The 141,197-nt window shown below is 40.7% G+C and overlaps 14 protein-coding genes across 25 annotated transcripts in view; 7 read left to right on the top strand and 7 right to left on the bottom strand.

Annotated features, from left to right (window-relative positions):
• LOC108045360 (DNA N6-methyl adenine demethylase) overlaps positions 1–3,828 on the top strand; it is an 18,351-nt gene extending 14,523 nt beyond the window's left edge. For both annotated transcript variants that reach the window (XM_017124667.2, XM_017124668.2), the window contains one exon: positions 1,428–3,828. In XM_017124667.2, the coding sequence (XP_016980156.1) occupies positions 1,428–2,324 (897 nt within the window). In that variant the 3' untranslated portion in view covers positions 2,325–3,828. The remainder of the gene's footprint in view (positions 1–1,427) is intronic.
• Positions 3,829–11,167: 7,339 nt separating this feature from the next.
• On the bottom strand, positions 11,168–14,461 carry LOC108045367 (cap-specific mRNA (nucleoside-2'-O-)-methyltransferase 1). The gene is made up of 2 exons (XM_017124678.2): positions 13,688–14,461; positions 11,168–13,176 (listed from the first exon to the last, which is right to left on the bottom strand). Exons 1-2 carry the CDS (start codon positions 14,337–14,339, stop codon positions 11,453–11,455), a joined length of 2,376 nt encoding a protein of 791 aa, XP_016980167.1. The 5' UTR covers positions 14,340–14,461; the 3' UTR covers positions 11,168–11,452.
• A 608-nt stretch (positions 14,462–15,069) lies between these two features.
• On the bottom strand, positions 15,070–16,443 carry LOC108045305 (DNA repair protein complementing XP-A cells homolog). Its single transcript, XM_017124590.2, has 2 exons — positions 16,185–16,443; positions 15,070–16,119 (listed from the first exon to the last, which is right to left on the bottom strand). Exons 1-2 carry the CDS (start codon positions 16,352–16,354, stop codon positions 15,399–15,401), a joined length of 891 nt encoding a protein of 296 aa, XP_016980079.1. The 5' UTR covers positions 16,355–16,443; the 3' UTR covers positions 15,070–15,398.
• An 804-nt stretch (positions 16,444–17,247) lies between these two features.
• On the top strand, positions 17,248–18,497 carry LOC108045304 (beta-1,3-galactosyltransferase brn). Its single transcript, XM_017124589.2, has one exon. The coding sequence runs from the start codon at positions 17,290–17,292 to the stop codon at positions 18,256–18,258; it is 969 nt and encodes a 322-aa protein (XP_016980078.1). The 5' UTR covers positions 17,248–17,289; the 3' UTR covers positions 18,259–18,497.
• A 618-nt stretch (positions 18,498–19,115) lies between these two features.
• LOC108045356 (thymosin beta) lies at positions 19,116–24,812 on the top strand. Its single transcript, XM_017124664.2, has 4 exons — positions 19,116–19,293; positions 23,590–23,725; positions 23,794–23,907; positions 24,037–24,812. Exons 2-4 carry the CDS (start codon positions 23,590–23,592, stop codon positions 24,174–24,176), a joined length of 390 nt encoding a protein of 129 aa, XP_016980153.1. The 5' UTR covers positions 19,116–19,293; the 3' UTR covers positions 24,177–24,812.
• Positions 24,813–25,087: 275 nt separating this feature from the next.
• LOC108045355 (tRNA (cytosine(34)-C(5))-methyltransferase) lies at positions 25,088–27,696 on the bottom strand. The gene is made up of 3 exons (XM_017124663.2): positions 27,509–27,696; positions 25,597–27,427; positions 25,088–25,539 (listed from the first exon to the last, which is right to left on the bottom strand). Exons 1-3 carry the CDS (start codon positions 27,566–27,568, stop codon positions 25,208–25,210), a joined length of 2,223 nt encoding a protein of 740 aa, XP_016980152.1. The 5' UTR covers positions 27,569–27,696; the 3' UTR covers positions 25,088–25,207.
• A 950-nt stretch (positions 27,697–28,646) lies between these two features.
• On the top strand, positions 28,647–29,435 carry LOC108045334 (augmin complex subunit dgt4). The gene has a single exon (XM_017124624.2). The coding sequence runs from the start codon at positions 28,736–28,738 to the stop codon at positions 29,300–29,302; it is 567 nt and encodes a 188-aa protein (XP_016980113.1). The 5' UTR covers positions 28,647–28,735; the 3' UTR covers positions 29,303–29,435.
• Positions 29,313–31,456, bottom strand: LOC108045332 (histone acetyltransferase Tip60). Its single transcript, XM_017124623.2, has 5 exons — positions 31,251–31,456; positions 31,067–31,193; positions 29,783–31,007; positions 29,488–29,700; positions 29,313–29,425 (listed from the first exon to the last, which is right to left on the bottom strand). Coding segments are annotated over exons 1-5 (1,626 nt in total). The 5' UTR covers positions 31,311–31,456; the 3' UTR covers positions 29,313–29,424.
• Positions 31,457–31,469: 13 nt separating this feature from the next.
• Positions 31,470–43,474, top strand: LOC108045331 (pneumococcal serine-rich repeat protein). 4 transcript variants are annotated; one of them, XM_017124619.2, is made up of 8 exons: positions 31,470–31,842; positions 32,390–32,747; positions 32,807–33,474; positions 35,082–35,210; positions 35,526–36,254; positions 36,914–37,429; positions 37,746–41,496; positions 41,613–43,474. In XM_017124619.2, exons 3-8 carry the CDS (start codon positions 32,881–32,883, stop codon positions 41,675–41,677), a joined length of 5,784 nt encoding a protein of 1,927 aa, XP_016980108.1. In that variant the 5' UTR covers positions 31,470–31,842; positions 32,390–32,747; positions 32,807–32,880; the 3' UTR covers positions 41,678–43,474. The 4 variants fall into 4 exon arrangements, with proteins under 4 accessions (XP_016980108.1, XP_016980110.1, XP_016980109.1 ...); XM_017124621.2 differs by lacking the exons at positions 31,470–31,842; positions 32,390–32,747; positions 32,807–33,474 and adding an exon at positions 34,646–34,910; XM_017124620.2 differs by lacking the exons at positions 31,470–31,842; positions 32,390–32,747; positions 32,807–33,474 and adding an exon at positions 34,897–35,011.
• A 2,134-nt stretch (positions 43,475–45,608) lies between these two features.
• Positions 45,609–46,631, bottom strand: LOC108045330. The gene has a single exon (XM_017124618.1). It carries the CDS (start codon positions 46,517–46,519, stop codon positions 45,833–45,835), a length of 687 nt encoding a protein of 228 aa, XP_016980107.1. The 5' UTR covers positions 46,520–46,631; the 3' UTR covers positions 45,609–45,832.
• Positions 46,632–47,347: 716 nt separating this feature from the next.
• Positions 47,348–49,196, top strand: LOC108045329 (galactosylgalactosylxylosylprotein 3-beta-glucuronosyltransferase I). The gene is made up of 2 exons (XM_017124617.2): positions 47,348–47,640; positions 47,708–49,196. Exons 1-2 carry the CDS (start codon positions 47,432–47,434, stop codon positions 48,417–48,419), a joined length of 921 nt encoding a protein of 306 aa, XP_016980106.1. The 5' UTR covers positions 47,348–47,431; the 3' UTR covers positions 48,420–49,196.
• A 78-nt stretch (positions 49,197–49,274) lies between these two features.
• Positions 49,275–121,191, bottom strand: LOC108045327 (fasciclin-2). Of its 8 annotated transcripts, none has more exons than XM_044461126.1 (11): positions 121,020–121,191; positions 117,850–118,138; positions 74,187–74,358; positions 74,004–74,048; positions 68,668–68,831; positions 62,477–62,601; positions 60,923–62,416; positions 60,333–60,516; positions 55,043–55,244; positions 53,351–53,437; positions 49,275–51,226 (listed from the first exon to the last, which is right to left on the bottom strand). In XM_044461126.1, exons 2-11 carry the CDS (start codon positions 117,929–117,931, stop codon positions 51,103–51,105), a joined length of 2,679 nt encoding a protein of 892 aa, XP_044317061.1. In that variant the 5' UTR covers positions 117,932–118,138; positions 121,020–121,191; the 3' UTR covers positions 49,275–51,102. The 8 variants fall into 8 exon arrangements, with proteins under 8 accessions (XP_044317061.1, XP_044317060.1, XP_044317063.1 ...); XM_044461125.1 differs by having other exon boundaries at positions 53,351–53,473; XM_044461128.1 differs by lacking the exon at positions 74,004–74,048.
• A 13,297-nt stretch (positions 121,192–134,488) lies between these two features.
• On the bottom strand, positions 134,489–134,986 carry LOC108045326 (cell wall integrity and stress response component 3). Its single transcript, XM_017124611.1, has one exon. The coding sequence runs from the start codon at positions 134,951–134,953 to the stop codon at positions 134,489–134,491; it is 465 nt and encodes a 154-aa protein (XP_016980100.1). The 5' UTR covers positions 134,954–134,986.
• A 984-nt stretch (positions 134,987–135,970) lies between these two features.
• On the top strand, positions 135,971–140,580 carry LOC108045302 (uncharacterized transmembrane protein DDB_G0289901). The gene is made up of 11 exons (XM_017124587.1): positions 135,971–136,142; positions 136,203–136,811; positions 137,109–137,438; positions 137,510–137,533; positions 137,592–137,726; positions 137,793–138,122; positions 138,238–138,525; positions 138,587–138,718; positions 138,793–139,530; positions 139,597–139,731; positions 139,803–140,580. Exons 1-11 carry the CDS (start codon positions 135,971–135,973, stop codon positions 140,438–140,440), a joined length of 3,531 nt encoding a protein of 1,176 aa, XP_016980076.1. The 3' UTR covers positions 140,441–140,580.
• The last annotated feature ends 617 nt before the right edge of the window (positions 140,581–141,197 follow it).

The following is a 141,197-nucleotide window of genomic DNA, read 5'->3' on the forward strand; positions in this document are numbered from 1 at the left end:
GACTCAAACGAGACTTTGAGTGGAGTTCTTTTTACCCGTCGTAGTATTAGTATCGCTTTTGTTGTTTCCGAGTTCGGTCTGTCGTCACCTGAGCGAGTTTTGTCTTGGTACTTTTCAAGGACGTCTCTAAAACTCGGCGAAAAAACAATGAACAACAAGTGAAACAAAGTAAAGTAAAGTAAAGTTAAGTAAAGTGAAATAAACTTAGGCTAAAGTTGAATCGAAAACGAGGGCGCGAGAGCGAGAAAGTTTTATCAGCCGCCGACGCAGACGTTAAATTGCCAGGGATCCTTTTTCGGGTTTTCCCAAGCCTAAAGTCATATTTGCCTGCACAGAACAAAATATAGATTGATATGGATATAAAGTTTGAGCTGGCCAAATTAATTTTTTGTAACCTAAGGCTGAAACTAAGTTTTTTGAAATTGTTCAAAAACGGATGACAAGATGTTTAGTGGAAAGTTTCTGAATGCATTTCAATTAAAGCAGTGTTGGTGTCAATAAATTGAAAGCTCAGCAATTGCATACAGAACGTAGGGTTCAAGACCCCCACTGAGTATAGAGTTTATATTTTCAATTTCCAATTGACCCCTGGGAACACATTCGCCCTTTCTTTCTGTGTAAGGAATCCACCCGGAACGCGGTGCACTTCACTCCACCCCCTGTCGACGTCGGCCAATCGGTGACGTTGCATCCTCACTGCATCGGGCGGCGAATCAGAATCGGCGACGTCAGGGGCATGAGCAGGAGCAGGGGGTGTGGCACACCCCTAAGCACACCCCGCATCCACACCCACACCCACACACACATCGAAGTCTCCCTCGGCGTGTGTGCGCTGGTCATGCGCAGGCCTTGATGTTGCAGCCCAAAAACACAACGAGGCGCCAACAAATCGCAGGACGCCATTCGATTTGCTCCTAAAAACTGGGAAATGGGGCGCAAAAAAAAAAAGGACGAAGAAAAAAAACAAGTCCAGAACTGTGCTACAAAGGCGCCGGCAGCGACGTCGACGCAGCATTAACCTTTGTGTTTTTTGGGGGCGCCCCAAGGCCCCAAAAACTCCGAAAAAACCCACTCCCTCTAGAGCTCTCTCTCTCGCTCTTGCGCTCGCTCTCGTCCGCAGCCGTCTCTTTCTGCCGCCGGTGTTCGTGCGACTTCGTTCAGGATTCGTCTTTTTTTTGTCTTCTTACTTTCTCCCAACCCCATTTCTTATTTTTTTTATACACTTCTGTGTGTGATGGCCCGTTCTTATTGGAATTCCTATACACATATGTGTGGCACATGAGCAGGGGTTTATGTACCAGGGGAGGGGTTTCCACCGCCCAATCGAGTAAATTGAATGCCAATACTCGTGACCATCGTCTGGGCACCCTATCCACTCGGCCACTAACCTTATGTATTTTGTATTCTGTATTTTGTGCCCACCTTAGGAGGCTTCTCCACTGAGCGGCCACCAGCAGCAGCAGCAGCTCCCCCGCTCCTCGGTGGCTTTGGCCTCGCCCAGCGGTCAATCGCCATTCGCCAGTGTCAGTTCCACCAGTGGCACCACCGTCGGCGGCGGGGCAGGGGCAGGCGCCAATGGCGGCAGCAGCAACTCCGGAGGCAGCACCACCAATGCCAACGATCTGAACCACTCGATCAGCAATTTGGCACCCAGTTCCGGCAGCAATCCGAACCTCCAGCCTCTGGATGGTGGTGCCCCACCCAATGCCAATCTGAACAACTACTACGAGAGCCTGCGGAACAATGTGATCACGCTGCTGGAGCATGTGCGTCTGCCACCGCCGCCACCTCCTCCGGGCGGTTCGGCCACTCCCAGTTCCTCGGCCGCATCGGTGGTCCATCATGGGCTGGATAATGTGTGTGGTGGTCAGCTGGTGACCGGGGGATCCCTGGTGGGTGGCGACCATGCTGCCGCGTACTCCACACTCCTGCCGCCGCCACCACCACCTCCGTCGTCGGGTGGCTCGGCTCCGGGTGGTGGTGGCATGTACGGAGGATCCGGTGGTCTCCATCAGGCAGCCAACTCCAGCAACCACAGTGGTGGCCTGTCATCCGGCGGGGCAGTGGGACCGCCTCCAGTGCCGCCGCCACACCATCATCCCTACACGGTCCACCATCCCGTCGGCTATGCCCATCCGCATGCCCATCCGCATGCACATCCGCATCCGCACGAGCACTTCGACTCGTACATCTCGAAGCTGCAGTCGCTGTGCGTGCCCCCAGATGTCTATGCCCTGCCCGAGGATGCGGAACGGCCCGTCTACAACTCGGTGAAGCCCACAATGCACCAGGACTACGGCAAGCTGATGCCGACGCCCATCTAAGACCCTGAGAATCAAAAGCCCAGCACTGGTGACCCCAAACTGAAACAGAGCCACATCCCGTCCAGGGCTCAAAACAAGTGTAAATACTCAAAAAAAAGATGAGACAGCAGTGAAAAAACTGGAGCTATTCATAGGCCTGACTTTAAGGCAGACTATACAAATTAAAGAAAATAAAAACTGGGGGACAGAGTGTCGGTCGGGGTCACCCGACCTTCATGCTCAAGGCCCCATTAGTACTTAACATAATGCTAGTTATTAGGTCTAGAACACTAACCATTTAGTTGGTCGGGGCAATGCTAGTCCCAAGTCTTAGTGCTTAGAACTGTTCCACGTCCTAGATCCTAGACGCTTTCGTCGTGTGTTGATAGCAACTCTGTATAAAAACCAAGAAGGGAAAACCAAATATAAGTGTGTAATTGGATTATAAATTGCAATTTTTTTTTGTCTGTATCAAATACTAAAACTAGAAGTTATAGATATCTATATAAATATATATGAAATATTGATTTAACTGTAGGGCATTTGTTTGGTGTTAATGTCTGGTCAATTTTTTGCATACGGAACACGAGATGTTCGCAACTACTTAATAGTCCCTATCCGAAATCCACGTAGTACCCTCTAGCCCATAATATCCCCGCAGGCTAAGTTTAGTTTAGTGGCAAAGTCGAACACCAAAAGTGGAAGAACGAAGTATAATACGACATATAGACATGCAAATATAATCAGTACTAAACTTAGTGGATGTAATCGTACGATTTTTTTTTGTTTTTTTTGTGTAATTGTAATATTGAAAATGTAATAGTAATATCAAGCGAATATCTAAAACTATAATGGGTAAGTGTGTGAAAGAAAGTGAGAACTTTGGCAAAACGAGGTGGCAAAACATACATATAATCGGGAGAACAAAGCACGAGTACATTTGCAGATTATATCAGTATGTGAGTGTATATGTATGTCTGCTTATCTGTAGGATCGTAAGTTTTAATGTTACCCCTTACGAAACCGGGCAAGAGGCATTAACCAAAACCCCAAAAACAAAACCGAAGAAATAGATTAAAATTCAGTGCAATACATTCAACCAAATGATGGCAGAACGAAAAACCAAAATCGTAATAAACTAATTGTGTAAGCTTAAGTAAAAAAAGTAGTTGAACAAAAAGTAACGTTTTTTTTTTGTATCATCATACGTCTAATCTTAAACCTAACTATAACTAAATAAAAAAGAAATAACTCGTAGAACGGAGAAAAAGGAACCCCAAAAACCGCAAGGTAATTTAGACGAATTTTAAAAGAAAAACCAAATGGAAAAAGTTGAAAACAAAAAAATGAGTGGCGAAATGCGAAAGAGTATGAAAATAAATAGCAGGCTTAACAAAAATCATTGTACTAAATGAAGTAATACATTACGATGATTAAAATAATTAAACTAAACTAAATATAAATCTAAAATATATATATATAATATAATATTGTATTGTATGACAAGAAAAAATTCTGTAATTTACAACCGAAAAATATTTTATGTGATCATTGTCTTTTTTTTTAATATTACAAGAAATAAATAATTCGAATACCAAATAAAGGATATACACAATAATGGAATAATTGTTTTCATTTAACGGGCTGTTTGATTTAATTTTTCGGGTGAGAAAAGTTTAGTGTTTTGTGGATTTTTATAAGGTTTGTTTAATAAGTGATTCGTTTTTACTGAAATTGTCCTCAAACTGAGATTCCTTTGCTGGTTTTCAGAAATACGTGGTATTTTGTTTCAAGATTAAATAAATAAAAAAACAAAAAAGTTTACAGATTCTGTGAAACCAACAGATTAATCAAGAGCTTCTAAAACCCCATACGTTTCTGTTTTTTGGTCTTTATTTCAGCCAAAGGTCATTCCTCGATTACTCATCTTAATCGTTTTGCATATACTTATTTATCCGAGTACTCATTTTCTGGCCCTTGCATTAGCATAAATCAGTGGTAAATTGTTTCCTTTTTTTGGGGAGGGGAATGTGCGGACAGTGGTAATCGAATGAAAAATGCGCAGTAATTTCTTGGCAACGTTTTTAATTTCAATTAGCCACTGGACATTGACCAAAGGACCGAACCTCCTGCTGAAAGTCCGCTAAGCGACGAAGGATGCAGGATGGGCAGGCCATGCTCTCCGGTTAGCTGCCACTTGATTTATGTGGCTTCATTAGACATTCCGCACATAGTCGGTGGGCAGCAGGGAAACTGAGTAATCGGGGGCTAAGTGATTGCCAAAAACTAAAAGCGAACCCACGGCCAAACACAATTAGAAGCAAACCGAAAATCAAATTTCAAGGAGGAAAATTCTGTGTTGGGGTTTTTCTTCTTTTTTTTTTGTTGTTTGGTTTGGGTTCCCCGGGAATTTGGTAGTTTTCCGATTGACCAGCATGGAATACTTTTGGTTGCCACCTAAGGTACTCAAAGTGCGGGCCAACCATAAAAAAAAAAAACAATAAAAGGGTTCCCGGGTCCGGTTTTTGGTTTGTGTTTGCTCGTGTGAGCCGCAAAAATATTTGCATAGTTACCTTTAATGTGGTTCGCTTCAGGTCGGTTCGGAGTTCACAGTTCGCAGTCTCCATGCAAAGTTCTTCAAAAACAAACGAACAAAAGTTTTCTTTGCACAAACACACACACATGCTGGCATGTAATTTAAAATGAAAAATTCTATTCTTTTGACGCAATCACAGGCACACACACCATCGCAGTCGCAGGAGACAAGCACACACATACGTCAGCGAGCATTGATTTCATTTGCATAAATAAGGAAAAACTCGGATGGTCGGGGGAAAGTCTGGCCCCAAAGTGGGTGGAGGTGGGCGGGAGTTACAAAAAAAGGGGGGCTTCAAAAAGGACCTCTCTGTGCCGCTAATAACGTGCGGCAAACAAAACTATTGCCTACTTTTGGGCGCCAAGAGAAATCAGTCATACACTTGCACAGTGCTTCGAAGCGCCTGGAAAACTTCCTAAACAATCTTATTATTTATAATGGATACGTTACAATTTTAAATTAAAATCGAAGCTGACTGATTTTAACCACAATCACAAAGTTAAGGAATCTATAAGTCCAATTGTAGGTCACCTTTGGGCAACTCATCGGAAACTTAGAAATAACCAACATGAAAATGGGTCAAAAAATCGGTCAACGCTAAAATGAAAATTTTGAATGCAGATTTTCAGAGAATCCAACCACAAGTCTTTAGAGGTATGCCACTTTGAAATCGGATTAAATTTGGTAAAGTTATGGAATCTATAAGTCCAATTGTAGGTCAGCTTTGGGCAACTCATCGGAAACTTAGAAATAACCAACATGAAAATGGGTCAAAAAATCGGTCAACGCTAAAATGAAAATTTTGAATGCAGATTTTCAGAGAATCCAACCACAAGTCTTTAGAGGTATGCCACTTTGAAATCGGATTAAATTTGGTAAAGTTATGGAATCTATAAGTCCAATTGTAGGTCACCTTTGGGCAACTCATCGGAAACTTAGAAATAACCAACATGAAAATGGGTCAAAAAATCGGTCAACGCTAAAATGAAAATTTTGAATGCAGATTTTCAGAGAATCCAACCACAAGTCTTTAGAGGTATGCCACTTTGAAATCGGATTAAATTTGGTAAAGTTATGGACTGTGGAAGTCTGATTTTGGGTCACCTTTGAACAACTCATCGGAAACTTAGAAATAACTAACATGAAAATGGGTCAAAAAGTCGGCCAACGCTAAAATGAAAATTTTGAATGCAGATTTTCAGAGAATCCAACCACAAGTCTTTAGAGGTATGCCACTTTGAAATCGGATTAAATTTGGTAAAGTTATGGAATCTATAAGTCCAATTGTAGGTCACCTTTGGGCAACTCATCGGAAACTTAGAAATAACCAACATGAAAATGGGTCAAAAAGTCGGTCAACGCTAAAATAAAAATTTTGAATGCAGATGTTTAGAGAATTAAGCCACAATCATTTTGAGGTATGCCACTTTGAAATCGGATGTCTGTAAGAAAAGTTATGAGCTTAGAAGTGCCGTTTTTTGGCACTTCTCTGCCAAATCATTAAAAATGACAAAAAATAGAAAAAATGATCGGCGAAATTTAAATATTTTAAAATTTTAAAAATCAACTTTTTGCATGATTATATCCGTAGTATTATATTTTACCACTGTGCCGCGTACTTCCATTTCCCCACTCTACCGCCGAACACCGCTTTCCCCAACTCCCTACCCCTTCCCCTTCCCCAACCCCAACCCCTTCCACCGATGTATGCGTACGCTGAAGGCGGCGGCAGTCAAAAATCGCATAAATTAAAAAACTGCACACACTCACGCACAGACATGCGATAGATGGGAGGCGGGTAAGGGGGAGTGGGTGGTTGGAGGTAATGGCAACCCTTTGTGATCCCCCCCTCCATGCCCAGCTGTCGCTCACCACCAAGGAAGTAATAAAGTATCTCGAAAGTAACTTATTAACCATGCTGACAACGCTGCCAGCGAAGCTCCTGGAGCTCCAGACACACAGTCAGGATACCAGGACATCAGGATGTGTCTGTGTAATACACGCATACCCTGGTAAGGGGTGGGGGGAGGGGGCCACGGGTAGTCATGTTTCATGTTTGCTAATTGCAAGTCGATTTTTCATTTCGCATTTCTCTCCAGAGTGTCGTAGTGGACCTGGGACTCCGACGTCGACCTCAACCTGAAGCGAAAGCTGAATCCCCATCCGAACCTGAGGTCCAACACATGCACAGTGAGAAACGGGGTCTATGCAGATTAAAAGATCATATAAATGAATAATTTTGTAATTTGTTTGATTCGTTAATATTACTCTATATATATATTATAAATATATATATGGTATGTATGTCATTTTCTGCTATCGTTGGAATTTGTTTGATATTAAGCAATCAATGGTAGAAAACCCTTTCTGACAGATTCCAATTTAGTATACCAAAATCTAGTAACGCAGGATAGTTAGGGCCACAATGCATTTTATAATTTTCTTTAAGTGCCATAAGGGAGCTGGACAAGGAACTGATTGAGTCTGTGGAAATTGTTGAGGTTTCCGCTGACCCACTCAACGCCGAATCCGCATCATTCCGGAAGGGACTCCAGGCAAAAAGGGAAAAATATTTAATTTAAAGCAGCATAAAAACAAAGACGACTACGAAAGTGTGGGGTGAGTTGTGCCAGCAAATGGTTAATTTAATTACAAATTCTTTGCTTTCTTTTGCATTCGTATTAAATTTTCATGCCGTCCTGACATCAGCTTCCTGTGTGTGTGCGTGTGTGTGTGTGTGAGGCTACACATGTGGTGGTGGGTATACAGTAGTGTGTGTGTGTGTGAGGCACCTGCTGTCATTGCCGTCTTTGCAACATTTTGGACGCCTAAATACCCAAGAGACTTGAGAGAAAGCATTTCTCCCACCACACCACCCACACACACACACCGACCCACCCCCTATCACACACACACACATAGACATAAGCCCACACATGGACACGCTGATTGTCCTTTCAATGAAAAATAGCACTCATTAATGTTGCTCATTAGCAGGACCACGGATCCTGCTCCTTGACTTTGCCCTGCCAGTGACATTCCCTTACGTGTCCAAGGTCCTTTCCACCCCTTGCCACCCCCTTTTCGACCCCACCCCCACCCACACCCTCGACCATTCAGCAAGTGTCAACTGGCAAATGATTTGCCATTATTTACTAATAAAACTCATCGAGTTTTGGGCCCTCTGCTAATCGAATGTGTGCTCAGCACCACCCAACCACTTTGCCAAATCCCCCCTCCCCCCCAAAGAAGAGGAAGAAGATGTCCTGGAGAACTAAAAGGACTCTTAATTCGAAGCGACTCACACGTTTACGCTGGCAAATGACCGCAATCAACGCGGTCAAGAGATCAGCAGGGGGAATTAGGATACTTTGGTTATATAAGCACAAATCCTTAAAACAGGAAATGGTTTCTTCTTAGGAAATAAAAGGTTGTAACCTACGCCTAAGTTGTATATCTAAATGTTAATCAAATATTAAGAAGAATGAACAAAATGTACACAAATAAATTTTTGGAAGTATTAATTTTTAGAAAGTGAATTCGAAATAAGAATACTTTAATGTCTAGCTTTAATTTTATTCATAATAATTCCAATGCTTTATCTGTGATCATTATTATCTTATTATTATCTTAGGGTAAACAAGTCTGAGAAAATCTTGGTACTCTAATTAAGTTCCCCCTTCCAAAAGAATTGCTGACTAAAGAGCTGCTCTTGTGGTAAACAAATTGATTTCATCTCAACTCATCTCAAAATGGGCCTGTAAACAAAAGTAATCTTCCCCTTTATTTTACAGACAGAAGTGAGTGTCATATTCATAAAAATAACATCACTTCCCGGTTCAATTTGTTTGATTATATTCGGTCCAAGTAATGACGATGGTTGACCAAAAACGAAAGTGTGCGGTAATCTTTCATATCGATTCAATAGATGGCTTCCGGTTCGATTCCGTTGGCTGTCATTCATCAGAGGTCCCACATGGTTTACCGGAGTCAGGGGTTGAACTCCCCGAACCCGAACTCGAATCCCAATCCAAACTCCTTTGAAAGGACTCTCTAGGACTTCCACTTCCACTTCCACCTCGACGTATGGCTGCCAGTCAAAACTCTTTTTGGCTGCCCAATTCTTTGCATTTAATTTCGTTTATTCATTCGAATGACCACAAAATGACATTTGCATTTGGGCAGCGGTCAGTCCCATCCCAAACCCATCGAGGACTCATGTGCTCCGTGCTCCGTTCTCCATTCTCCGGGGATTTCCTCGAGATATGGGGATGTCTCCGGGGCTGCGTAACAAATGAACGGCTCAGTGGGTAAAATTTGTTTTGACAACCAAAGATGCTCGCAGCAGGCAAAGTGCAGAATTTATAAAACGCCAGAGTGCGAAACTATCAAATGTCCAGGCGAAGTGTGTAATTAATTCTCTGCTGAGTCGGCATTCGTAGGCCCAGCCAAAAAAGCACAATTAAATGCACAACAAAAACATGGCGAGCAGCTTTTCTGGACATGATGGCATGACCATGACCAACTACACTGGTTGCCAAGCGACTTCACTAGTGACCACATTTTAGTATTATAATACTATATATTTATTATCAATATATTGGATATTTTGGAGAACATATTCTTTGGGATCTTATGATAAAATGATAAAAGACAACCGAAATACAGGGATTTCTCATTACCAAATGAGTCCGAATCCAAACCTATGGTATAAATGGCATTGTGAAATTTTAAGTAATAAAATGCACATTATTCCAATAGCTAAAATATTATTAAATAAACCACCAATGTTTAGCATTTATGTTATGAACTATTAAAGGGCAAGCCTTTATTAACCAATTTCTCAAATAGTTTAACGAGGTATTCAATTCATTTGGGTTTCCCTGGTTCTGGTACCACTGTGCACGGCAGCTCAACTGCAAATGGATAACTACTATTTTTCGGATGCTGTTACTGTGGCCCGTTGCCGGATTCGTCGTCAACAGGCATCGCCATCGTAGCCGTGGCCAAAAAGCAATTAGCAAAGTTTTCAGTCTCCAAAACACTCACTCCTCGCATGGAATTGGGGATGAAGTGGGGGTCAGGAGGGGGCCAAGGATGAAAGGGATGGAAGGGAGGTGACTACACTTAGCCGGCCATCATCAATCTGGTGCAGTTGCGCAACCTAATCCCAAGTCCCGGCCTCCACTTCAATTCGATCGGATTTCGCTCCTCCATCCATTACAGTTGCACCTAACTATTGCACGGAGGAAAATATATCTTAGGTTCCACATGGAAGTAATTTTTGATACAACGGGGGTTACTTTAATACCAATCAAAATACTAACTTAACACTAACCACTCAAAATAATCAAGGTTCTTAACCGATTTTAGCTGATTCACTATAAGAAATCTAAATAAATGTTAATTTATGGTAGAAATACAAACTTTGATTGGGGTTCTATGAAGAAATATCCCCCTTAACCAAAAATAAATAAAAAATTTATTTAACAATGATTTATCAATGGTATAGAAACAATACGTATATATTTTGTAAGCCCCATTAAAACAATAATATGAAGATTTCTATATGTGAAATCAATTGAATACTGGCAATTTTCCTCTGATTTTCTTTCTGTGCGACAGGCGCGACCATCGTCATTTCCAATTATTCATGGATAATCTAACCCAAAATGGGACGTTAATTACTGGCGCATGTCAGTGGCATTTGGCCCCTGACCCCCTGACCCCTGACCCCAAATCCCCAAATGCCGAGGCTCTCTTCTCGGCGATGTGTAACTGAAGTTGTGTGGCGTGAATTGCAGAAGTACGGGGCGAAAATTTGCTTTTTTGTCCAACTGTAAACAGTGCGGAATCCGGACCCCCAAGTCCCCAGAAGTCCGCTCTCCGGCCATTTATCGGGTGATTAATTAAGCTGCAAGGACCAGCGAATGCAACTTTCTGCCGCTGACAACTCCCCGTGGAAAAAACGAGTGGGCGGCGATGGGGCATTAAAGATTTTAGCAAATTAATATAGAAAATGTATGGAAAATAGCTAACTTTATACACTAACAATATTGATTTTATTGTCTGAAAAACAGAAGTGGACAAATATAGAATTATGCCACTTTGTAATCACTCTTAATCGAAACATTCAAGTTTCAGACTCCAGAAGTTCAATTTTGAGTCATCATTCTATAAGTTAATAAATAACATGATATGTAAATTAGAAACCAGAGTTAAAATGGCACCCAAAAGAAAGCCCCAATCCAAATGAAAGACGGTGTAACTTTGGTAAGATCTTTAGAAATAAAACAGTTGCACACTTTCTGTCAGACACATGACATTGTATGTATAATGTTAGTAGTGATGGTCAGAAAAAAAAACAAAATGATTCAGTTCCTGCGTACAAATAATGGTCGAATACTTAAGTCGAATAAGTAAAATGCAGGGATCTGTTGTAAAACCTCCAGATAAATCCTAAGCATGCGGGGTAAGTTAAAAAAAAACACGTATGCGTATGTATAGATTAGACTTATGGCTACGTTTCTTTCATTTTTTCATGGGCGGGGGCCTAACTGTGGCCCTGCTTGTCCGCGATGAACTTGACGAAGTCGCTGCGGAACAGGATCTTTGGATTGTCCTCGGTGGCCAGCTCCTCCACCTGGCGCAGGTCCGTCCACTTCCAGAGCAGGCGGCGCGAGTAGCTGTACCGGAACGAGGCGAAGATCTCGGCGGCCTTCTTGCTGGGTATCTGCTCCTTGTAGTACGACTCCTTGTTCTTCACGTTGAAGTAGTACAGTTGTCCCCGCGACCGCGAGTGAGCGGACACATAGTTGGTGGTCAGCTCGCAGAACATCAGTATGCCGCCCGGCACGAAGAACTTGTTGTCGTCGAGCGCGTAGCCGAAGCGCTGCGAATTATCCTTCAGCACATAGTGCCGCATGTCCGCGAAGAAGCTGCCCATATCCTGCAGCCGGAAGAAGGGCTTGCTGCGCAGTGCGCCGAAGGTGCGCTCCTTGCGGTGCGGCTTGTTCAGACTCCGGGCGAACTTGTCGCACATGCTCACACGCTCGCGGAACGGCCGCCGCCGAATGTCGATGCCGCCCAGGCAGATGCCATCGATGATGTGCAGGGCAGCCACCCGCTGGATGGTCCTGCCCTCGCCGTAGAACTCGTACACGATCTGGCCGAAGAAGATCGAACGTGGCTGCACCTCGAAGGCGGTCTCCACCAACTCCCACTTCTTGTGCTCCGTGTAGCGCAGCAGGTTGCCGCGCGACTTGCACAGGAACAGGGTGCAGGCATTGATGTTCGTCTCCTCGCGACCCACGGGCACAAAGTACCAGTCGGCCACGTTCTGCACGGCCATGCTCAGACTGGGCACCCCACTCATCTCGGTGGCCGGCAGATTGAGCCAGTTGCGATCGGGCGCCCAATCGGCGAGGAGTTCCTCTAGCAGCCTATCCGTTTGCTTGATCTCCGGCGCCTGACGCAACTTATCCGGCAGACCCCAGCGCTTGAGGCACTCCTGCCGCACCTCCGACTGCTTGGTCTCCTTCAGTTCCGGATTCTGGGCGAAGGCGGCTATCTTGCGCAGGCCCACGATCTGCTTCTTGCCAATGGCATTGTTCGAATCGATGATGTAGCGCAGGAAGTCCTCGTCCTCGGCCAGCTCGTTGGCATCGAAGATCTCCAGGACGTCGTGCTGACTATCCTCCTCCTGCGACTCCTCGGTCAGCATGAGGTTCACCGCATTCAAGTAGGCTATGATGGCCGCCGTCTCCGAGTCCGACCGTTTGTACTTACAGACCAAGTAGCGCTCCGAGTTCGCCGGCCGACTGCTGTTCGGCTTGATGACGGCGATCTGGTGGAAGCACTTGTACATCAGATAGACCAGGCCCACGCTGAACGGAGTGAAGAGGTCGAAGATTTTGCAGACGAAGCTCCCGTTCGGCCGCAGGATCTTCAGGGCGGTGAGGAACTGGCAGAGGTACAGCTGCTTGGACAGGATCTCCTGGATGTTCTCCTGCCCCTCCACCGAGAATCCACCGTCGGCCATGGCAAAGTGGACGCCCTGCGGCGTGTGCAGGCGAATGTATTCGTTCAGCGAGTCCTGGTTGCTCTCATCGAAGATGTTGCCATCCTCTTTCGTGCCGTAAAAGGTGTCGAAGGGCTCCGGCGAGGCGGCAAAGAATTTCTCCAGCTTAAAGTCGTTGGCCCCGCGCAGTGTAAAGCCAAATCCCTTGGCCTCCCAGGACTTGCGGAACAGCACGTATTCGGAGAAACCGCCAGGGCCTGCAAAAAAAAAGGCAAAATATTAGTCACGTTTTTAAGGTGTTTTGGTTATTATGGTTTCTTAATCACATTTAAGTCATACAACGTGTGTTTTCTTAAAGGGCGAATTACAAATGATCTTGTAATATTCTAGTTGTGAAGTATAGTTCATGGTTCTGGTTCTTATTTCAAATTGAAAATCAATAAGATAAATAAGACAAATAAGTTGCAATACGACAACGGTTATGGGATGACAGTAGATTGAGTTAAGCCAAAGAATGGATATTCTCAAAAAAACTCTTGCAGAAGTTCTGAGAAGCACTGCAAACTTAAACTATTTGAGGATGGTTTCTTATCAAACGGAAATGTTTTAATATATATAAAAATATAACCCTCTCTGGTTTTCACTTTCAAAGCATTTTTTCGAATTCTAATTAAGTTTGCTCGCTTTTCTAAAAACTAAAGAAAGTTCGATTTTATGCAGTCAAATTCGAGTAAACTCCGTGGAGTGCTTCTCCTTCAAGGACTTCACCTGCACACATGTCCGTGAAGTAGAGCAGCTCGTCGTTGGCCACCAGAGATTGGCCGTCGGGATCGCGGGGATTGGTGAACATGAAGTCGCACATGGAGTCGATGTTGGCCATCTTGACGGCGGCGCGGTTGAGGAAGATGGAGCTGCGGATGGTCTCGAAGGGATTGCAGCGCGACCGCGCCCGCCGCTTCTCGCTGTCGTTGAGATCATCGAATACAGTTTTGGCATTGAGGATGTGATGCAGGATGGCCGGATCGCAGTATCGTGTCTCCTCGTCCAGGGTGAGTTTCCTTGGCCCGGTGACCACGTGTCCCATCAGCCGGTCGAGGCTGTAGGAGCCAGCTCCAGTTCCGCCCGGATTGTGCAGCCAAAGGACCGGCTCGGGAATTTCCAGCTCCTCGCAGGCGGGATCCCATTGGCCGGCGGAGGATTGGACGGTGTCCAATTTGAGCCCGAATCCCCGGCGACCGTCCTGCTGCACCGCGATGATCGGCTCCAGGCGACCCTGGTTGCTCTTGCCCAATCCCTTGTCGTTCTCGTAACCCATCTTCTTCATCATTTCCATGGCCTTGTTCGAGTAGCTCTTCACCCACTCCCGTTTGATCTTCTTGGGCGTGGGCTCCGAGTTCTCATCGTCCGAGGGCTCGTCCATCTTTGGCTGCTCGACGGGATCTGGTAGCCGGTGTCTGGTGTCTGGGATCTGGGGACTTGGGGATCCTCGAATCTTTTTTTTTTGTTTATTTGGTATATGCACGCCGGAGTGACCGTACGCCGAATGCCGGCAAATGCCACGGCGAAGAGAGACCGCATGGTAAAAAATACCATTAAAATACTGCACGAGCGCACTTTGCCAATTTTCAAACGTAATAAGTTGTTACTTTCCATATTAGCAATTCAAATTAAACGAATAGATTTTATTATATTAGAATTTGCACTATTTTGTATGCACATGCACTAAATTACTTTTGCACGTCATTAATTCATAGAAGAATTCAAGCAAGAATTATTACTTGGTATTCTTATTGGATTTCTCCTGCCTTCTTAAAATTATGGAGTACATGGATGTGGGCCAGCAACTGCAGCTTTAGTTACGCACAATGCCCACACCGACCTGGCATCACCAGAAGGAGCACTCCCTGGACCAAGGAACATTCGAGAGGAATCCCGTCGTGCTCGCTGAATTCCTACTGACCTCCAGTGTCCAGAGTTTAGATTATTTCTCTCAGAAACACCGACTAATGCCAATGATACTATGCAGCGTGTCGAAATAATGTTATTTCACAGAGTTTTTATAATATGTAATGTTAAAAATATCCTTAATATTATATAAATAAAATAGAAGTATGACCGAAAACTAGTAAAAAAAAAAATGGTTATACAAATTTCGTGAAAGCATTAATGCATATAATTCATTCATTCCGTAAAGATTCATTTCTACTTCACATAAGTATATGCTTACAAGACATAATTTCAAATTAATTCAACATGATTTATAAAATTCTTTGTTTACAACAGAATCTATTAAAAATAAACTTACTAAAGTGTTAAAAAAAAAAGGGAAAGAAAATATCTTTTTAGTTGGTATTGATTCATCAAGCAGCCAAGATTTCAATGCCCTAATTGGACAGCAGGATTAAAGGACTCCAGGCAGACTTACAACAGACTGCAGCTTACAAACTACAAAGTTGGGCATTAGACCGACCAAGTTGCTCTACATCTTCTCGTAGGTCTCGGTGTACGGACAGGTGAGGCAGGTGTGCGTGTAGTTGTCCTCCTCCTCGTTGTACGTGTCCGGTCCGAACTCGTGCTCGTGGATGGCGTGCGTCTTCTTGGTGTAGATGCTGCTGCGCACCTCCATGCGGAGCTGTTTCATCTGCTTGTTGTACTTGCGCGCCTTGCCCACCTCGCGCTTATCCTCGCGCGACTCGTGCTGGCGCACCAGCTCCTCCTCGCTGCCCCAGACCTCCAGGGCCCGCTGGTGGATCTGCGAATGGAGGTACAGCTTCATTTCGCCCCAGCGCACGTTGTGCGGATTCTTGCGGCTGATGTAGCGCAGCTTCGGTTCCCGCTTGTCGAAGTCGCAGTCCTTCAGCAGATACTCCGCCTTGGCCTCGGTCCGGGTGATCAGGGCATGGCGATCGTCGTTATCCCGGCACTTGTCGCACACCGAGTGCCCAAAGTTGTTGAACAGATAGGAGTCGGCGAACTGGTCGCCGCACTCCAAACACTCCTCGTACTGCACGGGTATGGCGATGGCATCGTCCAGGATAACGGGGGCCTCCTCCCCGGACTTGTTCAAACCGGGTCCAGTGGGCAGGACCGGCTGCTCCAGCAGGAATCCACCGCCACTGTCTATGTACTTGGTGCCCTGCACCTTGATCACGGAGCTTCCTTGGCTGAGGGCAGCCTCCGGGTGGGTGCCATCCTTGTTGCTGTCGGGGGATTGCAACTTTAGGTCTCACGTTTTTACAAGGATAATGGACAAAGGACAACCCACCTGGCCAGATCCTTAAATGGATGCAAAACCAACTTGGCCTCCCGCAATTTCTGCGCCTTCGCCAGATTCCTCTCGATCCGCGCCTTTTGGGCATTGGTCAGCTTGGAGCCCTTCTCCGCCGGCGGAGCAACTGCTTCGCAATCAATGCCTGGATCCTCGGACATTTCCATTTCACAACGTTTTGTTAAGCGCGTTAATTTTTTTAATTTGTATACGATATGCTTCTTCTTGCCGGTTTGACATTCCGAGCGAGCGATTCTGTATACATCTGGTATTTTTTGAGGTACTTTCATGACGGGATATGTAAGATATGTTAACAAACAGTATGTTAAATATTAACATTCCTTTAATTTTAGTGTTAGTAAACAACTAAAAGAAGCAGTGCATTAGTTTCTTTAGTTTAAATTTAAAAAAAATGTTTTATAATAATGAGATCCATTTATTTTGTTAATAAAAACACATTTCATTAAGACGAATAGTTTAACTTCGATGCTTATTATTTTTCCAAGGCACTTTACCAATCAGTATTTTCTCCCGCCACGGTTACACTAATATTTTTGCTATACCCTTGCAAAGAGTTCTACAATTCTAGTAAGAAGTTTGCAATATTTCTGACCATATAAAGTTTATATATTCTTGATCAGGGCATCAACCGTGTCGAACAGTAATTGGACAACCCCTAGAAATGATCAAAAATTAATAGATAATGTAGTTTTTGAACGAAAACGAATTTGTATCAAGATACATTTTTTTTAATTTCAAAAATACAAATTTATATTAATAACTAATCCACTTACTACATTACATAGCTGTTACAAAAACAAACGATTAATTTATATACCGATCTGCAAAAATCAATTTCCAATTAGAATAACTTTCATTATTTTTTTCAATTAAATCCAAAATTACCGAATACTGTCTAATAGATAGGATTTTTAAAAATATATTTAAAAACATAAATAAATTGTATTGGGTTGTATAATTGAATAAAATGAATTTTATATATATTACATATTTTCTACAACAGTAAGAGCATATAAAGTTCGGCCAACCGAAGTTCTTTGCACTGCTTGTTTTGTTTTGATTTCGGTTTGGATTGGTCGCCATGCAGAGCAAGCACTACAAACTGCTGCTGCGATGCCTCCTGGTCCTGCCCCTCATCCTGCTGGTGGACTACTGCGGCCTGCTGACCCACCTGCACGAACTGGACTTCGAGCGGCACTTCCACTATCCGCTCAAGGATGACGGCAGCGGCTCCTCCGGGATCGGGGCGTACTCCTACCTGCGAGTGCCCGCCTTCACGGCCGAACTCCAGGTGGACCAGCCCCCGCGGCTCACCCTGTTGATCAAGAGCGCCGTGGGCAATTTCCGGAGACGGGAGGCCATCCGGCGGACGTGGGGCTACGAGGGACGCTTCTCGGATGTCCACCTGCGCAGGGTGTTCCTGCTGGGGAGCGGCCAGGAAAGCGAAAAGGACCTGGCCTGGGAGTCCCGCGAACACGGGGACATCCTGCAGGCGGACTTCGTCGATGCCTACTTCAACAACACCCTGAAAACGATGCTCGGGATGCGCTGGGCCAGCGAGCAGTTCAACCGCAGTGACTTCTACCTCTTCGTGGACGACGACTACTATGTGTCGGCCAAGAATGTGCTGAAGTTCCTGGGCAGAGGACGCCATAGCCACCAGCCGGAGCTGCTGTTCGCCGGGCATGTGTTCCAGTCGGCGCCGCTGCGCCACAAGTTCAGCAAGTGGTACGTGTCGCTGGAGGAGTACCCCTTCGACCGCTGGCCACCCTATGTGACCGCCGGGGCATTCATGCTCTCGCGGAAGGCCCTCCTCCAGATGTACTCGGCCAGTGTCCACGTGCCGCTCTTCCGCTTCGACGACGTCTACCTGGGGATAGTGGCGCTGAAGGCGGGGATTCCCCTCCAGCACTGCGACGACTTCCGCTTCCATCGGCCGACGTACAAGGGTCCGGATAGCTACAGTTCGGTCATAGCCTCGCACGAGTTCGGCGATCCCGAGGAGATGACACGGGTGTGGAACGAGTGCCGGTCCGCCAACTACGCGTAGCACAAAGGATCCACTTCGTGGCAGGCATTAGCCCAGCTCTGCCACACGAGATTGTACATACGGATGAGTCACCACCTAGATAACAGCCTTATAAATTTAAAGTAAAGTAACGTATACTATTGTTAGTTAATATTCCCGATTTATTATCATCAAATTGATTATACATTTTCAATAAATTTATATTATATGTATGTACATCAAAAATTAAATTGAAACGCAGTTCTATATTTTCAAAGTAATATTAACAATAGTTGCTCATATTTATTGTTGTTTCTTTTCCTCGTAACCCATATCTTAAATAAGCAAACCGCAACTTCCACATCGATTGTTTTCTTTGTTTCCTACAATGTTTCTAAGACAAATAAACCCATGAAGTTTGCAAAGCTTCTGTAAACAACGTATATATAAACAGTGTTTTGAGTTGTACGAATTCGATATCTCATTTATTGTGGCCTCAAAATAAGTTTTGGGAATATACAAATAAAATTTGTATAGTACATAAAGAATGTTCCTATTTATTAAAAAATAAAAACGGATACTGATTAGTAATCGTTTTCAATATGATGATAGATTTTAAACTTAAGAACAATAATGGGTTGAGTCCCTGATTTTCCAAGTTCCGAACCATGAACTCAAGATACGATTTTGAAAATAGAGTTCGAATGATTAATGATTAAAAAAATACAAAAATTGTATAAATAATTATTATTTTTGTTGTTGCTTATTTCAATGATAATAGAACTGGAGTAACTTTGCGTCATTACAAAACCAAATAAGGGAACGACAATCAAATCGGGATTGATCTGGATCCGGAAAACGGTCACTCTGGAGGTATAAAAACCGCGAAACTCCGCCGAGCTGCAGTATTAAATTTTGTGACGTCCAGTAAGCTTGAGCTCGCGACAACAAATCCGAGGGTTAAAATTCGCCAAGTGTACAGCTATACATATATATAAGGCCCGACCCCGCCAGCATTCCAATTCTTAGTAATCCTCTTTGCCAATCCAAAAAACCAACGCCAAAAACCAAATTAAGGTGAGCTTACTTCAGATTTGTAAACCCCTATAGAGGGTATTAATATCGTTTAAACATTTTCAATGGGTGATCGCCGGTAATTTCTTTTTCTGTGGAGAAGAGGGTACAAAATAATAAGTGGAACTGGTTTTTGTTGACTGCGCTTCTTCATTGATTGCAAAAAATGGCAGCGGATTTGTTATAAATATTTATTGTGTTGGTCTAGTCCGTTACTTTTTGCTCTTTCTCTTTACTTTCTTCTTTCTCTTCAGAACTACTTCTTTTCATTTCTTTGACTTTATAACTTTTTTCTGCAGCTGTTAAATCTCTTGTCGCCGCCTTCTTTTGTTGACTATTTTTTTTGTGGCTTAAACTTCAGAAATCCCTCTGTTTTTGTATGTGCCTGTGTGAGTGCCGGCCGGCATTTTTCACTTCAATTTTTTTTGCCGTCTGCTTTTTATATATGTGTTTGTGTGTGTGCTTGGGCGGGGCGCATGTGGTTGTTATTGCTGCCCAATATCCTCCCCCACAGTCGAGGTCATCAAAAAAAGTGACCCCTTGTGTAAATTGATCCGAAAAAAATTAAATATTAGTTATTTAAATACATACCTTTAAATCAATAAATGACTCAAAGAGTGTACACCTGCTGGTCACAAACAAAGCTTCAAACTGCTTAGTATATGCATACAAAAATATTAATAAAGCTAAGATAAAATTGATGCGCTTGTCCACAGTTAGCGTCACCAAAAAAATATCAGTCTTGCAGGGGTTACTCAATTTTACACAGATGCGAACTAACTTAAATGTAAAAAAAACTATATAAATTAAACAGATTCAAATTTATTGAAAATCATGTTATTTCGAACTTTGAACTTTGCTTAATTTGACCAAACATTTTTGAATATACTTTCCATATTTAACTTCAAGCGAAATAAGCAAAATTTCAAAGTATAAATAATATTGGCAACAATAAATTATGTTTCTTCAGTTACCCTGGTTTTGAAATCAATAAGAAATAAGTCCCACTTTACAAAACCATTTTTTATCAAATGACATTTAAAGATGAAATAGAACCTTGAAACAAACATGTTTAATCAGCAATGTATGAAGTCAGTAAAATTGCATATTTAAAAAAAAAATCCCAGTTTTGAGTGCTATTATTGTGACCTCGGCTGTATTTACCATGAGTGTGTTGCAAATTTTACTGGGCGTGGCAGTCGTGCTTCATTGTCACCAGAATGTATGGGATATCCAATATCCAGCGATTTTGAAATCGAATATATGACTAAACGCAACCGCCTGCATAAAGTTTATATATACTGTGCATATGTACTTAATATTCATTGCAAGTCGCTATCCCTGTCTCTCTTATCCCCTTTGCTCCTTACACACACATACACATGTGCATATATGCAGGAGTATTTATGAGGGTGTAATTGTAAAAGCGGACGTGTCTGTCATTTCTCATTTCTCCATCTCCTTTTCGCTCTTTCCTCTTCACCCTTTCTTCGTGTCTCTTCTTTAAACTCCTTTCGTCTGTTTGTTGCCACGCATCAGCAACTTTGACTCATTTTACTTTACATATAAACCTATTCCAAAAAGCGAATTCTTTTTATTGTTTTTTATTAACGGTCTCTTTGCCGGCGTCTCACTTACACCCCCAAACAAAACAAGATAATACATATGTATCTATACAAAATTAACCAAAAACAGGAAGAGACAACGAGAGAAAATAAAAGAAAGGAAAGAAAAGCTTACAAAGTCAGAGAAGAAGCACAGCTGTGTGGGCAAACGATAAATTTAACATATAAAAACACATACAAACAACACATATACATATGTACATGTGATATTAGCGATGATTCATCGGCGGCTTTTAAGCGGGGCGACCATATTTCGAATTTCGAAGTTGGAAGTTGATTCACGGCGAACTTCATTTGCCCCCGCCCCCTGGAAATCAACCCCCTCCCCATCCCCTTCTCCACCAAACACTCCCACTTTGTATGTATGTATACATTGTTGTTTTCTTGTTGCCTCTCCTTTGTTCGCTCCAAGGAGCTGACTAATACGACACTCGGCTTACACGATTTCCAATTAATCGAAATTCAAATTGAGCGTTACGATCGCCATAAGTCAAGTTCAAAAAAACGCATAAAGCTGAAACACAATTTTGAAATCAGGAAAAAACAATTGGAAATATCCAAGATTTATTTAGTTAGGTTCATAAAAACTTAGCTTACCCCAAAATTTGTTAATTAATAAAGCCTTTCTTTTTAGTTATAAGCTTGCATCACTGCATCCTTAAAATTCCTAAGAAATATACCCAATGAATTACACATTCAAAGTAGATTATATATCGCTGTTTTTTACTGTTTACTTGGGGCTATCTCATTATTGCTTCATCGGTGTTATTTTTGGTAGCGATTATAAACTATGAGCAATTCACCAGCATTATCAAATTAAAGATTAGAGAGCGATGCTTGCAATAAATGATAAATAAGAGAAAGAAAAAAAGTAGTTCAATTAATCACCAGTTAATTATAATTTTTAGTGTGGAAATATTGTGTAGATAAATATTATAGGTTTCAAAAGAGTGTGAGCAAACGACTATTGACTATTATTTATAATATATTATATTGTATTATTTTATTAAATATTGTAGTGTAATGCATTACATTCCGACTTGGTAAAATATAAAAAGAATTCCATAAACATGAAAACAGAATTGTTTGCCAGTGAAAAGTTTATTAAATATAAATATTTAGCAAGAAGTACTGATAAAACAGTGGAACGTAAGTTTATAAACTTGAATTTAAAATGGTTTGCCCTTGAAAAATGTTGCACATGTACATGATGAAAAGCAAGCTTCGTTCGGCGATCGTGATAAAAGTGCGGCATGAACCAAGTGAGTTGAGATAGGCTTGCTTTCGTGTGGAGAAGTGGGGAGTGGGGATTGCGCGGAGATCGGCGACCGTTAGTCAGTTAGTCAATCAACGCGATTGGCGAGTTGGCTTGGGGCCCGAGCTTTACGACCATTTATGGTTATAAATGTGCAAATAAATATAGATTCGCGATGCTTTTCCCCCATTCAGTGCAGTGCAGTTCGGTTCAGTTCAGTTTGTTTTTTTTTTTGGCGCGGTCGCTGCCCTTGTAACGATTGCTATTTCAGCGCAGCTGTTCGAATGCAGTGCAATGCGACTGATGACTTGATACCGATATCTCGATACACAAAGACGATTCTTTGTGCAGGTTGTCCGGTTGGAATTGGCGTGGCACGCACACTCGAATTTCGCAACTAAAAATAAACGTGATAAAATGCAGTTTAACCGCTCGCCAAGTACACATGCCTTCTGATAAGAATGCCAGTGCTGAAAAACAAAGGCCAAGAACAAAACGCAAGAGAAAAGCAAAGCCAATAGGAGTAATCTTCTTCCAGTTGGAAAGGTTCGCTGAACTCTTTCTTTCTGATTGGAGACACACACATACACGCAGACATGACTCGTCCTTGCCGCATTTTTGTGCGTTTTGAGTCATCGTTATCGCCCCACATTCGAATGATTAACTTTTTTCTTGCTATTTCCTATCGCTTGAGAAATCGGGCAGCTAAAATAAATAAAAGCCAACGGTCAACAAAGAGATATTACGTTTCGTTTCGAACGAAAATGAATTATTTATTAAGGCGCAACATCGGTATCAACAAAAGCAAACAATACAGAACAACAACAGATCGTCTATCGGAGCGTTGGCTTCCTTCTCCCTCACTTACTCACCGATAACATCGATATCCTCTTCCGGCTTGGCTCAAATTGGACTTTTAGGCTATTGGTTCTAACTGGAAATTGTAATGGGAAATACGATTTGTGATTCATTAATAGCCAAATTTGAATTTAAATAATAATAATTTATACTAAGAAGATCTTATCTAATTATTAATGCCATTCTTCAACATTTGTATGTAATTAAACTTAATTAGGCCTTTTATAAAAGAGTCGAAAACTCCCATATCTTTAAACAAACAAAAAGTAAGCTTTTGCTATCTAGTTCTGAAAGGGTTTACTAATGATAAAAAGATTTTGGTTTGACTTTGTTTGCAAATGGAGAAAGCATTAAAACATGTTATCTAATGACTACAAATACATGTTATGATGTGGAAGTTCTATAACATTCTATTGGCCATGTTTGTCAATATTAATTTCGAAGACTTACAATAAATGTAGAATATTATCTTAAACCATACCTGAGGCTTTGTTATATTGTTATATTCATTGATTTATATGTTACACGTTTAGTTAATCCATGGAAAATTGTATTTTACAGATGGCCGCCCCAGCACCAGCACTCAAGGATCTGCCCAAGGTAGCCGAGAACCTGAAGAGCCAGTTGGAGGGCTTCAACCAGGACAAACTGAAGAACGCCAGCACCCAGGAGAAGATCATTCTTCCCACCGCCGAAGGTGAGTTTGAGATCGGGAAGGCTTACTGTATATACTGATATGTGATATCCCATCTTCCCTATAAACAGATGTGGCTGCCGAGAAGACCCAACAGTCGATCTTCGAGGGCATCACCGCCTTCAACCAGAACAACTTGAAGCACACGGAGACCAACGAGAAGAACCCGTTGCCCGATAAGGAAGGTGCGTTGTAGGCCATCTACTCACTGCATATGTGTAGTGTGTATGGCCATAAAAGCCGAAGGCAGGCTGCCTTAGATGGGAAGTGCGCGCTCTATAATTGTGTGGTTTCGTTTCTCACTCTGATTGCAGCCATCGAGCAGGAGAAGGAGAAGAATCAGTTCATTGCCGGCATCGAGAACTTTGATGCGAAAAAGTTGAAGCACACCGAGACCAACGAGAAGAACGTGCTGCCCACCAAGGAGGTGATCGAGGCCGAGAAGAAGGCTTAAAAGGGGTCCAAGTCCGGTCCAATCCGATCCGAGATCTGAGATCCGCGATCAGAGATCAGAGATCCGATCCTCAGTCACCCCGTCGTCTCTTTTACGTCTCGCCGCATCTCACTCTTTATACTTATAAAAACTATTCCCTCTCATTTTTCCAACTGCTGCAAAAGTATTTTACTATTGTTTTTTTTTTCTATTTTTATTTTTATATATTTTTTGTATTAACAAGCGAGAGAGCCAGTCTCATTCCTACAGCGTAATTAACATAAAATAAACATTCGTCTATCCCATATATTTGTGCATAAATGTTTTCAAAACACACACAACACACACATCATCAGAGGAAAAAACGCAGATACAAAGCAATACGAACGACAGCCAACTCACTCAGAACATTTGCACTTGCGCAAAAAGAAAGACAGCAGATATATGAGAAATACTTTTTAAAAGACACGAAACAACACGTATGAAGCGTATAAAACAGAAAAACAAACAAAAAAAAAACAAAAAAAGAAATACGGTAGAAAACCATCTATATAAAGAGTATGTGTAATTTTTTAATGAACTTTTTTTTATATACTTTACATACGATATATTTATACTGGGAAAAATAAAAAATAAATGTAACATTTTATAACAAAACGTACTAAAAATTTTACGAATTTTGCTTGACTTTGGGTGAAAAGTTCTAAAAAAAAAAATGGATTTAATAATGTCCGGAAGGAACCTTTTACAAAGTTTTGATATTTTAAATTGAATAGCGTTAAAATTGAGCATTGTTTTCACAGTTTGGCTAACTTACCTCTTTGTTATAGACCGCTTGCAATAATAATTTAAAGTTAAAATACAGACCTCCGAAATATTGGAATTATGCAGGTTTCCAGCATTTGTTGCCTTTAAATAAAATCGAAACTGCATTAACTTGGTCCACATAATGGGAATATATACTTTTGATTCGTAATAATTATACAAGCCACTTGAAGGGTGGAATTGGTCCGCTTAAATGCTAGATTATCCGTGCGACTCCTAAATGGGCACTAACTCTTCGTGGCCGCCTCTTCGGTGTCCATGGGCGTGGTTGTTTTTTCGGCGGCAATGGCACCTTCGCCTGAGGATTCAGATTCGGCTCCCGCCTCCGCACTCACATCCTTGCCAGCTTCTGCAGCCGCCTCCGCTGCAGCTGCGGCTGCGGCTCTCGCCTCCTCGTACTTGTTGGTCTCGAACTTGCTGAGATCGGCGCCCAGCAGCCGCAGGATGTGGATGGTCTCGTCCTTGTGGACATAGGCGCGCAGGCTGGAGGTGCCGCGCCAGCCCACCGTGTACAGCGTGAATCGCTCGTCGACGTACTTAAGGATGCAGCTGCCCACTCCTAGAAATTGGACATTCGTTAGTTTCCCGCCAAAACTTGAGGCTGGACAGAACTTACCCAACTCCTTGCAGCGCTCCTGGGTTTCCTTCTTCAGTTCGTGCGTCGACGGCGGCTGCGTGGGATCGGTGCAGTTGAGCATCATCACCAGATCCTCCCGCTCCACCTGGATCCGCCTGTTGGCGCCCATAAAGGCATTCGAGGTCTGCAGGCCCTCCTGGGCCAAGCGGAACGGATGCACCGTGTGCCGGTTCTCGCAGCGCACGAATGTCTTGACGCCCGTGTTGATGATCTTGATGTGGTGCTCGTTGTTGAGCACCAGATCGCGGATGAGGTCCGAGCAGTAGTAGATGTTCTTCTTTTTCTCGGTGATGCATCGGGTGAGAAGGCAGCGCTGGCTGAGGGATTCGTCCAGCTGGTAGAACTCCTTGATGGCCTCGTAATCAGCATCGTTCTCGCCGAAGAACACATAGGGATCTTCCTTGTATCCGTGCAGCCGTCGCTTTTTCCGCTGCGGTCCCCACGGCACCGACTTCTCCTCAATGGGCTTGCCCTCCTCATCCAGCTGCGGCTCTGCGGCTTGGTCCGGCTGCTTGGCCTTCTCGTTCAGCTCCACCAGCGCGACCACATCGTTCTTCTCGAAGCTCAGCTGACGGCGCTTCTCCAGGACGGCCACAAAGAAGCCGCCGCTGTCCTGCAGATGCGGCAGCACCCTTATGCACTTCTCCAGCCCGATCTTGGAGATCTCCTCGGCGGGCAGGGGGAACATACCCGGCCGGATGATGGTGTGCAGGCTCTCGGGCACCTCCTCGAAGCTGGTGAAGATCTGATCGACCTCCTTGGTGGCCAGCTTCCAGTCGGTCATGCCGGGTTTGTATTTCAGCCCCGGCACCAAGTGCCCCGCATCGACCAGCTCCAGGGCTCCGTCTGCCTCCTTGAGGATGCGCTGCAACACCGCCTCGTTCTCGATGGGGTTCAGCGAGCAGGTGGAGTAAACCAGGCGACCGCCCACCTCCAGCATCTCGGCGCCACGCCGCACAATTCGGTACTGAATGCCGTGCAGATTGTAGGCCTGGGCCAGGTTCCACTTCAGCCAGATGTCGGGGTTTTTGCGCAGCGTACCGTCTCCGGAGCAGGGCACATCGCACAGGATCTTGTCGAACTTGAGGATGCCCCGTGAGCCGTCCTCCTGGGTGACCAGCAGATTGGGGAAGGCGCTGCTGTCGTGGTTGGTGACCAGCAGGCAGGGCGAGTTGAGACGCTTGGCCTGGTGCACCAGCATGTAGCAGCGGTTGTTGTCCACATCGTTGGCCAGCACAAAGCCGGGTGGGATCTTATGCTCCTCCGGAGCAGCGTGCAGGGCCTCTATCAGCTGGGCCGTCTTGGAACCCGGCGCGGCACACATGTCCAGCACTTTGTCCGTGGGCCGGACGTCCAGGACAATCGGTGGAATCATGGAGACGGCCTCCTGCCGGCTGATGCCGCCCGCCGTCGTCTCCACAATGAGGAAGTTGTGCAGCCGGTAGAGCGGCTCCGAACGACGGATGTCCTTGCGGGTGAGATGCAGCTGGTAGGCCAGCCCGTTGGGATACCAGGGCAGGCACAGCGGACGCTCCACGTCCTCGGGCGCCTTCTGGTGCAGTTCGGCCACCGCACGCACATACTCGGTGAACAGCTGCGTCTCGATGATCGCGAGCAGGGCCTTGGCTTCGTCCTTGAATCCTGTGACCCGGAAAGTGGTGGGAAGGTTGTCCCTTATGGAATCGAGGAACTGCGTCCACTCCTCCTCGCTTTCGCAGATCTTCTGCAGGTGGTAGTACTTGATGAAGAACGCATTGTCCCTCTTTATTTCCTCATAAGGCAGGGCTCTGCGATCGGGCCGCTCGGGACCCTATTATATGGTAAAACGAGATATAAAACATTAAAATGGGAAAACGTGGAGTGTTTTTCAACTGAATTTTCAGCAACTTACGTTCTCACGCTTTTGCCGCTTGCGGGCAGCAAAGGGATTTTGCTTCTTGTTTCGACCCATTTATAAAGCTATAGTTATTTAATCCACAAAATAAGTTATATAGAGGAAAAGCGACGTTTATTTATTTTCCAAACGAAACGAATAAATAAAACGTGTTCGCCGGCTGTCTGGCAACACTGGCTGTCGAGCGTTGCCGGACTGCTAAAGCTTGTCTTGGAAGATGTCGCAAAAATAAATACTTCACTAAAAATAAAATTAGCCAGAAAAATTATTTTAAAAATTATATTTCACCAGCCATAAAATACAGTGGTCATCTAAAATGATGGCACAGCGAGAATTCATCCTCAAATTGTATTTCCAAACTCATAAGATCTTAAGTTTTTACCATCTTAAGTTTTTTGGTATGTGTGAATAGAACAATTTTTAAACAAAAGACTAAATTATTTTTTTTCTTTTAAGAAAAAGTCTTTATTTTGCGCATTGTTTATAATTAATTTGTTATTTCTTGACTTCAAAACTGGCTAGAAACCGGTATGTCGACTACTGGGCATAATCTAATTGTTCGTGCTAATCACAGGAAACATCCAGATTTATTCAAAAAAATTTTCATTTATATTGTACAATTTGTATTTAGACAGTTATTCTAACATTTATTTTAACATTTAACCCAAAATACATTTGTTATAATAAAAAAAATGGGATTTATAAAAATGATGTATATATATTATTATGGATAAAAAAATGGGATTTATAAAAATGATGTATATATATTATTATGGATATTTTGATATGAATTTATTAATTTATGTATTTGTAATAAAAATATAATTAATAGACTAATTAGTGCCTGTGGTTTGTGGTTTTGGTATCAAATAATATACCTTCACTTAAACTTGCTGAAAAAGCATAATATCATAGTTGATTTGAATAGAATTGTGTTTATTTACTAATTAGTTTGTATTCAATTATAACACTTCTGGGGATAGTATAAATATGTGTAAAGCCACAGGAATTTAGTTGTGTGAAATCGTTATGAATTAATTATTATTGTGATAAACAAATTGTATTGCGAGACAGAACGTGACAAAAAAGCTAACAAGTCATCACTGTTTAAATCTCTGTCCCCAGCTATCGATTGTTTCCGATAACAAGCTACCATAACTAAGCTATCGAATCTGAATTTCCCTCTTTGAGTCCCATTTTAAAAATTTGTTATTAACTTCCAAAATGGAGACTCCACCGACTCCCAGTTCATCCACTCCGCCCAATTTCGAGGCCGGAGACGACATGGACGACATCCAGCGCCTGCTGCAGCTGGAGGCGATGCATCGCTTCCAGGAGGACAGCCGCAATGTGAAGCGCCAGGTGGAGGAGCAGGTGCGTCTCTGGCTGGACGCCAAGTGCGATTATCAGCGGGAATTTGGGCGCCTGGCAAGGCTTCTAAAGTGCGCCGCCTTGCAGACTGCAGTGGACGCCCAGCGCCCACCCGATGTGGAATCAATCGCCCAGGCGGCCAAGGATATCGCCAGTTTGCGTTCCAAACTCAACAGCGATCTACGTCCCACCTGTCTGGACAGCAAGGAGCTAGAGCAGTGCCAGGAGCAGCTCAACACCGCTCACAAACCGCGCTCGAATCTCTGCCGCCAGCAGCGAGTGTTCGCCCAGAATCAAGAGGCTCTCAAGGATCTGAGCACTGCCGTCGATGGTTTGGAAAACGGTCTGGAGGTTGGCATTATGCAGGGCATGGATCGCCTTGTGGACGACCTCCTCTCTACAAGAAAGACAAACATCTAGCCGTTTGTTTTAAAAGTATATTTATAATTGTGAAATAAACTATTTTATAACATTAAAATCGGAGAATTGCGATTGAAAACTATGAGCTTCAATAAATACACATCCATCCGGTAAAATGGAATTCTGAAACAGAGGTTAAAATCGTGTTAAATTGAGTTTATAATAAGCTTTGTGAGGGTAACTACCACTTGGAGCGCTTGGACCAGTCTTTGGGCGTCCAGTGCAGGCACTTGGAGTCGATGCGAATCTTGCGCTTGTCCATCGCCCGCCGGTGCTGCTCGATGGTGTCTCGGTTGATGCACACGATGTACTGGCCCTTATAGTAGTTAATCAGGTTCAGGTTCTGCAGCGTGGAGATCACATCCTCCTTCTTGATCGATGTGCATTCGCAGATGTCGCTGGAAGAGGTAAAAATAAATAGATTAGTCGCAACAAGCAATGTTAACGATATTTTGCACTCATCAAGAGCCAAGGACCTACTTTATTGTTATGGTTGGCTTCTCGCCATCCGTGCTTGGGTTTTGGCTGATAAAGATCTCTAGTATGGTCTGCGCCCAGTAGGATCGATAGGACAGAAGGCCCAAATCCGACAAGGGCTTCTCCGGCGAGCCAGTCTTGCCCTCGAACTTGGACAGCTCGTAGCTGAACTCGATGAGCAGCTTGCCGTAGCCCTTTCGCTGATACGGAGGCATTGTGAGGATGCAGGCCACGTTGTAGTCCTCGGTGCTCTCCTTCTCCTTGGAGAAGTAGCCCACGATGTGAAAGCCGCGCGAGTCGAACTCAGTCATTACGTAGAAGAGGAACGGGTCCGTGTCATAGTAAAGTGTCTTGTGGTCGAGAAAGAGTTTGGCCAACAGGCAGAGGTTCTGGGCATACACCTTGTTCTTTCGCCCGTCGATTTCGAAAAATGAGATGGTGTGCTTCCGATAGATCTCGTTCCCGGGCGGATGCCTCAGATTGCACTTGGACAGGTGCCGCTCCAGGCACTTTCTGCTCTTCCTGTACTTCAGGCAGAACTCGCAGATGTAGATGCAGGACATCTGGCATAGCTCCTGCGGGTAGGGGGAAAAATACCAGGGCTTGATGCGATGCCTGCCCAGCTCGATCATCTCCACATTCTTCATGCGCGTTACCACGTCGTCCTGGTGCGTGACCATGCTGCCCGACTGCCTCGGCGTGGGCGTCTTGCCATCCTGCGAGCCATCGCCATCCTCGTTGGCCGCTCCACTGATCAACCCATCACCTGTCACGTGTACGGGCGTGGCAGTGGGCGTTTGTGGGGTGACAGGATGCGCAAGTGGCTGCTGCGGCTGCACCTGCAGGGTGTGGTGGCCATGGGCCGATCCCCCATGGACTTTCCTCTTCCGATTAATGCGTTTCTGCAGGGCTGCAGCGAGGTTGTTGCCATTGACTAGTTCTCCGCCACTGCTGGGCGTTCCCGGAGGAGCCACCGAGCTGGGCAGAGCAGCCGGGGGAGGAACACCGCTTGCTGGACCGCTGGGAGTCGATGGGATGGAGGCCAGGGCGCCGGAACCAGGATGTTGCGGCGATGTGGGCCGGGAAACACTGCCCGCCAGCGAGTGGTGACGCTGGGGAGTGGTCACCCCGGTGCTGGTGCCTGTTTGGGAGCCATCTCGTCGCGGGAATTGCACTTTGCGTGTGTACAGATCCTCCTCGTTGACCCACTCATCCAGACGCTTGTTAACTGGCGGGGATTAAGAGTTATAAACGGGATGCAGCTTCACCGGAATCTCATATACTTACAGTCCACATAGTGCACGTAGAACTGACGTCGTCCGTCCAGCTCCTTAATGCTCACAATCTCCGCCAGCGGCCAGTCGTCCGTTTTGTGCATCCTGACGGGCAGACGACATCCTTCGGTAAGGGCGGCCTGCAAACACCAAGAACACATGAAGCCCATTCCGGAAACAATAATAACTCAACTCACCGTTGACTCGCAAATGGAGGCGACATCGTCGTCGAATTCATATTTGTGGTTAATTTTCATTACTAGTTTTGTTTATATATTTTTTTTTTGCTAAAATAAAAACATCTAGAGATGGACACTTATTTAAAGTATCGCTTCATCGATAGACAGTGACATCAGCGGTTTAAAAATATCGATGACCAGTGCTGCGCAGCGTCCCCTTTTCAAAGTGCTGCAAAATACAACAACAATTCCGCAGTGTTCTCTTCGGTTCGGATTTTTTTTCTCATGTGCCTACTGTGCAATTAAACAATTTCGCCCGCTTACAGACAGCTGTAAGATAATAAGAGCACAATTGTTAATTACTGACCAAAAAAGGCCTCGCCAATGAATGCAGCATTTTAAGTGTGTGTTTCTTTCAATTGCTAAAAACCATAAAAAAACGCCGAGAAGGTCAGAAAAATGTACACAGGCGCATACCTGCGCCCGTGTGTGTGTGTGTTTCCGTATGTGTACGTGTGCGTGTGAGTGCGCAGAAAGTTATACAGCTGTCATCGACTTGCGTATTTATCAATAAATAATACTGTGATTAACGGAAAACTTCAGTTACTGGGTAATTGCATAAATAACTAGGGTACAAAGTGTTCACAATGGTAAAAAGATGGCAGGACAACTGGGGAATAGGTGAAAAAACTGTCAAAATGACGTGTTTTGCGCTAGTGTTGCCACTGACAACAGCCAAAGGGTTGCCAACTAGCGGGTAGATTTTTGAAATTCGGTATTGTGTGTTGTTACTAATTATTTGCCAAAAGTGTTTATAATTCGTATGTTGCTAGTTGTTGGGAACGTAAACGATAACCAGGTTTTCTCAGATCAAAAGGTAGTCTTTAGCATGCTCCTTTAAAAGGACAACGCTCGGCAACCCTATCCTCCAGCGCAGTTGGCAACACTGCGCGTCTTGGCAGGCACAAAAAATAAGGAATATGGGGAAAAACCTCTGCTTTTCAAAGAAATGTGAAGCCAGTGGGCCGCAAAAGGACCGCTAAAGCAAGCAAAACACCCCCGCCCACTTGTCTGCATAACCACAACAACAACAAACGCAGCAGAATACCCGAACAGTGGGCCAATGTGTCCTCATCATCCCCCCATTTCAATTGCAGCTCCGTGCGCACACATTTCCGTATTCCCGGCAATTCCCGGCCGTTAAGCAGGCGTACAATCCTCGTGCCCGGACTGCAGGACTCTCAGGACTTCGCAGGACCTACGTAAATGCCACGGGCAGAGATTCGAGGAGAAGAAGCCACTGACGACAGGCCTGTCAAGTGCAGCAGGAGTCCCGAGTGATACGCAATAGGTGGGCCACCCCCCCATCTTTTATCCACCTGGAAATCAAGCGGAATCCAAGCAGGACACCGGATAATCCGCAGAATCAGGCCACAGAACACTTGCAGCCGCGGTGGCGAACACACGGCGGCTGGGCAGCTGGGATTCCTAGGAAAACAGGAGAGGCAACAGTTTGTAAGTGCTCCAAAGTACACTACTCCATAGACCCGCCTTCTAATGCTACCCCCAAACAGATTCGACGAATTCGAATGGCATTTGTTTGTTTCGATAGCTCGTTGCCGCGTTGCATGCCACCAAACGAAAAAAGATGAACAATGAACAAGCGCCGTCATTATCGGACACACCGGCGGATCGTGTGGGATCTGGAGGAGCAGCTGGCAAGCTGCCCACGATCATACCGGACACGCCCATCGTCTCGATTGCCGCTGGCACGATGAGCGAGAGCACGACCACGACCACCGTCACCAAAACGACGCCGACACCGTTCCCGCAGGAGCAGCTCATGACCATGATGTCGGACCATGTCGCGCAGCTGGATGTGGGGATTGCCGGCCTTGACGAGGCCTCCGCCAGTCAGGAGGTCAAAGATAACAGCCAGAGTGCTCCAGCAGTAGCTACCAACCACGTAGCCACCACCAGCAGCAGAGGCAGCGACCCCAAGAAGTCATCATCCCCTAGTAATAGCCATAGCTCTACTAACCACGCTGCAGCGCCAGAGGCAGGAGCCGCAGCAGGAGACGGAGCAGGAGACTCACCCTTCTCGCAGGTCTTCGCCATGTTGTCGGATTCGCCCAGTGCGGAACTGTCGCGACCAAACCGCAGAGTCCTCCAGTACGGGGCCACTGCCAAGGGCAAGACCCAGGACGATCAGAATGTCGGCAAGCGACAGAAGAAGAAAAAGGTGAGTACTTCAATGGGAGTATCATAAGGTTTTTAGGATAAGTTGATACATGGTTTTATATTGGGTTATATGTACTAATATGTATTTTTGGGAGAAATACAGCAGATGTCCAAATATAAATGCGTCATTTTATTAGGCCCTAAACATTTTAAATTATGTGAAATTCAGATAGTTCTGAAAATCAACAATGTAAACAAATAATTTAAGATATTCGTAATCCTCAAATGAGAATAAGGGGCACTTTCTCGTTTTTTTTTTTTTCTTTAGCAGCAATAAGAAATTGTCTTCAGGTTCTAACTGCGTGTTATACATTAGAAGGATTGGAAATGCTTTAGATTAAAAGTTTTTTTTAACTTAAAATGGTATACAAAGAGTTAGCTATTATAAATTTGACAAGAGATAATGTCTCATTCCCGATTTATTAATTGGAATTAAATTGCAAAGAAATATCTCACAAACGCAAATTTTAATTTTCTTACTTAGGTTGATACGTCACATTTTGGTATAAAACTTTGAATTACTTATCGATATAATTGGATAAACATTCTATAAATATAGACTTGTTTCTTTGCAAAAATAGTTCCCACACACATACTCATCCAATTTCACACGCATTTACTTAAACCATAAATTATAAACTAAAATAAATAAATGTCTGTAGTTTGTAGCTGATAATTTAGTTTTCAATTATCTTTCTTACAAAGAAAATAAGAAACTAATAGAAATTAATTTATTTGGTTCGCTTGATGTTTCAGGGGTTCAATTATGTACCATTTTATTGAAAGATTGATAGGCTGTATATAATGAAAGTTTTAGTTCTTGCGGAAACGTTTTGTGGGATTTTCTAGTTTAAAACATATATTTAAATACTTAAGGATATTTATAATTATAAGTTGCTGGCATCCCCCTAATAAATTTAAAATGAAGCTTTGGTAAAAGAAGATAATATCAAAGTGGAACTCGTAAACTAAAGCTTTGGTTGGAAAATGAGATGGTTTAACTGGATTAAAGCCTGTTACAAGCTGCCATCTCGCTCTGGTCAAAGGGGGCAGGTTTACACTTTTTGAATATTTACCGTTACTTTTGGGGCCATCCAGTGATCACACATGCACCTTCCCACGCACACACACACTATCGCAGAAGTGGAAAAGGAGAAAAAACGGAAGAAATAAAGAGAACTCATAGTTCATTGGAATTTCTGCAGATATCAGTCTACTCTTTTTGGGCTACGATAACTATTCGAATTTAGATTCCGAATCGGGGAGGCAGAAGAAACGCATAAAACCACAAAGAGTTGTGCCCTATCTAGTAACAACATTGGCGACAACCGCTAACCGCACACATTCTGTTTCTTTATTTTTTTTTACAAATCTTTGCAACACCAAATAGTTTATTTATTAGAACCGTGTGCTATTTAATACTTCTATTACTTTACGGTTGGTATTTGAACAGTTTGCTAAGGGAACTTGAAAGGGCATGTGTTTGAAATAAGTCGAGCTCCAGCCTTTTTTGAGGTTAAGTCCGAACGATTGTTTATGTATGTGTGTGGTTGAATACCCAAAAATAGTCTAATAACTAAATAAGGAATTATTTTTACTGGATTGCAGACAAAATACGATTCCTGGGAAGACAGCGACTTCAATGATATCGACGACGCATCATTGAAGAAACTTCTCGAGGAAGCCTACTGGTATCGAAATCCTGGCGACAGGAAGAACAAGAGCGAGCGATTTCTGGTGAGTTTTTATTTGTCATAAATGTATTACCCATATTCATTGTTGTTTTTTGATCTATGATAAAAAGACCCAAACCCCCGGGGCTTCAAATTATGTTTTAAGGGGCGTTTTTAGATTTTTTGAGCCGAGAAATTCAGCTATGATTTTCCACATTAATAGTCCCATTTTTTGATAAAATAATCTAAACAATTTTCTTTAAAAAATTCGAAGTATGTACTGTTCTCCACCATGGGACCTCTCAACAAATTTTTTACCGAAATCGTTCCCATCAGTTATTACCAACTATTCTAACTTTTTAAATCTCCGCTCCCGCAGCAAATGCTCAAAAAGGCTGAGTACGACGAGGAGATCTCTTATCGTGCCATTAAATCCTGCCTGACACTCAACCCATCCGCACTAGCGTCCAGTGCAGCGGTAGCAGGCTCGAGCGGCGGCGGCGGAAGCGGCAGCAGTGCAGGGCACAACAGCAGCTATAACTCCACCAATCACCGGTCCACGGATCCCGGCCAGCGGCACAAGCAGGGCGGCTCCCTGCAGGATCTCGTCGAGGCGGCGCACCGCAGTGAGCTGGCCACCACCTCGGCGGCGGCGGCTGCAGCGACGGCGGCGACAACGGCAGCAACCCAACGTTTCAACTGTGATTACCAGCTGAGTGGGCGCTTAAATCGCCGCCAGCAGCTGCAGCAGCACAACCAAAACGCCACCTCCTCCGCCTCCAAGAAGATCAAGAACTCATTCGTCTCGGGCCGGCAGCGCGAAGGAGGCAGCCTGCCCAGCAGCGTTAACTTTGAGCCGGCTGCTGTCATGGATGCCAAGCAGCACAAGCAGCAGGCTCAGCTTTCAGAGGCTGCAGGGGGATCTGGATCTGGATCTGGAGGTAGCTACAAAAACAAGCACCATCATCGCAGCAGCACCGGCAGCTGCAGCAGCCTGCCCAGCCATCTGAGCGATCGCGACCCGGAGGCGGGCATCCAGTTCGACATGGATGAGGACGAGGCGACGGGTGCCGTCATTAGCGGCGTCCAACACGACTACCTGTTGGAGGTAAGCGATGATACGCTCAAGAGGTGGGCCATCAATATGGATGGCAGGCTCTGGGAGATAGCAAGGGCCCTTGTTAAAGCAGATTTGACCGATCAGGCGGTAAGAGAGGCGCGTTTTCGTGAACTCACGGCAGATGGCTGGGTTACGCTTATGCGCGTTCGCAGCGTAATCCCCATTAGTCGGTAGTCCTAATCCGTAGTAAACCATAATCAATACTACCCTCTGTTGCCTAATCAAGTTATGTACTCACCCTGAAATCACACTCATAAACACCCAAATATGCTCATTTACATTATCATGATTTACATAGAAACTCGAAATATAGTAGCGAAAATTGCAGAATAGAACTTTTCCAGTATGGTAGTTAAGCAAGTTTATTAATCTTTAAGTTGCGTTCAAAGTAATAGCACTTGGATGTACAAATGTTTGGCGTTTCGAAAAATTTAATACCATTTCAAATAATGGCAACAATCACATCAGTGTTATTTCTTTGATCTTCAGCCCGACTAAGTCAATTGACTAACAAAAAAAATACCTGTGTTTTGTCCTTTAACCCGGTCTAAAGTACTTAGTTCTAACTCCGAATATAGGGATTTCTGGGATCCGCTGTAGATGAGACTGATTAAATAACCAATTTTCCCGCTTAACTCTGTGAACAGCAATTGGAGCCACAGAACCCCTCGATGACGTTCCTGCTCGACACTCTCAGCGGCCAGCAGAAGCAGCCGGCGGAGGCCAGGGATGCCGGTGCCTGTGCCGGTGGCGGTCCCGGTGCCGGTCCCGGTGCCGCCAAGGAGTTCCTAATCGACGATCCACTGCACTTCTCCGTCCTGGAGATGTCCGCCAGGAGCCAGCAGGCTCACTATCTGGCCGCCCTCACTGGACAATTCGGGCTCGGCCTGGAGGAGCAAAAGCGCAAAGTGGAGGCCGGCTATGTGTCTCTCAACGACAACTACACGGCTTGCTCCTCAGTTTACGGCGGCGGTGCTGGTTCGCCAGCTGCCATCGAGGGCAGCAAGCCCTCAACCTCGTCCTCGACCTCGTCCGGCGGCAGCAACTGCGGCGCCTCCTCCTCCGAAGCGCTCTCCGGCGATCTGCGTCCCGCTAAGATTGGACGCATGGTCTCCGCGGCAGCGTCGGCGGCAGCTGCATCGATGGGTGGCAAGGCCACTACGGTGAGTCTCGCATTTGGGTATATTCACAGCATATTTGTGTTAGACTTGGTCTGCAGGTTTTTGCTTAAATTGTATTTATCAATGGATTTAGTTTAGTAATATCTTTAAAACAATTCTTTTTTGTATGAAATACATTGAAAGTTTCTTGGGCCGATGATTTAATAATATTGCTGATTATTCAAGTTTACCTTGTACTTCAAAATTACCTTTGTTCAAAGCGCCTTCGAACTCGTGCTAGTCTCTTACATAATACAAAGTCACACACTTCGGACGGCAAATATATATATTTATAACCATTCACTTTTTGTTATTGCAGCGCCAGCTGGACGAGAATGGAAATGCATTGAGCGACGGCTACGGTGGCAATGGAGCCAGTGGAGTAACCGCCACCAGCAGCAACGGCAATGGGAACCAGTTCACGGCCCTGATAACCACAACGGTGGGAGCCAGTGCAGTCACCTCGTCGACGCCCCACCGCCAGAACAGCGTCTCTACGCTGCTCTCCACGGGCACCAACACCGCGACCACGGCCATGGCAGCGGCGGCGGTGGCAGCATCGTACAGCCAGCTGCAGCAGGCACCGGGAGGCGGCGCAGTGGGGGCTGGATCGGGAATTGGCATTGGCCTGCAGCAGCCCACCAAGCAGAAGGCGAAGAAGAAGTCGCAGCAGGAACGCAACACCACCACCGTGGACGTGGAGTCGGTGGCCGGCTATCGGGGCAATGATCCCGTCGAGCAGCTGGTCAAGTACATCGAGAACGATGTGAACGGTGGCGGGAACGGGAACAGTGCGGCGGGTCAGCGCAAGAAGGAGCGCAAGAAGCAGAACAAGCTCAAAAAGAGCAACTCGCTGGAGGAGCTGCGCAGCTGCTCAAAAATGGAGGTGGACGACCTGAAGCGCCAGTCGGCGACCACGGAGATGATGCGCCAGAAGAAGGGCACGAACAATGCCTCGGCCTCTGGCGGGTCGTCGTCCTCGGCCTCCGGATCCTCGGCCAGTGGCAAGCACAACTCGGCCTCCGTGGCGGACATCAACAAGAACTGCAACAAGGAGCAGCAACAGCAGACGGTCCAGGTGCGCAACAGCAGTAATCCGGGAGGATCGCAGCAGCGGAAGGGCGAGCGACGATCGTGGGGCACCGAAGAGTTGCAGTACCTGGGCGACCACCAGGAAATGGCCGCCGCCTGGTCGGAGTCAGAGACTGTCGGCCAGAAGCAGCTGCCGCTGCCGTTGCCAGCTTTGGCGCGCATGTCCGAGCTGGATGCCCTGAATACCGTGCTGTCGGAGACCGCCGAATTCCATGTGGTGACCAAGAAGAAGAAACCAAAGAAGCAGCGCGCCGTAACTATGGACGATGCGGCGGTGGCGGCGGCTGCCAGCACGGGCGGCAATCTGCAACGCATGCAGCAGATCACGAAGTCGGCCTCCTCCAACATGATGTCCCAGCGGATGCATTACTACACTCCTTATGGGAGCAACAGCAACAACAACAACAATGGTGGCAGCAGCAACTATAAGCAGCAGCAGCAACAGCAGCAGCAGCAACAATACCAGGAGCACTACCAGACGCAACCGGGGCAGCACCACCATCATCATCATCATCATCACCACTATCATCATCATCACGGCGGCTCGGCGGTGGCCAACCAGGTGGATAGCTCGCGTCGCAAGTCGACGTCATCGATGCCGCCGTCCGAGAAGTCCGACTCCAGTGATCTCGACTCGGTCCACTCGCTGCCCATTCAGACGGGCAAGAAGAAGAGCCTGGGCGGTGGAAACAATAAGCAGCGGGCGGCGCAGGCTGCCAGTCAGCGCCAGTCCAAGCAGAACAACATTTCGCCAGCCCCCATTTCGTATGCGGATATTGCCCGCAACAAGCAGGAGGCCCTCAACAATGCCACGGCCAGCGACACGGAGTTGGAGCTGGGCGACAAGTTCCAGGGCAAGAATGGCAGCAAGTCCAAGTCGCGGCCCGACTTTCCAGAGCTGCCAGGCGCTACTACGCCAGCGGCTGCGGCCGGAAATGCCTCCCAGTCAGCAGTGGTTAGCATCCAAAATACGGCGCCGTCCTCGTCCAGTTCGATCAGCTACTCGCAGAGCCTGAATGCCACGCCCGCCAGCAGCAGCAGCGATGCGGAGGCCACCAACTCGCCGGAGCTGCAGGCACAGACGCAGTCGCAGGTGCAGGTGCAGTTGCCCGCCAGCGGATTGGCCACGCCCACCCTAACGGCGGCCACGAGCAGCACTGCCAGCAGTTTCGCCGCCAGCACCTCTTCCACATCATCCTCCACGACGCCGGCTCTGCAGAAGTCCAAGAGCGTGGAGCACGATGCCAGCTACAGCTGCAACAGCAGCAACCTGGACCAGCAGTATCCGGCGCTGGAGAAGACCGTCAAGCGGCACAGCACCAACAACGTGTCGGTGGCCGCCGCAGCATCCAGCTCGGCGTCGACCGCCTCTTCGTTGTACAATTTCGCAGCAGCAGCCAAGCAGCAGCTGGCGGAAAAAGCCTCCTCGGCCACATCGCCGCCAGCAGCAGCAGCAACAACTACCTCAACCGCGGTCACAGTCGCAGTCACAGTCGCAGCCGCAGCTCCTCTAGCTGCCACTGCAGCTACAGTTCCTGGTTCGTCCTCATCCTCATCCTCAGCTCAAGCTCCAAGTCAAGCTTCGACTACATCCCCTGCTATAGCTTTATCCTCGTTTAAGGCCAAGACCAAGCCAAAGGAGCTATCTCCGAGCAGCAGCGGCAGCAAGAAGCCAACGAAGCCTAGTCAAGAGGAGCCATCAGTCAGTCTGTCCACCACGCCCAAGGCGAGCACCAGCATCAGCACCACCACCACGCAGAAGACCACGGCTGCCACGCAGACCGAGGGGGCCAAGAAGTTGATCGGCGGCATCCACAAGCTGACCAGCAGTAGCTGCATTGCCAAGGGAGCTGGTGCCGTTTTGGAAACCACAGGCGGGCGACGCGCCGTGATCATACTGAACGATGATCGTGAAGCTGGCAGGAGCAACAATGAGTTTATCTTTGGCGACTTCAATGAGGATGAACTGAAGCTCTTCGACGACAACTTGGAGGATGACGAGGAGCAGGACCAGCACAAGCAGGCCTCGAATAAGCAGCAGCAAACGGATGTGGAATCGGATGCGGGCCAAGATGAAACCGAGGACCAGGACCAAGAGCTGGATAGCGAAGTGGAAAACCAAGGAAAACAACCAGAGAAGCGGCAGCAGGATGTAAGCGGCAGCAGTGACCAGCAGCTAAACGATTCGGGAGCCGCTTCTGATGCTGTCAATAGCTCGACCAGCCTGGACATGCTCTCGATTTCCGCGGAGGCGGCACAGTCATCCCCGAATGCCGGGGCAACCGCTACCTCATCGAGCGCCGCCAGTCTCATCAACTCGTCCACGCCCTCAGGGTCGTCGTCCGCCTCGGCAAGCACCTCGACCTCATCGTCCTCGGTCTCGATATCGTCCTCTTCCGGCGGCAACGGCAACGGAAACGGCGCCGCTTGCTTGGCATCCATTTCGGGTATGCTTGGAGGAGTGGCCAATCAGTCGGGGGACAGCGGCATCTACGCAGCCGCCAATACGTCCATCAAGGAGCACGTTAACAATTTCCTGAGCAAGGCCAGCAGCAGCGAGGAGACGCTGCTGAGCGCCACCTCCATATCGATGCAGCAGCTAGAGACGTGCAACGACATCGAGGCGGCCATCATAGCCGCCGCCCGTGCCGCTGCCGCTGCGCGGAGCACCAGCTGCAGTCGTAGCAACTCGCAGGAGCAGGAGCCCATGCCTTCGCAGTCGCAGGCCAGGACCAAAACGAATCCCAATCCCAATGCCAATCCGGAGGCAAAGGTGGCTCTTCCCGTGTTTATGACCTACAACGACGACGACGAGGAGGACGACGAGAGCCTGCAGGAACTGAGCTTCATGGCCGACCTTAAAGGAGATGCGGGCACGACGCCCGCGGAGACGGAGGAGGTTATTGTGCTGCCGCCACAGACCTCGCGTCCAGCGATGATGACCAACACGGAACTGATTGTCGACTATATCGCCAACAGTAAGTAACATTTCCTGCAAAGCTTTAATTTAAAATACACCTTTTACTCTTTGTGAAACCTTTTACAAAATATTAGTTATATTGACATTATTGACTCAACGTTTTGCACTTTGCAGCCTGGAATGCCATTGCCAATAGCAAGTATGTAACCTACTATAACGAGCAGGAGCAGGAGACCTAGGAACCACCCGAATCAGCAGTCGCTGCAGCATCAGCGACATCTCCCCAACATCAGCAACATCATCGGCAACAGCAGCAGCAACATCAACAGGAGCAACACCAATCGGAATAGCTACGTCAGCAATACCGGCAGTAATTTAACGAGAGCATCCAACATCGGCTGAAAACTGAAGAGGAGTTTAGTTCGAATTGCATGTTCTGATGTTTAAATATTCTTTTTTTTTTTACTTTGTGCTGGGTCATCGTTTATACATCTACCGATATCGTACATACACTATAAATAATTGCTATAACAATACGCTTTTATGCTAATTAATGTAACGAATCGATAGAGTAACTATTGATTACAATTTATAGGAAACAGAGCTGTCCGATGAGGTCAGGATTGTCCAGGTGTGAGTGGGGTGATTGTGTTTCCAGGGTGAGTGCGAGCGAGTGCCTGGGATTAGGGATATAGGATTTATTCGGATGCAGGTCGAGAATGTAGGGGCGTGGTCCCGGTTCAGCAAGCCTAATCGGTAATCCATCGCCAGGAGAGGATCGAAACGAGGGATTTTGAACGATAACAAGAACCCGTGCGAACAGCTGTGAATACGATGGAAAACATAACTAAGAAAGTGAACTTAAGAGCGAAAGGAATAAGGAATCGGAATTAGAGGACAGATAATAAGTGGATATTTATTTACCAATAGTTGACAGCGATTTAACCGTTTTTTCGCCACGAGATGCGATGCATAGTGATGTTTAATCGAGCATTTTGATCTGCTTTTGTTAATTTACAACCTTCTGGCTCCATAAAACGCAACGTTTTACTATTACTATTACCATACTATTACTCTACTTTAATTATTATTACTATTATTACGCAACCGTTTTTTTTGTCTTTGTTTTTTAAAACGCCCGGCCATTGGGGGCGTGATATTGCAAATGCAGAAAAAAACTAATCCTAGTTCTTAGACAGAGTCAACGTCGCGTGTACATATAAGCCCAGAAGTTGAGGAGGCAGTTCGACCATTGAGTTTATGTAAGAGAGATAGAGGGAGAGAGTTAGAAAGCCCAACGGAAAATATTTGATATGTGTGTGTATGATAACGACTATTTAAAGTAAACTATGTAAGGCCCGCTCCTTAGCTCCGGCTAGCCATAAATAAGCCTCATGAGGAAAGTATGTTAAACAGAATAACCGCAAACCGCAAAACCACAAAAACCAGCAGAAACACTAAAAACAATTATGCACTTACGAAAAATGCCGCCGTTTAGCAGGGAGAGCCTCAGAAGGTTGCTCCGAGGGTAAAAGAAACGTAGTTATCGTAACCATTAAAGCAGAAAATCTAAAAAAAAATACAAAACAAAACAAAAAAACAGTAGAGGATGAAATGATTTGGAGGCGGAGAAACAAAATAAACGTTAAGTGAACTCGTAGCATAAAGAGCGCAACTAAATTGCTATATCTAGGAATATACATTATATACGCGCATCTATTAACGTAACTTTTTTTTGATAATACGAAGCGTTAATCGTTTAAATCGATTAAGCGCGAGCAGGAAACAGTTTAGTCTAAACAAATGTCAGAGAATGATAACAATACAGAATTGAAATTATCTAAAAAGCTAAATGAGGAAGTCTATTTAAAGCTAATCATTAAAGAACCAGATCTGGAATGCCTACTCTGTAAGACCGAATAAACAGAACAAACAGTGCGAAATGTTTTCAAATATGTGTGAAACTGTTTTGCTTCAATTGGAATTTAATGTGCTGTATATTTTGAGAATAAACGTAAAGTAAAATGCCGACTAAAGTGAAGACAGATGTTCTATATCAACAAACCCGACTCCTGGCCCTCTCAACCCCCTAAATTCCCGAATGCGACACTCGGCCAGAGCTGTTGCTGTGCCGCTCTTAACCATGTTAACCATGTAAACCATCCGAAACAGAATCAAAAACTGAAAAACTGAAAACTGAAGCCAGAGAAATTTTAAATAAGTTGCAGGGAGGTCTTGATGATATATGGAATATATGAAATATATGTAATTGTACCACACGCATTAAGGAGAGTCTAAGAAAGTTACACTAGTTTACAAATTTTGCCTTTTGGCGGTTACCTTAAAGAGCATTATATTTTCTAATTAATTAGAGGCTGCTGAAGACGAAAGTGTTATTCGATAATTTTATTAAGAACTATTTTTCAGTCTGAAAATCAAGCAACTGTAGGTTTAATCGGAAGAGAATGTATACTAACATAAAGAACTTAAGATTATCTATTCAGAAATAAGATACTTTTTGTTAGCGGACTGTAATATCTACCACTTGTTAAAGTGATTTTTTTAAATTCTATTTAATATTTATTTTTAATTCGGTCAATTATTGTCCCTTTGCCACATATAGCCTACTTTCGGAAAGATCAATCTATATTATTTCTAAATGTATACAATATCTGCTGGATAGACCTATCATTCCCAAGATTTTTTGACAAAATATCTTTTAAATTACAATGCTTTTCGCGAATATCTCTAAAGGGTTCTTCCGTTTCTATTTTCTGTACACATTTTCGATTTTAGCAAACTCAAATTATTCTCTGAAACATGATTTAAAAGAGGTGCAGTTTTCGTGTAAACTAGTGTTATATACAACCACTAAGTCAAACTAAGCCAATGTACACTGCAACAATTTTAGACAATTGAGAACTAACGAAAAACAAAAAACGCAAAACCGAAAATATTGAAAACAAAATTGAAATTAAATTATACGCTAGGCCAGTAACTAAAACTAACACTAAAATATTATAAATTACATATAAACAAAAGAAAAAACACAAAAAAAAGTTTCTTATGTGTGTATTTATGTAAAATATATATTGTAGCTGTGTGTATGTGTATATAAATAGTAAATTGTGACTCGAAAAACAAAACAAAAACAGAGAGACATATGATGGATCAGTGGCAGGCATTAATTATCGGACATTTTGTTTCCCCGCCATAAATTAAACCACCATTTTCGATCATATTTGTAGGACGAGGGTGGCTCGAGCTTGGAGTTTGAAGGCTGCGATGTCGGCTAACAGACCAAAACTAGAATTGTTTTAGTTCCGCCTTTTAATTTTGCATAGCTAGCTTATTGTCCAATTTATCGGTTATATGTTATCGGATATCGGAGTAATCGCTCGAGTTGCGTACAGTTTAACCCGCTTTATTTCTGTCTCGAGTGCACTTGTTGAGTTTGGAATACAAAATAACAATAATTGGGAACGTAGTGGCGAGAATTGGAGCAGCAGAGCGCAGTGGGAACTATAATCATAGATACTTACTTATACAAAAATCTACGACTAAGTCTATTGGATAGCAAATAAATAACTCTATGAACACCTATTTGATACGTTAGGCCAGTGTGAATGGATCGAGTTGTAGATCAAGATGTTTATAACCGTGTGAATGGAGCTAACTTTAAATTTGGAACAGGTCTAGTAAGGAAAATCTTTGATGGATCGCTAATTAACTTGTAACTACAATCTCTTTTGGGTTTCTAACTATCCCGATGTAAGGTTTTTGGTTTTATTTGACTTTTAAATTTTGTTAACATTTTCAATTAAAAATTGGGATAATCGGTCAGACCTTAAACCTACTTAAACTATTATAATTTGTATATTGGTTTTCATTCAATTCCTGTAATGAGTGGTCCATGGAGAATTTGTATTCGTTTGGTTCTTGGTTTAGGTCCCCGTACTAGACATCAACCCAAAATTGATATAAATGTATACATACTTCTATATACACATATGTACTCGACTACTACTACTGACGAAGCCTACTAGTAACCCCGATTCCCTATTTCCGATCCCCCCAAACCCCAACACACCTCCCTATACATAATTTAGAATTAATTCGAAAAAGGGCCGATTACCGATTTACCAATCGAAGCAGCAACTGAAAAACGTATTTGAATGGGAAATCGAAATTTAATTTAAAATGTGTTTAAAATATAATATACTGGAGAGAAAGTGTATTTCTGTGGAGAATCGAAATAAAAATTAACAAAAAAGAAAACGATTGCTTTCGATTTTCCAGCTTTTCCTATACAACACGCTTTCGAATGATTTTGGGGGTGTGTCTGATCGGTGATTTCATGATACCAGATGGATTGGATATTTTGATAACTAGCATTAACGACGAGCAACCGGAACGCCACGGATGCGACTGGGAACGATGGGTCCTTTGGGGGGGATGTGCTTGCGACGCCTATTCAGACGGATGAGGGCATCCACGACCATGTCGATGGCCATGTTGCGGTCCCCGCTGACGAACATGTTGTCCAGATGATCGCAAAAGGACTTGAAGCGGCGCCTCTCGCGCTCCTTCGGCGGCAGCTGCTGGACCTCCTCGTCCTCGTGGTAGGTGGCATCAAACTGGAACTGCTTCTCCTGGAAAACGCTCAGTGGCTCGACCTCCGAACTCATCACCTTGACCAGTTGATTGAGCAACTGGAACTTGTACATTTTGGTGACCTTCACTTCCTTGATCCGCAACTGCGGCAATTTGGAGGGGCACTTTCGGGGAGTTTGGGGTCGGCTCGGACGGGCCGGGTTAACTTCCCCCTGCCTCATCAGCGAGATCTCGTGCAGGTGACGGTAGTCGTCGATCAGGGAGCTGCGGTTCAGGTCCACGGAGGCCAGCTCCTCGTCGGTCAGCCGATCGATCCTGTATAGACGCGCCAGGGCCTCGTCCTTCAGATGGCAACAACCGGCGAACTTTAGCTTGCGCAGCTTTCCACCATCGGCATTGGGATCGGGATCGGGATCGGACTTGGGGGCACTGGTATCTGGATGGGACTTATCGCCGGACTGGGACATTTCGGTGGAACTATCTAGGGCCGTCGGTTGTCGGCCTGAGAATTTCAGATAAACTTGTGCACAAAGCTTAACGTGTAAATGTTCGAATTTGGGGACAATGTGAACGGGTGAACTTTGGTGACTGCTTATTGGAGATCTAACTCAGAGACTGCTTTGAGAAGGCATCTTACTGGAATTTCTGTTTCCTGGTGTACAAAATCAAACAATTTGCAATGAAACGTTGAAGTTCGAGGTTCATTTGTGACCGTTTTTTCGGTTAATTTGAAAGATTTCTCCAGTTTTAACGAAGGCGCACTTAAATTCTAGAAGGCGGCTGCGCAATCTCAGAACTTAGCAGCCCACAAATGTAGGCAATAGAAAATGTTAAGCCATAAAAGGACTTCTCAGCTGCCCAAAAGTATGCTACAAGAAACTAAAGTTTTCAGATTAAAATAAAATTGTGTTAGCTCTTAGTTTCACCCCAAAAACAGTAAACAATTAAAATTCCAGAAATATTACATTTAAAAAAGCCAAAGATAATTATATTTTGTGTTCCTTAGGAAAATTAATGTTTCTTATTGTTTGGCATTACGGTAATAATTATTTAGCTATGTATTGAGATATTAGCAGGGACATGATCCAACTGCCGAATGGTTGTAAGACAGGGAACTAAGCCGTTTTAGTTGTTTATATTAACAAATAAATTATTCATTTGTTTTAAGAATGAACAGCTCAAAAAGTCAAAAATCATTTAATTATAATTTATGTTGTAAATATTTAATGTTGCCAAACTAGACATTAAAGCGTTTGACGTTTGCCTATGTTATTTTGCAGTGTGACCGTTGGCTCGCCGTTTTTTAGGCAGTGGCTGGGCTGCTTGCCATTTGTTTGTTTTAACAAATTAAACAAATTTCCTTACCAATTTGCCGCAGGATGTCGGAGGTCCGCATTCGCCCGCGCCAGGTCCTCGTGCTGATCATCGTCTTCCTGGTGGTCCTGATGATGGTGCACCGGAACGGGAAGCGCACCTGCCAGGGACCGGAGTACCTGCAGGCCATGTTCGTCCAGGCGGACACGTTACCCACGATCTACGCCGTAACGCCGACGTATCCCCGGCCCGCCCAAAAGGCGGAGCTGACCAGGTCGGTACTCCATCCTTAACCCATAGACACTACCTAGATAATACTGCATTTCCATTCCGAAATCCAGACTATCCCACCTCTTTATGCTCTTGCCACACCTCCACTGGATCATTGTGGAGGATACCAACACCACCACCTCGCTGGTCAGGAACCTACTGGAAAGGTCCGGCCTGGAGAAGCGTTCCACGCAGCTGAACATCAAGACACCGCCGGAGTTCAAGCTGAAGGGCAAGGATCCCAACTGGATTAAGCCGCGCGGCGTGGAGCAGCGGAATCTGGCCTTGGCCTGGTTGAGGGGCCACGTGGATGTGGACCGCCACTCCATAGTTTTCTTCATGGACGACGATAACTCCTACTCCACGGAGCTCTTCGCCGAGATGAGCAAGATCGAAAGGGGTCGCGTAGGCGTCTGGCCCGTGGGCCTGGTCGGTGGACTGATGGTGGAGCGACCAATTCTGAACGAGGACAAGACCCAGGTGACGGGCTTCAATGCCGCCTGGCGACCGGAGAGACCCTTTCCCATCGACATGGCCGCCTTTGCCATCAGCATGGACCTGTTCATCCGGAATCCGCAGGCCATGTTCTCGTACGAGGTGCAAAGGGGCTATCAGGAGAGCGAGATCCTGAGGCATCTGACCACCAGGGACCAGCTGCAGCCGCTGGCCAACAGCTGTCGTGATGTCCTCGTCTGGCACACCCGCACCGAGAAGACCAAGCTCAACGCCGAGGAGGCGCTCCTCAAGAAGGGCGAGCGATCCGACGGCGGCATGGAGGTCTAACCACCAGGATGCCAATGTATGTCTATTAGCCAGACCCTCGCCTAGTGAATTTATTTAATGTGTTCGTCTCCAAAACAATATGGGGGTGTCACTGAAGCCTCATAGTTTAGTTAACACTTTCTACTTAAATGTTCAGAGATTTGCGAGGCAAATGTTCTATCAAATGTGTATCCTTTTAATACTTAAGCAAAATATCCTTTAATTTGTGAAAACTTGGTGATAGATTTTTTCGATTAATTGCAGCTCAATTATGCTAAGGAGAAAGACATGCGTTTTCGTAGAGTTTAATGTGCAATTCAATCATAGGTTATAATATTTTAGAAATAACCGATTGCTGACAAACAATAATGATTAAATGTATTGACGAAGCAGGAGATCGCAAACCTAAGGATATTTCTGTGACACCCCTGAGTATTAGCGCAAGTTTCATTTATGAAATACTACTAGTTGTACGAAGCTCAAATCAAAGATGTAACATATCTGTGTAAGATAGTCAGTCCCTAGTCTATCTGCATGATGGTCATCTTCAAAGCCGCATCAAATATCAGATTATTTTACCTCACAAAGTTAGCCCCAGTTTGTGCCTTCTGTTCAAAAACCCATTAAACGAATTTCCCCAGTTACGTTGCACACTAATCTTAAGTACGCTTTAATTTAGCCCATTGAACTGTATAATATTCCCATAGATATTGCAAAATATCCGCAGAGTGTACAGAATGTAAGCTTCCCTTGTGTGCCTCCTGTTTAAAGCCAATAAAATTGATATTGATAATGCCACAGATTTGTTATAAACATTATATTACCTGGCATCTGGGGTATCCACAAATAAGAACTACACCATTTGGAATTATAGTACAGTAAATACGCTTTATTTTTCCCCGTTTCAGTTTCAGTGTATAATTTTCAATCAATTTTTAGTTTAGTTCATATAAAAAGCTACACTCTGCCGCCGAACGAAGGTATCGATCGAGTTCTTAGATCCGTTCGGTGTTTTAGCAAACATATTTCATATGCCGCACAGCAGTCCGTAAAACAATCGCATCCAAATTCAAATTCATATACACATTAATCTCAATCTAACGAGCATAGATGTGTGTAGCCTCCTGTAATCTCGATTTGGGTTCGCTTTGTGGGTTATTCGATAGGGTTTTGTATAGTATCGTTTGTATATATATTTTTATAGGTAAAAAGCTCTGACAAGGCGCTTGACTTAACTGGCAACAGAAGCTACAAAGCTCATTGGCAACGAACAGAAAAATCGGGGATCTCTGCAAAGGATTAAGGATTTTTTGGGGGGGGTCAAATAAAAATGCGCTTTCCATGGAGATGGCGATATAACATACATACATTAAGATCGGCGTGGTTACATATCTGTATAGTTCGCGTTTAATTTGTTTCTTTTATTTTGTATTATTTGTTTCGTGTAGAAAAAAAAACTTATGAGTAACTTTAAATACATGTACATACATATATATATTTTTAGATTTATATATCCGTTAGATTAATGCGTTTTAGATCTCTTAACTACAATTTGTTTAATTTTTACAGACATAAGAAAATACTTTTAACACAAACTGAGCGATTTGCAGTTGTTCGATGGAAGTGGGATGAAAGATAAGTGAGTTGTGTTGTGTTGTTTGGCATTCTCGTAGCTTTCCATTTTTCTCTACAACTTAGCATCTAATTTCGGCCAGTTTCCATTTTCTCAGCGTTTTTAAAAATGTGTGTGGGATAAACCGGAAACGACGTTCTTTTTTCGTTTTTTCAAGTAGCTAAGCAGTTTGTAAACATTTTCAAATATTCATTTCGTCAACATTAATGTACATTGAGCATTTTTCATCAAGTGTCGTCTGTGGGATTACACTTTCTGGTGGTTAAGTATACGAATTAGCATCGGGAAACCAAGGAGTTCTATCTCAATCTCAACTATCCGTTTAATGTCATGTTTGTGTGGAAAGAAATGCTCGCAAGTCTTTTGTTCAGCGTTTTAAGTACTACGAATTGGTGGGGGTGATGATCAGGGGGGCAAACTTAATGTTAAAACTTATTTATGGCATGTTTAAGTTAGTTATACTAAAGAAATCGTTCTCATTCCTTGCGGCTTACATGCATAAATCCCTCCTTTTCGCTTTAACTGCTAAATAAATGTAATTTTTGTTTGTAAGGCATTAATTTAAGATTTCTTTCTTGCATACATATATATACTTAAGCTAGGTCCTTTCTTTAACTTCTCTTCTTGTTTTATTTACCCTTCCTGCTCTTGTTCATCGTTATTTTGTAATTTCATGTTTTCTTTTTGTGACTAAGGAGAAACAAAGCAAATGCAGCGATATAAAATTCTTTTATGAACTAGAAAATGAAGCGACATGGACTTAATTCTTTCTCGGCTATCTTTTCTGTTTGCTTGCTCACCGGTTTTTCGAGCTTAATGTTTTAAGATGCTTTTAAGATATCGTATGTGTTTATAGTAAGACATTTAGTAAGATTTACGCTGTGTACGAAAGTAAATTAAAACCATCTTAGTGTGCCAATCGATCGATACTCAAGTGTTCTTCCCCCAGCTTTGGCTTTGGCTTGTTCTCGCAAGATCATCGTATGTATAGTATAATATATCATTCCCTCCTCCTTTTGTGCACGATGCGGTTGGTTGGATTCCGGAGTCCTGGATTTCGGTAAGAGCTCCTTACACCGCTGAATTCTTGCCGATTATCTCGCCACTGCGCGAATGCACGAATCGGCCGTCGAACTCGATGGTCGAGTTCTGTTTGATGCTGCCAGTGGGCGTGCGAAGCGGCTCCTTTTCGTCCCTGCAAAGTGACATTAAAATTCAATATTAGTCATGGTAAGAAGAATTTGAATTCAAATCTTAACTTTCATTGCAGCCAAGTTAAAGCTGCCTGCTACGCATGCAATAGGTGCCAAGCAGTCGAGAAGCACAGCCCAAGGACACTCACCTGCTGCTACTCGGTATATTATTTTAAAACTAATCTTTCTGCAGTATGACACTGGCGGAATAGAAGCTATCTATTATGAAATGTTGTCACGAGTTCAACAAGGAATGGCTTTCCATCATTGGACAATTATTAGCGTTGTTATGGTAAAAATACTGATATGGTTACGAGTTCAACGAGGTATTCCATTCCATTATTGGACAATTATTGGCGTTGTGATCGTAAAAATACTTATATTTTTAAGCGAAAAATGGTTAAAATCCCATTTTTTCACATTTTTGGTGAGGTTTTCATCATGAGTTTTCTCGAAAATTTTAGAAAAAAAGCTGTGAATGCAGTTCGATTGGAAATTTTGTTACGAGTTCAACGAGGTATGCCATTCCATTATTGGACAATTATTGGCGTTGTGATCGTAAAAATACTGATATTTTTAAGCGAAAAATGGTTAAAATCCCATTTTTTCACATTTTTCGTGAGGTTTTCATCATGAGTTTTCTCGAAAATTTTAGAAAAAAAGCTGTGAATGCAGTTCGATTGGAAATTTTGTTACGAGTTCAACGAGGTATGCCATTCCATTATTGGACAATTATTGGCGTTGTGATCGTAAAAATACTTATATTTTTAAGCGAAAAATGGTTAAAATCCCATTTTTTCACATTTTTGGTGAGGTTTTCATCATGAGTTTTCTCGAAAATTTTAGAAAAAAAGCTGTGAATGCAGTTCGATTGGAAATTTTGTTACGAGTTCAACGAGGTATGCCATTCCATTATTGGACAATTATTGGCGTTGTGATCGTAAAAATACTGATATTTTTAAGCGAAAAATGGTTAAAATCCCATTTTTTCACATTTTTCGTGAGGTTTTCATCATGAGTTTTCTTGAAAATTTTACAAAAAAAGCTGTGAATGCAGTTCGATTGGAAATTTTGTTACGAGTTTAACGAGGTATGCCATTCCATTATTGGACAATTATTGGCGTTGTGATTGTAAAAATACTGATATTTTTAAGCGAAAAATGGTTAAAATCCCATTTTTTCACATTTTTCGTGAGGTTTTCATCATGAGTTTTCTCGAAAATTTTACAAAAAAAGCTGTGAATGCAGTTCGATTGGAAATTTTGTTACGAGTTTAACGAGGTATGCCATTCCATTATTGGACAATTATTGGCGTTGTGATCGTAAAAATACTGATATTTTTAAGCGAAAAATGGTTAAAATCCCATTTTTTCACATTTTTCGTGAGGTTTTCATCATGAGTTTTCTCGAAAATTTTACAAAAAAAGCTGTGAATGCAGTTCGATTGGAAATTTTGTTACGAGTTCAACGAGGTATGCCATTTCATTATGGGACAATTATTATCGTTTTTATCGTAAAAATACTGATATTTTTGAGCGAAAACTTGTTAAAAATTCAATTTTTCACATTCCACAATTTTCCTATGCTTTTTATTTGGAAATTTTACAAAAAAATCTGTGAGTTGTATTTTTGTAATTTTAAGATGTTGCAAAATAGTTTGAAATATATATGCCATATGGGGATTTTACCCCACTCACTGCTGGCTACCTATCAAATTACATTAAGTTACATTAAAATCTCAACGATCCTGTGAGCCATGAGGTCCTTGCCAGTGTCACCCGCGTTCGAGTACCATTAAACCCCAGCTAAAGTGGCTTGGCATGCAGTGCTAGCTAATGAAGATGACTTATGAGGTATTTGGATAGGTGATAGGATAATAGTTATTGAGCAGATGGCAGAAACAGAAACAGAAACACAACACGACTTGAAAAGAGGATGCAGGATGCAGAGATGCGAATGCAGAGATATAGTTAAGCGGACAGCGGAAACGAAGAGTGGCAAAGGAAATCAAAATGAAAAGCGGGAACAGAAACGGAAATGGCAATAGAAACGGAAATGGAAACGAAACGAAAACGGAAACAGAAACCGAAACAGAAACGGAAAACAGAAAACAGAGGTGTACGTACAATGGCGATGTCATGGGCGAACCGCCCAGTTTGACGGGCGGCGGCAGTGGCAACGGCGATGGTGGTGGCTCCTTTACCAGCTGGCCACTGCAATAAGGTAGCGGAAATCGCCAACCGTAAAGACTGCTTGGTTAGATGGTTTTTGGGTTGGTATTGTGGTTCGGTTTTTGGTTGGATTGGTTGGATTTTGTTGGATGTGTGGTGATTGGAATAATACATGATGAGGTTGATTTAGTATCGAAGAGAGAGTAAAACACATAGATAGCAAATGGAGTTTTCTTATTGGTTTTTTTTATGTGTGTGTGTATGTATGTAAGTGACAACAATGATTAAGTGTTAATGTTTTGTCTTTGTACATTTACTGTTTGGCTTATGTAGAGTTCTAAATGAGAAAATAACTGCTGATTTTGTAAAAAGGGAAATTTTTTTAAAATATTCCTTTTACTCAAAAAGTTTAATTTGCTTTATTGAAGCTGGCAAACTGCTGTGATTAAGCAACGTTTTGGTTATTATACTAAACATTAATTTATCATTGTTTGTTAATAAAATTCTAACAAAATTCATGTTATAAAAACTCTTATAAAAACGTTATTTTCTCAAGTACAACTCTAAATCTTTAACTTTTAGCGGCAGCGGGCAGCAGATATCCTAAATGGAGATTTTATATCCCAATTTCTGCAGCCCGGCAGCACTTTAACATATTCATTATTAAAACACACACTTATATAGTATATAACGCAACAATTCTTGTACAATTAGCCAACAAACTAAGGACATGATTTTAAAGCAAAACTGGGTGTATTCGTGTTGAACTAAATTTGTGACTGGGTTTGTGTTGTTCTGTTCTGTTCTTGGAATGACATCATATTGCACTAAAAATTTGATGACAAACGAAAAGGCAAACGCAAAACAACGTATTAACAATTTGGAATTTGAATTTTGATTTGCCTCCCATTTTGGAGATTTGGCGCATAGCTCAGACCGATATCAGGGAATTGCGATTGAACAACAAGGACTTGGGCCGCGCATAAACCCAATTGTACTCGAGGTCCGGACGCCTGTGAGTTCGGCTTTTAATCGCAAATAGGAGCGTGTTGGGGAAAAAAACACAAGCAGAACGCGAAAAGCAAAAATGTTAAATTCGAATCCGTTCTGATTTTTAGTGCAATATTCGTTTTCCAATCAATTAAGGCACACAGAAAAAAATAAGATTTAAGATCTAAGCGATAAGTTCGAGGTTAATTTGATCTCTTTAATTTATCATTGTCATAGTCAAATTTAAAAACTGATTCGATTTTTACATCCTTATCATCGCCAAAATAAAAATGTATTAGCATGACATTTAGGAATTTATTTAAAGTGACTCTTTTTATATTAATTGTTAATATTGTAGTAAAAGAATTCAAAATGATCCTGTATTATTTGCATATGTATTTCCAAAAAAGAAGTAACTATCAAATTTAAAACTAATACTATAGACTTCAACGATTAAAAAGGGAAATTGGATTGAATGATATATTTTTATTGATTTTTAAAAAGCGCAGTAAGATCAATCAAGATTATATGATGACTTATAGCATGAGGCATGTTACAGATCTATTAGAACGTGAATCTAAATCAAATACACCTTTGCTTATATCACTTTTTTTCTGCGTAGAACAAGGACATGGGATAGCAATCGATGGAGCTTACCTGCCCAGCTTGGCCTCGTCGTCGATCTCCGAGGGCGACCGCTTGGCCTTGCGGCACATGGTGGCCATGACGCCCATGTGGACGGTGATGCAGCAGAGGAGGTCCACCACGAACAGGAGCAGGAGAACGCCGCCGAGGGCGATGCCCACGATGGCCGCCGAGGAGAAGACCTGTCGCTCGGCCACCTGGATGACATCGTTTCCTGTGTGGTTTGTATTTTTGTGCGGATCAGAGAGGGTGCAGGCGGGGGAGCGGGTGTGGGTGGGGAAAAACAAGTGTACTCGATTAGTAAGTTGTCAATCAGATCGATTCATATATGGGGGATTGGGGGGTGTTGTTAACTATACGTATCTCTAGGTGGTACGGTGCCAGCACCTGGCTCACTAGCCTAGGAAAATCTCTCCAATTAACGGCTTATCACTTAAAACTCTGTTTTCTTAATCGCTGGTTAATCGTTTAATCGTTTAAACGTATTTTACATTTTTGTGTGTGTATTATTTTGTGGTTGAAATAATTCGGAACTAAGGTTAAACATAACAAAATCATAACAGTTAATTATAATAGTAGTGGCAATCATAACAACCAAAAAAATAAATGAAAATAGGGAAGTACGAAATTAATTTCAAGTTTCACCAATTGACATACCATGAAAAGCATTTTCAAACAAAGCAACAAACTTAGCATTTTTTTCTCCATTGTTTTTTTTTTTTTGGCATATATTTTCAAAGTGGGGGTTTACAAATAAAACATGCAGCCGGGGGGAAAGTGGGGCGGGAAATTGTTTGGGGGCTTTTCGCTCAGCACAGAGAGAGAAAGAGAAAGAGAGAGAGAGAGAGAAAAAGAAGCGGTTCGTTGAAGTGTTTTAGTTTTTTACAAATTGCAAAATACATAAAAAGGCCAATATGCAAAGTATACAAGCAGTGTGAAGCAGTTCAACTTAGGAATACAATTGTTTTTACGATATTTATATGTATGTACATTATGTGTGCGGGAGTGGGGATTATATAGAAGGTAGGGGGAATCGTTTGCCTAGAGTGCTTTGCTTCAGTTTTAAAAACTATACAACATAATCAACAATTGACAATCAACAATAAAGGTTTGTTTTTAACAGATTTCTTTCGTTTTGGGGTTATACAATTTGGTTGGTTGGTTGGTTATATATTGTTCGGCTGTTAGTGTATTCGCTTGGTTCGTGTGCAGTGCAAAAAACTGGTTATAATACATAGATATAGATATAGGCTTTAAACATATCCTTTTTGTTACCTGGAGACATCCAAAATGCTGGTGGCAACCCTGTCCCAAGTTACACACACAAGCACTGCTTTATGTTAAAGGTTTGTCTTTATTACCCAAAATGAACTGCTTAAGTGGTAGGCTTTCCTTTCGTTTCCTTTTACCAATTTCGATATCATTCGTTCGTTTCGTTTTCATTTGCTTACAACATTCAATGACATTATTTTTAAGTGTGATTTGTGAGAACAGTGAAAGTTCCTACTGCTTGCCCAAGGGCGGTAAAAAAAAACACTTTCCCCACTTTCTCAGCAACGTTAGGCGGGCTGCATTATTCACTAACTATATGTGTATACGTATGTATAACTAGATATTGTAAAGGTATAAATTGTTGTTTTTTTTTTCTTTTTTGGATTTACGATATATATTTGGCTAGAAAAATCGATTTCACTTGCTAAAAAAACGTGTATACAGGAATATCGGTTCGTCTAGATCGAGTTGCATTCTAGTTTTGGCTTACTAAACTCTTACTATCAACGAAACGGTTAAAAAACACTCGTGAGCCCTCTTGTGTGTGTGAAAAATTCGTAATCGCACCGCTTTAACTTAGTTAGAGTTACTTATTGTCCCCTCTTAACGTTTACGCGCTCAAAACATAACTGAGACTCGGCTAAAACTGCTTGCAACTGTCTTGAAAACAGTGTTGGAAGAAGCTTTTTGGCTAACTTTAGGTGTTTAAGGTATAGAGTGTAAATGTAATTGTTTTGGTAACTTGTACTCGTATGCACTTGATATTTCATTTATTTCTTATTCTTCTTGTAGAATTTCGCTAAAATTTCTCATATATAAATTTGGTTTAGTTTAATTTTTTCTTTTATTTTTTGTGTCGCTTGGCAGTGTTGTAAAATTCACATTGAACTAAGCGGAACGGGTGTACGAAATAGGAATGTGTTCTATAAATGCTCTCGCTATACACATACAACTAAATAACAACTTAACATTGGCTTAGTAGTTAAACAAGGTAACTAGCGGTTAGACATAGGATATAGGATACATATAAGTACGAATATCAGTTGTGTAAGCAAGTGTTTCGGTTTTGGCATTCCGGTTTCGTTTTTTTTTCTTTTTTTAACTAAGTATTTCTCTTTTTTTCGTTTTCTTTTTGTACAGTAAATGGAATTGTGACCCGCCCTAAGTGGTATATTTATTGATCATATTCTCTACTTGAGCACATATAACGTAATCATGTCCGCTTCTTCATGCTAGTTAAGTGTATGTTTTATTTTATTAATTTGTTTACTGTATTCCTTCATTTAGTTTTTCTTATTATTTACACAATGACACACCAAACGGAAACAAGAGAAAGGAAAACCCATGATAAACGGCCAGCGGAAGGATCCTCCAAGCACTGCTTGTTGTTGGGTGGAAGCAGGAGAAGCGTATCGCAGCTGATGTCGTTTAAGCAGTGCACGTCGTCGGCAGCAAAATCAGCAGCATTGTCGGCAGAGCAGCGCTAAGGGTAAGCAGTTGAACCATGGATGCAGCGCCACTCGGCGAGGGATGGGGATTATCTGTTGGTTTTTTTAATTGTTTGTCGATTTTTTCGGTTTTTGAATGCATTTTAGCATTTTTACAGTTCGATTTTAATTGTTTTTGGTAGTAGGAGTTGTTGTTGTTGTGGTTTTTAGCACACACACACCATAAAAGAGAGAAAAAAAAAGGAAGAAAAAGTGGTAGAAGAAAAAGGAAGAAAAGAAAACACACAAAAGAACATTTCGTTGTTGTTGGTTGGTCTTGATTTTAAGGTTTCTTTGTCTTTTTGGTTTTGTTAACTGAGGAGACGACGACATTGGATCAAACACAATGTGCAAAGTGTGAGTTAGTTGTTGGTTAGTTTGTTTTGTTTGTTTTTGCTTGGCTCGGTTTCGAGTTTGTGTGTGTGTTTGCTCTTAAGTGTTTGTTTCTCCAACAAAAGGACCACGAATGTGTTTGTTAGTTGAGTTATTTTTGTGGTTATTGTTGGTTAGGATAATATCTATGACTAAATGCCTAAAAAGATGCACACACTAAGTCCACAGGTTAGCCAAAAAGATCAAATTTAAGGTTAGAGTTAAGGTTAGGTTTAAAATTGAGGTTATGTCTAGGCAAAAGCGGCAGGGATGGGTAATAATCGGGAATAACGGTACACACAGAGAGAGAGACAGATAAAGAGGGTGACAGCACACACAAACACAAAGGTTTTTTACTAAAACAATCACAATCCAACGGACTACGCACAACAAATAGACTTAAGGCTAACTAAAAATAAGGACAACAAATCGAGGAACAGGGACAACACAGCGAGAGCGAAAGAAAGGTCGACAGTGTTATGTGAGTGAGCGAAAGAGATAGAGAGAGCGAGAGAGAGACAACGCAGGCATAATTGATAATAAAAGAGTACGACAGCAGTTGCAGTAAATTACAGTTTGTTTCATTGGTTTTTTAAATGTTTTATTTGAGAAACTTTTTCTTGTTTTATCGCTTATAATTCAAAAATTTAACTAAAGAAGTAATCGCAGTATACACACAAAATCAAATTAAATCAAATAATAATTGATGTGATAAGAAATAATAATGAAGAACTTTAGTGTGGTAGTATTCCAATTTCAAACAGAAAGATTTTCATCGTGTTTCTTTTTCGTTTTCATTACATACTAGATTTACATTTAACAGGTTTTGTTTTTGTTTCGTCATACGTATTAAAAATATTACAATCGAAAACTGTGATGAATGTAGACACACACAAAAATATAAAATTATAAAATTAGAGTTTTTCTTCTCTTTCATTTTGTGTCACAAAAAATGTAATGTTATGTGTGGTGTTGGTAATTATAATTAAGTAAATGCTTAAGAATGGTAATAAAAAAAAGAACGTAAATTAAGCTAAAATTGAATTTTTATATATATCGTACAACGGCTGACTGACGAGAGTGTGGTGAATTTTGCATTTGAATGCGAAATGTTAATGAATTTTGATTTCAGAGGGACGACAACACGATCTCAAATGAATTGTAATGCTTAGTCAAATGCGTTGCAATACTTTTGCAAGTTATTTTTTGGTGTGAACATTTCGATTGGAATGTATACATAATATTCATAGGTTTATCAATAAAAAGAAATTCAAGGTTAGGATGCTCTAGACGATTCAGAACGCACAAAAACATGCAAAACACAAAATGTTTCAAAACATAAGACAATGAAATTAAGTTATAACGTTGAGCAAATTAAGTTCAAATTCGGGGGAAAGTTGGGTTTGGGTTGTAGGATTTTGGTTTTAGGGGGGTTTATTACTGGGTGGACGTTACACTGAGTGTAGACAACAAACAAAAGTTGAAACGCAATTGAAATAAACACTACAAAAATGTATGCAAATTTTATCGATTATATCTGGGATATATGTATCATATTCATATATATATATATAGAGTAGTAAAAATTATGTCTTTATCTAGATATCATGTATATGATGTCTGTGTGTGAATGGATGTATATATATATATATATATATATATATATAGAGAGAGATTTTTCAGTTATATATGTTTGATGTTTTCAATTCTTTTTTTGCTGGGATCTTGTAGACTCGATACGATTCGATATTTTTCGGATTACTCAATTCGAACGTTCGAAAAGTCAGAAACAATGGGCATGTGATAATTCTGCGTACACATTTTTTAAAAATATTACACGATCTCGTGGACGCTGACTTATAGAGCCCACTGTATCCGACCAATCGATCGAACGATTTGATTTTTCTTTTTTTTTTTAGACTGTTTTTAGTGTTTTTTTTTTTTTTAGACTAACATTGAGGCTAGGACACTAAGTAATGTTATGCTTATTGTGGTGGCCAGCGTTATGATTGTTGTTGTTGCTGTTGTTATCGATGTGATTGTTGTTGTCGATGTGGCTGTTGTTGTTGTTGTTGTTGTGAACAGTCGTTTGTGTAGCGCACCGACACCGGAATTGAATCCGGCCGAATAGAGCAACGTGCCGAGATTGTTATTAGCAGAATCGGACTCACCTCGTGTCGTCTTCATAATGATGGATGCCGGCGACGAGTAGCCGATGGCATTGTGCGCCTTCAGTTCGATGCGGTAGTAGGTGTTGCCCTCCAAATGGGTCATCTCGAACGAAGTGGTCTCGACGACCTCCACACTGTTGCAAGATTTTTCCAGTTCCGTCCATGTGCCGCTGACCTTGATGCCCTGCAAAATGGTTGAAGTCAATTAGTTGCAGAAAAGTATGCAATGGTTCTCAGATGATGGGATTTTCCTTTTTTCCTTACTTATTTCTTACTTCCCTTAGTCATATCAATTTCAATAAGATTTTATTTGTTTTAGGTAATTAATAAATTAAAAAAAAATCTCGAAACATATTTTGATTTCTAAGTTATCAAAATAGTAAGCCAATAAGTAAATAATAAACAATTTTAGTTGTTTTTTGCCAACCTATTCTCACAAAATGCATACCTTTATTACTTTAGCAAGCAATACTAGTGTTTTGTAATTTCTTTAAGCTTTGTTTTTTTTTAAAAACGTTGAATCAAGTTTTCGAACAGAACTATTGAAGAATAGGAACCCTTAATATTGATACCCTAGAATTCCCACTTACCGGGCAGTACTTGATCTGGTACTTGTCAATGGGCTCTCCATTATCAGCGGGTACGCCCCAGCGGAGCTCGAAGTGATCGGAGTAGGGCGAGACCACCACCGGCTCCTCCTTGTCGTGCTGGATGGGATTGTGCAGTGGCTTGGGTTCCTCGGGAGCCGATCGGCGCGGCGTCGACTGCTGCTGATTGACGCCCCAGTTGCCCAGTCCCACCTGGTTGCGGGCGGCAAATCGGAAACTGTACTCCGTCTGTGGACGCAGTCCCTCCACAATGTACGGCGAATCCGGTGTCCAACTGCGATTGAAGGCCGACGACCAGTCCGGATTCAAGGCCTCCTTGTACTGCACACTGAATGCCAAAATGGGCAGACCCAATTCGGTTGGCGGACCGCGAATATCGAAGGTCATTGTGGTGGCGGTCAGTTGGCTGGGTTTCGCTTCCGAAACGAAATCGGGCACACGTGCCTCCTTCAGCTGCATATCGTGCTCGGCGGATCCATGGATATTGGTGGCGATGCACTTGTAGCCCGTGTAATACTGTCTGGTGACCGGGTGGACAATCAAATCGCTGCGAGGACCAGTGCCCACAATCTTCAGGTTGGTGTCGAACTGATCCTTGATCTTGCGGCCATTGAAGTACCATTCAATGGTGGCATTCGGGATGCCCATGGCCAGGCAGCTGAGATTCGCCTTGCGCTGTTCCCACGAGAAAACCGGCGGCAGATCCTTCATGTGGCTAAAGTCCGGAGCGAATTCCACCGTGATGTGTCCGGTTTTGAAGGCATCGGATCCCTTGTTCCGGGCAATACACTGGTACAGGCCATCGTCGGCTCGTTCGGCTTTGGCGATGCGAAGGGTGCCGGTGCTCTCGCCACGTTCCTCGTCGAAGTCGGTCTCCAAATTGATGCGCGGATCGTCATCCTGCTGGCCACTGGTGTACTCCTCCTCGGATCCCCAGCGACGGAAGGTGATCGCCGGTGCAGGACGTCCCTTGGCGCGGCAGGTGATGGCAACCTCCTTGGTCCTCGAACCAGTCACATTGTACAGCTCATAGATGTGCGGACGAACCAGGACATTCAGCTTGGTCTTCTGATCGACCACGCCGGCCTTGTTCTTCGCCAAGCAAGTGTAGGTGCCATAATCCTCCTGGCTGACGGAGCTAATCGTGACCAGGCCCGTCTGGGGATTCACCTGGAAGCGATCGGCGGTGGCCACATTCAATTGGGTGGCATCGCGAATCCAACTGATCTCCGGAACTGGCTTTCCCGTCGCCGTGCAGTTGGCAGCAAAGGATTTACCCTCGATGGCCTCCAGATTGACGGGCAGCGATACGATCACCGGCTGGATGAAGACCTCCACGCGAATGGTGCGTTCCAAAAGCTCTCCGGTTTCGATTACGGCCGCACGGCAGGTGTAGATTCCCTCGTCACTCTCCTGAACATTGCGGATGAGCAGGCCATTGGTTTGGACCACGTACTTCTCATTGGTGGTGCGGATCTGTGGGTGGAATTTGCAAGTCAGTGATATACTTATGCATTAGGGGTTCATTTTAATTACCGGATCGCCGTTGCGCAGCCAGTCGATGGTCGGATTGGGATCGGCCTTAACTTCACACATCACCACATAGTCCTGTCCCAAAGTGGGATACTGGCTCTCGGGGGCATTTGTCCAGGTAATGGCCACTGTAAGAGTGACAAGAAAAAAGGTTTATGTGTTATGTATACACTTTGCCAAAAACCACATGTTTGCTAAAATAAAGTCTTTTTGGTTGCCTAAAAATTAAAATTTAAAATCCGAAACCCCAAGAAATATTCGAGCCACATGTTGACTTGGTATAATTTTATAAAAAATAGTACTTTTATTATTTAGTTTTGTACTTAAATACCAATTTAAGAGTTTCTAAATTCATAACATCACAAATTCATACAAAAGTTAATGAATTTTCCAAGATCTCTTTAAAATATCAATAGCCTAAAAAGAACCCTAATAATTTATAAACTAATTATCTAAATAAGTGTAATTCCCGTTTTCCTTTGCTTGATTCAAAAGACACCTTTCTGCTGTTATTTTGTAGACAGTAAGGCGATTGCCAGTTGCCCAAGGATAAAGGTCCTTAAGTCCTGCGACAAACAAATTCTTGGGCTAGGTGTGCGCAAATTGTTTGATTTTGCTTCGCATTCATTTACACAGCACACAGACAGAGGCAAAAAAAATAAAAGAAAATGGAATCGGAATCGGAGGCCATGGAAAAATGCAAGCCAAGCAGGACACTATTTTTCTGGTCATGTTGACAATCCAAGCGAAGCTGTACGTGGCGTATACGTAATATAATTTTAAACAAACTGTCGGGCACATAAAAGCAATTCAAGCATCAAGCGCAAAGTCCAAGACATATTCCCGCCTCAAACCAACCCCCCCTTTTTAAGGGTCACTAACGAGCTGGAAAAGGGGCCAGATGGACGCCACTGCCTGGCTACCAATAAATCTCCACTGCCAAGATGACTTGGAAATTGAAAATGGACAAAAAAAAAAGAGCAAGCAAAATAGTAGTAGTACATTGCAAAAGTGAAATTCCTAAATCAAATACTTGCTAGCACAGTGCCAAGTGTTAGCGACAACAACAACAAAATAAACAGGGGCGCCCCTCTCCCCCTTTAAAAAAAAAGGGGAGCTATTGAAACGTTCTAGGTGTTTGCAAATCAAAGCTCAGGTCCAAAATAAAAGTCAAGGCGTGAAGCGGAAGAGTTGTTTAAACCTAGAAAATAATCAAAAGGCCTGAAAGAAAAAAAGGAAGTCCCAAAGGTAAATTACAGGTACAGTTGTGCTCAATAGGCAAAGGAGTGAGAGTGAAAGGATAGAAAGAGTTGGCAGCCTAAAGAAGAATTGTTAACTGATTTCTTTTTATATATATTTGGTAGCTGGACAATGCAGTAGATACGGATAAAAAAGCTTTTTCATTACATTTACAAGTTATATACCCTACATATAAAGTACAGTTGTGCTCAATCGATAGTTCTTCATCAGGCATTAAAATAGTTATCCGTTAATTTGTTCTACAATTCCTACATTTAAAGTACGTTTTCACCTTTTTAGTTATTTTTTCCAATATATAGATAATCCTCCATAATAGTGTATTTGAAATACCATGCCAATCAGTACATAAAATCCACCTGTCTGTTGATTTTCTTTTTATATATTTTATGCCCTCAACTCTGCCAATGTAAATCTGGCTTAGGTTTTGCGCCTTTTCCAAAGGAGAAGAGAGGACGAAACCCGTTTGTCAACGCCTTTCAGGTGTTAATGGATCCCACAACCGCCTTAAATATGGCATCATATTTTGCATTTGAAAAGGCAATCTTCGCCAAAAAGCTGTTACCCATCTTTGGCAGCCTTTCAATTCCATCATGTGTGTGTGTGTGTGTGGCTCAAATATTTACAGTTTATTTAAAAATCAGTGTAATAACAAGTCATCTCTGTCTGTCGGCCAGCTGTCAAGCTTTCACATACCAGGACCATATATATACGATGTATAATACTATATATATATAGATATATATATATATATATATATGGGATGTCCGGCGAATTCGGTTTTTGGCCAAAGCCAAAGCCAAAGCCAAAATAACGGAAAGTTGTGTTAAAAACATTTTCTATTTGCAGTTTTTTATTGGCAGTGTCTAGGTCTGGATGTCCTGAATCCTCCTTCTTCGCCCTGCTTTCCTTTTTTCCTTTACCTTTTTTTTTTTGCGCACCCACACAACATATAAAATAAATAAAAACTTGCTGCTCCTGTCATTTCCCCTGCTTTTGCCCAGGATTTTTGCCAGGATATTCCCTGCTCTTTTCAGTTTGCCTGCATTGTCGTGGCGTGTGAGATTTTGTTGTTCAAACACTTTTCGCTAGCTGCGTTCGTTTCTGACGTCTGATGGGCAGGCAGCCCGGCACACACAGATAGATATGGTTTATACTCGCCCAAACTCCGCAGAACGGAGAGGAAAAAAGATGAACTAGTTTACGATTTCATTATTAGTTTGAACAAGGACAAGCCGGAGTCCTGCAGTCCAGGAGCCCGGATCCGGAGTTTTCTTTGCCGGAGCACCGAACACGACTCACAACTTATTGAAAAAGTTGCTGCAACAACTTATTAAAAAAAAAAAAATGGACCAAAATAATGGATAACGGAAGAGGGAACTGCAATTTGATTTGGGGGCCTGGAATGGCAATGGGCTCAAATTAAGGTCCCAGCAAGTGATAATAATATATAACAGATTGTTGCCAATGAAGAGATTAAATTGAGGGGATTTTGTTTAACCATTGAGTACGAATATTCGATGCAATTTCCTCATTTATTTTGTAATTTAAATACCACACTTGCATCATTGTATGATGAGTTATGTAAAGAGATACTGCTGAGAATGTTTAAAGGTTACCTAAGTTTTAAGTTAATTTTATCTGTCTTTGTACTTCAAATTTAATTCATAACTAAGCAGTCTGAAAATCAATCAATATTAAGCACACAGTAGTCATTAATAAAATTCCTGGAATGCAACAATTCTAGAAATGTTACTTGGCAAGTAAAGTCTAAGAGGTTGACACACAAATCTCAATTAATTTAAATGCTAATTGATCTGCATCAGAGCTGAAAAGCGTGCTATAAATCCTTGTTTATTTGCCGACTGTCGAGTAGTTCTGTTTAACAAAATGTACAAATTGCAGACACAATGCACCAAGTTTGCAGTCGCCGGAAAAGAGGAACTAGCTAATTGGGCAGCCAAGCCAGATAAATCGAAGTATAAACATATGTATTTATCAAGTGCAAACACTCTCTAATGCCTCCAATCAACATTATTAGTGGCAATTACATGGCCAACAATGCAAAGGATGTCGACCATTATCGGTTAGCAGATTGAGTCGTATTTATCTACATTTAGTATGTATGTATACGAATAAATATTAAAATAATGCACTGCCTTTATTCTTTGGCCTGATACGATTTAATACCTTTAATTGCGAATTGCACAAGATAACTTAAAGCGCTACGCAAAACGGAAGTAGATTCTATTCTGCAGTTACTTTCAATGTATTTTGTGCGTCTGTTGCTGCTGTCGCTTTTCTGACGGAAGTTTGTTTTGAGCATATGCATTTATTAAAAGCATAAATATTGAAATATTAAGCTGTGACTGGCACAAACAACGGTATGTAAATATGCCACACCCGTCGCCTCCCCTTTTCGAATTCCCGCTCATGTGTACGTTGTTTTCCTACACTGAAAGTGTAGAATTAGGAGTGTTCACACCTTAATGTTCATTTTAATTTAATCAAGATATACATATAAATATATAAAAATATATACGGTTAAAATAAACCAATTTAGAAAAAGAGTTAATTTAACTGCAAGACTAGGACTGATTGTGTTTTGTTATTATGTTTGTAGAAATGTAATTTTATGCTTCTGATACATTGTCTTTTGAAGTTACATGTGTTTTGATTTCATTCTGGGTAAATCTCAGATTTTCATTAGACTGTTCTCCCAGTGTAGGAAAAGTAAATCTAGCAATTTGCCTTCAGCTCTCTGACTGTCTCTGTCGCAGTGTGTCTGCTTATTTGCTTAACTAAATGCAACTTGTGAGTTGTCAACACAATGCCAGTTACTTCTATAGACCCCCAAACCCCCGTCCCCTTTGCTCCTCCACATCCTGGCCACATCCTTCGCCGAAATCCTTAAGTTGCTCCTTGTTGGTGTTGATAACTAACTGGTGTTAGGCTGTATATTTGAATGCTGGTCAACCTGGTTTCTATCGCCATATCTCGAGGGAAAAGAGGATTAAACAAGCTTTGCCCGAACATTCCGACCGCAGAGTTGGAGAGCTCCTAAAGTTACATGTATGTTTTGGCATTTGACAACACTCACTGACGCTGACCAACACAGATGTCCTGGAATTTAGGCAACACTGGTGGTTGTGTACGAAATGGAGAGGCCAAGTCAAACAGTTCGATTGACTTTGATTCGAATTGCAGTGCAACTAGTACTCCTATTGCTTCCATACACTATACACACTACTCCTCCAGTTCTGGGTGCCCATATCACCGGGCACAATTTGTTGCCCGGCAAAATATTTGATTTGATTCCCAACGCACCACCCTAGACGGGCTCTCAATACAGTTTACCCTTTCTAGATCGCAATGAAAGGACGCTAGTGCACGCCTAGAAAAAACGGAGGGTTTTTGATAAAATATCAAAGTATTTCAATTAGATTAAGCATCTTTGCTACCCTATTATTCCAGATAGTTTAAGGATAGAAGGGTAGATATCTAAAAAATTTTAGCAACGAAAACTGTTAATAGCTGTTGGCCAACTCTTGGAAAAAATGTTTTTTTCAAGATGACATTTTGTCATTTACTCTACTCTTTACAAGTAAGTAATCACCTAATGCAAATTGGAACTTGAATTTAACCTGCCAGGTATTTTTTCGCATGTAGTCCAGTACTATTCCTGTAACAGTCCAGAATTTCTCAAATATCACGAGCATGAGTATTGTTGGCTCACTATTTCTTTACCTTTACCAGCAGCTCCCTTTTCCTCGCTTGCACCACCCGAATGTGTTTGAACGTCAGGCGAAAGTAGATAGGGACAGTAGGAGTGGGTGGGTTCCAGTTTTTAGCGCCCAGTGGTTTTTGCTCCGTGTGTGCAATGAGTACGAACTTTAAATTGCTTAGAAAAATCAATCTCGTAAAAGTTTTGAGCTGCAGCGTCACTTATGTGCACTCGACTACAGAAACGGGGTGCAAAAAACACAGAGAAAGAGGTATGAAGAGTTGGTACAGAGTCAACGAGCCAGCAAAATGTGTGCAGGTGAGTGTTTTTGTAGCTGCTTATTGAGGAACGTGTTCTGCCTGGCATTGTTGCTGTTTTTTTTTTTTTTTTTTATTTTTCGAGAGATGAAAGTGGGTGGCAGGGAGCAGGATCCTCAGCGATTGCTTTGTACTGGACGCGTCCATTTTGTTTTAGATTCGCTTACAATGCTGCGCATGTAATGAAATCCCGGCAACTGTAATTTCTTACTGCCGTAACTTTGGACCGGACACTCCGGCACTTTGGAACTCGAGCAATGTGCAGGGGACACAAATTGCTAACAAGATAAATGAATCATGCAGCAGAGGAATCACGTCGAGTTTTTCCGCTTTCAAATGGCGATTACTCACAGCATCACGGACGACGAGGGGGAGTCGAGAGGGTCCCTAATCGATGGCGACAACAAGTCAAGCATGCTCTCAGACATGTAATGACAAATTTCGGCCACCCGAACACAACTGCACTTGGACAATGGGAGAGCAACCTGGTCAGCTACACTAAATTGGTCTTCTATTTGTAGCTAAAGGATGTATCTATCAATGATCAAGCTATTTATTTTGAAGAAGCTTTAAAGAACGGCATGAACTTGCCACCGAAAAGATCTTTATACGTGATTATACAGATCATCAGAGGGGTCTTCGGACTCAGAAGATTATTAGATTATTCAAGTACACACACAAGTAATTTTTGTAAACTTTTTCTCTGTTCAAAGTACCGTTATTTAAATACGCTGTTTAAAAAGATGCAAATAAGCCAATAAATTTGAAGTGTACATTATAATATGCCAGAAGGAGCAGAATAAGTGATTAAATAAATTCGAGAAACCCTCCCACGGAAAACATTTGGTGGCTCCGGTGGCCGTGGAATGTTATTACATACAGAAGCTGGGACTTACCGTAAGTTTTAATTGTGACGCCCTTCACGAGGATCTCGGAATTTGCATAGGAGGCGGTGCAGTAGTATATGCCGCCCATTTCCGAGGACAGCGAGGTAATCATCAGGGCCAAACTATCGCCGGGCAGCGTTTCCGTGTACATCGGCGGTTGGTTGCGTCCAATCCTTTTTTGGCGGAAAAGCGTGGAAAATCGTCGAGAAGGGGTGGCGGAAAACGGGGATAATGAAAGCGGGTTGCATGTGGATTAGTAACGGAATAATATGCATTTCAATTGTACGATTACGAGTATAAGAATGTAAGTATGATGTCAGTAGTACACAGGAGTATGTTCTCCGTATAATTATTAGTATTATTTTTATGCTTATGCTTATAACAATTGCTGTTGCTGTTAGTACAATTTTCCTGTTGCCCTGCCCTGCTTATTTGCATGCCTTACCAAAATGTATTACGCATTTTTCTTATGGCTTTTTCGCTTACAAATATATATTTCACATTTCCAGCAAATTTGCCACGGCAACTTGAATGGGAAATGTGAAAATTCCGTTGGCTCCCAGGGGGAAAAGCTGACTTTCCTACAATGTAAATGCGATAAGAGCCATCATGTTTTTCAGCACAATCGAAACCAAAAATGTTCTTTGACTGCCAAAATGCAGGGAAATATTCGGTATTTTATGTGTAATTGATTCATTGGTTGTTCGCTAGTTTTTGAGCACAGTTGAACTAGTAAACCCTATTGTCATGTTTCAAATAAAATTATATATAAATGTATAAATTGTTAGGGCTTCAGGTTGTATCAAATGTAAATCAATATAAATTTAATGGAGAAGTATATTTTAGTTTAAAAGTCATTTTCCTTATATAATTTAAAATATCTTATGAGTTGATCATAACTTCCTTAAATCCGTGACTACCGAATAAATTACCTATGCGTGCTTACCCGATATGCTAATTAAAACTGAAATCCAACTCAATTTCCTTAATTTCTCCTCTTTTTTCTTTGCATTTGTAAGTGCTCGCAATTTTCCGTGACTGCTTTCAAATTTCTTCTTTTGTGTATTTGCGAATTAACAAAAGTAAATCGCATAAGGCAAACAAATTATTGTGGCCCACCCGAAATCCCCTCGAATGCGAGTTATTACGTAAAACTCCTACACTTTTCGAACTGCTGGCCATTGTGCGACTCACGTACTAATTAATTAAAAAAGTTTTCATGGCGCAGAAACTAAATATGCATAGAGGCGGTTGTTATTATTACGACTTTGCCAAGCGAAAACGAAAACAACAAACACAAAGACGGATATACACGCAGAAAAACAATAATAGGGGAAAAACGAACAGCAAGGACAATGATAAGGATGCATTTTTCTTTCCTTTATTTTTGCCAAGCAATTGCAATATTTGGAAAGGCGGCAAAAGTCAATGAAAGCCTCTTCTTTTTGCGGCGGTTGATTTCAATTTCTGACAGTCGCTCTTTCTTTTTTTTTCAACTTTTGTTTTTACGACTGTAATTGGTTTTATATATTGCACATGTGTGCGAGTGTTTGTTTGCATTTCCTTGTTTGTGTGGGGACAGGCACAACCTGCGTTCGATTTGCGATTCGCAATTGTTGGAAAAAATGCAAAAACAGAAAAAATATTCCGAAAAGCGAAGAACGCTGCATGGTTTTTGTTTTTCACACAGATGCGGTGAAACAAATAGTACCAAAAATGCCTTGAAGAGTATATGGCTATTGGAATTTCGATCTGGGAGCATTACAACTATAAAACGATAGGAAAAATATAATTTAATTCCTAACATCATTAAATAATTTTATGTATAAACCTAAGCTATAAAACTTAAACTTTAAAACCAAAGCTGAAAACTGAAACTCGTCTGTGTTGAACAACCATCTGCCACAGAAATAAGTTCGATTTTTGATGACTTCGAGTTATACAATTGCTTTTACCAGTATTTAACCTTTCTAACGTAAATAGAAGTAGATCGAGTATGGAAGTTCGACTGTATCGAATTGTAAAAATGCTCCTATTGATTTGGACTGAATTGTGGCGAATGGAAAACCGTCATTGCTGCGCCCAAAATTATGCTAACAAAAGTTGTTGACGCAGAAAAAAATACGACGCCTCGCAGGGAAAACCGCAGCAGTGGGTGGAAAATGGAAAATGTTTGGGGTGGCGGAGCGAGAAAAGAGGGGAGGGGCTCTGAAGACATTGTGCAAAAATTTCGCTGCATATTTGCGTTGGATTTTTAATATTGCGCCCAAGCACTGCGCACATAGGAAAGCGAAAAAAAAATAAGGAAAATAGGATAGAATAGGGATGAGCAAACCGTTACGCATACGTAAAAATCAAATTTTGTTCCTTTTTTTATACTTTTTTTTTTTTGTTATTCTGTTGATTGTCTCTCGGGAGTCTTGGCGCCTTGGGGATCTGGGGCCATATAGCAATTTCTAGATTTTTATTGCATTTCTTTTGCTCCCTTTGGTTGCGAATAAAGATGTCGTTGCCATTGGTGTTGTTATTGCCATTTTCGCTGTTATTGAATACGCAAGAAAGTCGCGGAAAAGTGGGAGGTTTTCCATGGGGTTTTCTTGGTACTGTTTAGACAGGTCCTAGAGTCATTTCTCTTTGTCTAGTTATTTTACTGCAGCACAATGCGAAGCTCTGCAATATTGATCACTTGCTATTTCCTCTCATTTCTCTTCATTTGCAGTCTATAAAATTGACAATAGCATGTTTTGAGTCATTTTTTTTTTTTATTAAAGATTCCATTGTTAAGATTATTAAACAATTGTATTATATATGTTTTAAATTTATATGCACTGTTAGTGGGGTCTTAAAACTTTATTAAAACACTATTGATTAATTTAAAGTGTGATCTAGAGCTCATTTGCAAGCGTCAAACTAAAGGTTTTCGGAAAGATATTCTCTGTCCGTTTGGCCAACACTTCCCCTGAATTATGGCTGCAATCCCTTAACCACTTATAGCCCCTGGGGCCACAGAAAGGATGTGCTGACCACTGACAGGCCCACTGGCCAAAAATAAAAATAGACCGGCGAAAATGGGAAAATTGGAAAGCCAAACCCCCGCCAAAAGCCGTGCCCAAAAATGTGAGCAATGCCCGGCCGCAAAACTATGCCGAAGTTAATCGTTTTAATTAACTTGGCCCGAGAGTATAAACAGAACCATGGATCCTACCATTTTTCCCCGCATTTTCAGGTCGGGGGTGGTAAAAAGTGGGCCGGCTTGTCGGTTGGTTTTTGGCAGCTTAATTACATTTCGCGCCTGCAAGTATGCAATGCATTGCATGCGTATTGTGGGCAGAGGACTGGTCGCTGGGCGTGGTCGTGGGCGGAGCACGCCCCTAAAACAACAGCAGCAGCAACAACAACAGTTTGGCCACAGAGATGAGAAAGGGGAACAGGAAAACCAAACCAACACAAAACAATCAGCCGTAGGCAGAAAGGGGCAGGAAACTGAGGGAAAACCAATGGGAAAATCGGGGAAAAGCGGGGGAAACCCTGTCCAAAAGAGGGCCGTCCACTATGCCAGAGTTGCCACAACGTTTGAGATGAGAAATTGCATTCACTTTTGCGTGAGTGGAATTGAAAAGCCCTTCGTTCAGCCAGGGTTGCCGCAATCATAATTAAAACTGACTTTGCCAAAGAAGAAATGATAAATGAAATGGCCTAAAGTAAAACAGGAATTGAAAACAGCTTTATCAAAACAATCAGAACAAAGAATTTAAATTTCTACTACTTACGTTTTTTTTTGGTTCTAATAAATAAGCAAATAAATAATATTAGGTACATTTTTTGAAACACCATGTCATATTTATAATTCTCCCCCCTCGAAGGGTAGCCAAAAATAAGATAAAAACGACATAAAATGTGGAATGTCCGGAAAAAAGAGAAAAATTAAAATGCGAAGTCCAAGCCGAAACACAAATTTCCACTCGCCTAAGTTTGAAATGAAAACGGGTTAATTGGCACGCAGTGGTCGGGTGGAAAATGTCCCTAGAGTCCTTTTTTGTGTGCCACTCACGGGTTAAACGGGGGCCAGCTGTGAAACGCTTTCCCAGAGGTTGAAAAAAAAGCCTCTTTTCTTGCATTTCCCCTGGATTCCCTACTCCTACTACTTCAGTCTACGGGCAAATTAATTAACACGATTTCGCTTTTCACACGCAAACACACACACACAAAATGGGAACAGAGATTTCGATCTGAATATTTGACCTAAGAATTCCCATTCGCATTTGCTTTTCACATTCCCTTGCATTTTCCTTTATTGCAATTTCGTCCTTTTTCCTGTTGTCAAGGGAAAGATTTCCACTGATTTCGCTGTAGAAAATTGTGTTTCTTCCTGCCAAAACTATTTTACCTTTTTATTTACCTGCTCGTCAAATAGGTTTCTTTTATTTTACGAAACAACTTGATGAATTATATTTATATGTTCTACAAAATTACTTTTAGTTGTCTGAAGTTGTAGATAATTGTGGAACATGTCAACATATATTGAATTACAAATCTATGATTTTCAATTAGTTTTTTATTTATAGTTAAACATCAATTTAAGTTAGGAACATTTTGGGCTGCTAAGCGCATTAAAGCGTCTGTTTTGAGGTATCGACCTCCAAAAGCTTTTTTTTAGCTACCTTATGATTTTTATATGGAGACTCACGATGAAAAATTGTTAGTACAACAACTAATAGGGATGTTGCATGAGGAAAATGGGTGCGTGTGTTTAGTGCTTTTGTATCAGTTGTCGAATGAAAAATGTCAAATGCTAAATTGGCCTGGGAAAAATGCAGCAGAGATGAGTTAACAACAAACAAGAACAAATCAATCAATTAATCATGCCAAACAAAACAACGACACTAAAAGGGGCTGGGAAAATTGGGCGGGGCCAGAGGCAAAGCTACGAGTCTAAAACTTTGGTTTTTCAGTCGCAGTCGAGTGTTACCAGAAACTATAGCAAGTTGGTTTGAAAACTTCCATGTTCTTTAAAAATATCTCTGCTAAAGTCACATAAACTTTTGCAGGGTAATTTTTAAGTCACTCAAAATTTCACAAGCAACCGTGGTATATTTGTAAATGGCGGTTAAAGTTAATAACAATTTAACTTTCTTTTATATTGATTGTATGAATACGTTTATAGTTCCTGATAATACCTCTGTTAAAGTATCGTTTAACTAATTGTTACTGTCGCCGTTTGCTACTTATTGATGCAGTTGCATTTACTGATTACTGTTGCAGTTGCAGTTAAATTACTGGTTGCTGTTACTGATGTACTGGTTTTTTGTTTTTTTTTTCGGTATAAAGCTGATCGCGTCACTTACAGTTTCTTTCTATTGCCCTTGGAATCATACAGTGGATAGTAATTCCTACAATACGATATACGATATAAGTGTATGCGAGTGTTGTGGTGTATGTTCATTGGTAGGTGTAAGTGTGTTTGTGTGTATTATAAATAAAATAAAGTTCACCAATAACCGGAGGTTAATGTTGAGGTTAAAACTTACGGCTTCGGCGGGATGGTGTTGTTGGCATTATCCTTCCATTGCAGATCGGCGACCAAACCGCGATCGGGAACTGTGGGGCGGCATGTGAGGATCATGGACTTGCCCACTGGTTTGCGCTGGACCTCCTGTTTGGGATAGATCTCCAGGATCGGTTGCTGCGCTTGGGTCAGTTCTGAAGAGAAATTAGATAAATAAGATAGGCAATTAGTGAGGTGGCACACCCAGAGAAATAATACCGAAACTGGTTACAAAATTCATAGTCTTTGTATTAAAAGTATCCCTATTATTCCCTTTAAAGTATAAAGTATATATATTCTAGATCAGCATCAACATTCTCTTGTCCGCCAATTTCTATAACGTTTTCGATTTCAGTTTTAAAATTATACCACAATATTTCTATCATATTTATTACATTAGAAGTTTATTAATTGTATTAGGAGTTTAATACTTCATTATAATTTTCGGTTTTAAAATCTCAACAATTCAGGTGGCTCCCCGATTAAACTTATTATTTGAAAGGTATAATGGAAAATGGCAGAAAATCTTATCAAACTGATATTGCGTTTTTCCCTTGATTGAGAGCTGTGGTCATCGGTCTTTGTTTTCATTTTATCTGCTCTTTTTCCGAGTGACTCATTTGCACAGGCGAGTAAATTTTAAATTAATTTTAATTGCCTTTGCTGTGGACGCCAACAAGGGGGCGGGGTTCTGGGGGTGTGTGTGTGAGTGTGGGTGTGTGCCAGCTGGGGACCTTTGTAATTTTCGCCTCCGCTCATTATGCACAAAAAGCTACGGGAGTGTGTGTATGTGTGTGTCTCAATCGAATGAAATTATTCCAGCGAAATTCCAAGTAAAATTCAATTGAAATTTTGTAGAAATGTAATGGAAATTAGTCAAGCGCACTTGCCATTCAGTAATTTCCTTAAGAATTTAATAAACATGTTTGAGCTATTTCCCCGTGCAAAAATCGAAGTTTCAAAAGGATTTGTACCATTTAAAATGTTGTCAATAAACGCGTACAACATTCATTTCAAATTTTAAAGTTGCAACAGGATTAATACCATTCAGATGTATGCCAATAAATGTATGAAACATTCATTTACAATTTGGAAAACCAACTATCTCAATGTAAGTGAAATTAATTAAGTGCCGTATAACTTGTTACAAACGAAAGCCCAATTAAAAATGTGCACTGGCATTTACTGGAATTTATTGTGAGTTGCTGCATTTTTACATAAAACTTCATTTAATTTTGTCATAAAAGCTTGTTTAAATTATTGTTCTTTTTTTATGAATGCTTGATGGATACTTTTATGTGAAGGCTATTAACGTTTTAACGACAATTTGTCCGTTGATTGCGGTTTATGTATAATACTGTATTAATAAAAACTCCTTTTTTTGCAGATTGGCTTAGTGTTTACTGAAGCTATAATGAGACTGCATTATATGGACATAAGACAACTAATAATAAAAATTACAATAATTTCACAATTTCTTAAAAACCCTTCAACATTTTATAGAAGCGATAGGAAAGGACTTCTATTGAAAATAAAATGATATTTAGCTGTTTAAAAAAAAGTATAAAATAAAGACTATTTTTTTACAATACCCATCTGTTATTTCCTCCACAGGGACGTGCATCTGTTTCACCCTCAAAAAGCACTCTATATCCCTTACTTATATAAGCTAGTTACCCATTTTCTGGCCCAGCTGCTCTTTGTGCTGTCTCTTTGAAACTTGCTCCATTGCGACTAAAAGTTGGCCATTGTTCATCTAGCTAATTACCGACAATTAAACGCTCATGAAACCCTTTGTTACGAGGTCGAGGAATAGGATATGGATAGAGGAGCATGGGATCCTGGCTCCAGGACTCCTCTTCGGCTGTGCGAAAGGCAAAAAGTTTCAACATTTCGCCTTACATTTTCATTTTCGCTCTCATTCTCATTCTCATTCTCATTACAATTAAAAGCCTTTCTGGCCATTTTCTTTGACATTTTATTGGACAGTCTCAGTTGACTTGGCAAGGCGGTAATTTCGGGTGGTTGGCTAAAGTCAAGGATAACAGCTTAGTTCTTGGCCAAGTTCAAGTTGGGGTTCGCTCCTTAATGGCCAATGTCTGCACATTTGTTGGCCAATTTTATGTGTGTGGTCAAGATTAAAGTGCTGAAAAAAAGGGGGCAGTTTGTAGGGGGGGTTTGGTGTTCCCTTCCTGACAGTGGCAGCTGTGATCAGTCTGTTTCCCCCCTTTTCCTCTTTTTTTTTTGTCAAGCCGCAAGTGGCGCACACAGTCGAGTGCATAAATAATTTAATGTAAACGAATCCGCTCAGGGACGTGGGTGCAGGGGGGTGGTGCATGCAACAGAGTGCATTAAACTGCCTCCCGGCTTCAGTTTTTTTTTTTGCTGCCCCAACGCCCGTGTCTCCTCTGTTTTCCATCTGCAGCTCGGGCGAAATTAAATATGAGAAATTTATGCGACGATGCCTTTTTGCATTGCAATTAATGCAAGGCAACAAAATGGCGCCACCAACTATCCCGACAACAACAAAAGAGTAAAGCTCCCACAAAAAAAATTTGAATAATAATGAAATGCTGAGGGTGGGTGAAAAACTCCCAACAAGAAAGAATGAAACCAGCAAATGCTCTTTTTTTCCAAAAAAAAAGAGGGTAATTAAGAAAAAAACAGTTAAAGAATATTAATTTTTATTTTACATAAATACAAAAGTTTTATGTAGAAATGTTATTTAATTTAATTTAATGTGTAGCAAAAATAAGAAATGATTAATATTAAAACTATGAATATCCATTTTATTTGACAATCAATGGAAATAAATATATAGTTTTATTAAAATATTTTCCATATGTAGGTTTGTTTGTATTTGTTCATTTATTTATTTTAATTTGTAAATTGTTTTGTTTGCCTAATGGATCAAATTGTTAATGAGTATTTTTCAACTAATAAAGCTTTACTTATTTAATGGTTCTTATTTATGTAATTCATTATGGGCCGCACAGTTTCATTTTGGAAAAAGAAATGGATTGTGCAGATAGCGATTAATGGATTTACTTGTTTATTGATGTTTTTCATTTAATATGATAAACGAGTGTTCATTTTGGCTTAATGATAGCGAAAGCCTTTTAATAGTTTAAGCGTCCATTTATCCTTTTTAAGTATTTATTTATTTAAGAATAAAAATGTGATTTAGCTATATTGGACAACTATTTAACATACTTTTGAGGATCTTTGTGAAGGGCATTTTCCTTTGGGACTCTGGCTATGCTTAATTTATATTTATTTTATTTTAAATGCATGCTGCATAAATAAAGGCGCAAGCCCACACATACGGACGCACATTATCTTTCTACCTCTTTGAGCCCCCGATTTTCCCGCTTTTCCCATTTTCCCCTGGTGAATGTGTGTTGCTTTTCCGGCGCCGCATAAATAAACAAGCGGTTAAGAATAATCGCGAGGCTCTCGGGAAAAAGAGATAGCGAGTGGGCTGGAAGTGCCCGAAAGAGATGGCGAGAGGTGGGCGTGGCAGCTACTGGACAATGCGCCCACTTCTCGAGCAATTAATTCATTGCGCCTGGCCAGAAAATATTGTTGAAAAACAATTAAAAATTGCACATTAAAATGGGCAAATTAACAAACACATTCGAGAATATCATATATTTAAGGCTTTAAGTCCGAATTTTTGTTATTCCGTTTTTTTTTTTTTTTGTTTTTTTTATTGCTTCGGCCGCGCAAAAGTTAAAATTAATATTTGTTTGCTCGAAAGTTTCTGGCGCTTTTTCGGCCAGCAGAAAATGTTGATTTATGTAATCCCTCTTTCTCCCCGGAAAAGTTAGTTTTCTGAATTATGGCTGCAAAATAGTGGCATATACCCCGCTCTCGCTTGCACGCAAATATTTTCCAGCCCCTCTACGCCCCCTTTTCCGCCCACCACCCCCTGTTACACGCCCCTCCCCCTTCACCTTCTGGCCAGAGGCGTGCTCAAGTGGCGACGACCTCAACCCAAAGTCCAAAAATAGCATCTATTGGTTATCGAGAGCAGCCTAAATTTACACAGGCCACTCGAACAAAAGGCGAGATCAAAGAAAATTCGCGACGAGGTGTTTGCTAATGGCATAGTGGCTACAGGGAAAGTGGAATCCTTTTCGGTAATTAGACCTCTGCTTTGGGGGTTAGAATATATGCATCAGAAATCACCGGAAAATCAGGTAATTTAAAAGATTTTACTCTGCAGAAATTCAACTACTAAATTATGTAGTAATTTAGTAAATTAGTCTTGTAATCAAACAACAAATGTAGTAACACAAAACCAAATAAATTAAGAAATTAAGCATAAACTCAAATTTTAAACTTGTAAAAAGTTCAAAAGAACATTTTTTCAACGTATAAAATATTTGATCTTGTTGAGTGACCAATTTAGTTGATATTTAATATCTTTGCGGCAACCTAAAACCAGCGAATTGTGATTAGCGTGAGAGCACTGTGCATCTGTCGTTCTTTTGAGGCAATTCAAGGCCGAATTTATTTGCACAATAAACATTAAAGGGCGCCAGGAAAGCGCCACCCACTTTTCCTTCCTCGTTGGCCGCAAACATGTTTGGCATATTTGATGGAATTTCCTTTAGGCATGCATGCGTGCCACCAAACGATTGTAGACATCCTCGACATCCCTGTGTTTTATTTGCACTCGTTATAATATTTCCACGTTATGTTTGCGCTCCTTTCTGCTTTTTTCGCCATTCTGCAACCATTTTTTTTTATTTCGCCCAGACATGTTGCATACTTTTGTGCGCGCGTTGGCGACAGGAAACTGGAGCAGCCGCCTCAAGTGGTCGTCGATAATGCCCCTGCCCCTGCCCCTGCCCCTTGAACCACCCCGTGCAACAACGCCCCACTCAAAATCCAGGATGGCTTGTATTTTTTTCGGCGTGTATGCCTTTTGAATTTTTAAATAGGCCAAACGAGAAGATAGAGGGCGCGAGACGGCGGCATTGACAGTTGCGCTTCGCTTTTGATACCCATTGGGAAAAGGTTTCTAAAGGCATATTGGTGAAGGGATGGGTATAATTTCTTTTCGAATTTACTTAGAAAAAACCACATTTCATATCCAAACTGTTAATCTTAGAAAAAGCCATTTCATAAGCTAATTCCAAGAATTCGAAATAATATTCCTACAATTCTAACGAAGCAATTACTTCTTGGAAACTATATTTTCCATCCAGATCTACGATTAGTTAGTTCATATTTGTTTTTGTGAATTAAATATATTTTGTATTGCCATTTTTTAAGAACACAATTTGATAAAATCTTATTTATTTTTAAGTCGTTCAAAGGACATATTATTTGTCTTGACCCTTAACTCTGACCATCCCTCTAGCTTTGTGCCTCCTTCAGTGTTTTTGTGATTTGACTTAAAATCTTTTTTCGTGCGCACTTCAAGGCGAACTCGAGTGGGGCTTTGAAATGGGAAAGTGGTGCGGGTGGGGCGGAATTTTGACGATTGTCGCCGTCTGTGTCTGCGCGGTAATTGCTGCCATTTGCACGCTTCAGACTTTTGCAAATACATACTATATGATGCGAACTTAAGCCCGAATGAATGCTCAAAATGGGTGCATACATCTATTAACCAACAAACTTATGTGTCTGTACTTTTTGAGTGTGCTGTAGAGGATGTTTACCAGCAATTTATTTATTTTTCTGGCCCATTTTTTTTTTTGGCACGATGGATTATAAGGTTGTAGCCGACTTTCTTTGTTTTTCCGATATGGAAATGCCAGACAAATTCAGTGAGTCACTCGATTACAAGTACTCAGCTGACCCTCAAATTGGAAGATGAATCGATCGTGATCTCTATAATCATTAGCATCATCATTTGCCTCTGGCTGGAGAAACAATTTATTATTGTCTAAATTGGCACAGAATGCTGCCGTTCATTCGGTTTGCACTTGAAAAAGTCAGCGACCCAGAAACCCAGTCACAAAATCTCCCACCCACAATCGCCAGCCAATGTTTAAACAAATGAGGTCATTATGAGAGTCGCTCGACAGAGAGGCGAATGGAGAATAATGGCAACAGGCAAAGGCAAGTGGCGACAAAGTAGTTAAAGTTTTTATCTCCCTGGAAAAACTATAAAATGGCAAATGAAAAGTTGATGAGCATTGAACAAGGCAAGTGCAACTGCAACATCCACTGCAATTGCCCCTGCAACTGGCAGTAGTTGAGCAACTGGAGTGGCAAACTGCTAAGTGAGTACTTGGCACTTAAATGCACACGCTCCTTCGAGTAGAGAAGAATAAAGGGATAATACCATCCCGAGGAGGAGCGGTGACATCCAGCTGCGGGCACGTATTCCAGTTTAAAAGATGCAACTGATTTCGGGAGTAATCAGTAATTAAAAGGATTTATGGCTGGCTACAAGAGTTTTTCTTTGGCAAAACACTGAAGGCGAAAAGTTAGCATTGTAAGTGGTAAATTTTGGGGTAGTTGTTGGACAGAAAAAATCCTTTAAAATAGTAAAACTATCAGTACATATTAAAAAGAAGAATTTGGTAAATATTCAAATTAAAAATTTCTGAAATATTTATGTTAGTATAGTTTTACAACTTTTAAGATTGGGATATTCTTAAATTTTATAAAAAACCAAATAGCTTTAACCAAAACAAGACAGAAGCAAGCATAAAAGTCCATTAAAATCCGCCTACTGCTCAATCCCTTCAGGCAATACCAAAAGTGCGACAATTTGAGCATAAGGTTCACACAAATCGCGGTATAAGACTTCGCAATGGCTCCAATCCCCGTAAGCAATCCATTATAAGTAGCAGATCAAACTCGTGACCCGCCCATAGAAAGTTTTTCAATCACTGCGAAGAATGAATCAGGTATCAGGGGCACAAGGACGAGAAACAAAATATGAGAGTGCGCGGGGGGAATTCTCTGCGGTGGACAAACGTTTTATATTAAAAAGAAGTTTCCAGCGAAAACAGAAAAACGTCAACAGCAAAATGCATTGCGGGGAAATGCTTGGGATATTAAGCGCTTGAAACTGAAAGTTGGGTGGCAAAAAAAAGTACAAGAAAAAACATCAAAAATTGCATATAGAAGTTGAGCTTATTATGCGCGTAAAACTTTTGGCCGTCTCCGTCATCGCCGCTTGCTTTTAACTTACTTTGCGTATTAAGTAAACTTGGCTGATAAAGTTCCGACCAGGATGGAGAATAAAAATATTAAAAAAGAAAACGCTAAAAGAAAACGAACGGAACCAAGCGCAATGTGTGTGACCTATGAAGAACCGAGAAGAGTGTGCTTTCAGTGCTTCTTTTCATCAAGTCACCTCAGTTCTAAGATGGCACAGTGGAAAAAGAACCATAAGAATTTAGAGGATACGAATATACTAAGTCAATATTGGTAGGGTCACCAAAAAATGAAGACTTGATTAGAATTTATTTTGTATTTTTTCGGTTGCATATCTGTTCTATAAAAAATCACAGCCTAAGCAAAACAATTCCTTGATGGCAAGCTTAGTGTGACCAAGCTCCTATTTTCTACTGTACAGTGTGACCATGCTACTGCATAAATAATCAAAATCCTGGTTTACCAGATCATGTAGAAAAAAGAACTTAAACATTTCCCACCTACCTGCCATCTCTTTGAAAAAAAAGTCTTCCTAGCTATATCGTCTTTTTATTTCCTACTTTTTCGTTCCTTCTCCTCCTCTGGCGTTTTATTTTGCTTTTAAGTGCTTGAATATGTCTTGTTAAGTAAGCAGTTAGTTTTTGGGCGCATGTTGTCCCTGTTCCTGTCCTCAGAACCCCAAGCCCCGATCCCCAAACCCCTGGCATAAAATGTTTCGCAAAGTGTTTCTACCACCCCCTCAAGGCCTACGAATTTTCCTGGCTAGCAAGTTTCAACTCCAGCACCGCCTGCAAGCCAAAAGTTACAGCGTTCACTCTCAATTTTTTTTGCTCCTGGCTTTCTCCAACTTTTATTTTTTTTCTTTGCTTTTTTGAGTATTTTTTTGAGCCAAAGTTTTGTTGCCTCTTATTTATTTTTCTTTTCTTGGTTGGCCCCTTTCTGGTTGTGCTGTTCTTTTTTTGTTGTATTTTTCATTTGCGGCGCTAGAAACTTTAAACAAACCCGAAAAGTCAGCTTGGTTAGGGGCAAACTGGGGTGGGGGGAGGGTAGTTAAGAAAGGCAAGTGGGCAAAGTAACGAGAGATGAGTCGGCATTCCCTGACATAAGTAAGCCTAAGAGTTTTCCCCCCAGAATCTTTGGGATTAGGGATGGCAATGCAGCCTGACTTCCGATAAGTTCGAAACGGTAAAAGCAAGTGGTTAGCCGGTTTCATGTTGGCAGGGATTTGGGAAAGGACTTAAAAGCCACTTCAGAGATCAAAACGTAATCTCCGACAGACCAAGAAAATCCACATCGAAACTAATTGATGTGTTTCGGGCTTCGATCCATTAAAGATCGGTGGTGTTTGGTTAAATCTCTTAATATTTAACAACAATTAATTCTCGAAACCTTAAATAATTAAGCATAACTTTCATAGTAAGAACTTCACAATACTGGTTTCATTCTCCGCTTTTATTTCTTTTATTTTTTAAGCCAACGATGCGAACAATTAAAGACCAATATGAAAAGATTCAGGCAATCGTTATCGATGGCCCTTGACCAAGTATTCTTCTCGGTTTTCCGCGTGCTCTCTTTATTGTTTTCCCTCTATTTTTGCCTCCATTTCCCATTGATTCTTGCGCTATTGCCTTTTTCTCTGTGGCGCCAGAACAAAAGTTCAATTGCATAAATTAACCAAAAGCACACACATATATACGCCATATATATTCCACATTCCACGTTCTGATGCCATGGCCACACAGCATTTGCTTCTTCTCCATTATTGATGCATTCAATGACAATTCGTAGGGTCTATGGGGAGATGAGTTGGGTAGATGGGTGGATGCGAAAGGGTTGAGGTTGGGGGGCTTGCACGCCCGCCAGTGAACTCATTAAAATGCCATTTAATTAATCATCGCAGCGACGACGGCAGCGAAGCCAACCAAATGCTATAATTCAACGCTCTCCTCTAATTGTTATTGGGGTTCCAAGGGGGGTTTTTGGGGCGGTGTTCCAGAGGCGGGGCTTCGAGGGGCATGTGTATATGGCTGGCTGGTCCCGTGGTCGATTGATTCATTCTCTGGTTCGCTTGTCCGCTCATTAAACATTGCCCATTGCTGCATCATCAGCATTATTATCATCAACGATGCATATCATCATCATCATCATCATCCTCATCAACGGCTCTTTTTATCGCCATATGTATACCGCCCATCATCATCAACAGTTACTCAGTTTTCCGATCCTTAGAGAGGTTTTTTATATTCCGATTCCACTGAATCTTAATTTTTCCTTAACCCAGAAACTCTCAACTCCAAGATGCCCTGTCGCTTCATTAATCTGGGTCCCTACCCTTTACTTATTTGCTATCTTCCCTAGCATCTTAAACCGCACCATTCCTTTCTATGTATTTCCCGGACATCGAGGCGCGGACGTGGACAATTCCAATTAGCCGAGCAACTTTCCGCTCAATTGACTCTCGTCAAAGACCACTGGGAGAAATTGCTCGAGCTTTCTGGAAAATATTCAAATATATTGACAAAAAGAAATCTGTTTCTAAACAAGAAGTACTATGTTCTAAATATCTATCATTAACATTTTGAAACTTATTTTTATTTTATAAGCAACTGTATACAATTGTGTAAGACCTATAATAAAATTGGTCTTATATTAATATGGCTAACAATCTATACAAACTCTTTTGCTTTCTGTTAGATATTTTTTTCGGTGTAATCTGCAGGCTTAGCCCAAAGGCAGTCAACACTTTGCACTGGCCAGTTGAAGCGTTCGAGAGATGAAGCGAGCCATCAATCAGGTTATCAATCAAATCCGCCGGCCCCTTTTACACCCCCCCACCCCGCTGATGATCGATTTGTGCTAGACGATTTCTGCTGGGCTACCTGCCCTGCTGCCCCGCCCCCTTTTGAGGACAGCTGGCGAGCGTTGAGCGTTTTCCGGCCGCCCCCGTCCTGTTTCCCCTATTTTCCCCTGACTTTCCCGGGGGAGTGGCATCCGCCCTTCGGACCTCTGGCTGCAAATTATGCAGCCCGACGGGGCCATCGATCAAAAATCCGTATGCAGGAGCAGCTGGGCCGGATTCCTATCTGCGGCTCATATTTTTTGCAGTCATCAATTTGGTCTTTGATTTGCCTCGCTTTTCGCTTTTCCCCTCATTTTTTTTGTATTTTGTTTGGGCCGGTCTTAATTCTTGGCTGCAACGTTTGCATTTGGGATTTTAGGCCTCGAAAAAGGGGGCCGCTGCTATATGCTCAATTGAGCCACTATGATGGATGGGTGGTGGTGGTGGATTTGGATATATATATATTGCAAGGGGGCATAAGTCGGCTAAATATGACAGATGAGCCATCGTGCCCTCCTGATTTCAATTCTCGCTCTCGTGTGTCAATTTGCATTCAATCGGAAATTCAAATTGACTTAAAGCAGGACACAAAGGTTTGCATGGAGTCTATATAGTGGGATTATAAGGAGATAATAAGTCGCACTCAATCGGTAACCATTAAAAGGGATCGAAATAATAGACAGAATGTAATATTTCCACAGATTCCTAAAGTAAAAGTTATGTTATATTAGTATACCTTATTTGCTCAGCCATTTATGAATTCCTATAGATTTATACTTTTAAAAGTTATATGTGCCTAAATCTAATACTGAAATAATCGTTTTTCTAATCAATAAAAAGAAATGTAAAACACTTAAAATAAATAACCAAATACCATTTTGATGGCCGTCCTAAAATGTAGATGTCCGTTTAAATAGATTTAACATTTTGTATATCGAAAAAAATATAAATGCTCTTTTATTTACGACTTGTATCCACCAATAAATTCATTCCTACACAAAATAGTACATAAATGCTTTTAATTTCCACTGAATTTAGATTACAGAAAGCGATTCGTTTGATTGATTTAACCGAGGTATTCCCGTGGCCCCCATTTTATTTGCTTATCAACTCGCTGGATGGTCTATAAAAAAGAAATCGGCGACCATCAACGGCCAAATGGCCAAAACAATGAGCGGGAACATTGTGGGGCATTAACATTAATGTCTTTTCATTTGCATTGACAAAGTTGCAGCTGAAAAAACGGGGATGCTGAATGGGGTTAAGTGTTTCAATACAGAAACAAAACAGAAAAACGAAAAGGAGTGTAATAAAAGCGATTTTCTTACTGTCTCTTGTCTATTCTCAATTGCTAGGAATATATTGTGTACATATAGAGCGTATATATGCCCGGTCTATGACTTTCCCTGCCTCTTTTCCCATCCAGCTAAATTAACACCATCACACAAACTAATTGACTTCAATTAAAACAAATAATGCCAGTGCAGGCTGCAATAGTTGAATGCTCAACGTTCAATGCTAGATGTTGAATGGAATCCGAACCGAAATGGATAAATATTTCTGTTATATTTACGCATACCCTGTATTCAATCCGATTTGGGGGATATTTCCCCTTAGCATAATTATAAATATTTAAAAACACAAAAAAAATGTTATGTTTTATAGATTTATTTTGAAACCTTCTTTTTTCGGATTTTTCAAAAGCAGTAATAAATTATTTTCATTAAACAAAATTAAGGGAAACAAAGTTACTTAGTTCATAAAATAACAATTAACATTTTAAAAAATACCATTTATATACATTTTATGTTCTATTAATTTATTTATTACCCTTAACCAATTCCGAATACCCAATGCCTCTCGTTCTGAAAATCTCTAGCCCAAGCTATCTTTACTTTTTGTTTCGAACTCATAAAAATGTAAACATGTAAACAATAACTTGTAAAACTCTTACCCCGCCAACCTCATTTACCCCTTTTTTATAGTTTATTGAACAATAGAACGCAGAAATATAGATGGTTGAAGATATGGAAAATACAAACAATTGATACTGCTCCATTCTTTCATTCGAAATTCATTTAATTTGGTGGCGTTAAATAAAATACGAATCTATGTGTAATATGTGCATGCGAAATCCAGGCCACAAATCATGTAACATGTGAACAATATGTTGCCTTCATCCGGAGATAACTACACAGAAAGGTTGGGGAAATCGAGTTAAATTCAATTGTCCATTATAATTAACAATTTCATGTGGTTTTCTTGTGCCTACTCATTTCGTTTTGTGGGCGGTAGAAAATGCGGAAATTGGAAAGTTAATGAATATTGAACATTTAAATTGGAGTCCTCTGGAAATGGAAAATTAGTTGAGCTTGGTAATTATATTTGTAAATTTCGGTTGACAAATTTATATCTATTGAAACTAACATCAAATCGATTGAATGCCATTTGTAAGGAAATAGTTCGTTTAATTGAATCGCAAATTGAAATTGATTGAGTAATGGAGGGCCTTGATGAATATTGCAGGAAGAGCGAAATGTGAAGAAATGTTAGATTGTTAGAAATTGTTGAGAATAACAATTGTTAAATTGATTGACTGGGTAAGTGTTATTGTAATGGTTTGACATTCTTGTTGGTAAACTGCTTGTTGGAAACTGCTTCATTCTCTTCAAGTTGAGAAGATATGGAAGCGAAGGATGGATGAAATGATAGTTTAATAAAAATTATCAAGAATTGTAATTTGCCTGCTTTTGACTATTGAATGTATTAAATTACTTTCCGCCATTCCCCAAATTGCGAATAATGCAAGAATATTTTCCTTCCAAAGCCAGTTAGTTTTAAATGTGTATTTGCTTACTATTGAAAATGGTGACCCCGACGTGCAGGAGTCCAAAAACAGTTGCGGTTTGCTTTGCTTTTCCTGTGGGCCGTGTGGGCGCATTAAATATTTAATTAAATTCGGCCAAAAAGCCCCAGCAAGCGTCTAAGAAGTAACCAAATGAAATGCCTTTTGCGGCTGCCATTGAAATGAGACTTGGAGACCTCGAAACTGTGAGAGCCCGATACTCCGACATAGAGACCCCGACATTCGACCCCGAACTCTCGAGAAGAAGCACTTGAAAATGCCACTGACAACCAAAGGAAATTTATAGCAAAAATTTATGTACTCATTGTTGCTGCTGTAAATGTTGCTGCTGTGGCAGTTGCAGTTGCCGCTGTGTTGCGTCTGATGTTGCTGCTGTTTTGCGGGTTGTGTGGGAACGACAGCCGCCGCATTTCCAGGGGCAAATGACGGGGTTAAAGGGGGCCAGTCAGCCAGCCAGCCAGGCAGCCACCGTCTACGCAAAATATTTGCATGCTGTTTATACTTTTATTGCAAATATCTCTCATTCGCCGGCTCTCGTTCTCCCTTTTCGCCTGACAGCAGCCCCCAAACAGACATGTGTCAAAGTTTGGGGCACTGGCTGCTGTCCGAGGGCCATTATTACACTGAGATTAAAGTGGAGTCATATGTCAGTGGAGCCAGAAATAAATTATGAAAGCCACTACGCATCTGGTAAGTTAAGAAATGTATTCAAAGGCTTTCAAATGGAATTATTCATATTTATAAATATTTAAATGCCATTTCTCAGAAAGTTATTTTCGGACTTGTTACCATATAAATGTTATTTAAAACCAAAGATTGTTCAATTCCTCTTTTCGATAAAACTTTTATATCAAAATCTAGATATTATGATAAGCATATTGCTAAGAATTGATTAACCTTACTTTATAACCAGTTTAGATTTTAATACATATTTTTTTAAATCGTATTTTCCCAGTGCAAATATAAATTTCCATGTTTTTAAACGCTGCCCCGCTCTGGGGCTCATAAATCACTTGGCAAAATGTGCTCTGTCTGTTCCCGGATTCGGATACGGTTTTGGAGTCTGGGTTTCGGGCCTCCACAGCAGTTCCATCTGCAAAAGAGCTCCGACTCCCGATCCTTGGCAGCTAATTCCGAAAAGAAGGAGGAGACCCTCGGTTATGCCTCATTTAAATGCGGCAGCTCTGACACTTTTTCTCTCCCTCCCCACCCCTCCCCCAAAACAAAACAAAAAAAAAGAAAAAACTTTAATTGTAATAAATTTTCCACATACTTGCGTGCGACGGTCTGAAGTTTTACCTCCCCAGTGTAATGAAATGCTAAACAGACAACAGACACTTGTTGCCGCCCCTCTTTAGCTTTTTGGCCACGCCCATGGGCGCACACATGGCCGGAGGAAAAGGGCAACATACAACATAAAACCAGAGAAAACAAAGGACAAGAGACAGTTTTATGACACATTTTGGGCTGTCTGAATATATAGTCAAGTGTGGAGTTAACAATTGGGACTTCAACTTGATGAAAGGCAGTCATAATTGAAGTCAAGTTGATAAGCAATTGCGTTGAGTTTTTCATGGGGAATGGATTATGTGAAAACGTCGAAATATTGTGTGATAATTGAAATGTAGAAAACAAAATTGAAAAAATTAAAAAAATAATAACTGATTGTCTATTAATTAAGAGGGTATTTTTATTTCTACCTATTTAAAACAATTGTCAATTTTCATTGAACAAAATGATGCTTCTAAATATTGTTAAAAGTATTTTTATTAAAATCATTGAGACGTGACTTAAACAGATTAAAACCGATTTTTAAACGAGCAGAGACTGAACTAAAATCGATGGATAATTTTCCTAATCGGCTTATGGTCTGGCTCAATTAATTATTTGCTGCCATTCAAGAGCACAATAGGCCCGCTCCATTCAGCCAGTCTATTGATTGTCTTTATCGCAAGGCAGCATCAGGTTAAAGGCCGCTGAAAACGGATTGATTCGGTATGACGGAGAAGGTCCTCCAGTACTTTAGTACTCCAGTCATCCCAGTTACCAGTTTTAGCGCGTGTTCTTGAGTGAGTTGCCTTTCAATTGGGCGATTGAATAGCGCAGATAGCTGGCATTTGAGCCATTGAAGCCATAAGCAGCACATAATGCTGCACCTCTTATCGTCGCAGCAAAATCTCGCACTCTACTAGGAGTCCATTAATTGGGCCACACACCGAGGGAGAAATGGGGGAAAAGCTGCGGGAAAGCGAAATAGCAGGAAAATGTCTCATACAAAAGCTTCCATCTGAATGCAGACGTTGCATGGCTTAATGGCATAAGCGCAGCAACCGAAGTGCTACTTAAGACGCCTCTGGATTCCTTCCATCCCCCCCCTGCATTTCTAGATGCATAGATAACTCCCGGATAGCTAGCTTCTCCTGCCAATCCGGGCATTGAGTGAAAAGGATTTGCCATCGTGAACTGACACCTACACAGTCACACACTGCTTCTCCTCTGCTCCGAATTTCCACTCTGACTTCTTCGACGTGCCGGCGTCAATTGAGGAAACAAAGTAGGAGAGACCCGAGGAAGTCCCCTGTCTTGACATTCCCCCTCCGTCCGATGAGCAGGACCCAGAACCACGTGTGAGTTCTTCTGCATCCTGTCCTGTACACTGCGAGAAAAGCAACACGCAAAACTGCTTTCTCTGAGACAACGTGTAGACGTTTGATTAAGTTTAATATTAGTTCAACGATATAAAGGGCTATCTTTATTTAATAAGCTGAAAAATTACTGAATCACTATTCAGCACCATATCTTATGGATTAAAGTAGCCTATCAAAATACACCTCTTCAATATTTTGTTTGATAAATAAAATGCCTTTTTTAAATTAAACAGATTTCAATACAGTTTAAAATGTAAACCCTTAATATTACAATTTAGCAGTAACAAAAGGTAATGCAGTTTACTGCTCAGTGCACTGGCACTGCTTATCCTGCTCATGCATCGCTACTCTTGTGTTTTTTTTCGCCCTGCTCGCTTCCTTTCAATCTTTTCTTTCAGCTCCCTGCTTGTATTTCATCAACAGTGCCTGCATAATTTCGCACTGCATTCATTCCGGGTTTTTTTTCCCCCCTTTTCCCACTTTTCTCCACTTTTTTCCGCCTCTTTCGATAAGGATGTACGATGTGTGATGTGGAGTGCCCCATGCAGCGTGTGGCGCTATTAACACTTTTGTCATTATCGGGCAATGGGCTGCAGAAGCAGTTGCTGCTTTCAGGATCTGCAGTTTCATTCCTGGAGGGGAAGTAAATGAGTGGGGGAAAACAACACCATTCATCCCGCTTAAACGTTACGTTACGTTACGGTACGTTACGGTTAATGTTACACTCAGGTGAGAGGTGCGGAAATCGGAAGTCTCAACTTCCGTTTGTCGTTTCTCGTCTCTCGTTGCTCGCTCCCCCACGATGATGATGAAGCCATTCGATATAAATGCTGGTGGCCAGCCCTTCAGGATCTCGGGGATCCCCAAACAGAAATCCCCCGCACATCCCCCCACCCATTTGGCATTCATGTGCTCCTCTGGACGTGGCATGCGTATTCAAGTGTAAGCGAGTTGAAGTGTCATTCGGAATTTGGAGCACGGTTTTCCAAAGGACGGGTGGCGGGTGGGGGGTATAGGGGGATGGATCCTCTGATTAGGGTTGCTGCACTGCCTCACAATGGCCATGGAATGTGACATGACGTGTACAAGTGCTGCCATCCCAACGGAAGTAGCGCGCACAGATACTTTTCAAAGGGAGTGCAAGATACCAATGGAAAATTTAGGTTACTTTACAAGGGCCAGAGGAAAATGGAACCTGGAGGTGAGGGCAAATAAAAAAACGCTGATGCTGACAGGGATTCGATTATTTGGGGAGCAAGTTAATGGCATTTAGTGGAATTTAATTAGGTGTAAGCGGATTGCTCTTCAATTAAAAGTATCGTTTATGGAAATAATTGCTCTCAGTTGATTATCAATTTAGTTTTTGAAATTCTAGTTACGTAAAGAACCGGGCTCTAAATATTTTTCATATAGGCAATTTCTCAATTATCGATAACATATATTCAAATAAGGATAAACAAAAGATTTCAATCGGACTACAGGAATACAAAATGCATTCGAATTTGCATCTGTTTGTCGACCGCTGTCGATATGCAGATGCATATCGATATCCGATATACATACAAATGACCACACTTCCGCGAATGCCGAGAAAATGAGTGAGAGTGAGCCCAATGAATTATTTATCGATTGCATTGTCGGCCCACCACACGCTTCCGTTCCCGCTTAATTTCATATGTAATCGGATTCTGGGCACGGCCATCGGACTTAAGACCCCCAAAAGCAAAATGAGAGCCGTTCACGCACAATCGATAATTCATATGCATGGCGTCTGCTCTTCGCTCTGTTGGGGTCTGAATCTGGTTTTCCAAATAGCTCTACACCGGAAGAAAAAAACACAAAAAATATGTGACTAACATTCCCAACAACAACGTAAGAAACGCAATGCAGAACGCTTGAAATAAGATAATATTTCGCCTCTATGCCGGCATCATTTTGATCGAAGCACATTCATTTATTATTTTTCAGTGTACTTCTAGGTCCCACAACATTTCCAACATACTGTAATTCATTTTTGACTTTTTTACGTGCGGAATTATCTGCGCTTAAGATTTATGCTGCGAAATTGTGTGTCAATTTACTCCGACGATTCCTCATGGACCTGCGGCTGCGCCTTCCGCCCCACTTTCCCCTTATTTTCCTCCCGATTTTCCCCCCCGACTTTCCGCCCTGCCCACACACATGCAAAGTATGAAGGGAAATAGCCGTTGTCGCAGCGGCGCAATGATGTGGAAAATGTGAATTTATATGTGAACAGCAGCGAAGAACGCGGCGGCATAAGTAATAAAAATAAGAAGAAAAAAAGTGGGACGGGGAAATCGACAGGAGTTCGCCCTTGGTATCCTTGTCACTGATGCCAGTAAAGATAATTTTAACGATGTCGATAAACTTCAATTTCCATTGGCAGCCGAGGAGAATTCTCGGACCGGCCATTTATGAGAAACTTTTTCGTTTTCCTTTTTTTTTGCGTCATTTTTTATCATTTTTCGAATGCTATTTAAACTGTGCAACACTCGGTAAATGCGAGGACAAGAGCGATGACTCCTGATTGAGTCCCCAGTCGGTCCAGTCAACGATTCGACAATTCCTTATTGAATTGCTACCGGATTGGCAAATGGATTATCACGGGCATGACTGCGGTGGTAAGTACCCGATTAATTCTTATTAAGTCCCTAATAACATTTAACTTGATTATATTTGTATAAACAAATAATTATAATAATTTCTATAAACAAATAATTAAAATGTTTGGTTATTATATGTTTAATTACCAATTAAATAAAGTCCCAATGATTGGTTTTTCTTGGAATTTTAAGCTGAAATGATTTCAATTTCAATTATTGCATTAAAGATTATGAAATGTTACCTCAATGGGTTTTGTATTGGTTACAACTTTCGCCCACTGACCCAAATAAAAACCTTCGAATGTTTTCAAATTTTGCATAACACTTTGAATATGTTTGCAAAGAGGGGATTTTCTCAATTATTTTCCTTTTTCCGCACTTCCATTTTCGGCTTATCAATTGCATGCGAATGCAAAACGACAGTGGCAATTAAAAGTGAACCCAGTCGAGCTATGAAAAATCACGGCCAACAATTCGTTGGCGGTTTGCAATCAAATCAGATTCCACTTTGAGCAGGGCAGTAGAAAGGACGACGGCAGAAAAAAAACGAGAAAAACGAAAGAGTTATTTAATGGGTGCCCCGTTTGCGTTGTCGTATTCAATTCATAACCACGCTCCAATTGGAATATGCATTTGTACATGAAAGCATAAACGCACTGCGAAAAAAAGCTGGTGAATAATCATGGATAGTTATTGTAACTATAGCTATTAAATATTTTATATTTCTAAACTGTCTTTCTAAAATGGCACATTTGAAGAGTATAAACTTTTAAGAGCCGCATATCTAATTCTTAACGATTTAGTTTCAGTGTTTATATATACGCTGAATGGACGTTTATCTGCTCACATAACTGTAAGCCTGCCGGCTATTTGGGTTGTTTTTTATATGCGCCACTTTTTGTGGTCAAATGATTTTTATTTCGATTTCAGAAATAGCCTTAACGGTGAAAATTGAAGGGAAAGAGGAAACAGGAGTCAATGACAGAGGATGTCTGATGATGCCGACAATATTTTCAATAGGTTTTCCCACAGATTCATTTCATTTTGATTTTACTATTTAGACTTGCCTGTATGCCTCGCAGTCTCGTCTATTTTTTTACTCCCATATCTCTTGCTCCTTTTATTTCTCTGTATTGCACATTTTTCATGTCACTAAAAAATTTACCCTCGAACAAAAATTCCATTGCATGGATAACAGTTTACCCTATTTTCATGATTTTTATTTTCTATAACTTTGGACCTTTCACTTTGGCATTGTTCCCTATAATTGCTGAATTGATTTTAAATGAAAATAATCAAATTTATTTAAGTTTCTTGATCAGTAAGTATCAGTCATATTGTATAGCATCACAATTTATAGACTTATTTACTTGCATTTGCACTTTGTTCTTAAATATATTAGAGTTTATTTTTTGATACTTTGGTAAACGAAACGTCTTAATCGACTAAGAGTCAAGCTTATTTAGGCGTTAATTGATTTTATTAGATTTAGTTATCGTTTAGTTGGCTTGATTTTTCTCCAGGTTTTACATTTTATATTAAAATATAATTTAATGGCATTTCGCTTTAGAAGCACACTTACGTACGTGTTCCTTGCAGAATATTCTAAAAGTATTTTGATTTCTCATATGTATGAACCCCCTATACATTAATGCATGTGATTGGAAAAAGCATCTGCGAAATGGGGTAGGGTATTTTTTTTCATACTCCCTCCTCGGCTGAATCTAACAGCATATAAATATTGGATATATTGAAAAAGCGAGAGAGAACGGCAAAGAAAAATAAAAGAAAAACAATGTGTATGGAAAAACATATTCCCATATATGCGCTCGTATCTGTCTGCTTTAGTTTGGGGGCGCCACGACCCCCCAAAAGCCCCTTTCTCTTTATGGGCTCCCCCATCGCCACCGGCTGCCATTTAATAGCATGTGTCAAGTGCATTGAAAAAGTCTATTTACGTTGCAATTGCAACTGTGGCAGTGCCACTGTCAGTGGCAGGCACCACCCCCTTTCACACCCTCTTGCCGTCCCTGGCAACACTTTGCACCATCCAGCCATCCCACCACCCAACCCTTTTTTATGCGCCTAGCCATTCCGATTTCTGTTGATGATTTTGTATTTTTAGGTATTTTAGCCTGCAAAAATAGTGGCAAAAAAAAGGGCCAACGAACAGATATAGATAACAGAAAAAATAAAGGAGGAAAAAATAATAAAGAAAATTAAATTTGATGGGTAAAATATTGTTTTTGCGGTTTGGCGAAAAATCATTTCATTTCGTGGTGGAAGCTTGCGGTCAAAGTGAAATTTATATTTTATAAACAAAATATGAGTAGCGCTGCGATTACAGGTGGCAGAGGTGCATCCATTTATCGGTAATCGGACAGAGTTGCCAACCATGCATATGAATAATGGCACTGAAACCCCTTGCTTGCTTGCTCAAAGCAATTCGCAGTCCATTTACAGAAGTCTGATGTGAAAAATGGGCAGTGTATAAAACTAGGGGCGAGTAAGTAGGTGGCTCAGAAATGCTGCAGCTGGCAACAATTTTGCACTTAAGTGAGTTTTCTTTCCCCTTTCGAAGTGTGTTTACGAAATATAAAATTGAAAATCAATTAATTATACGAACTATGAGAGCACTTTTTTATTTTCTCAAGAGGAAAAGTCAAGCGGTTGCCAGCACGTACCTGCCAAAGAAACAGAAAGAGAGAAAAGGAATTGGTTAAATTTATGATTAATCGAGTAAAAGTTATCGAAATAAAAGCAAACGCACAAAAAGCCAACGAATGATGTCATCGGCAAGGACGAACTTTCGCTTTTCCTCCCTAATGTATGCTGTGATTTCATTTTCCCTCCTCTTCGCTTTTCCAGTAATTGACAGTCGTGATTCAGATGCAGTCGAGAGATAAAAACTTTGCGCGCATCGTCCCACCAAAAACAATCAAGACATAAAGTTACCCAAAACACCACCCAGCAAACACTCCCCAAACACACACACATTTCCCCTAGTTTTTGGCGAACAATGTTCGTTATGAAAATTGAAAATTTATAGCCAAAAACCAAGAAAGGAAAGTTGCCTCGTGCTGTCACTTTTTCCTATAATGTAACTGAAATTAAATTGTATTAGGGCAAAGTTTGCATCGCGCTTTCATTCTTTTTATGGCCCACTTAATGTTGACACATTTTAGGTCTTAATTATGAGATCATATCGTAGGGATTCGGGGATATTATTTGTATGGCTTAAAGTTTCGATTCGATTGTTTGCAACTATATATACCAATTAAATAAATCAAATATATGGGAGCTCTTCAAAAATGACTAGTCAAATTTCAATATTGTAGAATCTAAATGTTTGGGCTCAAGACAATTTTCAACTGCTTATGAATTCATGACTGTTCAAAGAGATGTCAACGCCATTTGCTCGCTTTCCTCTCATTGATTCGAAATTTCAATGCGGAACTTGCCACTTGCAACACTGCAATGCCTCCATCCGGATTGTAGATCCTTCTGTAGGACCTCTCCCCCTATATCGACCCCTCTTGTCCTTCACTAAATGGGTCAACTTGTCTACTTTAGCCGCACACACAAAACGGCCAATTGTCACTGCGTTTGGGAGCAGTTTTGTGGCTGAACAGCAGCAGCAACACAGCCAGAAGTTCTTTTTTGAATCTACTTTGGAGCCACTTTACGCCTGTCTTTGGTCTGCTTTAAAATACTCAAAAAAATGAATGTGACTTTTTACACATTTTGCATAAGCTTAAATTTTGTATCAATTGATTAAATGTTTAAATATAGAATAATTAGCTCATTGTATAAATACAAAATTTTTCTTCGATAAAAGCATTGACTTAAACAAGGTAAATATTACAATTATTCCATCATTATTTCTACGCTTTCAATAATTTTACCAGTGTGCGAATATCCATGAACAAATATATATAAAATAGTATATATATAAAGCTCGTTTAGATGGATCCTTTCTTTCTGCTGACTTTGCATGTCAACTGACTGCAGCAGCTGAGGCTGCCTCCTCCACTTGATTTTCCCGACTTCATCGGGGAAAACTCGGCAGCGCGTTTTAAACGGAGCAATCAACTTGTCCGGAAAAACAGACAGGCAGACAGACGACAGACAGAAGGACCTACGGAGGCCTTGACATTCAGGAAGAGACTCAATTATTTTCGGAGGAATCCTCTTGGCTGGTAAGAGATTAAAGTTAAATAATCAGCAGAAAAAGTTTTTGAGTCGTTGTTGCTCATTCTGTTTTGCCCGCTCAACGTTTACGAACAAAAGAAGCCAAATGGGATTTTAATTAGCCAAGGAAGGAGAAGCCTTCGATGTGCTAATCAACTTTGGCTATGTAAAAAAAGAACTACAGAGATTAAGATTTAATGAGACAGACCACAAAAGAAATCCATCAGAATTGAGAAAAGCGGTAAAGTGCGGATTAAAAAAAAACATAGACACAACTTTATTTTCATTGTTGTGCAGGTAACTTGAAAATTAGAAATGACCGCGTTAACAAGATATATTATAACTTAAATAAAAATAATAATCAAATTTAGCATGGTCGTCTTTTCCCATTAAGAAGCTTAAAAAAAAAAACAGAAAAATTAAGCTCGTGAATCATAAGAATTCTAGACACCTCTACTCACAGAGATACTCTTAATAGGAAAAAGAAAATTGGAAGAACTACTCCATATATAATCAGGAAGTTCTCGTGGCAGCTGCTCGTCATCATCATGGAATTGAAGTCAATTGATGAGGTTGCTGTTGCATGTTGCATATTGCAACGTACCGCTTCTCTTTTCCGCCAACTGCTCAACAATGCCATGGAACAAGCAGCCGAACAAATGAACATATAAACACACTCCCCACCTAAAATAAGAGCAAAAAACCCTCCATCCATAATTTCTCAGATGTCACTTTGTCGGCGCGACTTTGAAGCAGGTTGTGCCTCCCCTTATTTTCTCAATTTTCCGACTTCTTCAAGTGGGTGAAAGAAGTTTAATTAGGCGCCCAAGATAAAAGTGAGGAGAGCATGAAAAGGGGAAAGTTCAAGTTTCCAGGAAAAAAAAATTATTGAAAAAATTGCTTAACGATAAAATGACATATTTGAATGCAGATTTTCAGAGAATTAAACCACGAGTCTTACGAGGTATGTCACTTTGAAATCGGATAAAATTTGGTAAGTTGAATTTTGACTCACTCTTCTAAAAGTCACCGGAAACTTAAAAAAAAACTAACATGAAAATGGGCCAAAAAGTCGGTCAATGCTAAAATAAAAATTTTGAATGCAGATTTTTAGAGAATCCAACCACAATTCTTTAGAGGTATGCCACTTTGAAATCGGATTATATTTGGTAAAGTTATGGAATCTAGAAGTCCAATTGTGGGTCTCCTTTGGGCAACTCATTGGAAACATAGAAATAACCAACATGAAAATGGGTTAAAAATTCGGTCAACGCTAAAATGAAAATTTTGAATGCAGATTTTTAGAGAATCCAACCACAAGTCTTTAGAGGTATGCCACTTTGAAATCGAATTATATTTGGTAAAGTTATGGAATCTAGAAGTCCAATTGTGGGTCACCTTTGGGCAACTCATCGAAAACTTAGAAATAAACAACATAAAAATGGGTCAAAAATTCGGTCAACGCTAAAATGAAAATTTTGAATGCAGATTTTTAGAGAATCCAACCACAAGTCTTTAGAGGTATGCCACTTTGAAATCGGATTATATTTGGTAAAGTTATGGAATCTAGAAGTCCAATTGTGGGTCACCTTTGGGCAACTCATCGGAAACTTAGAAATAACCAACATGAAAATGGGTCAAAAATTCGGTCAACGCTAAAATGAAAATGTTGAATGCAGATTTTTAGAGAATCCAACCACAAGTCTTTAGAGGTATGCCACTTTGAAATCGAATGAAATTTGGTAATGTTATGGACTGTATAAGGTTAATTTTGGGTCACCTTGTTACAAGTCATTGAAAACTTGAAAATACTTATCATGAAGATGGGTCAAAAATTGATCAACGTTAAAATGACTCTTTAGAGGTTATAATGACCGTTTGGCTCGTTAAATACTTATCACTATCAATGACAATTTCAAATCCACTGACTAATTGAAAAACAGTGAGCGGAAAATGCAAAACCAAAATTTGACTGATTACAATGTTGAAAATGGACATGTGATCGGATTACTTGTTTGCAATGTGAAATGAAACATTTGTAAATTAATTATGCAGCTAGTCTGGGACGCTCATTAGTCATGTCCCCATATGGCTGTTGCATCAGCAGATCTAATTGAGTTTTGAATTACCCGAAATGGGATTTCAGTCGGCTTTCAGTTTGCAACTTTTGTGGCATTGTTGGTCATTTTTGCCCACACATACACGCCATCATTCACATTTCAGGGCAAAAGTTTCAATGCAACTTGAGTGGAATCGTATTATTTTAATAATGCTCTGACAGTTCGGAGAACTGTCAGCGGAAACCGGAAGCGGCAACTGCCAGAGTTGCCATACCTAACTGTACTACACAAAAATGTTTGCAGCGCATAGTGATACTCATTCCGGTGGATATAAACGAACGTTTACAAAGTCAGTGATTAAACTATTTATTACAGCTTTTAAATGCGCCGTCCTTGCTCCGCGTCATTTCCACTCTCAGTGCGGCCATAAAAATGGCAGAGTTGCCAGCGTGGTCAGCGAAACTTGTAAGAGGAACGAAAGCCCGCATAGAGCAATAAACATTTTCTGGCTGGCGAGGAAATTAAGAAAATGAGTTCGAAACGGGACATCAAAAAAAGAAAAAAATAGTTAAACATAACAGGAAGGAAAAGAAGTCAGCAGATCTCAAAGTGTAGTTGGCAACACTGTTGCTGCTGCCACGCCTTCATGTCCCAAACACATTGTTGCTATTTTTCACGGCGCTTTCGCTATGGCTGCATCTGATTTTGATTTTAAGGCCTTTTTCCCGCCATTGTTGTCAAGTACAGTTGTGCGCGGACTTTTTCGGATTGGAAATAATAAGTGAGGACATTATTTTAGAGCTAGATTTTCTTGGAATGCATAATTTTTTGCATTATTTTTGATCATCTATGTAAGATTTCTTATAATTGGCAGGACATTTAAATCATATAACCCACTTTTTACGTTACTTGGTAAATTTATTATTAAGAATTTGGGCACTAAGTGCAACTTTTAACTAATGTTACAGCCATTTGTAGTTTGTCGAAATTAGTTGAATACCTAAATGGCCCATTAACATGAAAGCATGGAAGGCTCCCCGTTTATCTCTCAGTGTACTCGCGTGTGTGGTATTTTGCTGACATCAAGTTGCGTGACTGCAGCAATCGATGTTGCAGGTTGCTGGCGGTGATGTTGCGCCCCGGCAGCAACATGCAACAATGACTGTGCCCATTTCATTTGTTCGAGAGTTTGTTACGGTTTTTATTATTTTTTCACCCGGTAGCGGCAGAATTATTATCACAAATTGACCTCGTGCCAAAATTAAATAGAGTGGAAGCTGGATCAATTTGTAACCCGCAAATGTGACATTTGCCATCGAGAGTGAGAGGAAAGAAAACAAAGTCGACTCAGTTTCGCCTTTGAATGACATCTGCATAAATTTGACATTTTGCAAGTGATATATACGGTATAGACGACCTTTGATCACTTTAAAATTCCCTACTGCAATGATGATTTCGAAATTCCCAGTCAAAGCTAATGGCAAAATCGATGGCAATCAGATTTGAGTGACTAAAACACAACTAAAACGGAAGAAGATGCTCAGATACTGCACTCTCCTAGCAATTAAAAGGCAATTAGCTGCCCAATGATATCCGGCAGATGCACAGATTCAGAGATTCAAAATGCATGAGATACACGGCTCCGAGGTAGGAAAAACATTTTCAATTTGCCCAGAACAATCAACCTGAGAGAATCAAATCGAATCAAATCAAATCGAATCGAGGATACGTACTTGATGATCTTTTAATTAACACCATGTCCAGTTGTTCAGGTATTCAAGGTAAGCCAATTTGGGGATTTAACCCATTATTTAGTAGTGGCTCAAGAAGTTAATTTAAATTCTCTCCTTAATACCTGTGTATTTCAAGTAGTATCGAAACTAGAGTGTTTTATCAACGATAGTACTTTTTATTGTAAAACTGTGGAATTTATTAATAAATAAAAATATAAACAGAACTATTTAGCTAAAGGTATTCCTCTGCCAATTAAAGAACCGTATTTAGTAGGTTAACCTAACAGAGTAATTGAAGGTTTTCCGTGTAGGGACTAGGGTACAAAATTGAGTCATTAAAGGCAACGCATTTTCATCCGATTTCTAACTTTCCCATGGCCCCAAAAAGAGAGGCTCACGATGATGCGAGGAAATCTCAAATGAGTTATGTGTGCCACCACACATATATCTTCTATATATCTTTCCACACTCGGCACTCTTGCAGCTCGTATTTCGACAAATTGATTTCACACACAATTCAGGCGGTCGGTCCGTCAGTCCATCAGTCCATCAGTCCATTCCAGCATCCATCCACATTCTACAATTCTACCATTTACTCCAACGAGCTTCATCAGCAAAAAAGCATCCAAGAGCAGCAAGAACAATTATAATGCTGATGTTGCTGCTGGCGTTTGCGTCTTTTATACCATTTAATATGCATATAAACAAAACGCAAACCGAAATGAAAACAGAAATGGGGGGCAGTGTAGTCATTATGAGTTATATCCAAGTCATGGCTGCTGCCGTCCATCTGTGCCAGTTGTTGTGAGAAAGTCGTACAAATTTTGTTTCAACGGGGGGAATATAGCGGGAACATTTGATCGATGTGGCAAATGTTTCCCAGCTCTCGGCTTTAAGCGATTTCTAGTGAATTGAAGCGAGGAACAGCATCCAAGATCACATATCATGTACAAATCAGCAGAAAAATCAAAAAAATAATTTGACACATCATTGCTTGTCTCTTCCTAGCTTAAATTTGGAGATCATTTTAATCTTTTTTTTGTATAAATAAACAAAATTGCTGAAAATATTCACCACAGATAACAAAACTCTACAGCTAGTAAACTTTTACCTTAAGAACTTTTCAAGAAAAACCAAATATGTGAAAAACCACACAAAAAAAAAACAAAGAAATCCTTGGCCTCAAATTCAATTAAGAAGTGCAAACAAAATTTCAATAACTTTTGACTTGGTCCGTTGTGAAAAGGCAACTTTGCCACAATTTTGTTTATAAGAATCTCTTCGATACGCTTGAAATTCCCAAAATCCCCAAATCCCAAAAAACCAATCCAATCGCCATCATCAACAAAGGCCAAGAAGTGGATGCGAAACAATAGAGTTTCGCTTTGCGCAAATAAATTTCATCGTCTCTAAACAATGCAAGTTGATGTGTCAATTGTAGACGGAAACTTTTCAGCCATTGGGAACTCTGCAAACGGCAAAACTGCAGAAGAACGAAACGAAAACAATAATACTCCTTCATTTCATTGGGCATCTCAATCGGTTGTCGTCTTCCATTCCATCTATATATCCTCCTCAATCTGTCCATCCGTCGACAGTTTTAATAACTTTTTTGCCATGTTTTTCGAGTTGTTTTGTTTGGACAGCGATTGGTTTTCTCGTTTTTGTTTGGCTAATGGCAAATAGCAAATAGCAAATGGCGATGGCATGATGAACCAAAATATTTGATGGCTTTCAGTGTTTCCTTTTTGCGCTTAATGAAATTCTCTTGCGGTTTGTTTACAAATCAAATTTGACTAATGTGGTTTGATTGATTCGGAATCTGTTGTTGATGGCTTTTGCAGACGTCTTGTTTTGTTTTGCCTTTTGAGGCCTTTAAAAGTTCGCATGCAGCATCAAAATCTCAAAATCCCCAAAGAAACGTGTTTGCAAATAAATGTACTATTTTGTTTTTTTTGTGCATATCCACACCATGGGTTATTTTTTTTACCTTGCAAAATGTTTTTTTGCCCGGCAATTATACAACCAAACCGTGTGCGCAAACACAGATACAGATACTCCCACTTCGCATGCCGTGCAAACTTTTCAAGCGTGTAGTTTTACCCCTTTGTACCAACAAAAAAAAAAAAAAGGAAAAACCGCCCACCATCCCCGTGTTTTTCGCATAGTTTGGCAATCCATTGGATGCGTCGAAAGCATTTAGATATTTTTCCTCCTTCTTTTTTTTTTTGGCCAGCAAACATCGCAGTTAACATTTTTCTTGCTCCATCCGTGAGCACTTTTCGCTTCAATTGGCGATCCATTTATTGTTTTCTTTATCAGCGAAGGCTACCGTTTCATTGAAATACTGCATGGCCCACTAGGTAATTCTCGGAAAAAGAATGATTTAAATCACTGTAAAGGAGAATAACAGCAGATTTTATCTTTATACAAATAAAGAAAAGAAATACTAAAAGAGCTAGATTATCTATTTTTAGATTATGGTTTTAAGCAGCCATGATAAGGAATACAAATGGTATTTTAGAAGCTTGTAGCAGTTTACCATCAAACACCTATGAAAACAATCCCAAATCAGAATTTTTTACCTAAGATACACAGGGCTATCTGAAAGATCCAAATGTATCTGGGCACATCCAACGTTGGAATTTGGGCATACATCATTCTCCGTTGGCATTTCCCAGCCAGTTAATGAAGCAATGGGGTTCGTTAGACGCCCGCTTGATTAGTGGCTCCCTTTTCACAAAAGAAAAGCAAGGGAAAATTGAAAAAAAAGAAGAGAAAATTCCAAAGACTGGCGCCTGACCTTTCCACAAAATTCAATCAATAAGACAAACACGAAACTGAGCCGTTAAAAGCCAACCAAACAAATTCCCATTCGCTGGCTTGACCCAAAAAAAATCCATGAGTAGTAACCAAAAATATCCGCATGATGTGTAGATACTTTTGGGCCACAATCAAATTCAAGTGGCCGAGGAATACGCAATATTTATATTTTTGGCGACACCACCGCACACGAAAATGGAAAATATTTTTAGCCCCCCAAACGAGAAAATCAATTCCAGAATGAGCCGCAGGCACTTTGAAGTCTAACGGATTGTGAATGGAGATGCGATATATATATATAGGCGATATATAGAAATATATATATATATAGTGTTGTCGCCCCAGCTGCCTTAATTCATATCTAAATCTGACTGAAGCTGATTTAAATGTTCCTCTTGCTGCTGTTGTTGTTGGGGCATAAACAAAACTATAAAAGTTCTGTTTTGGTTTGGCCAAGGCGCCACAAAAATTGGGGAGGGATTTCATGCTCTCCGGCATCTGTGTTTGCGTTTGACCCGATTTATTTATAAAGAATGCAAAACGGAGGAGTTTGAGTAGTTTGGGTTCATGCCCAGATGGCCTTAAATGCTGTCGGTGTTGCCTAATTGCATTTGTTGCGTGTCACTGAGCAGCGGCAACTCCCAGAGGAGGGGCTTTCAATTAAAGGGGGTATATCAAATAAAATCAATTAGGAGCTCAGAGCCTGAGGCCTAGATTTGTGTTCCATAGAAAAGTTCCTCATTCCCCTGGGTCGCGATAAGCTCAAAGGGTTGTCAAGGCAGACTAATGCTTTGTTACACCCATTTATTTTTATGTTGATAGATTGAATAAAATATTCATTCCACTTTGTTATTAGCAAGTGAAATATATATTTTATTTGCTCCTATAATCACATTTCTCAATTGAGTAAAACAACATTTTAGCCAATACATTATCATTTGAGATCTCTTTACTAAGCAACTATTTCCCCCTGCGATACTCGTGGTTATTTATGTTTGCCAGAAATGGACCTTTCACCTCCACATCCAAATATATCTGGAGGATTTCCGATTCCCCCTCCTCGACAAAAAATTAAATGCAGAGAGTCCCATTTCAATGTCAATGCAGCTGTTTGCCATTGAGGAAAACAAGCCATCGACAACAAATGGAACATAAATGTTGGCAGACACACACGAACGTGTCAAATTAATTGCCGCTTTTAGTTGTTCGCACCTTCGAAGAGCTGGAATTTTCGTGAGCCGTATTCTCAGGAACTCTCTCCAGTGATTTCCTTATATACGAGTGGTATATTCTATGAATTCCCATTCATGTATGACAGGCAATTAGGAGGCGTGGCATTTGGGATGTCGCCACATTTGCATTGTCACCTTTAATGAGTTTTTGCCCGCACATGGAGCATAAACAGGCCATAAAAACGCGACACATATTATTTTCCCCATTCCCACATACCCATTTTCAAGAACCCCCCTCCCCCAGAAAAAAAAACAAAAAAAATAGAACCCAAACTTGGAGGTGTGAAATCATCAATCATGACTTACGAGCGCTTTTTGTGTTGTGCGTGTGTTTTTTTTCTTTTTCTTTTCGGGACTTTTTGATGGCCATTGACATTGACACTTACCTGGAAAGAGAAAAGTGGAAATGGTGGGAAAGAACATAATTAGTAAGCTGTTTTCATATATCACATAAGTACTTATTTGGTTCGTCGGTGTGTTAAGTAAGGTTTGTTTGATTGATTGCTTATTCTTAAGACTAAACACGAATTGTTCTTCTTGTATTAGTTTCCTGTTTTTCTTAATCCATTATTATTTATTTAAATTTATTAGGAGCTTTTATTGGTAAAGATTTCTAAATCCAAGAAAAACTTATTTTCTTTTTAAGTCGGTGGATTTTAATAAAGGCTTTTCTATTCAGTAACCCACTTCCTCCTTCTAAGTACAGATTACCGACATCCTGTTAATTGAATTGTTTATTATTTAGAGCCCATTGGAGATCTTAATTCCGGCATTGCGTTGAGGCAAACCAAAATGAAAATCCCCCGGAATAATCTTTGAACACGTGACAACGACCACTTGATGGCATTTGTAATCTCCTTCGCCTAATCCACTTCATTTCCGCACTTTGGAGTTGGGGTTTGTGGAAAATTGAATTGTAAACAACAATTATAGAACTTTCGAAACGAATAAGGGGTCGGTATACATTTCCAATATCAGTCTAATGATGACAAAGTGACAGCTACCCCTAAAGGACCAACTAATTGAAATACTTAAGCTGCTGGAATGCTCCTTTCTATTTTTTGGTGCTGCAGAGATATTTCAGCTTAAATGAAGTGTTAACAGGCTGCCAAGAAATGTTTTTCGGCCGCATAAATCACATTCGCAATTTGGCAAAGTGCAGTGGCGGTTTATTTTTATTTCGGGGGTGGATGGGCTTTGCCGGATAAATATAGAAATAGAGAAACAAAACTTGAATTTTGATTTAAGGACTAGACAAAGGAAGGCGGGCAGGCAGCCAACCCTCAAAAAAGTTGTCAAGCCGCGCACTCTGATTTATGTGGCCTGAAAAACAATAATAATAAAAAAGAGGAAATCAAATTAATATGTGTTGGCTAACCCCCTATAGATAATGTTTTTGGGGCGTAGCGATAACGAAGGAACTATGCCAAAATCGCAGCGGGCCATAAATAAATATCCGAGGAGACTGGGTAAAAGCTTTTCCAACCCACCCATCTTGCCACCCCCAAGATGTTGCGCCTTTAATTGACATATTATGTAAACAGGATAGTTAACATTGCTCATTTCATTTCATTTCATTTCGTTTCATTTATTCGCAGCTGTATTTGCTCAGGCGGTGACGAAAAGGGGCGGAAATCAGGAGGTGGGCTTAAAGTGCTTCGTTATGTCCTCCATTTATTCCCATTGTATTCGAATTTCCCAAGTATTTATTAGTTTCCTGAGTTATCAGAGTGCTTTGATTAAAAAGAACTTATCTTACTTGAAGTTTCTGTAGCTTTAAGCCTTGAAAACGGTTTTATACTGTCTTAAAAGAAAATTTGTAGAGGGCTTAGAAAAATGTATATAGCATGTTTTTACTTTGTTAAAATTTCATGCATTTTTTAATTTCTCCAAGTCAAGAAATATATTTTTCTTTGTTAAAAGTCCGGATGAATTTTGTAGCTCAAAAAGCGACATCTCCTGTTTCATTTATAATTGGATAAATCTGTTTTCTATGCTTTTGCCAGCTCTGAGGCAATTCAATTTTGTTGATTGAGATTGGCATTCCTTTCACAGTTTTTTTCTTAGACCAAAAAAAGTCAAAGAAAAAAGCTGAGAAAACTGTGTTGGCTTTTCCTCTCTCCAGTTTTTACACTCTTTTTCTGGATGTATGAGTAATTAAGTTTTTGGAGAATGTTTTGTCAGTTGGCTGTCTGCGGAGCGATTGAAGCATTTGATAAACTGCAGCTGCAGCTTGAAATTCATTTGGATGCGCTTCGCTATCTGCTTGAATAATTAAACCAAACAAACTGCCAACTGTCGCCGAGGCAGGAAAACTTACACGAATTGCCATTAGACGATCAAGAGGCAGGGGTGTGGGGTATTTAGAATTGGATCGATGTCGTCTCGAGTTTGCCACTGTTGCATGCTATTTTTGAACACTAATTGTGGGGAGAGCGAGCATAACCATGAGATACATTTAAATGCCGTCTGGGGAGCAGCCGTCACTTGGGTTTTCCCTCCTCGGAAAAACAGGGAAAGCCCCCCAAGAAAAGCAGCTTGCAGCATAATTGGCATCCCTAGAACAAAAGCCACTTGCGGTCCATATATCATGGCATATCTGTAGAGTTTGGGGGGAGTTGTGGGGAGTAGTGTGGGAAATGCAAGCGGAATCCAGATGGAATCCCATAATATCTGTTTGTTGTCTTTGGCACTCTTTTTAAAACAGCCTATAATGATGTGATCCTTGTGTTTGTTTTTGAATTCTCAAATTCTTTTATGGGACATTTTGTTTCAATTAGTTTTATTGTATCATAGGACAGGGTATAACTAGATCCTTATGGCATTTGGTCTTTATCTAAGTAACTTAGTTTGATGTTACATTTTACTCTTAAAAAATTAAAATTGATTTATATTTCATATTAACTTGATATATATTTCATATTAATTTCCAATGTATAAACCATTTATCTGGCACTTTTCCCTTACTTTCGCTTCCCATCAAAGTGGAACTTCCTGAGTAACTTTATACCCTATCACCTGTCGCCATATCCATACAAATATCGAATGCCTATCCAGTGTTTTCATGCATCAGTTGGCATCGAAAACAAGTCAAACACCTGTTGGTTCTTTTCAGCGGGAACAACTTTAAACATTGCACGCATCGCTGGCTGCATTAAATGCGAGCGAATTGAATTAAAAACACGGTAAACAACAAAAAACTAAGGTAAAAAACATTCGAGTGTAAAAAAGTCAGGAAAGGATGGAGGGCAAAAAAGCAAACATTTATGATTCATTGAGTGCAAAATGTCGTGCTCAGTTGTTCGACTTCCGCTAAAGGGGCTCCAAATAACAAGTACAAAAAAATAGGTGACCATCAGTCGAGTCTCTTGCCTGTTGACAAATTGACAACGAAAAAACCAGGCAAAGGAAGTCGTTTCAACATCATTAGGCACAACGACTCGGCCACGCCCCCTCTTGACAACGCTTACATCTCGAAAGTGAAAGGTCTTTTGCAGATCAGAGGGTTATAAGCACTGGAGAACTGGTAGGAAATATATAAATTAATGCTGCACTAATGGTTTACAAATAAAACTCCACTATAATACTGCTACACGAGTAAAAACGCATAGGTCTGTCAGCAAAACGCATCTATTTTTGGACCGGCTACAAGATATTCGATGTCATAGGAAAAACCATTTCTAGCAAATGAGCAGTCAAATGGGGTGGAAATTGAAGGGATGGAATTATGTAATATATTTACTAGAAGTCGTTAGAATGAATGGTGTAGAAAATATTAAGATGAAAATAGATAAGTTATAACTAAAAGGGATGATACAACAAAATTGAAAAAAACAAGAACGTATTAGTCATAGTTCTAAACAGATCTCTTCATATAGTAAGTGATAAACATGGCAGTAAATATTTATAATGATTATCCTCACAACCATATTATAAACTATTATAAATTCCTGCATATTAGTAGGTCTCTCTGGCTGACTTTCTGCAATTCTGAAATTCCTTTTCGAAACAGTTGGTCGAAATGAAGCCATAGGGAAGTAATTATGGCCACTCAACTACCAGACTTTTCCAAGGACCCTCTGGACGCCTGTAATTCCCAGAAATGATCAACCGGGGAGAGGCCCTCAACAGTAAACACTCGGCACGCGTGACTCGCATAAACTATCCGCGGATGGCGAAAAAAAAATCCAACTGAATAATTAATAAATCTAGAAACAAATTAATGAGGCCGCAACACGCGCAACGCATCTAATATTTTCCGAGTCAGGGGGCAAATGGCCCGAACGCATGCCTGCAGTACGTTAAAATTTTCCGCCTATTTGTTTGCAACAAAACAGAATTAAAACAATCGTAAAAACAAAAATAACCAGCAGGGCATGTGGCACTCCCCGTTAACCCACCGATGGCCCCTTCTTAACCCATGGTGCTGCACACAAACACACACACATATTTCGCTGTCGTTAAAACGGCACGCGTCAGAAATCAAATGTCAACCGACACAACACACAACAAAGAGGGGGGAACATATAGGAATATATAATACAATAGAGGCGAAGGCACTTGGACATATCCTGGCAGGATACATCCCCCTAGGCACCTTTTAACGGTGCCAAATTTATTATTCGCACGGATCGAACGGAATATCTACAGGATTGGCATTGCGCAGGGGCAATTACGTTTATTAGCAATTGGGCGGCAACAACCGACAACCGTCAACAATGTCGCACAATTGCATTCGGAACCAGGGGAACTAATAACCCGAGTTCGACTAACAAGCTGGAGAAATACTGTTCAAAAAGAGACAAATACTACCCTAGAAATTAATTAATCAAAGTTCTTACTTTTACTGCTAAAAATGTTTTAATATTTTTAAAGGCCGTAAAAAATAGAAGAGCTCTTAATTTTATAATCGAAAAAAGCGATCTGCATTAATATTTGTTGTAAAATGTCTGTGAAAATTAATTCCCTTATTGTGTTATCTCTGCAGTTTATAAATAATTTTTCCATCTACAGCTTAAGTTAGATCGCTTCACTTGCACAGCATCAAATTCAAAATAAATCGGCAAAAAGTCTGAAACAAACCAAAGCTTCTTTTACCGACCTTTTTTCCGATTTCGGGATTAATCAAACCAATCGGAAACAAACTCGATTCGGTTCACATTTCAGCATTCAGGCCTAAAAACAATTTGAAGAAGCCGCTCCACACGATGGTTTTAATAGCTTCGAGTCCATAAAAAATAAAAAAAATTTGCTCAGCTCGAAGAAAGCTGAATCACAGGAATTTAATCATCAGTCAGTCCAACCTCGTTTTTGGTCGGTGCGTGTGTAAGAGTGTTTTATGCGCTTTACTCAGAATTTGCTGCAGAGCTTAAAACGTAAAGTCCAAAAGTGACGACAGACACTGGCGGAAAGTGGGAAATCCGAGGCTGCGCCTCTGCAAGTCCAGAGATAAAACTCCCTAAGTTATGGGACTCTGTCCTGAGCCTGGAATTTCCGAGTAAAAAGAGCACCAGCTACGGATACCCTGGAATTTTTGGTTTAATATATTCAGGGTGTAATCTTGAATTTAAACAATTTCTGTTTATAAAAGTGGCGTTTGATACTTCTAAATAGTTCACGTAGTTGTTCCAAAATCGTAAATCAGGTGTCGAACCAATAGTTTTCAACTTTCCTTAAACAATTTAGAGAATTTACAATTTGTTATACGCTAAAGTTGCAAACTATCGCCGACATATCTTTGTTTACTGTCTGGTTCTTCGGTTAATGTCTTTAATTACGTTTTATTTCATTTACAATTAAAATATTTGTAAATAAAGAAGGAATTTCTAGCTTTCCGTCACTTGTTATATAATATTTATAAATAAAATTGAATTCCTGCTTAAAAGTATTGGCACTGCAAATCAACGTTTCTTTGTCATTTTTGGGATAGTATTAAGCTGATCTGTAATACAGATTGATGATTTTGGATAAGAGCAAACAAAAGGACCAAGGTGAATCACTTGCAAAATTTTTCTTTTTGTTAAGAAAATATTATAAAGCCCCGATTTAAAGGGTAATGTAGAAAGGATGGGGATAAAGCAGAAGAAGAACTTTGGCTGCAACAAAGAAATGTGAATGAACTTTTACTTTTAGCAGACATCAAATCACCCAGCATCGCTTTCTCTCCGGCCATCTCTTTCGGGGAAAGGTAAAGGCCATCATTAATCTTGGCTGTCCACCGGGTTCCCCGATTTTCCCGCACTCCTCCCGAGACATATAATCCCCGTTAGCAGTATCTGGGTTTGCTGACTCAGTTTCCCATTGCTCTGTGCTGTGCTGTGCTGTGCTGCTACAACATTCTTCGGTTATTAATGGGTTAAGCTAATTATTGACAAAGCTGTTTGCCCCTCGGCGGGGTTATACGTTCTGTATTCTGGATTCTGTACTCTCGGCGACTGACTAATGTCCGATTATCCAAGTCCGAGTGCATTATCCATCCTCCTGCAGCAACGCAACGATAACAATCAATTTAAAATTCTTTCCAATACATTTGCTGCTCAAATTATGCATGACAAATGCTTTAAAGTTCATGACTAAAATGCAAACACAAAGAAGGGCGCCGAAAAGAGGGGACTGGTCGAAAGTGGGGGGGATTGTTGTTATTTTGGTCGTTTCTTCGCTCCTTTTTGTTGGCCGCATTGCGAATGCGCATGTGAAAAATTGCCATAAAATTATGAAAATTTACGCTAAACTATGCCCAGCGCAAAAAAAAAGGAAGAGAGGCAGTGACTGAGGGGGGTTTTCTCAGGCCCCCAGCCAACTTGGCGTCGGCTGAAAAGTTTTCGTAACTTTGGGAGTGGGATAATGATGAGAATGAAGCCGGCACACGGCTCAGTCAAGAGGTTTCCAACCGATGATGGAGTGAAAAAGGGGTTTCAAAAGTGGAGTTCCAGTCAAAGAACTAAGTTCCCGAACTAGTTATTTTCAAGTCTCAGAACTAGTTCATCAACAAACTCTTTGACAAGTTTTCCCTGCGCTATATATTTATTATATAGCCAATTTTTCAGTTTTATTTAACTGTAGATTTCTTTGGGACTTAATTACTTATAAATTGGTTTAGTTTAGGACTTTAGTCCATGTATACAATTTTGTTCTCAGTGTTCTAGATGGACTGGAGAATCCAGTTAATACTGGGGAAGTGCAATTCGAGAGGATGAGCAAAAATATATGCAATGTGGCAAAAAACAATTTGGGTGCCCAGGTGAGTCTGAGCACCTTTTCCAATCCCAATCCCAAACCCAATCCGATTTCTGTTTCATTGCAACAACCCATTTCAGAGGAACAGGCAAAACCGAGAGCGGAACATGGAGGGGGGAGGGGGGCGATGTTTTGGGGGTCTGGAACTGGAAAGGAAGTGGGCGCGGAAGGGGTAAACGTTGATAATGACGCGGGAAGCCACTGAGCACATCATATGAATGTCAGTGAGCAGCATGGGCGAGAAAATTGAGGGATACTGGGAAAAAATGTAAATGTTTTTACTTCGTATATAAAACTTAAGATCAATTTAAAATACTATTATTTTGGTCATTTTTAAGATCAAATTATATATAAATTGTTAACATATACACTTAGTATTAAATTTATATTAGAGACAATAAAAATTAATTTTATAATTATTGGTACTTTTTCAGCTTTTGATTTTGTTCAGTGTAATCAGAGGGCAGAGGGCAGGCAGCGTTGCTGGCAGAGGTTTATTTGGTTAAATGCTGAAAATTGCCAAAAGCAGCGGGAAGTGGTGGCGTGCAAAGGGGGAGGGGGGCGAAAAAGGGGGGAGACCAAGGGAATTGCCTTATGCTTGCACTTTTTGCCGCTTTTCGTTGTTTTGTGCACATCTTGATGAGCTGCCGCTGATAGTTGAGGCTTAATGGTGGGAAAAAAACAAAAAACAAAGCGGCAAGAGGCAAGATAAGTGCCGCGGATGGGATGGCCTTTTGAGGATGGAATGGTATTGGGAGGACGAGAGGCTGGCTGCCAAGGGCAGCAAGGTGCAAAGGGGGTTTTCGTGGGAGTGGAAGTCACTCAATTTGCAGTGTGGGAAATTTAATGAGTGACGACGAGCAGGGGAGGGGAGAATTACGAGGATCAAGGGTACGCAAAGTGGAGCACGACTCCGTAGCAAAAACCAAATGAAGACAATTTGACCGAACAGAATTTAAAATCAAGTACACAGTTTTACTTGAAGCTAAGAAACTATAGTACAATAATTTCAGCTATTTTAAAAATTAAAATACATCAAAACTACTTGAACTAAAGCAAGGATAACACCAAAGAGGATAAATTTTATAATATATAAAATATGCAACTCCAGATTTTATTGAGCAACATCTCTCTTAAACATCTCTCCCTTGAGCGGACAGATACACTTCGAACGGACAGTGATAGAAATACACTTGAAAAATGCGAAATAGAAACGAATTGATTAAACGACCAGGCGACAGAACAAAAGCCAAATGCGAGACAATAAAGGGTGCGGCTTACAGGAGAGAGAGGAAATAAAACAAAGGACCCAAACGGACAGACACGTGGACATTTCGACGGACATGAGGAGACGGTAGAAGTTGGGACCTGGCCATGCACTTTGCATTACCAATTAGAAGAACCCGACGAGCGGACGGCCACAGAAGGTAACAAAAATTGACAATTGACGCCGCAATCAGACAGGCAAACACACACACACACACACACACATGGGTGGCGAGAAGAAGAAGTGGGGGTTGTATCTCATTGTTAAGCAATTTCAATGGGGCAAGTCAATTAAAAACATTCCGAACATCAACCCTCAGGTTCGTCTGGCTACCGATGACCGTTTGGATTACGGCCAAAGGCGGATATCAATGACCTAACCTCACTTCCCTTATTTCTTTATATATGTGACCAGTGTGTATCTCCCTTTCTTGCCAATGACCACCACCCCCTCCCCTGTAATGGTCTCCCATTCGAGCAAGACATAATCCAATTAGCAATTAGTTGTGTATGCCGGGGCGTCATCGGGTTACCTGTGCACCTCCCAGATGGTTTGGATCCGATAGGATGGAAAAACAGGTAGGAAAGCGAAGGCCTAAGGAATGGGTCCCAAATCGAGTAGCTGCCAATTGGTTATAACTCAATTTTGGCTGGTTATTAGGCCCGGCACGTCTCGGGTCGTGGTTTCCTGCCTCTGAAAGTCGGGCTCTCAAGATCTCGATCTCTTAGCAACTTTTAAAGGATTCGGATTCCGAAGCGTCAGGTGGCTTGTGCAAATTATTTTCTGGGAAAGACGGATATTTTCTCTTTACTTTTTAGATGAAGGATCATACAAGTCATAAAATCAAATTTCTAAAAATTCTTTTAGATTTCTAGATTAATAATTTATTTTTGGTCATTTTTAAAAGAAGTTAACTATCGTGTATCCGAGGTTCGTATTAAGTGGGGCCCCAGATTGGGCGCCATGCGGGCGGTGGACCTGGGACACATGTGGCCCAACCGTTTTTTGTTTTGTGGTTCGTCTGAATTTTAATTTAAAATTCATTCATCATACTTGAAGATGGAAAAATCCAAGTGGGGAAAAGCGAGGGTCGTCGGTGGCTTAACAACACAATCCTTCATTTGTATTTTCTGTGCATTCTTTGTTTTCTGGCTGTCGTTTTTTGTATATATATATTTATATACATATATATAGGAATGTATCTTGTCTTGCCCCGACTCATTGTTTAAGCTTCATTGGGATTATGCGGGCTTAACCCCTCACTTTTTTGGTCCAACTCTCTCTTACCCACACTCACTGCATTCCATAAAAAGAAAAAGCAACTTAATGTCTTGCCATATTTTTCACACTAATTCAATTCTTTAATTTTTTCCCTGTTAACTTTGAGTTTTTCTTTTTTTCTCAGCTTTTTGTACATGTTTTTTTTACACATATCGCTGATAATTATGTGTATGCAAAGGTTGGGCTTAAAAAAATATAAAATTAATATAATTCAACTTTTACTGAACCTTTTTTGTTATTTTAATTTTCCCTGACTCTTTCACAGGGTTTTCCAGCTTATTTGCAGTTAATTTAAATGGTTTCGGGTTGGCTTTTGTGCAACAAAGCCTGCTAATTATTGTGAAGTTTATTTCGGGTTTCTGACCGAATGGAAAAATCGAGCGCCCATAAAGATCGTTCGCAGATTGGCACCTATATAATAAGGAGACAGGGAGAGGGAGATATAGCACAGCACAGCTCATTATCATTTCTGCAATCCACTTGAATCCTTTTGTTTTGCTGTCCCATCCGAAATGTTTTGTTTTATTAATTAAAGCGAAATGCAAGTCTTCCCGGGCATTACTGGATTAAAATAAAAGCAAGGGAAAATCGTGAAGAGAAGAGGAAAGCGATGGGGTTGGGGGTATATGGATATAGAAGGTGAGTGAGCGAGAGGCAAACAAGAAGCGGCAACAATTCTTTTCTACGCACGGCCAGACTTTGCAACATAATTGGAATTTCCTTTTTCCTGCCTTCCCCTTACCCCCCAACCCCCACTCCTTCACTTACAATCGCCCCCTCTCTTTCGCTACCACTCACCCCTCTCTTTCTTCGCCATGCTCCATCTTTGTCTTGTCAAGTGGCACAAAAGACAAGAAAAGAAAGAACTCAAGAGTTGCCCGCTTGACCATAAGCTGTCCCATTCAGGCAACAACTTGAGCAGCAACCTGATGTTCCCCATTCCTATCTCTTTCTAGAGCCATCAACCCGTCTCTTTCTCCTCGATACAAAGGTGGATAGTAAGGGGGATCGGGGGATTCTGGACGTGAGAGACTGACTAAGAGAAGTCAAAAAGATATGAGTCAGAGAATTCTGAGAATGTCCTCAGTTCGAGGAAGAAGTACCAAGTCGAGTTCATGGGCTTGGGTTATAAACTCAAGACCCCTCTCTGAATTCTCAGTTTCTTCTTTTTATACAGACAGTAAATGAACAGTGAATGCAAAATTATGCCAGTTCTTAAAGGGTGCTTAAAGGTTTATTTCCTTTAAAAATCCATTTTATTAATTTCATATCTTGTATGTATGGTATTTTATTTGGTTTTCGTTTGTTTTTGCAAGATGAAGATACGAAAATTTAAAATTCAAATTTTTGGAACTCAAACTTGTGTTCTGATAACAAAGCTGTTGGCAAAAAATCTACATAAATTTTAAAAACACGTTTTTTTATTGTTGGCAAAATCAACCGAAATTATTGGCATTCCATAGGAAGTGCTAATCGTGACTCGTCCTCACATATATATACATGTATGTATGTAAATGCTGTTATATTTATTTAGCTGATAACTGGTTCAAAGAATTTGTTATGATATTTATAACGAGTAAAACCTAAATATAATTTCGGTATATATTTTTCAGCTTTAGTTGCTTCTGTTTTAAAAGACTAGTAAAAAGATGGAGTGCAGCTCTCAAGATTTTGCTGGCCCCTTTGTCCCTTTGGATTCTCCATTCATCTCGGGACCCTCATCTCCCATTAATGGTATGACGAACAGTCTTACTGACAGTTTTCCCAGGCGCGATGGCCGAAGTGAAAGCGGCACCCAATTAAGCCAGTTTCGGGCTTAGCTAATTAGGACTGTCCACCCTTTTTTCTACTTTAGCACAACCCCCCCACCCTTCGCTCAAACCATTTTCTTCAGCTTTTCTTCAAAGTGTTTTTCTCACAAAAAATATATAGAACAAGCTGCCGTTTAGAGCACGGCAAACAAAAAGCGACCGGCAACAACATAAAAAGTTTTAAGTTTACTGCTCGAAAATTAGAGCATAGCTGACCACAAAAGAGTTCCCCCTTGTTCCCACTTTCTACAAGAGAGTGGTTCCTGTGGATAAATATAAAGATACTATTTTCCAGCTATCCCAAAACATGATCAATTACCGGCTGAGTCATCCTGAAATGACTTTACCAATTTTTATCTTTTCTCTTGCTGATTTTTCTTTGGGAAAAAATACAGAAAAAGGAGAGATTTCGGAGGGGAGAAGAAGAGGCGTTAATTAAATTCGACTTTCTGTGGTATTAGAACATTTTAAAAGGCCTCGCCAGCTTTTGTGGTCCAAACCGGATGCGGTAATTGCTGGGAAGTCGACTTTGGATTCTTCGCGGGACTTTACAGTTCGCTCGAGAAGTTAGCGACACTATAAACTGTCTGAATTATGAATCTGCCAAGTTGATATAGCTTTCAATTTGTTGCTAGTCTGGTTCCTTGTGTTATTAACTAATTTTGGTGTTTCGTTCTTGGTTTCTTTTTTGTGGCCTATTATTTATCCATTAATTAATAATCTAGACATCGTTTCTCTTTGTTCCGTTAAACTAGGCTCATTTATTCCATAAAAACTAGTTTTGTTTTTAAGCTTAACTAGCTGATTATCTCTGAAGAATTTACCTGATTAATTTGATATATGCCTTTCTCTACAATTCTTTTAGAGACCCCAATTTAACAGTTCCCAGTTTCCAAAAACTAAAGAATTAAATGCAAAGCCCAAAAAATAGGTAAAAATCTAAAATCTATGTTTTAAAATATGTATCTTATAGATCCTCTTAGCAACCGGGTCTTATTTAACAGGTGACTCTTGCGCAATATTTTTAGTTCTCTAGACGAATGTTTGCCCAAATTGTACTGCTCCAAAGTCAGGTGCCGGAATTAGAGATAAGATGCGTTTGTAGTTCTCTTATGTTCACTGAACAATTTACGATATTTGACCAGCCACGATTCGGATACCATAACTCGTAGAGTCTGTTTTAAGGTAAGACAAATATTGACTCTAGAATTTCGGAAGATTGTGATAAGGAACATGATGATTTTAGATTTCCTAGGATGTTGTTTTTTATTTTTTTGGGTCTCTATTTGCGTAGCGCGATCGTTTCAGGGTCGTCCATGGCATCAGGTAACCGGCAAGTGCTCAGGTAATTTGTCTGCCTAGATCTCGTGGGATAACAAAAACAAAAAAAATATTATGACCCTGTCCACTGATAAGCGGATTTAAGCTGGGCCAGACCTTAGTTGAAAGATGTCATTGGAGTGCTTATGGCTGTCGTAATTCTGGGTTTATAAGCTTGCCTTGGGTTACAATGGTATATTAGCTAATGAATTGTCAATTTTTAGAATGATAGTTAAGATCTAAGTGGAAAAATGAACTATCATTTTATAATATAACAGATACAACAGATATTTTCGTTCTAGAAATTATCTTCAGGATTTCCTATTTTTTGTGAGGTTTTACAACTTAAAGAAAACTTGCAAAAACAGTCTTGGCTTATAAACGTTCTTTGAAGACTTTAATAATTTTATTTAAAAGGAAAAACACTAGTTTTTATATGGTAAACAAAGATGGTTTAAGAGAGAAATCTAATTCTTTCTAAAACTTCATATGCCCCACAATTTGTGCCTTTGGTTCCCATTTCTAATTATAATACCAAATAGGAACGGCCTATCTTGGGGACTTTGGGAGCGTTTTTATCGGTTACTCACCTATTAAAGAGCAGCAGCAGAGGAGCAGAGCTATAAAGACGCTGATTGAAGGCAGCGGCAGCGATTTTCGCAGTTCACCCATTTTATCGCTTTATTTTTTGTTGGTAGTCGTAGATTTTCCCGCTCCCAAGTTCTTCCGTTTAACTTCTTTGGTTTGTTTACGGTTGCACACGAAAAAAAATTATTAAAAAATTTCAGTTTGTTTCGACGCCAGTGATTGCACAAATTATTAAATATTTGGTTAACACTTTTCGTCTTTAGATGTTTGTAGCTGTTTAGGTGTGTGAATCTGCAAGAATATAAAAAAGAACAATGGAAGAGTAATGTAATTAGTGAGGTACTGATAGTGGATTTATGTTTTTGATATTTTGCATACTCCACAATCTGGAGATTTATATAGTTTACTATAAAAATATAATTTTTAATTAGCTCATTTGGTTCAAGGATCCTAAAAAATAGATGAAATCCCAGATTTCGTGTTTTTTTTTTTATGATTTGGAGTCCTCATAATACCATTGTATTAAGATTAATGCAATTTAATAGCTCAAGTTATCTTACAACTTTTAATAACTCTTTTTAACCGACTTTTTATGTACAGTTTGAGCATGAGAAGTTCATCTGCATTTGGTATTTGTCATAACTTTAGCATTTCTGATTCAAATGGCAAACGTTGGCATTTATGGGTGAGAAGAAGAGGAAGACGCGTCGCACACGAATGGATTTTGGTGTTATATGTGTGTTGTGTGTGGCTTGTCTCCTTTGCATTCTAAAGTTGGCGGCACCCAAGAAAAAAAAAAAAAAAACAAGAAAAAATAAAACCTGCTTCGCTGCCGACTTCGCACATGTTGGCCAGTTTTTGTAACGGAAATTGCGGGCCTCTCAGCAGTCGAAACACGTAGTGCGGGAAGGAAATAGGGTGGACTACAGACAGGGGGGGGGTTCAAAACAAGGTAAGGGAAGAACGGAGGGCCTGCATGCTTAAATACAGGTCCCTCATTCTTAATAATATTTTCAATAAAATTGTGACTCCGTAGATCGTTATCTTGTGGGTGAAAGAGATTACTATATAGACAGAGAGACTATATCATATCTCTTATCTCTACGAAAGAGAGTAAAAGAGCGAATTCGATTAGCGATTTCTTGGTGGGTTATGCTATGAGAACCTATTTGTTTTCGTCACTCCGATAAATCGTGACTCAAGCTAGCTCTCTCTCTCTCCCTCTTAGCCCCACCGAATCGCTCCCCCACTTTCGAACACACTGAAGTTGCACCTATTCCAAATGTCCTTGAGTTGCAACGAGCTCTACGGTACAGTCATAACTCTTTAAAATCGGTTAAAATTTAAAAATGAAAAAAAAAAAAAAATTTTTGTATGATTTAAGCCCGTGTCACTTACAAAACATGACTTTAAAATAATGACTAAAAGGAAAGAAGATATAAAAGCTCTATACATTCAATAAAACATCTTAGTCTTTTAACGAAAAAATCATTATTAAATCCATATCAGTTTATATTAATAGAACTGAAATTGCCATAAAATCTTTAGGAGAATTGAAATAATAATTGAAACAATTGGCATTCAAGCGAGGGAAAACTGTTTCTGCTTTTCCGCGAGCTTGTCTTTGCAACTAATCCCGCCCACTTTCCACAGCGGGATTTTCTCACCGCCCCTCTCATTTGGCTTAAGGTTATTACAGTTACTGGGTAATCGATATTTAGGGCAGGCCTTGACTTTTTTCTAGAAAACCTCGTATGTGTCTCCGGCACGCAAAATATTCTTGGGAATTTGTTTAGCACATCAGCTTTTGTCTCACTTTTGGCAAATTGAAACATCCTAACAAAATACTCGACAAGCAGACTTAAAATATTCATAAAGTTTCAAAAACGCTAATTATAATGGGAAACTTGCAAAAGAGGAAAGGCGCTAAAAGCAAAAATGATGGCGGGAGAATTTTTGGCAATCTGTTCAAGTTGCATAAAAGTTTAGAAGTTTTCCACTTGCTATTCGTGAATTATTAATGCTGATGTCAAATGATTTGATTTTGACTTCCGACTGGGCCGAAAATTTTTAATTACATTTTCGGGGGTTTCCCGATTTAAGTTGATTGGTTAACATTGCTCAGAAAAATAGGATGGTCTTGAATTTATAATTATTGCAGAAAATTAAGGAAGATTTATATACGGAATATTTAACTAAAACCAAATGTATGAACAAGTTTTCTTTTTAAATATGATATTTTCCAATAGCAAAATCAACTTTTTTTTTAAAGAGAAAATAAAATGTCCTGTACATATTTTCCACTAGACATTTAATTATTACTTTGTGAAATTTGAGGAAACCTAATAAAAACAATTTATGAAGATATAACTGGCAATTTGTATGACCAAAAAGTGAGGCTTAAAAACTTTTAAAATAAGCACCGAGAAAGAGCGAGAAATTTATTTTCAAACTTTGACTTTAGTTTTGGCATTTCAACAGTTTAAACAAATATTTAATTACGTTAAAACTTTAACCAGAAGCCACAGCGAACGAAATTAACTTTTGTTTTTGGACATAAAGGCGATTTTGGCAGACAAAGAGAAAAATGAAACCGGCACAAATTGGATGTGAAATTTGAGCATCTTTTGCTGTGGCATTTTTTTTTGTTAACATATCGAATTAGTTGTGGGCAACTTTTCCAGGTTTTCCTTATTTATGTTTATATTTTTTTTTTTAATATGCCCAGCTGCAAGTGTGAGTCAATTTCCAGCGCTCACTGTTGGTAACAACAACAAAGTTGGCAGCGAAGCGGGCCCAAAAACCTGTTTTCCGTTTTATTTTTCTTGTTTTTCAGTTGATGTTTTTTTTTATACATGCACTTTTCTGACTCCATTTTAGAGGGAGTTTTCAAAAGGGTTTTTATAGTATTTTTATGAAATTTTTCATGGAAAAATAAAAATATTTACACGTGACTCATTGGAATCTTAAACAAAAAACAACAGAGAGAGGGAGAGAGAAGGTCTCATATTTTTGTATTTTTTTTGTCACACGCCAAAAAAAGTTTAGAAAAAAAAGATACAAGTATGTCGCCAGTTTATTTTTGGTTTTTTAGGGAATTTTGGCTGTCTCGTTTTTTTTTGGTGGCCAAGTTATGGTGTAATAGGAATTTATTATTGTTATTTGTTATTACCAATTTCCCATTGTTTAACTGGCACACTAACACAAACGCACGCGACGCGCCACGACCGTTAACACAGACAGTGAAGAGAGCGCGAGAGAGCGTTTTGTGGGAATTATATTGAATTTCTGAATTCGAGGGCTGAGAGCGGAGCACTCGACGCGTTGGCCGTCGAAACGTAACTGAAAGCACCGTCCGCAAAACCAAGTCGAAATGCCGCCACTGACGCCGGCAGAGGCAGCAGCAGCAGCGACAACGGCAGAGGCAGTAGCAGCGACAGCGGCGCCAGCGCAGGCGTCGCACAGTGGACATATAAAAACATTGTGTCCTAGCCTTAACCTAATCAGAAAGACTAGTAAGTGGCAGAATATTTATCTGGAATTTGGGATGTAGATAATTTGTTGTTACTTTATTCAGATTACTACATCAGGAGTATGATCTAAATCAAATCAGTTGTCTCTTAATTTCTTAATAACTTTAGCTCCAATTTAATATTTAGAAATTAAGATAATTTATTAGCCCATATGCAAAAAACATAAATGTTGATTATAATTTTTTAATGCTCTAAATAAGGTTTTAGAATACAATTAAATTTATTAATCATACTCAGTGATCCAAGTTGATGAAGCAGTTAAAACCTTTTCATAAAAAAACATGTATTTTTTATTATCTGCTACGCAGTATGCGCATCTGCTTCTTATTGCTTACTTACAGTTGCAGCTCTGATGTTGCCAGCAGACTCAAAATGTTGCAAAGTAAGAAAGCGAGAGAAATAGAAAGAACAGAGGCACTGTGGGCACTAAAGATTGTGCGAATCCTTTAATTAATAATTAATTAAAGTTAATACAAAAAAATGTAAGCGGATTTATAAGCATATTTTTTCATTATTCGCAAGATGTATTTTCACTGGAGGGGAAAAGAGAGAAAGAGTGGCTACCGTTAAACGACGAAGAACTTAACCCCTTTTTTCTCGTGTGTCAGCAAGGTCAAATGGCGATGGGCGGAGAAACTGGGCGGCGGCACTTAAGCCGCATTTCGTCACTTTTACGAGTGACTGGTGTCGAGTTTTTGACACGTTTTTTGTTGCTCAATCTTTGTGGGGCTTGTCAACAAACTTTAAGAACGGATCATTAAAAATGATAACTAGTTCATTGGGGGCACAAAAGCGGTGAAAATAGTAGTTAAAAAAGCTTACCATATGTTACGCAAATTTTATTTTATCAAGAAGCCAAGGTGTAACAGTTTAGATACGATACTCTCAAGTTATATGGAACTAAATGACGTTATATTGTGAAAATGTTAAGCATCCTAATTTATTCATATTTTTTTTTACCTTCATAAGATCTCTTGGTCCCACTGTCCCACACTCGCAACATCCTTCGAAGTGCGCAGCATGTTGCTCGGGCCTCTTGCAACATTTCGCTTGGGGGAAACTAACCAAGTGTGATGTCTTATTTTCGGGATTTAATTTTACGATCTTGCTGCCAAAGAAAACGACGAATGCTTGGGAAAATCGGGGGAAAAGGCGAGACGGTTTTCCGACTGGCAACATTTCGGCGACGAACACTTGTTGCCCGTGCAACATTGAGATTCGAACGAACAACTTCTTTTTGTTTAATTGCCACGCTGCCAATTAACCTCACAAACCAAAACCGTGGAAAAGTCGCAACGAGAGGGGAGTGATTTTCCCCGTTTTGTTAGAAACAAAAAAAAATACCAGTTACGTTTGAATGCGTTCTGTGCAATTTACTAAATGAAATTGCGTATCTGACAGATGCATAGATGCCAATGCGATGTGTTCTGCAGTTATCATTGTTGTTTTGTTTTCGTGTGTCGTGTGTGTGACGGAGCAATTTATCACCCTATACGGAGGGATATACATATATCTTTATAGCGACACAGACCCCCTTCCCGAATCACCAATAAGTGATTTATTGGATTGTTATTTTGTCGTTGATGTCGCACTTTCGCTGCGCTTTATTTATTGCTCTGTGTCTTCCTCTTTTTCCACCCACAAAACCCGATACGATTCACCCGATTCGCCCGATTTGAAGTGTGTTAATTTTATTTCCATTTTTCCGCCGCACTGCCGCACGAATTTTCCGAATTTTTCACAGATGGATATTGAATTAAACGGCGGACTATGGGAAGTGTGGTGACAATCGCACTTCACACTTAATTTGCTAATGTGTTCGAACTTTGACCCCAAGCCGGGAGTGATGGGAAAATTCTGGTTACAAATTCACAAGGAGTTGGTTGTCTTTGACTATTGATAGAATGTTCTGAAAAAAATTTAACAATTTAAGGCTTTTTTTTTTAGCTTAAAAACATATTTTTAAATGTTTTAAAGACACAAAGAAAATTATTTTATTTTGGCAGAGATATATGCTTAGATAGTACTCCTATTACTTGCCTTTGAAACAATAAACCGCAAGAGGAAATATGCCTAAAAAAAAAATCGATTTTCCCTTGAGCACTGCAATTATTTAACAATTATGGGAAAAGGTGAACAATGGTGATAACCCGATCAGACCGACTTGAAATGGTTTTCCTGACCTGTGACCCCGATATCCGATTATCTGCTACCTGATTTGATGGCCAGCCAGACAAATGAAGCCGTCGATTGAGTTTTCAGATGGGTGGTCCTCGAATCAACCTCCAGCCATCTCCGCAATTCAGTTCCAATTTGTAGTCTGGATCGAGTTCGGTGTTCGGTATTTTGGGTTCAAATCGGCGGTGAACACCTGCATTTTCGTGGTGCATCAAGAAGATGTTCTCAAATGACGGTAACCGCAGCCCGAAATCATTTCAAAATGGTTAATAACTCTACAGGCAATTAGAACCGTGGAGTTCTATGTCTTACTGCTCAATTTCTGACAGGTTTTGTCTGCACCGAAGACCAAAACTCAATCTCAATCTCTGCCTTGGCCAGAAACTTTAGTTGGGAAATCATTAGTGCACAGGAACGACAGCCATTCAGCGGGCAAAATGATGAATTATGGTTTTAAAATCGAACACACAAAGCACATAACTCAGATACAGATACAGAGTGAATCTATAGACATATTGTTGCACTTATGAACTAATGGCCCGAAGTGCCAACGTCGGGATGCACAGTAATTAATTGATATTTAAGCATTCGCCGTATGAGTTCATTTCCCAGGACTTTGACGGCTGAAATCAAAGATGCATTTGCCCTCTGATAAAAAATGAATCTTAATGGTTTTATTCCTCAGGATATTGTTTAATTTGGCTTTGTGAAATATGCCTTTGTTGCCACATGATTTTTAAGCACATAATTTACTTATTATTATTTTTGACTTACACATTATTTAAAATTTATAACGTTGATATGTTTTACTTGCTAATTAAATATATTTAAAAAATAAAAATGAATATTCTTTCGAAGAAGTAAAAAGGTAAAGGATATTATTTTGTTGTAATACATGTTATTTTCTGTTGTTTTCCTAACAGTCTATTATTTTTAAGCCCTGGGTTTCCGAAAATGAGTTAATGAGTATTTATTTCCATGTCCATGGAAACCCCTCAACTTGTCGAGTGTGCACATGGAACCCTTCTGTTATTATTATACCACTTAAATTGCCCTCTCCTTTCCCCACAAATATCCTTTAACACACCAGAAAGGAAAACAAGTTGATGAACCTTCTTTGGTCCTGGGAGATGGCCCCATTAAACCATCAGGGCAATAAATGGACATAAAATATTTTCACAGTTGACCTTTAATGAGCCCAAGTAAGAAAGAAATAAACCCTCTTCTGAAATTCCCAACTTCCGACCAAATGGCAACCGCAAAATTCGAAAAACTATGCTAGGTATTCGACTCATTTCGATTTTGGCATAGACGACCCTTATTTTTCAGCATCCCCCCAACTCCGGTTTTATTTCTATTTTGCTCGGACTATGGATTGTTTATTTGTTTGTTGACCTTTTAGCTCTTGGCGCGTGACTGTGACCATTTGTCCGCTTTTGTTGCGCACGCGTGCCCCGATTTTCGTACTATCCCCGACCCCAGAACATTTTAGGGTGATACACCCGCCCCTTTGTTTTAAATACATTTCGTCCGCTGGTCAAAAGGGAACTTTGCCATTTTCGGTTTTCAATTAAATTGCCAAAAATTATTGCTTGTGGGTGTGGAGAATATTTAAGCGTAAGAAGCGGCGGGGGGTTGGCAAATAGAAATATTGGTTTTTAGGGAGGGGGTGGTGGTGTATAGTATGTGTTATTGGGCAGGATGGACTGGATCGGGGTCACCATTGGGTAACGGTAATTGCGACCAGTTCATTTCCTGTTGCGTCTCTAACGATTTGATTTAATTGAACGAATTTCGCTTGCGTATTTAAAAGTTTTTAAAGGAAAAGGGAACGAGCAAATATTCATTAAGTCAGGACAGAATTAAAAGTCCCCGGGAATGGAATTTGACAAAATTAAATGGAAGTTGATAAGGCTTCCAAAAAGTAACCGGTCTTTTAGGAGAGTTGAAATAAACGCATTCATTGGAAATCGCCAAAAAAATGCGTCCCATGGGAAACTTGTTATCGCAAACTGACCGTTTGTTTTAAAAATGTTGATGATTTGGAATATCAGATTTTTTTTTGTTTTTTGGAACTTTATCATTCCGGAAAAAATTGATTGCACATATTTTGGCAGCTGCTCTGCGAGATGCAAAATAAAATATTTAGAACTCAATGGAATGTGCAAATATGATGTTTCTAAAATGGTGAATATCGTAATTGCTCTGTTCGTTTTTGAGGGCGTAAGCAAATTGGTAAAATTGCATCTGCAATCACCAAGTGCCAGTCAATCTGAGCCAAAGTGTAGGTGCCATAATCCCTCGAAATTGTGCATTAAAAACAGGCAAAAAGGGAGGCCGAAGAATTCGAAGCCCGGGAATATGTGAACAATGGCCAAAGGGGGCGTGGCAAGGACAATTAGCGTCGGCCGCAGCTAATTATGATCCTTTCGCCGCGGGTGGTGGTCATATATGTACTTAGAAGGTGAGTCTGGAGTCTGGAACTCGAACTCATACTCATTTGCGGTTCAATGCACGGGGGATACCCATTTTCACTTTCCCTGGTCGCGTTGACATTTTCCGCATAGATTGTGAAACCCTTAATTAACTTTCGAGGGCAAATAAGGACCCCGGATATGTCCACTAATCCAGACAGGCCTTTGTTTTGTATTGTTTGCCGCGCTTTGCAATGTGAGCAGGACATTCGAGACGCCACCAAAGGACCAAAAACAAACAAAACAATGACCCAACACACCCATCCCCAATCTCCTGGTTTTTTGTTTCTCCGTTGCCAAGTCGCGTGCTTCCCATCATTCACATGTGTTTTTCAGTTTATAAAATATATATTATATACTGAACTAAAGGGAATTTTCAAATATATTTTTGGGATATTCCAGTTACTAAATTAGTAGTGTAGTATATTTATCATTCAAATTTTTAATATTCGGTGCTTTTATTAAATTATTATAATTTCATTCTTTAACTTAAAGTATTTCTGTGAGTCCGATAATATTTTACTTAACTTTAATAATTAACCCTATAATTAATTATAAAACAAAATAATATTCTTTCTGGAAACTATTGGTAAATGTTGATTCACATGACGTTTGGAAAGATTTATTTTAAATATTTTTTTAGGCTGCTAGGATGGCTCTCTCAAATATTCTTTTATTCAGCAACGAGGTTGGTTTAGTTTAGTTTCAAGACTAACCATTTATCCTTCTTGTTGCCGAAATTGAGGCTATCAATCAAAAAACGGGCAGTAGGCAATTATCAAGCCTGTGGTATTCCCAATTGCACCATTATTTTTTTCAGTACAGTGGGTAAGAGAGGCGATAGCATTCGAATTTTACACCTACTCAAGCGAATGGCGGGGGCAATCGCCGTATCCTGACCACAGACATCCTGCCACACACACCCGCACCTTCTGGCGGAAAACCCACCTGAGTCCTTTGGCTCCTTTCCTTTGTCCTTTGCCGGGCCACTCATTATGCCATGTGGTCAAACACAAAGTATGTCTGCATGTGGTGCGGTCCAACAATGTTACTTTGAAGCTATGTACATTTTATCCACGTGTATGTATGTACATATATATAAATGGCTGTATGGCCATATAGCCATAGGCAGTATGTGAACAAAAAAAGTAACAAAATAATTCCCATGCCAACATTTCCGGGAGCTGTGCAAATTTAGGGCTTCTCAACCGAGGAATGTGTGGATAATGCGTTGCCATTAAACGCATAACTGAGCCCTGCTCATCGCAGGAAAAAATTGAATGAGACCATGGCAAATTCCAACAACAAGATACCTAGTGTTTAATAAGTATTTAAGAAAATATGATTTTAACACTTTTAAAGCCATTTAGAGATTGTTTTTTTCTTCCATAACTTTCCTACCCTTATTCCGATTTCAAAATGGTAAGTCTTAAAAGGATCGTGTGCTAATTAGCTAAAAATCTGCATTCAAACTTTGATTTGTAATTTTGGATCGATTTTCTTCACATTTTGATGATTAACCGATTTTCAAATTTCCGAAAAACGGCTTTGCCAAAAAGTGACCCAAAACATGCACTTATGAGCCCATAACTTTTCTACCCGAAGTCCGATTTCAAAATGGTATGTCTTAAAATGATCGTGTGCTAATTACCTAAAAATCTGCATTCAAACTTTGGTTTGTAATTTTGGATCGATTTTTCTCACATTTTGATTACCCTTTCCGAATTTCCGAAAAACGGGATTGCCTAAAAATTACCCAAAACCTGCACTTCTAAGTCCATAACTTTTCTACCCGAAGTCCGTTTTCAAAATGGTATGTCTTAAAATGATCGTGTGCTAATTACCTAAAAATCTGCATTCAAACTTTGGTTTGTAATTTTGGATCGATTTTTCTCACATTTTGATGATGGTTACCCTTTCCGAATTTCCGAAAAACGGGTTTGCCTAAAAATTACCCAAAACCTGCACTTCTAAGTCCATAACTTTTCTTTCCGAAGTCCGATTTCAAAATGGTATGTCTTAAAAGGATCGTGTGTTAATTACCTAAAAATCTGCATTCAAACTTTGGTTTGTAATTTTGGATCGATTTTCTTCACATTTCCAAATTTCCGAAAAACGACTTTGCCAAAAAGTGACCCAAAACCTGCATTTCTAAGTCTATAATTTTTTATATCCGAAGTCCGATTTCAAAATGGTATGTCTTATAATGATCGTGTGCTAATTAACTAAAAATCTGCATTCACACTTTGGTTTGTAATTTTGGATCGATTTTCTTCACATTTTGAAAAATGGTCTTGCAAAAAAGTGGCAAAAAACTGCACTTTCTTGCAGACCTCCGATTTCAAAGTGGCCTACTTCAAAATGATTGTGGCTTAATTTATAAAAAAACTGTGTTTATACTTTGTTTTTTTTTTGGCTCGATATTTTTTATAATTTTCAATTTGTGAAAAATGTTTAAAAAATAAACTAACCGGATAATGTAATTTTGGCCAACCATAAATGAATAAACGAATTCCAAGTTTATTTATGAGATGGACAGAATTTAAAAAAAAATTAAAAATAAATTTAAAATTATTTTGAAAAACTTTAGCCATTAAATTTACAGGGTATTAAACCTGCGTCTGCGGCTTGACATTTTTTGAGCCATAATTATTAGCTTTTGGTTAGGTAAGGCGTCGTTTCGTCTGGTTGTCTCGGAAGGACGCTGTGTCGTGGTCAATGGAAAGGGATTTCACCTGAGGCCACCGGCTTTCATTCTTTGAATCCTTGAGTGGCAGGACAATAGCAACGCCTTTTCAGGGAAAGTTAAGGATTATGTTGCACGAGATTAAACTTGAGAAATTCTGTTCATCAATGTTAAGGCTTTATTTGAAAAAGGCTAGGATGAAAAATTTGTTTATCTGCAGATTCTTCATATTTTAAAGATGCATTTATTTGTTTTCTAAAAGCTCGTTTAAATTATTTTATTTTTCTGTTTTTTAATTTTGCCCTTCAATCATTCGGGCAGTTCTCTCTTGTATCAACAAATTCCTCCTTTACTTTTCAATAGTTCAAACTCAATTAATTGGACAGTTTTGATATAGTTAATTGTTTACTTTATTACTAATCAGCGGAAAGTACCAGCATATTTTTATTAACTAGCTGTCACTATGTGACCAGTTTGACCAAGAATTAGGAAACCCTCAATTCGGGAAACCAGAGATCCGTGCCGTAAAATGAGAACAAGAACCGTGTGAACGTAATCGGATCGTTTTTGTGGCCATGGAACCTGCCCGTTGCCATCCAATTTCCAACCGCTAATCTAGGCGGGGAGTTTTGTGAACTATTTATCGATGAAAGCGTGGCCTTTATTTCGAAATTTGGGTTTAAGGTTACGGGCTTGGAGATCCGGGTAGAAAAACGCATAGTGCAGCCCCCCCGTTGAAAGGAAATGTCAATATTTGTCATTACCGCGTGGCATTTTCTAGCGATTTTCTTCGACGCTTTGTCTACGAGTTTTTCGGGGTTTTCTGTTACGCGTCGGCTTTTCCTTTGTGTCCGCGACGGTCATAAAACCAACAAAGGCGAAACAAAGGCCGCGGTACGCCGTGTGATTATGTAAGACGCATTTGCGCACATCGGCCTCATATCCTCTTATTTGCCAACACCACACATTGCAGGCGGAAATCCACGACCGAAAAACCATAGACCCAGAACCAGAAAACCAGAACCCAAAAACCAGGTTCGGCTCTGTTTGAATTGGCCTCTTCCGTTTCCGATAATCGGATTTAGCGACAGATACATATATTCAAATAGTGTTTCCAACATATACCAAATGACAGACTAGAGGTTAAAAATTCATAGTGACAAAAAGGAAAATAGTTTAAAGGAGGGAAAACTAACAGATTTGTTTACATTAAAGTTATTTCAATATAAATAATTTTATAAATATGCATTATATATACCCCTGAATACCCCTATAGATTTCAATCCAGTTGGCATATACACATTTGTCAACAAACAAAAAGGTCCTAAACTCATCTGCGACTTGATTCTACATATCTAATAAAACGAAATTTTCCAACTCCATAAATCGAAGGCCACAAGATAAACAAAGACATGCAGAATTACTCACTTGATGTCGGTCCCGATGATTTTGATTTTGAAGAAGAGGTCTCGCGCCATGAACTAGAACTGAACTTGATATTTTTCGCCGAGTTGGAGGAATCTCTTTACTGGGATGAAACCGGCAATGCCAACGATGGGGTTAGTGTGCCTGAATTGAGTCCAACAAGCGAAGACAACGATGACAACTAATATTTGAAAGCCTTCCGGAGTTATTAGGCATACATACACCGTTGCTTATACTTAGCTGGCTATCATTATCATCCAATAAAGTTCTTGTAGCATATTGTACACCGTCGTCATCCGTCATGATCAGTTTTCGGGATCGTTTATTGTCCCTTAGCTCATCACTCACTTGTGCGCTAAGCGGATTAGGTTTCACCCAAAAAAACGTGTCCTGGACAATGGACTCGATGGTGGAAAAAACAAAAGGAAATGAGTACAAAAAGGGGCACACGGGCAACCCTCGAACAATGAACCATGTGGCACAAGTGGATTGGCAGCTTGTAATCTGCCACCCCGGCTATATAGCCTGCGGTTCGATCCAGAAATGCACTTGCTACATGGTTATTGCATCATAGCCTTATTGCCCTAATGCGATTAGCATTCATTTTTAATCGGGCCTCATTTGAGCTGGGTTTTTCGTCTAAGTCTTTCGATAGCCTTGCGCGTTTCGCACTTTAAGGATTTTCACAGTGAAAAAGTACAATTCAATGGGTTTTTAAATAACAAAAATTTATGTAGATCTAGTCAGAAAATTAAACAAGGTAATGTAATTTTAATGTAGCAGGCAACTGCCCTCAAATTTTAAGCATGTTTGGTAATTTCTAATAATAATAATTTAATTTGGGTTGTATATTCAAAACAATGTTGGTTAAGGGTAAAGGTTAAGTAAAATAAATGTAAAATGGAAATTAAAAAATCAAAATGATATGTATTTAATATATATATGTTTCGGCTGCTCATTACGCCATTTTTCGGTAGGTTGTTCCTTTTGGTGAAGTGGTTATTTGTCAGTGCCCTAGACCAGAAAAGCAAACTGTCTCGAGAGCGAGCGACTTGAGGCTGACGAAATTGTGACAAAAGTACAGTACCCACTCCTGTCCAACGCCTGACCCCTCAGTGCCAACCCCTCGTGGAACAAAGGAGTAAGATGGTGTATGGTGGAGTGGGTCAAAGTGGTGCGTGCTCAGCCTGTGAAATTGCAAACCAGAACAACACATTCATCGATAATCACTGGGGTCACTGGGTGGGTCAAGTGTCGCCGCAGCGCGTGGCAACCCCTTAAAAAAATGGTGGAGTGTCACATGGGGAAGATCTTAAACAATTTGCTTAAAGGGCACATAGGGAAATTTGTGACCATTATAGATGGAAATCAAGAACGCCAAAGAATGATAAATCAGGCGATCAGGTTTGAGGAAATTTTAAAGCTTAAATACATTATTGGCTTTGTAGAGTTAAAAAAATATAGTTGGATTAAAATAAGATGTTTCTAGTCTAGTGTTTAAAGCTAAATGTTTATATAATATTTATATGAGGATAATTAGTTTGAATGGGACGGTATGAACAAGAACCATAAATAAATCTAGCTATTGTGTAAATATTTATAAAATATCATATATATATTTAAAAGTAATAAGAATTGTTAAGTAGTTTTAGGGGAATTAAATGATATAGATACAAATTCAAATATTGTGAGCTCATTGAATTCTGTTCTTATCCAAAACTGTTCCCACAAATGTTAACTTGCCGCCAGTGAGTATGCAATATAAAATAGTATTGGGCGGTAAAAAGGCAGCAGAAAAGGAGGCAACAACAAACAGATTCTATTTAGATATTCGTTTGGATTCCATTTATAGTTTGTAGTTCCATTTGAATAGAATATCGCTCCATCTGTTTCCGTTTTGCATTCGTGGTGTTTGCTTTTAACTAACGTCACACAGCCGCATTCAAATCAGCTTAATTAAATTGTAATTGGATATGTTTTTTCGCCTAGAAACTGACACAAACAAACAGAACCCACGGGGTTGGAAATGGTGGTTGATGGCTGACGGTTGATAAGCTCATCGCGTGGATTTTCTTTAAAGCTGCGGACAGGCGTCTCTATCCGTCCAGTTAGTACCCCACCCCTCCAGCCCAACCCTAACCCAACGCCCAACAGTGATGTCAATAGTAGCTAGAAACAGCTACCACTATGTTATAACTAAGTTGTGAACCGGGGGGATTCGTATACCTTTGGCCACAAAATACTAAAAAATTTCAAAATATATATATTTATTATGTTGTCAAGAAAACTAGAAAAAATCTTGAAAATGTTAATCTTTTTTTCAGTTGGAAAAAAATTTATAGAATTTCTTAAGAATTCGTTTAAAAGTAAGTCTTAAAAATATGAATCTTAAAAAGTTAAGATATCGTAAAAAAATATTTAAGCAGCAGGAAAAAAACAAATAATGAAAGAACATTAGACATCACTTGTTGCCAATTGGCAGAGTCGCTTATCTGGCAAAATAAAAGAAACAACAAACTAAAATAAACAGTATAAATTAGAATACCAATAATAAATAACGTAAACATTGTTCAGCCCTAAGCCTTTACAAATAATTCCAAAAATAACATAAAGGCGCAGCCTAATTTTTAACGAAAAAAATATATATAAAATAGCTGAATTGGCAGCAATTGTTGTAGAGGCTGTTGCTTCTTGTTTATGCAACGAAACTAATTTAAAGTGCTTCACGCGGCGGTCGCTTAATCCGTTGCCATAGTGTGCGTGATTCTTCCCATCTCTTTCACTCTATCTCCCATCTCACTCCCTCCCTTTTTCTGTGTGTGTAATAACTTTGTTAAGTTGTTGACACGCATGTATGTATATATATGTGGGGGTAAATAATAATAACAATATAGTCAGTAATTAAATGACACTGGCACGTGGCGCGATGAAGCCCAACAATAAAGTTCGCAGGATAGCCGAAGGACACACGCACACACGCTCAGGCACACACACAAACCCAAGGCTAAGGACAAATCAGCACTTTTATAAGATCAATCGAATTTCACATAGTTATATACTGTTTATACCCTCTTCCAAAGGCTTTAATAAGATATTATTATGATTAAATAAACTACATATTAAATATGCGACCAAAAACATTTTGAAACATTTTAAATAAAATCTAAATAAACCACATTGTGGACAAGAAAATAATTGCAAAATTTTCCGAATTTTCTGAAATCTTGCCTTTGATTTTTCATGTAAACGTTATAGTTTCGTTTTCTGATTTAAGCCACACTTAAATGCCATCCAGGTATGCAAAGTATTTCATAACCGGACAGTAGGTACCTTCGTTCCTTCTAGTTTTGATTACAGATGTTCTTCTTATTCCTACTAGATTTCACCCCGGAATGATGAGCTTTAGAATGCCAAACCATTGTCAAAACTGTGCTTAAGCTATTTTGCAAATGGCTCTTTGTGTTCCTCCTTTTTCGACTTCCCATCGCATTGGAGATTACTTCGGTCATTTGATTAGAAAATCGAGCACGTCCGGAACACACATTTGCGGCTTCGTTTCATTTGGCAATTATTGGCACTGAACAGATGTAAATATGTATCATTCAAAACTGATGATTCAAAGATGTGGAATGGGGAAAAGGGGAAGCCCCCTGGTTGACATTCACATTCAGCTGTTTGCCCAACGGATTCAAGTGAATCTGTGCACGAATTAAATTTCATTTGTTTACGACTTAATGAAAAGTCACAAAGCTTCTGTCAGTTTGAGTTGGTCTTTTCCACTAGACAGACAGACCGACATCAAGACATACACATTCGCTGGTTGAGAATACAAATTTATGGCTTGTATTTTTGGCACAATTAAGATTTGCGCACATAAACGCCCCAACTTGTGTTGGCATTAAGTGCTTTGCTCAAAAACTTTTAATTGAAATAATTTGTTAAGGCCTCTGGGGCAAAAGAGACTTCAAGTTTTGCGTAGAAATGCGAAACATTTTCTTTATATACGACAAGTACATGAATGTAAATATTTCTGCCGATCTCTGCAGGCATATTGACTTAAAGGCTAAAACAATAATGGTCTTTTCAATTACACATTTTATGGTGAAAACAATGCCCAAAGGGTTATTGAATTCATTACCATCACTAATTTATTAGGCAAATAATATTTACTAAATATTTGTGTTACTTTGGCTTGCCAATTGGCTTTAAATTAAATGTAAAATTTAGTGTGGTTTTTTTCAGAGCTTTAAGTTTACCATGGATTTAAAATGGTCCACTCAAGAATTGAGAGATATTACCCAGAAATAAAATACAAATTACTTTGATATCCATTGTTTTATTGAGACTAAACTATATATCCCTTATCGTTGCTGAATTTATAGCAGAAACGCTTAAAGCAAATTCTACGTCTAATGGTAGTTGGATTGGATTCGGTGGTTGAGGTGGTATTACCCACCGTTGTGGAGTTAAATCTGGTGGTGCTAGTAGTGCTGGTGGTGCTGGAGGTACTTAAAACACTCGATGTAGAGTTACCAGTTGTTCTCGCAACCTCTGTTGTTACTTGTGTGGAATTTCCCGAGGACAAAGTGGAAGTTTCCACACTCGTTGCATTGGAAGAAGGTGCTAATGTGGTGGTTACATTACTTGATTCCAATTCCAGGAAACTTATTAGCTGATCCATGAACTTCTGTATAGAGTTACGATCCTCGGCAGTGAATGTTTGAGCCTCTGATATCCCCAAAATAAAACTTCCCATCAAAGAAATGATCAAAAGAAACGCAAAGCGTTGATCCTGATTTAAGGCTGTCATTTTGTTCAAGTGAATTGTTGTAAGCTCTTTAGAAACTGCACAAATTCGGTGACAACTTTTCTGCTTTTATACAAAGCCAATTATGGAGCATCTTTATGCGGAAATTTTGGGGAGCTGAAGCTACGTGCCAACACCCCCGAAAAAATAAATTAGATAACTTTTTAGACTTTCGACCCACTTGGCAAATCTATCATTTTAGCTGGAGAGTGAGAAATTCTCTGAGACATTCCGAGGTATTTGCTAAAATTAATCATCAGTGCTTTTGTGGCTTTTTAACTCAATGAAAAATGTTGCCATGAATGAACACATAGTAAACAACATAAATTCTTTGTAGGCTTTTGTACTTAAATACAGTTTATTTTTGTTTTAGAGGGGGAAGCACTAAGACTTAAAAATAAATTAGAAGAAGAGAGCATTTTAATAATGGTGACTAGTGGTAGTGATAATATCATAATTAAATAATTAAGTGAAAGGCCGTTTTATTTTAATAAAATACTGAAAGAAGCTAAACACTATCATAAAAATGAATGCCACAATTTATTGCTCCTATATCAGCTTTAATAAATTACATTTATTGTAGTATAAGAATTTCTCATTCTTAAACCTGATTTCTTAAACTTGAACCCAAAGAAACTAAGTCCTATTGCTCTAAAATTGATTTGAATTGATGTAAAAGCGTACCGATCTAAATACTGCTACACCGCACAGAGTTCCAACTCCAAATCGATCATAATCTCTGAATCACACCGCTTTAAGCCAGATTTCCTCAAGTTTAGACCAACTCAGAGCCCACTCATTAGCCGCAAGAGATAAGAAGATTCCGTCGGCCCATGCAGAAAGAATGCCTCAACGATATATGGTTTTAATGTCAAGAAGCACGTTTTACAGAATGCCAGAGCGGTTATCTCGCTGGGTTTACATGGCGATAAGCGGGTCGAAAGTCGTATAAAAGAGCTCTGAAATCGAGCGAAATCTATCAATCACCGACAAGTCAAGTCAGTGGCAACAACAATCGAGATGTGGCGACTACATTTGTTCCTACTCCTGTCCACCTGTTTTCTGGTGCCCCATGATGCCAAACCCGCGAAGCGAACTACGGTTGGATTTTCCACAACCACACTGGCATCCTTACTCCTGGAAACGGAATTGAGTAGTAGTAGTAGTAGTAGTAGTAGTAGTAGTAGTAGTAGTACTTCTACTAGTAGTGCTATTGCCAGCACTACGGATCAGCAAGATACAAGTACCGAAGCCTCCCTGAAAATACCACGTGTTACCAATATCGGACGCTTGGCTTCCAAGGATCTGGCCGATTTACTTTTGGCCAGCATGCAGGCACGTGGCGCCAAGTTGACTTCCCTCCAGGAGTCCACGATGAAATCACTGCGCAGCGATGTGAGCAAGGATACGAAGGGAAACAATGTATTTCTCCAGATTGGCATGGATGTGATCATTGATATACTGATTGGAGCTCGTAACAATGCCACGTGCAGTCGCATTATCCAGGATATCGACCAATCGCAGGACAGGAATAGTCTGACCTTGACCCTGAAATCCTTTTTGGCCCTCTGCTTCTTCAATGGCATCGAGTGTGCCAAGGAGGAGGTGGGTCAGGTGATCAAGAGCACCCACACCCGTCAGCGCGAGCAGGCCAAGGTCGCCGATGAGCATCAGCAGGCGGAGGGGTCGGGACTTCGCACCGCCCGGAAAGTGGGCGAGGTCAAGGACGACCGCGCCAAGGTGCTCAAATTCCTGCAGGCACGAAACATCAACGAACTGACCGCCATCCTCAATACTTTGCTGCAGGTGTGCGGGGCTTCGAGTGGCGAGGCTCACAAGATCATTAGGAATTTGCGAGAGAGTGAGTATACATTTCTTTACCCTTGATATCACTTAACGATGATGTAGTTCTAATGGTTAATATACATCAATTGAGGAGCTAGTATCGAATACAAAGTGTTAATTAGTTGGCTTAAATGTTCCAATAACAAGTATTAAATAACAAGCAAAATTTAACGAGGACGAGTACTGACTCTCAAATAAACTATAATGAAAGAATGACATACATACTATATTAACATATAGCTATTCCCACATTTTCTTCACAAGCCCCATAATAGCTCCTAATTATTATGCTTGAATTCCATTATCCTTTCAGTGGGTCCTGATTCCATCAGTCTGCTGCAGGTGAACGCTTTTAGTATGCTATCCGTATCCCTTCTGGACAGTTTGTCGACCATTGCCGAGGGCAAGGCGAGTGGTCTGTGCTCCGCCGCCCCCGAAAGTTGGATCGTCCGCCTGCTGGCGATGGGCGTGGACAAACCAGTGCTAATGGGCCTAATGACCGCCCTCGATCGCACCATTCAGACCTCCACGTCTGCCGAAATGGCCAATGCCGCGGCTCTGAACAGCTTAAATGGTGGCGATCTCACGGATTCCCAATCCATGGATGGTCCCAAAACAGCGGCCACCGCAAAGCGAGCCATATGTAAGTGAACTATCATATACCTATATTCAATTTTGAATTTAAAATAAAACTTTCTTTTTGATTTCTTGCAGCTGGATTTGGTAATAGTGAAAACTGTGAGTATTTATAATTTTCTTTCTGCATTGGTTTATTTATTTTGGCTTGTATTTGTAGTGGGAAATGACGTCGATGCCGTTGGCAATTTTAACACAGTAAATGAGCTGGTTAACGCTGAAGTGCCCGCAGAAGTTGCTGCTTCTGTTTTAAGTAGAATTCACGGTTCTGGTTTTACCGGCAACGTCCTTAATCGTGAGTGCTGGCGAAATCTGCCGATTGTTTAGTTATTATTTAACTGCTCTTTATTTTCCTTTGCAGAGGGGTCTGATGTTGTTCTCAGGGGAAGTGGTAACACTGTTAACCGCGCAGTTGTGGCGAAGGTTCCCGCTTTAGTGGCTGCTCCAGTATTGTCAGATATTGATAGTGGAAGCTCTTCCGGTTCCTCCTCTTCGAGTCCATCCACCAGTTCGGGATCTACTGGCTCGAGTTCGGGATCAACTGGCTCCAGTTCGGGATCTACTGGCTCAACGAGTTCGGGATCGACGGGCTCTCCGAGTTCATCGTCTAATTCGGGCTCTTCTGGTTCAAGTTCTGGATCTGGCACTCCCAGCTCATCCAGCTCTTCCGTAATTGGAAACAATGTGAATGGTAAACTTCAAATTTATCTCATGATCCTTTTGCAATTTCCTCTCTCTGGCGTAACTTTTCATATTACTTTATTAATTTATTTTATTTTTTTTTCCATCTTATTTCTTAATTTTAGTTCAAGGCGACAAAGTTATTGGCAATCAGAATTTTTTGTTTAAACTGCTGGATCTTGGACTTCCCATATCTCTGGTCGCACCGATCCTGAGTATTATTAACAACCAGGGTTCTTCTACGAGTTCTACAAGTTCTTCGAGCGGTACTTCGAGTGGTTCTTCCAGTGGATCTTCGAGTGGATCTTCGAGTGGTACTCCAAGTGGTTCTTCTGGTGGCTCTTCAGGCAATTCTTCTGGTGGTTCTTCCAATGGCTCTAGTTCTGGCTCCTCAGTGGGAAACAATGCCAATCGTAAGCATTGCCAGATCTTCCGGTCTTAGTAGGTTACTAACTCACTTGATTTATTTCATAGTCGGCCCAGATGTTGACATCGATGGTGATGGAAACGAGGTTAACAAGCTGGTTAATGCCAACGTTGATGCATTGGCTAATGTCCCTGTTCTAAGCAAAATAAGTGGAACTGGTTTTGCAAACAATCTTAACAGTAAGTAGTGGTCGCATTTGGATTTGTGACTGGCTATTGATTTTTACTATTTATTTTTCTTAACTTTATTATAGGAAAACCCAATTTACTTATTCGAGGTAATCGTAACAAGTTCACTAGCGTTGTTGACGCCAATGTTCCCGTTTTGGCGGCTGTTTCGGCTATAAGTGATATTAGCGGTGCCCCTGGATCCTCTGGTAGTGGATCCTCTAGTGGTGGATCCTCTAGTGGTAGTACCTCCTCAAGCCCATCATCCGGATTGGGTGGCCTCACGGGAGCCTTACCCGGAGTAGGTGGTCTAACGGGAGGATCAGGATCAGGATCGGGATCGGGATCAGGATCTAGTGGTCTTCTCGGAGGACTTCTTGGCGGAACAGTGGGTGGCGTTCTTCAATCAGTGGGACCCCTTCTCGGCGGTGTCGTTGGTACAGTGGAGCCCGTTGTCGGAGGAGTTGTCGAGACATTGCAGCCCACTCTAACTGGTGTTCTTGGCACAGTCACCAATACCGTAGGTGGCCTCGTTGGTGGCCTAACTGGCGGTTCTTCTAGTCCTTTAGGAGGTGTCACCGACATTTTGGGGGGCGGTTCGTCCTCGGGCAGTTCGTCCTCGAGCAGTTCCTCAACGGGATCCGGATCCTCCGGCGTCATTGGAAACAATGCAGTCAGCGGTCCCGAAACTTTGGTCGTGGGCAACAAGAACAATATCGTTAAGCTTGTGGATGTCCATGGATTGGTCCTGGCCGAGATTCCTTTGTTATCCAGCATAACCGGCCTATTGGGATTAGGAGGCATTATCGGGAACTCAGCTAACAGTAAGTTTGAAGGGTTGGCAGCTTTATTAGCAGCTTATTAATCAATTTCTTGTTAACTATTTGCAGAGGGTCCCAAGACGGTCGTCATAGGTGACAATAATCGTATAGTGAAACTGATCAACGTTGACTTGTGGGTCTTGGCCTTCCTTGATATACTCAACATAATCCGCGGCAGTGGAGGCGTTTGCAACCAGATAAACTGTAAGTTTGGATCCTATTCAAGTGGAATGTTTATTATAATTTTTATGTTTTTTTTTATTTTCCTTTTTTAGCTGGACCTGGTACGGAGATTATTGGCAACGACAATGATGTGATTCAAGTAGTCGATGTGGATTTGAGTGTGCTGCTAGTGGTAGATTTGTTGAGCCACTTGATCACCACTGTGGCCAATGACTGCGGCACCACCACCACCACCACTACCACAACGACCACAGAAACACCCACTGTTGCGCCACCAACGGCGGCACCACCTACTGCTGCACCACCAACTGCTGCACCACCTACTGCTGCACCTCCTACGGCGGCACCACCTACTGTTGAACCACCCACGGAGCACCCGCCCACCTATGGCCCACCCACTAATGAACCACCCACCAACCAGCCACCCACCCACCAGCCACCCACCAACCAGCCTCCCACCAATCAACCTCCTACCAACCAACCACCTACCAATCAACCACCTACCAATCAACCACCCACCAATAGGCCACCCACCAATGAACCACCCACCAATAGGCCTCCCACAAATGAACCACCCACCAACCGCCCACCCACCGATCAGCCACCCACCAACCGCCCACCGTCGCCCAATCCCAACAATTGCTATCGGAGATATTGCCGCAAGTGGCGCACTCGTCCCAGCTATTTGTGCTACAAGAACTGCGGTGGTGCCTACACCTACAAGCCCTAAGAAGTCGGGCATCTTGCACCACCGAAACCACCAAAAGCACCAAAACCACCGGCTGTACAGCTACTCAATCTTGTTATGCGTGGCATTGCCAGCCTCACTGCCTCTCGGCATTTATTTATTTTTTATACTCTCTAAGCAAAAGTTGTTTAATTTATTTCAAATATACAGAAATTGAATCGATAAATTAATATCTTGTATTAAATTGGTTGGTTTTATAGGAATTAGCTTGGTTGTATATTTCTAGAGCGTATTGGAACAACACTGAGATAAAGAGAAAGACGAGATATTAAAATTAGCGATTAAACACTTTGTATAGGGAAAATACATTTATGTTATAAAATTCCGCATGGGTTTTATAATTTCTGATTGCTAAAATTGGCGATATATTTAGAGGTTATTCTTATATATCTTAAATAACCATTAATTAGTCTCCTTAAAGTTTCATTAATACAGCATCTATGTGAGATAACAAAATCATGAAAATCTTGTTAATTACACCATCTATTTGTATACACCCACGCCTTAAAGAAAATTACCCAGCATGCCATTCATACATTAAATGCAATTACATTCACCCCCAACCGAGCAAAAAAAGTTTAAACGAGAAACAAAAAGTTACGCTTTATAAATAAAAGATAACATTATTAACAAAAGCCACCCACAGACGAGCACCGCATCAAATACCTGAAGTTAGACAAATGGTCGTCAACCGGTGGAAATTGGGGAATTTTCCGGAGGGGGGGCGGAGAATGAAAAG

Source organism: Drosophila rhopaloa, unplaced genomic scaffold, assembly GCF_018152115.1.
Source record: "Drosophila rhopaloa isolate 14029-0021.01 unplaced genomic scaffold, ASM1815211v1 contig_3, whole genome shotgun sequence".
In the NCBI taxonomy this organism is placed as follows: Eukaryota; Metazoa; Arthropoda; class Insecta; order Diptera; family Drosophilidae; genus Drosophila; species Drosophila rhopaloa.

What these genes read in the sequence shown, in the direction of transcription:
- LOC108045326 (XM_017124611.1), bottom strand. Translation starts at nt 134,953, where the DNA reads ATGACAGCCTTAAATCAGGATCAACGCTTTGCGTTTCTTTTGATCATT.
- LOC108045330 (XM_017124618.1), bottom strand. Translation starts at nt 46,519, where the DNA reads ATGTCCCAGTCCGGCGATAAGTCCCATCCAGATACCAGTGCCCCCAAG.
- LOC108045305 (XM_017124590.2), bottom strand. Translation starts at nt 16,354, where the DNA reads ATGGAAATGTCCGAGGATCCAGGCATTGATTGCGAAGCAGTTGCTCCG. An exon ending in CCATTTAAGGATCTGGCCAG is followed by an intron (nt 16,120 to 16,184) that starts GTGGGTTGTCCT and finishes ATCCCCCGACAG; the next exon opens with CAACAAGGATGGCACCCACC.
- LOC108045302 (XM_017124587.1), top strand. Translation starts at nt 135,971, where the DNA reads ATGTGGCGACTACATTTGTTCCTACTCCTGTCCACCTGTTTTCTGGTG. An exon ending in AATTGGAAACAATGTGAATG is followed by an intron (nt 138,123 to 138,237) that starts GTAAACTTCAAA and finishes TCTTAATTTTAG; the next exon opens with TTCAAGGCGACAAAGTTATT. An exon ending in CGTTTGCAACCAGATAAACT is followed by an intron (nt 139,732 to 139,802) that starts GTAAGTTTGGAT and finishes TTCCTTTTTTAG; the next exon opens with CTGGACCTGGTACGGAGATT.
- LOC108045304 (XM_017124589.2), top strand. Translation starts at nt 17,290, where the DNA reads ATGCAGAGCAAGCACTACAAACTGCTGCTGCGATGCCTCCTGGTCCTG.
- LOC108045367 (XM_017124678.2), bottom strand. Translation starts at nt 14,339, where the DNA reads ATGGACGAGCCCTCGGACGATGAGAACTCGGAGCCCACGCCCAAGAAG. An exon ending in CTTCACGGACATGTGTGCAG is followed by an intron (nt 13,177 to 13,687) that starts GTGAAGTCCTTG and finishes TTTTTTTTGCAG; the next exon opens with GCCCTGGCGGTTTCTCCGAA.
- LOC108045327 (XM_044461125.1), bottom strand. Translation starts at nt 117,931, where the DNA reads ATGGGTGAACTGCGAAAATCGCTGCCGCTGCCTTCAATCAGCGTCTTT. An exon ending in AAGGGCAATAGAAAGAAACT is followed by an intron (nt 68,832 to 74,003) that starts GTAAGTGACGCG and finishes CCGCCAAAAAAG; the next exon opens with GATTGGACGCAACCAACCGC. An exon ending in CGTCACAATTAAAACTTACG is followed by an intron (nt 62,602 to 68,667) that starts GTAAGTCCCAGC and finishes TCACTCTTACAG; the next exon opens with TGGCCATTACCTGGACAAAT.
- LOC108045334 (XM_017124624.2), top strand. Translation starts at nt 28,736, where the DNA reads ATGGAGACTCCACCGACTCCCAGTTCATCCACTCCGCCCAATTTCGAG.
- LOC108045329 (XM_017124617.2), top strand. Translation starts at nt 47,432, where the DNA reads ATGTCGGAGGTCCGCATTCGCCCGCGCCAGGTCCTCGTGCTGATCATC. An exon ending in CAAAAGGCGGAGCTGACCAG is followed by an intron (nt 47,641 to 47,707) that starts GTCGGTACTCCA and finishes TCCGAAATCCAG; the next exon opens with ACTATCCCACCTCTTTATGC.
- LOC108045331 (XM_017124619.2), top strand. Translation starts at nt 32,881, where the DNA reads ATGAACAATGAACAAGCGCCGTCATTATCGGACACACCGGCGGATCGT. An exon ending in AGCGACAGAAGAAGAAAAAG is followed by an intron (nt 33,475 to 35,081) that starts GTGAGTACTTCA and finishes ACTGGATTGCAG; the next exon opens with ACAAAATACGATTCCTGGGA. An exon ending in AACACGACTACCTGTTGGAG is followed by an intron (nt 36,255 to 36,913) that starts GTAAGCGATGAT and finishes CTCTGTGAACAG; the next exon opens with CAATTGGAGCCACAGAACCC.
- LOC108045332 (XM_017124623.2), bottom strand. Translation starts at nt 31,310, where the DNA reads ATGAAAATTAACCACAAATATGAATTCGACGACGATGTCGCCTCCATT. An exon ending in CTACGTGCACTATGTGGACT is followed by an intron (nt 31,008 to 31,066) that starts GTAAGTATATGA and finishes AATCCCCGCCAG; the next exon opens with TTAACAAGCGTCTGGATGAG. An exon ending in AAGCCAACCATAACAATAAA is followed by an intron (nt 29,701 to 29,782) that starts GTAGGTCCTTGG and finishes TACCTCTTCCAG; the next exon opens with CGACATCTGCGAATGCACAT.
- LOC108045356 (XM_017124664.2), top strand. Translation starts at nt 23,590, where the DNA reads ATGGCCGCCCCAGCACCAGCACTCAAGGATCTGCCCAAGGTAGCCGAG. An exon ending in CATTCTTCCCACCGCCGAAG is followed by an intron (nt 23,726 to 23,793) that starts GTGAGTTTGAGA and finishes CCCTATAAACAG; the next exon opens with ATGTGGCTGCCGAGAAGACC. An exon ending in CCCGTTGCCCGATAAGGAAG is followed by an intron (nt 23,908 to 24,036) that starts GTGCGTTGTAGG and finishes CTCTGATTGCAG; the next exon opens with CCATCGAGCAGGAGAAGGAG.
- LOC108045355 (XM_017124663.2), bottom strand. Translation starts at nt 27,568, where the DNA reads ATGGGTCGAAACAAGAAGCAAAATCCCTTTGCTGCCCGCAAGCGGCAA. An exon ending in AGCGGCAAAAGCGTGAGAAC is followed by an intron (nt 27,428 to 27,508) that starts GTAAGTTGCTGA and finishes ACCATATAATAG; the next exon opens with GGTCCCGAGCGGCCCGATCG. An exon ending in GGAGCGCTGCAAGGAGTTGG is followed by an intron (nt 25,540 to 25,596) that starts GTAAGTTCTGTC and finishes TCCAATTTCTAG; the next exon opens with GAGTGGGCAGCTGCATCCTT.